Here is a 144,179-nt window from a genome sequence, read left to right as displayed (position 1 = left end):
GTCCTTGAAAAATGGTATCATAGTTTTCCATGAAAAAGAGGAAGAGCTTCTGATGTACCTACCCCTACAAGAAATCCTCATTTAGAAAAAGATGGCCTATTGTTAGACAACAGACGTACAATATTTTAACTTATCTTAAACGAATCTCCAATATATTATATTACGAACGTTACATCTTACGACTTGAAGTTAATTGAATGTCGATACGTATCAAATTTACAATAATTAAGAGTGTTACACAGTTTTCTTTCTTAACACAAATATATTTTAATAAAAAACAACAATTAATTTATAATAACGGTTATTACAGGTAAAAATTTATACACAAAAGTTTCACAAAGTTACAAACAATATTAAGTTTTCTAATCCTGTCTGGAACTGAATACTTTTTCAACGGTTTACGAGGATCAAATTAATTTTGTGTTGATAATTAACACAGATACACATCACTTGACGGGAATACTAACTAGCTATTTTCTTCACACGTGAGTTTTTCTTCCTAGAAGTACTAACATTTGAAGTTAATTCAGTGAAATCTGTTATGTTCGAAATCTGTAAATGTTTCAGATCAAATATTTGAAGTTTTCCTATTACTTCTTGATGAAGTAATAGGAATCAGCCGTTCGGAGGTACATCTTCCGATTACTAAGCATTTGTCACAATTGTAGCTTCCAAGGCTTGTAGCATATATACTAAGTGTAACCACCCAACAGTATTAAACTGTTTCTTGGCACATCAATTTATAATTTTCAAGCAAAATTATAGAAAGCTCAGTTTGCAGGAATTTAAAAATATATTGTTGATTCTTACACTCGAGAATTTTCTACAAATTCAGTTTTCGTTAAAATATACATTACACAATATTCATTTAACAATGTACGTTACATATATTCCTAAATATATATTAAACTGAAATAAATATAGATATTTTGTGTGAGTTTTCCTTTTAAAAAGCTACATCGGGCTATCTGCTGTGTCTACCGAGAGAAACCAATCCCTGATTTTAGCATTGAAAATCAGTAGACCTACCACTGTTCCAGCAGGGAATAACACATACAATAATATATTTGTATTAACGAATCCGTTACATAATGAAACTAAAACTAAAGCAACTTTTTTATTAATAAACGTACGTACACTAAAGTAAAAAAAAAATGCTTTTACCAACTCATCCCATAAATAATGTCTAAAAACTAATTACAGAAAGTGCATCATCATTTCTGTCTCTGTAGAAAGCTTTAATGACTAAAATATGTAGTAGGACGAGTATAAAAATGTTCAGATAAATAAAAGAAACTAACCCAATTTTACTTTTTAATATCATTAATCAAATAAATCCTTATTAAGATGGATGTGTCTGAGAAGCACATTAAGCGTACAATGCTTTACGAGTGTAAAAAAGGCAATAGTGCAGCAGAAACTACACAAAACATTCAACGTGTTTATGGTGCGGAGTCTCTCAATGAAAGAAAACGTCGGAGGTGGTTTCAGAAGTTTAGATCAGATGAATACGGCTGAAGTGATGCGCCACGTTCAGGTCGTCCTGTTGAGTGTAATGATGACTTGCTGTTGGCTGCATTTGATGAAGATTGTACTGTAACAGTTAAAGAACTAGCACAGGAGCTTAATTCAACCCATTCAACAGTTCACTGTCATCTGCAACAACTTGGAAAGGTGTCAAAACTTGGAAAATGGGTCCCCATGATTTGATAGAAGCCAACCTTAAAGCAAGAGTGGACATTTGCATTTCTCTTCACTCTCGTGAACTTAATTCACCTTTTTCAGGTTAGTAACTGGAGATGAAAAATGGATGTTCTATAAAAATTGTAAGCGCTGCAGACAATGGTTCAGTGCAGGTAAACCGGCTAATGCACAGCCCAAAATGGATTTCCACCCTAGAAAAGTCTTGTTAAGTGTTCAGTGGGATATTGTTAGTGAGATCCTCTTTGAATTGCTGCTACTTACTGTAACGATTACATCAGACTTCTTTTGTCAACAATTAAAGCACTTGAATGCTGTACTGAAAGAAAAGAAGCCTGCTTTGATCAATCATAAAGGTGTTGTATTACACCAGGATAATGCACGACCTCATACAGTAAGGATCACATCTGCAAAGATTGAAGAACTAGACTGGGAAAAACTTCCACATGGTCCTTATTCTCCAGATCTTGCTCCATCTGATTATCATCTATTCCGAAGCTGGCAGAACTATATTGATGGAAAGGAGCTAGGAACACACGAAGATGTTAACACTACTCTCTCTACGTTTTCTTCCTCCAAACTTCAAGAATTTTATAGAAGTGGCATTCAGAAGCTTGTGAATTGTTTGCAGGAAGTAATTAATAATAATAAGGCATAGATTAGTGATTAAATAACATTAAAAGTATTTGAAATCCTTTCTTTTTACTGAACTTAAAATCAGATATTACTTAAGGGATGATCTGCTGTAAACACGACAAGAAAGTCAAATATAAACATTATTGATTATAATATGAAGATAATACAAACTAAAAACTATTATGAAACACAAACAAGAAATCGATATAATTAATAGTTATAGTATAACAATATAAATTATAGAAATCATTATTTACAGACGAGAAAAGGAAACAGTAATTGCGACTACGGTACCAAACGAAAGAAACACTTTCTAATAGAGTGTTACATAGGCCAAAAATAAAAATAATAATAATACGTAGATTAGAAACACATGCATTTTAATTATGATTTGTAAAAAAGAGATATTTGTTTTCATTACGCGGTAAGTCAACTCATAAAAACCCATGTGCAATCAATTTAAATATAACAATTTAAGAAAGTTTAACACTAATTCCAAAACAAACGAATACTAGTTGTATTGTTTGTTTTCAATGGAACTGAGGCAGTTGGTCATCACCACCCACTGCCAACTCTTGGGTTACCCCTTTACTAACGAATAGTAGGATTAGTCGCGTATAATAACGCTCGCATAGCTGAAAGAGCAGCATTTTTAGTGTGACATGGATTCGAGCCTGTGACCCTCAGATTACAAGTCGAGCGACATATACACCTGGCCATGCCATGCCCACCAATTGTAAACATGGTAAGTAAATCAGGAAATAAATTGAACAATAATACGTATAAAAGCAAACAATACTTTTAGCTAAGTCAGGTGGCCTGGCATGGCCAAGGGTGTTAAGGCGTTTGACTCGTAATCTTAGGGTCGTGGATTCGCATCCCCGTCGCGCCAAACATGCTCGCCCTTTCAGCCTTTCGTTGATATAAGAGTAGCCCAAGAGTTGGCGGTGGGTGGTGATGACTAGCTGCCTTTCCTCTGGTCTTACACAAAACAAACAAACAAAACCTAAGTCAGAGAAAAAAACACTTTAAACAATGATATATAGTGACGAATACTTGTGATGTAATCATATAAAGTGCAGATGTTTTTCTCCTCCATTTCTCTTTGTTTGTCTGTTTTGGAATTTCGCGCAAAGCCACAAGAGGGCTATCTGCGATAGTCGTCCCTAATTTAGCAGGGCAAGACCAGAGGTAATGCAGCTAGTCATCACCACTCACCGTGAAATCTTGTAAATTTGGAATCTTGTAAAAAAAATGGCGGTAATATAAGAGCAAATTTTCACTTTTTACAAGGTTTGTCAAAAACAAACACTTTCATTATTTAAATTATTCAAACGTGTTTTACCACAGGGATATAAGTATTCGGTTTAGTTTGAAACTTGAATATTTTGTTAGAATAACAACATATAACAAAATTTTTACTTTTTCTTGTTCCTAGGCAGAAAGTGTTATTTCCCAATTGCTTATGCTTAAAGCAAATGAAAAAGACCTATTTTTCTCTTCAAACTTTGCTTTTGTGACCTGGGAGCATGTAATGAAAGCATGATGGGAGACTATTTTGGGGGCTGTTACGTGAAAGAGATTTATATTACAGTCGCAAATCTCGAAAAACTACTCACTTCTGAACATTTTTTATTCATTTTTGTATAACTTTAGTATAAATACATGTAAATCTTGATTCATATGATATTTTATTCAGTCATTATGTACATGAAAATGTGCAAATTTGGCTGTTTCTACATAGAAAATGGGTTACTTTCTAAATTTCATTATCTAGGTCACAAAAGCAAAGTTTGAAGGGAATAATGATCATTTTCTGTACTTTTACAATATAAGCAGTTAAGAAATAACATTCTATCCAGGAACAAAATTTGTGTTGCATAGTGTAATCATACCCATTCTGTTGAGTATTGACATAAGTTCGATTGAAATTATGTAGATTTATTACGTAGGACTGAAATAAAGAGGGAAAAGATATTTCAATAAAACAAACTATGTAAATATCGCTTTAGATCAGTTACTCTTTTCTTTTCTTTCTGGAATTAATTTATATTTCCGTTTGAAGAACTATCATACGTAATTTCCTGTTGGTACCTAAACTAGAGTCAAAGCTTGCTACAAAAATATTTTTGTAGTTGTCTTTGTATACTATTATTTATGATTATTTTTACTAATTTCGGTTTAATAACAAAATGATAAATGTATTTAGTGGTATTTGTAAACAAAATAAATAGGGAAACGGTTTAAATTACAGCTTTTTTGTGTAACTTGTAATGCAACTATATCTTAGGCCTAGGGCATGTAATGCTACATTGGGTTTAGTTGTAATTCAACTTAACTGGTATTGGTAAATCGTATAAGAAGGTTAAATACATTGCTTTATTTACCAGATAAAATATAAAGACTAGTTAACTCTTGTCGTGTTTTAAGGATTAACTTGTTTACTTGATTTTATATCCATTAGCTTAAATTCAGCTTACAAGTTATACGTAGGTTATAAATAAGTCTACATTATTAGTGAAACATATTGTGTTATTATTATTACTTTAATTGAAGAGACAAGTAATTTGTTCCCTCTATAACATTAAAGATAATTGTAATTATTTTACTGTGAATATAAAGCTGCCGAAAAGTAATTTATTATCAAATGTTAGGCTTAACAGTGTTAGCAGTAGGCTTCTGGTATTTAGTATTTATTTCTATGCTACAAATACAATGTTTGAGACTGGATTAGGATTTCTTGTTCACAATTTGTTAGATGTGATGAGTGCAATGAGTGGGTTTTATTTGGGAACTTGTAACTGCTGTTTACTTTTAACTAGTAGTGAAACGTGTAACTTGTATGTATAGTTTGCACAATGGAGGAGAAGTTGAAAGCTATCATAATTAAACAAGAGGCAATATATAAAGATGTCTAAACTGTAAGAAATGGCATTAGAATTTGAGAGGAACTTAAGCTTTCACATGCAAGGAATACATTAGTTAACAATGATTTTCAGGAAATTTGAAGTTAAAAATAGTAGATATAATTGTAATGAGCCTATTCTATTGAGTAACAGATTCCAGCTCTTGTCCTATGTGGATGAGTAACTATTTGATGGAAGGTTATAGTTATATGCAGTCCTCTGACAAGGCATGTGAATAGGATAGTCTGTAGGGTAATTAGAAAGAAAATAATTTGATTATGCAACCCAGGGGCATAAGTGGAGAATATAACTCTCAGAGCAAGATATATATCATGAAAGATGCTAGCAATTATGCAATTTTTGTTGCGCACATAGGATCTACTGGTGCAGGGAACGGTAGGTCAGACAAGCCAATTAATAATTATAATGAATTTATAAAAAAAAAAAAAACATTTGAAGAAAAAGGCCATAACTTAATAACTGATGTTACTGAGAATGAATTGTGGGAATTAAAATATGACTAGATCTCAAGGACTAAATGCTAGGTTTTAAGCTAATATTTAAGGACGGACGGACTGGCTGGTTGGACTTGTGGTATCAGTTCAATGGGAGAAGGGTTTTTTGGAATGAATGACTTACATTTAAATAGAGTAGGGTATGGCTTATTAGCAAGGGCTATTAACTTAGCTGAAAGATAATTTATAAACAAGGACTAGACAGTGTGAAAGTCAGGATAAGCTAAATGCAAAAATAAGATATAGAGAAGAGTCTAGTAAAGAAACTGAGAAAAATTGTTCTAATAATAGGCTTAATTGTTACAATTGTGATGCTAAAAGAAATAAAATATATGACTTTATGACACTGGTAGGAATGAAGAATTTTTATATAATAGGTATAACTGGATATTGTTAAATTTAGGTGTTTTGATGAGAGAAACGCCTTTGAAATATAGGTTGTTTAATAGGGATAGAGTACTTAAGAGGGTAATGAGGGATTTATATGTTACATCCTTTTGGAGTTGAGGATATGACAGACAATAGCAATGATATTGAATACATTTGCTTTTCTTTTAGTGCACATGAAGGGAAAAGGCTCTTAGTGGGAATTTGTTATAGATCTCTAATGACACTGATAAAATTAACGAGAAATTTTACAGTGAGATTAGTATTTCATCTGTCAATAGTTACTGGTGATCTTAATTTTATGCATATAAACTGGGAAGTGTTAGAGGCAAATAATGAAGAAAAAAGTTATTTGGAAACTGTTTATAATGGTTTTTCACCAGTTGGTCAAAGAAGCTACTACAAACAATGCTATATTAGATTTATTATTAACTTCTAATGTAGCAATTGTGGAGAGGGTGAAAACTCGGAAACATCTGGATGCAAGTGATCTTTGTTCTGTCAGGTTCGATGATTTGTTGCATTTAGAGATCAGAAATATTTAGGTTAGAAATTTCAAAATAATGTTTAAGGGATGCGATAAGAATTGCGGACACGGATCATATGTGGAAAGTTTTTAAAGATAAAAATTGTAAATATTCAAGATAAACATATTCCTTATAGAAACAAAAGTAGTAATAAATAAAAACTGGGTTGGCTCAAAAATGGTATAAAGATAAAATTAAGAGATGTATCATATATTTAAGAAATATAAATTCACTGGTATGACAGAGGATTTAGAAAGTTATAAAATATCAATAAAGTTGGTCAAAATAGATTAGAATATCCAAAAGACGAACAAAAAACGGTTAACTGAAGATATAAAACATTTATAGTCGGGATTTTTTAAAATACATTAAAGGTAAAACAACAATGTTAGGGTGAGGGTAGGATTCTTGAGGGATGATAAAAGAAGGCCTTTAGCTGATGATTATGAGATGGCTGGATTATTAAGTTCTGCATTTTCTGCAGTTTTTATTCATGAAGATTTAAGCAGTTTTCTTAATCTCAAACAGTTGCTAGGTAGAAACATGGAAGAACAAGATAACTGCATTAATTCTGAGCTTGTTAAGAAAAAATGGGAAGTGTAAAGAAAGATAAGGCTTCTGGGTCAAATAATACTTCTCAATGGTTTTGAAGAAGGTTAATGATTGAATGTGTGAACCTCTTATTACTACCTGTTGTGCAGTGGATTGACATTAAAGAAATTGAAGCTAGCTAATGTCACACCTCTTTTCAAAGGAGATGATCAAATGTTTCCCAATAATTATAGGTTTTATTAATCTTACATCAGTTGTTGGAAAATTTGGAAAGTCTTATAAAAATGCTTTGCAAAGTCATTTAACAAAGTTTAGAATTTTATTAGACAGTTAATAAGGTTTCATTGAAGGAAAGTCTTGCTTTATAAACCTTTTGACATTAGTTAAAGAGGTTATCGCTTATGTAGATTTGGAGTACTTAGATTTTCAGAAAGCTCTTGGCAATATGCTATATAAAAGACTTGTAAAAATATCTCTAAGTGTGAGGGATAAGTTAGCTAATTAGATGGAAGAATGCAGAATGGACTTCACTCAAACTGGATTAATGTCAAAAGTGGGTTACCTCAGCGATCAGTTTTAAGACCTGTGTTATATTTATTTACTTTAATGACATAGATGAAGAAATGATTAATAAATTATTTAAATTTGCTTATGATATTATGGTATTGAATGTTGATAGCTGTCAAAAGAATGCTACTGCTCTACAAAAGGATTTAGACCATTTATTGAGTTGGGCAAATAAGTAGCAGATGGATATTAATTATAATAAATGAATGATGATGAATTCAGGTTACGATAATTTGAATTATAAATATAATTTGGAGGAAAAGAGCTCATATAGTGCCATTAAAAGAAAGTATCTTGGTGTAATTGTTGACGTGTCTCTTAAGTCGTTCTAGCAGTGTGCTGTCTGTAGTAGTAAGGAAAATAGGATTTTAGGTTATAAATATTGAATAGAAGTCTAAAGTTGTTATAATTTCTTTGTATGGGTAACTAGTTAGGCCACATTCAGAGTATTGTATTCACCATTGGACTCTTTACCTTAAAAAGGACATTGAATTGTTGGAAAGGAATCAGAGGATGGTTACTAGAATTGTGCCTGAGATGGAATTGTTGTTATGTGAGGATAAATTAAGATATCTGAAATTTTTTTATTGAAAAAAGAAGAGTTAGATGGAATCGGTTGGTAGTGTTTAAGATTGTAAAAGGAATTTATAATGTTGATCATCAACATTTTTCATTCTTAACAGCAAGAACAGCAGGAGTAGTTGATACATACAAAAATTTTGGCTACGTAGGAGACAATTTCAGCTAAGAATGTTTTATTTTTCTAAGAGGGTGGTTGACCTTTGGAATGGGTAACTTTAGAATGTTGTGGAGGGAATAAGTGTAAGTGAGTTTAACAGAAAGCTTTATAACTATATGAATGATAAGGGCTGGCTTTAAGGATATTATTCATTTGCTTAATAGTTTTGGTTTAGTTTAGAGAATAGGACAGTGAGATGGAACAATAGGTCCATTGTTGTCCCTAATTATTATGCGATGTTATTGCATCTCCAAAATATTTCACAGCTTTCTATTGGAATTAAGTATTTATGTGAAAGTAATGTCTTTATTGCTTAGGAATATAATAGAAGCCAGTGTGCAAAGCAGTGAAAAAATAATGACTATCTGTGTTTTGTCCACTGTGGGTATCGAACGCTACGTTTTAACGTGGTAAGCCCCAAGTTTACCATTGAGCTATCGCAGGTAAAAAGGATTTATACAGCACTTACAGAGCCAGTTAGTTGCAACAACTGATGCATATATAAACCAGTTGTTTTCGTTAATGTTCCGTTTATCCGTGTCGTTTAGCAACAAACCTATAGATTTATTAGATTCGAACTTAAAAACGCAAAAACATTTTTAGCTGCATAGGTCATACCAATTATTCTAACTGTATATTCCGTATTAACGTATAGGAGTAAAAACTAACTCAACTACACAGGTAATATCCACTTTGTGGTATTGTGAAATCTTTCACTTATTAAAGAGCCACTAAATTAAGATAACTTCATCAAATTGATAAATCGAGTATATTTTAACAATTTATGTTGTACCATTATGCGACAAATTTAGGGTGATAAGATTGTGTTAGTGAGGGTTGGGTTCCTATTGCTTAGAGTTGCTTTCAACTACCTCGCATAATTGTTTTAGTATATATAAAAGCCGGTAATCATGCTGTGAATCAAATTTTAGTTAAAGTTGCACCGTCCGTATTGATTTATTTAGAGTACACTTAAAAGTTGTTTTCATTTTTCTCAATTTGTGATTATTTTTATATTATAATGGAAGAGAAATCTGGTAAACAAAACTCACTGAAGGAAGGGCGCGCCCAGTATGGAATCCATTTATATTTTTACGAAACTCCAACCCATAATTTTCTGACGGGTGGGTCAAAGCTAGCTCAAATATAAAAGTCTAAATGAAATTGTAAATCGCATGGTATTGATTTGTTATTTAAGAATACAACCTTTTATTAATACACATTTATTTTTTGTTTATTTGGCTATTCGTAAAATATTTCCGTAGACTCGGAGATTGGCAGACTATTTTGGGGTGACTCAGGGGTGTCCTTATATATATATATATATAATATCGCCACCTTACCAAGAATATACTAAGGGAGCTAATAGGCTTAGTAGACGCATAGGAAAAAAAATGGTATTGTTAACTCTAAATCTGTGAGAGGCGATTCAGGAATTCACAAGCACACAGTATGAATGAATGCAGCTATTGAGAATTTCAATAATATTTCTACACCTACAATCTTTTTTTATAAAGTCAGTCAGGAACTTTTTATGATTATTTAACACATGCAAATTTTAATCACCCAAAGATAGGATTTTAAATTTTGTATAAACCTCTGTGAAGCTATTGAGGTGTATGTTAGTACAGTTCTGGTACTGATTGAAATTATAGAAAATAATACATAGATTACATTGATAAAACATTAATATAAATTTACTATTTATCTTTCCAATCTGTAGTTTGTACTAGCTAATTATACATAGCCAGAATTATTCCAATATATAGAATTGGAGATAAAAAGTTATTTCAGAAACATGGCTGTTCTGTTTGTTTTGAATTTCGCGCAAAGCTACACGAGAGCAATTTGCGCTAGTCTTCTCTAATTTAGCAGTGTAAGACTAGAGGGAAGGCAGCTAGTCAGCACTACCCACCGCCAACTCTTGGGCTACTCTTTTACTAAAGAATAGTGGGATTAACCGTCACATTATAACGCTCTCACGACTAAGAGGGCGAGCCGAACATGTTTGGTGTGACGGGGATTCGAATCTGCAACTCTTCGATTACGAGTCGAGTGGCTTAACCACCTGGCCATGCCACTCCAAACATGTTTGTATAAGAAATTACTTGTATAATGCTAGTTTAGATTTTCAGGGTTTTTTTTTTTTTGTATTTCATGTTAACATTGTGTTTTCCTTTGAAGTATTTTTGACATTCCACATAAAATAAACTGGAAAAAATCTAAAACAGTTATATCAAGTATAATTATTCATTGATATTTTATGAACTTGTATTTATTTTGATTATAAAAAAGAAGGATATGGAATAATTATGAAGAAAAACATATTCTGTGTCAGAAATAGGGTATTGGCAGCTATGTTTTTAGCATTACTTGCAGATGATGTGTAAGAAGAAATAAACATTAAGCAGACGCAACAGACGCAGGATTGATTGTATTCTAAGTTAAACTTTTATAGTTTTTATGTTTGTAAGGTATATGCGTTTGAACTACAAACAGAAAAATCGGATTATTTTTTATCAACAAATTTTGTGAATGAAATATAGATTGCGTCTATTGTTTCATTATATGGTTAGGCTTACTAATGATAAAAATATTTTCCTCATATTTAGTGATATGGTTTATTCTGTATAAAAAAGTATTATATTTCAACATATTTAAACTATCTGCACTTGACTCGTAATCCGAGGGTCGCGTGTTCGAATCCCCGTCGCACCAAACATGCTCGCCCTTTCAGCCGTGTGGGCGTTATAATGTGACGATCAATCCCAATATTTGCTGGTAAAAGAGAAGCCCACGTTTTGGCGGTGGGTGGTGATGATTAGCTGGCTTCCCTCTTGTCTTACGCTGCTAAATTAGTGACAGCTAGCGCAGATAGACAAACAAAACCAGTCTTGATGAGAACATCAACTTTGTGCTGAACAACAACCAAATGTCTTCTATAATATGAATATTGGTGTAATCTGCGTTTACATGTCAAAAACAGAAAAATGAAGAACCTTTATGAATATCTAAGATCTTGGTGTGTTTTATGACAGTTGTTTCTTAAGGGGCAGAGAAGGCTTAGTGAAACAACTTCAAGATATTACAATAACCACATACTGGAATGCAGAGCTGCTATATTCATGCTATCTTCTATTATGAGACATTACACCCTCTTTGGGGTAGATACTGAAGTAATAAAAGAGGAACTTAATCAGTAAGTTGTGCTCTCTTTGAACAATGAGGGCGCTTTTGAACCCTGCAACATTTTATACTACTTAAGTTAAATTTGCTATTTATTTTCTCACTTACAAAAAGTATTTTGTAATATTGTTTATAGGTTAAAGTATCAAGTACTCGAGTTCCATAAAAACTTCTACAAATAACAGTTGTTTAAGTTACATGTTTTAGTTGTGTTTTAAAATGAATTTCAATAACTATACTCTCAAACTTTTCACGACTTAAGAAAAAAATCCTAAAACTTCACAAATACTTAAAAATTCATCACTGTATTTCAATATTTGTATAGAAAAGTAAAAAAAAGATATTTCTGATACTATGATTCAATATTACTTAGAAATTATTAATTTTGTCTCTCTCAAAATAAACATCTGTGATCTTACAACACTGAAAATCGAGTTTCGATACCTATGGTGTGTAGCTTTGTGCTTAACTTACAAATAAATAAAACAAGCCAAATTTTTAAGCCGAACTAGGATGTCGCCAGAATCCGATTTACAAAACACTAGTGACGTATCAAGCACTTCTTTCCCTATGTTAATTATTAAGACAATCTGATCAGAGATTTAATACATGGTGGAGGATATCTCTAAATCGTGTTTAATTTACTTTTGTATACTAAAGTAAATTAATCACAGTCTTGTTAATTGTATATAGAACCTTAGCTATATTTCACGAACACGCTTCATTAGATTACTTCTGATTCTTCTTGACTTCTGAACCGTAAATGAGAGATGCACGAAGCTTTGTACCGATCTGTACTCCTTTGAACTTTAACAGTCATTTTGATAAGAAGTACTATTCAAAGTAAATCAAGCACGAGACCTGTTTGAAAGTCGCTTCTCTATTCTACTTTAATCCATGGCGTTCTTAACGGATTATTGCATTTATTAAGTAGACAGAAATTCGTTCCTTCAAAGGTAACGGTGTTGTTTATAAATTTCTAAAGGTTATATTTGTTTAAGTGCAGTTCTTAAATATTGACTAGTTAATAAGTAGTTTTTATATATGATTATTTGTTTATAAAAGCAAGAAACGTAAAAACAAATTAGGATTCTTTGAGATATATACGTTGTAAACAAACAAGACGGAAGATATATAACCGTATCGTAAAAGAAGAGAGTTAATGTTTTATTATTTATTTCTTTAACAACGTTTCATCTCCATCTAAAAGAAGAGGATGTTTAAGTTACTTTGGTTTCTGGGCGGTCAATTCTACGCAAGTTATTTAATTTCTGTTACGGTTCGCCAGTCAGATAAAAAAAAATGAATAAGTTAAATTACTAATCATTATTCTGGTTTGGCCAAGCATACCAGTAACTCAAGATTTTCTATTTAAAATAGATACTGGTGATGAAACAGTCTATACATTACATCTCAAGGTAAATAATCATATAGGATTTGCAACTTCTAAGTCAATAGTGGACGGAAACATAAACGAATAATGTTAATATAGTTTTGAAAGAGTATATTTTTTATTTTTCCGTTTGAATCATTCTACAAAACTTTCGTCATAAATTAAATTAAACCATCAGATAATATTCGTCATCCAATTCGAACAGCGAATCTTATCAATTAGACATATTTTAAGTTTGTAATAACTCCTCTTTGTGTTTCCAAAGCTTACAATTTGTGAACTTATCTTGATTAGCTTTGGGTAGATTGCCTTCTAAAGTACAACTTGTGTACATAGAAGAGTGAATTTCATTAACAAAACATATCTTTAATTGGACAATACTAATTTACACAGCGCCCAACTTAATTAGCATTATTTCTAAGTTAAGACTAATGTACAAAGAATTAAGTTGGTTAATGATTATTCCTGTTTTTACGACAAGAATACAAATTACAAACTTTCTTTCATTAACGGAAGGTTAATCTAGGTGTAAGAAATAACTACGAGAACGTATTTGATTATCAGGGAACTATCTAATTAAACATATGATTTAGCTGGTTAATGTTTTGTACTTTATTTCACAGCTAGAATTACTAAGTAGAAACAGAGACTTATTTGTAACTTTCAATACTATAATTTGGTTAATAAGATGTTTCAGCACATGATAGTTAGAAAACAAGTAACATTCCAGTTTACACTTTCTTCAAGGAATGACTTTCAAACACTGCAAATTAATAATTCTAAACTTTCAACATTTAATTTTCACTAATAGCATAGAACAAATTATAGGTATGTTTTAAAGAAGAAATAATTCTTGACATATATATATATATATATATATATATATGTCTTTATTATTGCAAAATATTCCAGACTTTTCAGCCAGTTTAGTTTTGTTCAAAAACGTCATTCAAAGCTATCATCTAAAATGACATTTAGTCTTGTTATTTAACATAGTTATGTTGTGTGTTGCCACTTTAGTCTTCATTCAGTTCTCAACTAAAGCAAAGGTATTGTTACTAGTTTGTGAACTTGCTCGATTGTTTTAATCTATAAGCCTATTTTTATGCCTCTCTGTTCAGAAATTATCTCTCTCTTTTTTTTTTAAAGCTATAATGGTACTTGCAAAGCTTAATTCCTTATATACCAAAACAAAATATCGATTTTGTGAATTTACTTAAAAACAATGAGAAAGAATTAAACAGTTTTATTAAAAAGAATTAAACAATTTATAGCTGTTGTTTAGGGCCTAAGGTGACAATCACATCAGAAAAGAGTAACATAAAATGGAAATATAATTTCAATGGCTTTAGGTAATTTTGGGCATTGTAGCTACCAGAAACAACAGCACAAAGTCGTGTTGTATTAAAGTTACACATTAACATAATATGGGTTGGTCAAGTTTATGATTAAATTTAGCCATTTTAAGCTTAGAGCTCGAATACCATGATTAGTTTCTAAACCTTGATCAAAATAGATTTATTATAGTCAGTACTTTTCATACTATTTATGCACTGTAGTTTTTACAAGGCTGGTTTAAAAGACCAGGTAACGTGTACAAAAATTATACCTATTTATACTTTTATAATTTAAATTCAACACATAAATGTTTAGGCGAATTCTAATTTATCGACCTAAAGTGACAATTTTACATGGTTCATAATGGTGCTTTATCGAGTCTCCTTGGAGTGTGACACGTGCCAGTAACCGCCGAAGAACTTTATTTCGGTTTCTTTCTTCTCTGTTATATTCTCTGTCTTTTTAGTTAATTTGATACAGTTTAAGATGAATGTTTTTAAACTATAAACACCAGCCAGGAATATCAATTTCCATTCGACAAGAAAAAGCTTTTTTATTTATATAAAGCAACGTAGGTTTTCCCATGAGGGACATTCTGAATCGGAAGAAAGTTTTGTCTTCTAAAATAACAACTCTTTTCTTTTTAAGCAAAACTTGTTACAATACTAGCGATATTTTATTGTTTATTTACATTACCTTCAATCAAAAAGCTAACTTGTAGGTAACCTCCTCTTATAGCTTAAATTATGCTTAACTTTGTTTTTTTTAAGTTTTAAAAAACGAGGTAGTTTCTGAAACAAATACTTGGTACAAATATGAAACGTCGTCTCTTTCAAAATCCAAGATAGAATTCTGAACACAATGCTAACTCTGATGTTTCTTAACTTTGGCCTTAAGACATAAACTTAATGGCCCGGCATAGCCAAGCGTGCGACTCGTAATCTGAGGGTCGCGGGTTCGCATCCTGGTCGCGCCAAACATGTTCGCCCTTTTAGCCGTGGGGGCGTTATAATGTGACGGTCAATCCCACTATTCGTTGCTAAAAGAGTAGCCCACGAGTTGGCGGTGGGTGGTGATGACTAGCTGCCTTCCCTGTAGTCTTACACTGCTAAATGAGGGACGGCTAGCACAGATAGCCCTCGAGTAGCTTTGTGCGAAATTCTAAAAACAAACAAACAAAACAATAAACTTAATCTTATTTGATATGACGATTATAAATCTGGAAAACCGAAACATCTTTAAAGATGGCATCAAGAAGCTGCAAACCTTTTCCAAACGCATTCTGCTATGTATGTGGCCAATTTATCAAAACAAGAGCGAAAACGTACTCTGACTCTGTGACAGCATCTGCTAAAATGTGTGAAGCCTACAAGTCATATTCCAGCATGTCTGTCAGGGATCAAGACAAACCCTGGGCACCTCGTTTTACCTGCAAGCACTGCAAAAAGCTCTAGAAGGTAAGATGGATAATTTTTGTTTGCTTCAACAGTAAGATTTTATGTTATACAAATTTCATACCTTTTAAAATTTAAATATCTTTCAGTGCACCTAAAAGAGGAATACAACAACATCAAGACCTTGTCAGAAGCCTGAGAGGTTATCAGATACTTCAAAATGATGGCATTTCTGATGAGTCTCCAAGGAGGCTTTACCAAGTTTCCCTGTTATCTTTGCCTTTGGGACAGCAGGGACACTGCAACGCACTACAATAGGAAGTACTGGCCACAATGTATCGAGTTCTTTGTGGGGAGGCACAATGTTAAGTGTGAGCCACTAGTGGACCTCCAGAAGGTGTTGTTCCCACCATTGCACTTAAAATTGGGTCTTATGAAACAACTTGTTACAGCTCTTGATAAGGAGTCTGTGGTCTTCAAGTACCTTCGAGACTTTTTCCCTAAGCTGTCTGAGGCAAAGATTAAAGCTGGTGTCTTCATTTTAACACAAATAAATAAGATTCTGGAGTGCACAGAATTCCCAAGAAGCTCAGTAGGAAGGAAAAAAGCTTAGGGCAGCTTTGTCGCAGTGGTTTGGGGCTTCTTGGGCAATCACAAGGCCGAAAATTATGTGGAACTGGTTGAGGCTCTAGTAAAGAACTATGGCAAAATTCCATAGCCTTGACGCTCATGTTGATAGATTCAAGGAAATGATGGGACCATACTCAGTGGAGCAAGGCGAGCGCTTCCATCAAGATATACTGGACTTTGAACGCCGCTTCAAGGAGCGTTTAACAAAAACATGATGGGAAACTATATTTGGGGCTGATACATGAAAGTAATTTACATTAGAGTCACAAATCTCGAAAAACTACTCGCTTCTAAACATTTTTATTCATTTTTGTATAACTTTAGTATAAATACATGTAAATTCTGATTCATATGTTGTTTTATTCAGACCTTATGTAAATGAAAATGTGTAAATTTGTCCGTTTTTACATAGAGAATAAGTTAATTTCTAAATTTTATTATCCAGGTCAGAAAAGCAAAGTTTGAAGGGAATAATGGCTATTTTCTGTACTTTTACAACATAAGCAATTAAGAAATGACACATACTATCCAGGGAAAAAAATTGTGTTATATAGTGTAATCGATGCAAATAAAGACCTCGGGGTACTTTAAAATTGAACCTTAAAGTCATTAACAATATAGTGTATATATTAGAGACACATTTGTAACGTATATTATTTCATTTCAAGTAGTTATTGACAAAAGCGAGATTAGTTTGGGATATCTTAATTTACTGGTAATACGCTAAAGTAAATCACCAATCTTAAACAAAGAGACTTTTCATGGTTGTACCAATTACTGCATGACATTAATTCCATTTGAGCATCTTACGTATGTATTGTGCAGAAAATCGAAGAGTAATTACTAGAAAGGAAAGCTTATTTCTACAAATAACAAAGATATAGAAGTGAAAACCGATAATGAAAAACAACAAACATTGTCAAGAGTTCGGTTTTATAGCCAAGTAAATCTTCACCATTTATGCAGATTTTACCTCATTTCATAAGGTAAAACTCTATTAAAAATAGTGTTAAAGGCTTATTTTATATCAACTCCCCGCATAAGAAACTTCGGAAAAATAAGACCGAGTCAAAAATTGAAGTCAGTTTGATCACATTGTACAATAAGTTTAACTGAGAAATAAAAGAGCTAGAACAGATTGAACCTATAGTAAGTTGCAATCTCTTGCTTTTATTATGCCACATATATCTATGTTTGTGAAATGGATCAATTATATGTAAAATACAGACGAATTTAAGCTACTTTTTAAAGTGTAAATTGAACTTATAAACAGGAAAATATTACTTTGTCTTACCAATATGTGACCTAGTTTTTAGAATTACGACAAAGTATGTTAGGTATGTCAATGATGTTTTTGATTGCCCTATACTCATCACAGTGAAGCTATATTATTATAGGAATTGATATAGACAATAAACATGGTTTTTAATATTAAAAGACAATTTTAAACGCCTTACCTATAATATGTTCTCCATTCCTATATGAAGTTTAGTTCTGTTTTTTCGTTTTATTGAAAAAAAGGATGGATTTTAGTTTGGTATTTGTAAACTGTGTTAAAGATACAGGACAGTAGCGGAAATTTAATAATACAGTGACTTAATAACGAACAACTGATAAGTGATGTTAAACTTTCTTGATAAATGAAAACGTAGAAATAGCAATAAACAATGAACTTTGTAAATTTGTCTCTTAGTTTTTAAATAAAACTTACGTTTTTATGTAACAATAGTTGGTTTGCAAATCAATAATTTAAAATATTTTCGAACTTTACTCTTGGAAATTTTCCAGTAAATGCTTCTGTGCGAGTTAAACTTTCTCAGAACAAGATCTACTAGTTTGCTAGATATCGGTCTGTTTTAATCTCTTATAAGCATTGCTGAACATATTAAAAGGAAACACTTTGAAATTGAAGTGTAAATTTGAATGCTTGCAAACTATTTCGTAAAATAAACCGTTTATTAAGTGTAAATTTGAATGCTTGCCAACTATTTCGTTATATAAACCGTTTAAGAACTTAACCTGTTATCATTGTCTTCTCATACACTTCCTCATATTATTTCACCATAAAAATTAATTATATGTGAAACTCTCAACAGAATAATAATAATACATTACTCGCTTCCTAAAAAAAAGAGCTGTAACTTTCAATTTAGTTTTTTTGGTGAATATGAGAAACACTGAGTAAAATTATGATTCCCGAACAGATTTTCTCGAACTTGGACTGGTTTTAAAATAATTGTGATTGCCCTTTTCCTTTATATTAAAAGAACAGTTAAAATTGTAATGCCGATTTAACTTATCTCTTAAGAATATACAATTGATTAATATGAAGACTGTAGTATTATGACTTCTAAATATTTACGGAAACGTTTGAAACTTGTGTAAAGCATGCCTCTATATGTGCAGGGAAAGTGTCCACAGAACATAACATTTGTTTTAAAATGTAATAATGTTGTATTATTCATGATGTAAAAAAACAAAACAAAACATGTAGGTTTAAGAGAAGGTAATATATATGAATAAAGCTTTTCTGGATGCTCCTATTTGAGAATTTCAAGCATATGATGCTCGAACAACGTATGTACCAAAAGATATGGAAGATTTTCAGGCAACGTGTCTTCACGCACTATTTTAAAATATTCCAATAAGATTTCATACTCACACCGAACCCTGGAGGTTTTTTTTAAATTTTCACCGAGATATCAAGGGACTCATTGCCTACACATGAAGGTATGTTTTTCGTGTCCCTAACATTTCTGGAAGCAGCTTCAATAACCTCATTTTTATCATGTCTGTTCAATTTGTCTTTGTTCAGTCAGTGACCACAGGCGACTTGTTAAGAATTCAATAACACTTATCTACTGTATAAGGAGGCATTATATTACCAGTAGCTTCGCCCGTATAATATGAAGACGTGCTACAGCATTTTATTAAACGCAACACGTGTGCTTAGAAAATGCCCAAACGTAATGGGTGTTATGTATTTTAAGAAGTTGTCAAATCAAGGAAATAGCTGTTAGTCACTGGAAAATAAATTAATGTTAAAAGCATAAACAATATTTATTTATAGGATGAATTACGGGAAAAAGTTGAACATAAAGATTATTTGTTTATCATTTGGATTCTTGAAAATCTCAATCCAAATTAATTTGTCGAAATTATGTCTATTATTGAACTACTACTTATGAAAGTATGTCAATAACCTGTGTATCAAATTGTAGAATATAAATGAGCGTTTATTATTATTCATTAGTTAGTTTCTTAATTTAAAAATAAATATTGAAAAGAAATCCTAAATATCGATTTTTGTGTTTTACTTGGTGTGTTGAACGCAGCATTTGTTCAAATTAGATGTTTGTGATGTCCAAGTACAAGGTAAAAAGTTTGTTACGAATTAAAAACAAACTCCAATCACCGGTATTGATATGCTAAAATCTAAAATAAGAACCTTTCAACTCCTCTATGTGCTGAAAAAATACTAACTGTACTGAATGAAACATAATGACTGTGCCCAAGACTTTATATTATCAAAAACACTTGCTTACGTAGTCCGACTTCTATTTACGACGTGTGAATAAACAACCAAAAGTTCAGAATGTACCCCACGTGGTTTTCTGAGCCTTTGGAAAGTATTTACGCGACGAATCCATTTTTTTCATGATGAACTTCAAACGGTTAAGTTTGTCTTTAGGTAAGTCTTTAGTGAGCTCAAAATTTCATATTTTTAGACCTAAATACAGCATAATTACTAAGCCTGATAACTTGTAATATGATTCTATGATATTGGTATAGTAATTTATTATTTTTGTTATTGCTATAATTCTTTATTTATTGTTTTATGCTTTGATAAAAATAACTGAATTAGAAGAACTTGTTTTAAAAAAGTAACACTCTATGTATATATATACATATAGTGTTTTAAGACTGAATTGTGATTTTATTTTACAAAATACTAGTCCACTAAAACACAGGTAAGATAAGTCACTTTGTAAAGGTCATTTTTATGCTCTTGGATACGGTAACATGAGCACACAATTGCCAAGTCATCGCAACTTCTATAATGTTAATCAGGTTCTGCTGAAATTCTAATAAAATAAAAATAACAAATATATATATAAATGTATAATGTTATGAAAGTTAAACTATTTAGAGTAAACATTTATGCTTATTTGTTATAATTTATAGTCATTCTAGAACTAGTAGAACGAAAAATAATAATGTATGCATTTGTTTCCTAATTGTTTATGGCGGTTACGAGGTTGGTCAAATTGACGGATCCTGTATAATGTTAGGGTAGAGAAAATTACAGATAAAATATAAAGTCTTATTGAAAAGAAATAAGACTTAGGAGGTCTTAAAGATTACACAAATGATATTTGGGATTTTGAGAATGAAAAATAGTTTCTTGATCATAACTTGAAATTTACTTCATACTGAGAATAGTAACGAAACAGACTCGATAAATTCACAGACAAATCTTAAATAAAAGTTCTTCAACAAAAATATCTGCCGTTTTGTGTTCAAAAGACTTGTCATGTTTACCAAACGTCTATATGATGCTATGAAGATACACTTGCTACATTACGAATTATAGTATAAATATCTTAACGTATGCCAACGTGTATGTGAGCTCGTGTATTTTATGCCGAGTCTGTCGTAAAATGAATTGTGTAAAGTAAGCCTAAAAGTAAAGATTTCGTATATATGCGCATGTGTATATTATATAAATTATATTTCAAGAAGAATCATGTTGTCACAATTTATTATAAATCATGAGCATGCTAATTGGCGTACATATAAGCAGGAAAACATAGAGGTGGATATGTTAGGTTGCTAGGTGAAGATTTAAGCGAATGAGCTAATTTGATGATTTACTATTTTTGCACCTATTAAGTTTGGCTTTAGTATTAACTTGAATTTTCGTGACTTTTCAGTGTGATTGTTTTTATCCAGGTTCGATTTATTAGCAGTGTTGGATAACCTTAATATGCTTATGAAATTTATCTTATACAGAGAGCATCAAATTCATGTATTTTTAGAGTACTCTGAATTATTTTACATATAATTATATCTGAATGCATTATTTTTAAAAATGGTAAATAATCTTTTGTTGTATTTTTAAAATGTTATTAAGAATTTGGATCCTCAGATAATTCATTTTTGAAAGTGGAACATTGTTTTGGATCTCCTTTATTTTAACTCTGAAAACGACGAGATTAGTTTAATTAATTCAAGTTTCTTTTAAGTGTATTTATTGTTTTTCCAAAAGTTGTATAGTCTTATCAGTTTGCAACTGAACTTGTTGGATTTGTTGTATTTATTTATTTGTTTTTATTCATCCAGAAGTTTTAATCTTCATTTTACTGGTTATGGGATTTGATAGAATTATTGAGCTACGTCAATCTATATGTAAAACTCAATGAAAATGTATAATTTAAATATCTTAACTGTAAAAATGTTAACGTTGGCACACGGTCATAAGAATTTAGAATTTTTTGCAGCTTCCCTTTTCAAAAAATATTCTAATTTTATTTAAAATTACGTTTATCATAGTTTAATTTTATGAAAATCATTAAAGTTAGTAATTTCAGAATAATTGTTCAAGTGATAATACTGAAATGCTGATTCACACAGTCATGTGAGAATTTCATTCATCTATCTGTTGGGACATTTATTATATTAAGTAAGTTTACATATTAAAGGCGTAATAGATAAACTAGTGAGTACTTTTTTAATATAAACTTCTGATCTCTGAAAACTACCTACTTAGCTCGAACGTCTAATGCAACTCTATGTTGAACGTGAAGGTTAAGTTTTGTGGTTCGTGTCCGGCTATCGTAAGACAAAAAATATCGCTTCACAATTTCGGGCCATCGGCGACTGTGAAGTTTACTATTTGGCCTACAAGAGTAGCTCGTCTATCATTTTAAACTTAAGATAGTCTTTATGTATCATTATGCAAAATTCAACAAACAAACTTAGACAGGAATTAAATTGAGTAATAATTACAGCTAATTGAGTATGCTTATTTCGCATTGGTATAAGGATTATAGTGAATTGTTTAGTAAGAAGAATTATTTTATTGTTAAGTATATATTCGTTCGTGAAGCCATTAGCTTTCGAGGTTTAGTTTGTTTGTTTTTGAAATTAGGCACAAAGCTACAAAATGGGCTATCTGTGCTCTGCCCACCAGGGGAATCAAAAGTAGGTTTTTAGCTATGTGAGTCTGTAAACATGCCGCTGTGCCACTGGGAGGCTCGAGGATTGGCCATCTTTGCTGATAAAGGCTAAAATTAAATCTATATACCAAGTCAGCAATGCTAAACAATCTACATATCAGGTCATCCCTTAAGAAATATTCGATTTTAGGTTCAGAAAAAAGAGAAAGGATTTCAAATACTTTTAATGTTATTTAATCACTAATCTATGCCTTATTATTATTAATTACTTCCTGCAAACAATTCACAAGCTTCTGAATGTCACTTCTATAAAGTTTTTGGGGAGTTTGGAGGAAAATAATATTGAGAGGGTAGCGTTAACATCTTCGTGTGTTCCTAGCTCCTTTCCATCAATATAGTTCTGCCAGCTTCGGAATAGATGATAATCAGATGGAGCAAGATTTGGAGAATAAGGACGATGTGGAAGTTTTTCCCAGTCTAGTTCTTCAATCTTTGCAAATGTGATCCTTGCTGTATGAGGCCGTGCATTATCCTGGTGTAACACAACACCTTTACGATTGATCAAAGCAGGCCTCTTTATTTTCAGTGCAGCATTCAAGTGCTCTAACTGTTGACGATAGAACTCTGATGTAATAGTTACATTGAGTAGAAGCAACTCAAAGTGGATCTCACCAACAATATCCCACCAAACGCTTAACAAGACTTTCCTAGGGAGGAAGTTCATTTTAGGCTGTGCATTAGCCGGTTTACCTACACTGAGCCATGAGCCATTGTCTGCGGCACTTAAAATTTTTATAAAATATCCATTTTTTATCTCCATTCACTAACCTGTTCAAGAAGGTGAGTTACATTCACGACAGTGCAAAGAATTGCAAATGTCCATTCTTGCTTGAGGTTGGCTTCTGTCAAATTAAGGGGGACTCAATTTCGAAGTTTTGACACCTTTCGAAGATGTTGCAGATAATGGTGAACTGTTGAATGGTTTGAATTAAGCTTCTGTGCTATTTCTTTAACTGTTACAGCACAATCTTTATCAAGTGAAGCCAGAAGCAAGTCATTATTAAACTCATCACTTAAGTTGTAGTCACCTGATCTGAACTTCTGAAACTTCCTTCGACATTCTCTTTCATTGAGAGACTCCGCACCATAAACACCTTGAATATTTCATGTAGTTTCTGCTGCACTATTGCCTTTTTTACACTCGTAAAGCATTATACGCTTAATGTGCTTTTCAGACACATCCATCTTAATAAGGGTTTATTTGATTAATGATCTTAAAAAGTGAAGTTGAGTTAGTTTCTTTTATTTGTCTGAACATTTTTATACACGTCCAACTACATATTTTAGTCATTAAAGCCTCTTAGAAAGACAGAAATGATGATGCACTTTCTGTATTAAATTTTCGGACATTACTTACGGGATGACCTAGTAATAATAGTATCATAATAACAAAAAATTAAAACTAACAAAACTGGACAAATTAAACTTTCTAACCAATACTGTTAATGTTAGAATTATACCTCGTTTACGGAACAAACACTAGCTGTTAGCCCCAAAGACTATCGTACTTAACGTTTGTTGAATAACGTTTCATCAGTTTTCTGCGATTTGAGAACAACTTTCTTCATTTCTCCATTAAAGTGTTTTGTGGCTAGTAAAAACCCGTAAAATGGTTTTCTAAGTGTAACTTTAGAGGAACCTAACACCTGAGATAAGTTACTGCAACATATTTTAATATTTAGGTGTATTGTTAAGTAACAGGACAATGCCGATAGTACAGCCGAAACTGGTGTTTATGAAGACAAACCAACCCCCAGTAGCACAGCGGGTTTCGATAGCTGTGGTAGGTAGAGCAGAGATAGCTCATTGTTTAGCTTTGTGCTTAACTTCAAACGAACAAATCACAAAGACAAAGTAACAGATAAGAAATTAAATGAATGTCTTATTCGTAAAATAAATAGCTAAAATATTAGGACTATAATTAAAGTGTAACATGTCGAGCATAATAAAAAGGAAAATAACATACCAAACATACTCTGAAGTGTGTCGAATCAATTCGATATTTACTAACTTCTGCCTGTTTAGAAATTATGGACCTGACAACAGAAAAAATATATAAAGTTAAACCTTCTGCAACAAAATGCAATGAGATTGGGAAAATTTAATAATAATAATAACAACATTTAGAAACAGAAGTTTTCAGAATAATAAATATGACAATTAAAGTAATTAGAAAAGTTAATTCAACTTAACTAAAGATAGTATTTTCTCATATATATCTAACTGAAGGCGCTTTATAAGCAGATGATGTCATAACGGATGTAATAAATAAACCTGATATTTATTTTATATATATTTAAAAGTAATGGAACTAAAAGATGTGAACTTTCTTAGAAATAGCTTGGTAGTTTTTTATTTGTGTTTGTTTGTTTTTGAATTTCGCACAAAGTTACTCGAGGGCTATCTGTGCCAGCCGTCCCTAATTTAGCAGTGTAAGACTAGAGGGAAGGCAGCTAGTCATCACCACCCACCGTCAACTCTTGGGCTACTCTTTTACCAATGAATAGTGGGATTGACTGTCACATTATAACGTCCCCCACGGCTGAAAGGGTATGTTTAGCGCGACGGGGATGCGAACCCGCGACCCTCAGATTACAAGTCGCACGCCTTAACACGCTTGGCCATGCCGGACCTATTTTATTCGTGTATTTGGTGACTTAGCTAATCAGTAAAACTACTTTTTTATAGAAAAGACAGGATAATTTTTCTAAGAATGTTACAGATGTAGTTAATTTTTAGATGTAAGAATTTAGGTTTTTCTTTGCATGGAACTCCAAACCATCTTAGAAGCTTATCAATGATTCTATTGACTGAAATAGTCACGGATTTTACTTTTTCATAACCATTATAGGATATACGTTTAGTCAGGTACATTCACGTAACGTTCCTAAATTATCCTTCAGATGGTCTTTATATAGTAATGAAATGTTAGTTAATGAATTTTTTAAAAGTCGTAAACGTGTACTAATATTTTTGCTTAGATTGCACAATCCCATCTTTAGACACATTGGCCCCATGTTTGTAATCCATGGAAAAAAACGAGTTCTTGTCAAGTGCTAGTACTGATACTTGTACAAACTGGTGTGAGTTAGTTTTTTTCTTCTCTCCTAAGTAAGTACTATTTGTAATAGTTGGTGACGAATGCTGCGATTGATTCGGGTATACCCCATATTTACGGTTTTGTCTGAAATTAAGCAGAAAGTTAGAATTTTGTGTTCTTTTCTTGTGCGACATAGATTTAAATTGCTCTTGATTTGGCTGTTCATCTCAGTAGCCAGTTTGTGAATAAAATATTGTTTAGTGGTGTTTGTTTATTGTACTGTCTGAGTTCTAAATTATTCTGTGCATGAAGTTTCCAGAACATGCATTTCACTGATACTGTTAAACTTACTGGGTGACCCTAAATGCTATAATAGTAGTTAAATCAGTATTAGTCTGTTAAATAACATAAACAAAGGTTTTCTAACTTTTGTATAAATATATGAAATAATAAAAATCTTTAGTGACTTATGCTACTGTTTAATTTCCATTTTTCTTTCATCACGGTAAGTGCTACATTAATAAGTTTAATTCTAAACAACTGCAAAAAAAATTCTAAAACACGACTTGCAGCTAGTGCTGCTTTAGATGACTTGATGATGGGCATGTTAAAGTCCTTCTTGAAGTGATAGGAAAGGAGCTGGACTTTCAAATCAGTTCCATTTCTTTAACATTCATGTATTGTACGTTGAGCATTCTATGAAGTAAAATACACCATAAAGAGTATATTTTGTGATTGCCTATGGTTAGATATATTCAGCCATTCATTCGGATGGCGAATCCGCTAATCTAATACATTATTGTTTGAGCGCAAACTTAATTAAGTGTAATGTGTTTACTCATCTTGTATTATTTTCCGAATCTTAAATCTAATTTAGGAATTTAATTAAATAAGTTTCCTTGGCACTAAATACAGATAAAGTCTGTTTCTGCGTAAGTGGCTCCAGAGAACTTTCTTTCAGGCGTTTATATGACATTGTAAAATGATCTGTTAGGCTACGACTTCGTTTCCTTGCAATACCTTATGTTGATCAGCACTGATTAAGAAAGCTCACAAGTTACAGTAAATTTAATATACAAGAGTTTGAATTTGCTTTAGAGAAAAGTAATAGGCAGCGCTTACTAGAGACTTGGCTTTAATTTTATGCATGAACATCACACTTTGCAAACATGGGCTAAATGGATAGACCAGACATCACATCATAGTTCATGTAAACCCATCCTTGATTTTAAATTCTGAGCAGAATAAAGGCAACCCCTCAGTAGATTTTTTTCGGCTTTGAACCAAATAACGTGGTTGACTGTCACTCTTATGGTGAACTCGAAGCTGAAGAGCAAAGCATTCAGGAGATTCGCTGCTATAACTTAACATGTTAATCACGAGGCCATGCCCAGTCGCATCTGATTTTATACATTTTATAAATAAAGAGCACTTTCATACATGAAAAAAAATGCTCTTTTGTCATTAAATATATGATACAGCAGACGTGCAGCGAAAGCCATTTATAGAGGACAAAGTAAAATTTATGCGAAAACAAAATTCTACGACTTAAACTTTTTCATTTTTTAAAACCAGTTCTGGTAATACAGAGGCTCGGCATGACCAAGTGGTTAGGGTGCTCGAATCGTAGTCTGTGAGCTACTGGTTCGAATCCCTGTCACACCAAACACACTCGCTCTTTCAGCTGTAGGGTCGTTATAATGTTACAGTCAATCCCCTATTCGCTGGTGAAAGAGTAGCCCAAGAGTTGGCGGTGGGTGGTGATGACTAGATGCCTTCCCTCTAGTCTTACACAGCTAAACAAGGGACAGCTATCGCAGATAACGCTCGTGTAGCTGGTAGTACAGACTATTGATGTTAAACGAGAATAATGTTATGTTTTTATTTTGTAACGAAATAGGTTCCAACACATATAAGTTGTTTGTTCATTAAATACATTTTTTATATCAACCGACCAAGCACATTGTAAGTCTTTTTAATTTATACTCGACATCCGCGTTAGCTCTTCAGGGGAGCGATAACACTGAAAAATTTATATTATATAATACATTGATAGCATATCTATTATATAAGTATATATGTTTGTTTGTTATGAATTTCGCTCAAAGCAACTCGAGGACATCTGCGCTAGCCGTCCCTAATTTAGCAGTGTAAGACTATCACCACCCACTGCCAACTCTTGCGCTACTCTTTTGCCAACGAATAGTGGAATTGACCGTCACATTATAACGCCCCCATGGCTGAAAAGGCGAGCATGCTTGGAGCGACGGGGATGCGAACGCGCGACCCTGAGATTACGAGTCGCACGCCTTAACCCACCTGGCCATGCCCGGCCAAGTATATATGATAATATTTAACTGAAAATTGATATCATAAAATTTTAAGGGTTAATTACACTTTATTTCTACCCTCCAGGTGTTAGTGGTATTTTTCTGATCTTATAATGGTAAAATACAGGCTTTGATTAATCGTGGTAACAGATCGCACATTAGCCCATTGTATAGTATTGAGATAGAATATTAACAACATTGCTTTTTATAAAAATCGAACTCCGTATACCAATGTACACACGAAATTAGTTGCTCCGTAGTTTGTGCTGTTCATTGTGATGGTATTGTTATCACTATTACTCAACAGTGGGAAGTTCCGTTGTAACAAAGATATTACAAAAGACAGAAAAATTAATCTTCTTAGATCACACATTTTGTCAAGTTTTCTCCAGATTATAAATGTAGGTTGGTTTTCAAGGGTATGTTTAACTAGACTAAAGAAACAAAATACATTGATAGGTATGAACTATTGGATTCCAGTTTTTCGCACATCTTCCTCATGTAAGCAGGTGTTGATTTCGAAATGTTGCAGGAGACTTGTAAACGTCTTACTTGTCAATTTCCAATTCTTTTTTTATTATGTTGTTAACAATAACAAGAGACAAAACTTCATTTCAGTGTTTTATTTGGGTCGAGGGGTTCTCTTTCGTAACTATAGCCTTCACTTAGCAGATGAAGGCGTTGCTCCGGGCTGGTTTGAGGTGTAGATTAAAAAAACAACAGCTCTTGTTTTAAATACTCTATTTTGCAAATTTATCCACTGCTATGTAAACAAAAAAGAGAGCTTACTTTTTCGTAACGTATTATCTTCTGGTTCGACATAGCTTAACAGTTTATCCATGCGAATACTTTTCATCCAGAACAACAAGTTTAACCTGACAGCATCGACTATCAAATGACTGAGACTCAGTCTTTATCCAAACAAAAAAGATGTTATTCTGGCATCATGCAATTCATTAGAATATACAAAGCGTTTTAATGAAGTACGATTAATCCCAACATGTGTTCACAAGTAAACTTAATGTTGGGGTGTTTGGAATAAACGTGTTTGAAAAAACTGTGTGTTTTGTAGATGTGAATCTAGCAATTGTATCGTCAAGATATCGGAACCAGTATAGTAGTGAGTATAAGACTGAATTGATCGCTTGAGATTTAATCTGTGTCATAAAAATGTTGGCTAGAAGTGGTGACACGGGATTGCTTATACTTAAGCCATTTATTTGTAGGTAGTTTGGGTCACTGAACATGAAGTTAGTTTTTGTGATAGTAAATTCTACAAGGGTTGCTAATTGGTTGCTGGGGATGTGTGTCAATGGGTTGGGGTCTTGGATATAAAGTTCTAAAGCTATCTTGCAGGCTTTGGTAGTTGGAACTTCTGTGAAGAGGGACATTACATCAAAACTGGCCATTAAGGATTTATGGTTTAGTTGGTCAAGAACTGGTTTAAAGTTAAAAGATTCTTTGAATAAAGAGCCGGCTGATGTTATACATTTAGAAAATGCCCACGCGTTGTATTTACCGAGGTTGTAGTCGAATGATTCATAGATCGATATTATGGAATGTAGTGGACAATCGGGTTTGTGAGGTTTGGGTTTGACGTATAGTTGTGCATAAGGTCTTGCGTAGGTAAGAATAAAGATTTTCCGGGACTGTGCTGTTTTTTCATTTGTAGTAGTGTTTCGTTTAGTTGGTTTTCGTAATGGTTTGGTTTGTTTTGAATTTCGCGCAAAGCTACTCGATGGCTATCTGCGCCTGCCGTCTGTAAGTTAGCAGTGTAAGATTAGAGGAAAACCAGCTAGTCATCACCACCTACCGCCAACTCTTGGGATACTATGTTACCAACGAAGAGTGAGATTGACCGTCACATTATCACGCCCCCATATCTGAAAGGGTGAACATGTATGGTGTGACGGGAATTCGAACCCGTAAACCTCGGATTACGAGTTGAGTGCCTTAATCACCTGGCCATGCCGGACCTTTGTGTGTATTGATTTGTAGTACAAATAATGATAAGAAATATCACTCTACCTTCCTTAAACTTTTATTAATACTATATCTTATAAAGAAACAACAACAACAATTACGATTTACGATTATAAAGGTTTTTAGTATAAACAGCACCAGAAACACTTTAAATGGGAGCATAAATAAACAAGGTATTAAACTAACAGTTTCCAAAATAAACTTACCGAATGCAACAGCATACATCTGAAGCTGTTTATCGCTGGAAGAAGCCCCACTATCTTTTAATACCACCATGAGCAACTTACATGTTTAATGTTTGCTTAAATCGTAAACAAAATAATCCAGATAAAAAATCACACAAGCAAGACATATGTATACGGTTCGAGGCCACGTGCTATTTTTAAAGCTGTATATATTGATAAGTTACTCTGCGGCCTATCCACGTTTTGCTTTATTAGTTTTTAGTGGCTAATAAAAACACTTGATATAAAGCTAAATTATGCCATTCTTTTTATTCGTGGGCTAGCTATCGTATTTATACGGATATTGAGCATTAAATCAACGGTACATCCAGGGGTTTTTTAATACCTGTCTAATAGTTCAATCATATTATTTAAATCAGATTCAAGCTTTACCGATGATCAATATGCGACATTTTGTTGCAGGTAAGAATCCGGGAACACAAGATTCATCCACTTGCTCGAGGTAATAGTACGTAATATAATGGATAAGGATTACGTCTAGAAAAGCAACGGAAATCACACGTACTTAAGCAGCTTCTTTAGCAGCACTGCAAACCAGAAGAAGCTACAGAAGAAACATATGTTGTCTAATTGAATTTTATTACTAGAATAAGGCCTCTTGGTTTCATTATGTTTTGCTTTTTTTCTTTTAGTTATTTAGTTTATCCAGTGACTGTTATTACGAAGACAGAATGCACATACACATTGTTAAAGTGTTAAAGTGAAAAATGCATGTCTTGTTAAACATCTGTATGTCTAATTTGCATAATAACTTCTATGCACATCATGAACGATTTATTAGGACAGCAAACAAGTTTATCAGAACCTATAGAAAGATATGCAACTCTGCATTTCAATTGTCACAACAAAACCTTACCAAAGCATATATAATTACAAATTATAACATCAAATTATTACAAAGAGTATGTGTAATCTTATACCAATTCATACTAAACATTTAGTACTTGGTTGGTCTTCCTCCTTCACCGATAACTGATGGGATTATTGTCGTGATCTACCGTGATTTCATCCCAATCTGTCACTATGAGTTGCTGCAACTGTGCTACGGTAGATAGTGAAAGGTCGTGGTTAGCAATTTTCTATTTCAGTTTTGCCCAACAATTTTCAGTTGTATTACAATCTGGAGACTTTACTAGTCATGGTAATCTTGTAACGTTCTTATGTTAGAGATAATCCTGGGCAGTGACATTGTCAACCTGGAACATAAAGCTATTGCCAAACTTTACCCTAACATGAGCTAGAAATATCGTCTCAGTGTGATGCATGTGAGAGGAGCTATTGAAGTTTTCATGGAGGGTACGAAAAGCATTTTTTTCACCTGCGATGAATAGCTGCTCAAGCATTTACAGCACCATCACCTATGTGTTGTCTGTGGGAAAGACAGTCATCCTTCATCAGTTCTCCAGGCAAATTACAAGTATGAATTCTACCATCAGCTTCAACAAATCGAAAACAAAACTCACGTGAAAAGAGGAATGTCACTAGTGTACTGAGTGTAAACTGGCATGCTGTCTTGCCCAAGTAACATCGTCACACTATGGCGAGTACCTTACTCTTCTGGCAATGTCCATTTGCTTCATAGCGTTTCTGGACGGTTGTACGGTTTGATGCCCTATAGCTTCTGCCATGTGATGAGGCATGATTTTACACCAAGAACACAGAAATTGCCTGAAAAAAAGCATTGATCTGTTTCGAAAAAACATTATACTAAAAGCACACTTTTATACAAAACGTGTGTTTGTGTATTTTAACAAACAAATGTTCAAAACAGCTTATACAGACAAACCAGAATAATAATTCGTATATTTTTGTCCAATCATACGCTACCTTCTCTGTTACCACTTGGTATTTACTCAGAAACTTCTCCATAAATATTAACAATAATACCAGTATAAAACAATATACGAATCTGTAGTTCTTTATATGATCTGTTTAGTTTATTTTTCATTGATACTAAGGGTGTTTGTATCATACAGTTTTATTTGATGCAAATAAGAATATATCCTCATTAAAGCTTCATGTATTTTAACTAATGTAAAATTTTGAAGGGGGTAATATATATAAATATTATGTGTGTCTTTTATATGATATTGAGTGTCATAAACATGGTTTTCTAAGTATCAGATATTAAATTTATTTGACAGTTGTTACCTAATATGTAATTTTTATCTATTTTGCATCAAAATTAGAAAAAGACTTTGAGAAACAGCAGAAGAATGCATAACATTTAACCCAGTACCCAGGAAGATCCAGGACACTAAAGGGAACCCTCAACCCTGGTCGTAATGAGTGTGTCTGTCTAGCTTTGATTGGTCAGACAAACCTTGAAAACCCCCACTCTTAATCTGATTCCTACACCTCTGCACTCTAATTACCACCAGTCCATTCAAATGTATATAAAAAGACGTACATTACCTACTTTTATTTACAGGTTTATGAGTAATAAATATTACTCGTGTGATAATGGTGCTGGATTTTTTAGGTGTGGCCATTCAATAATGGATAACACTTTTAAGTATTTAAGTATTTTAGAGAACTTTATCCAAACCACACTGCGATATCTTGCTTTATTTTGTATTTGATCACTGTTACTGGCAAAAGTAGTGATGAAAAAGTTACTTGTAAATAGTAATAACAAGATTAAACATACCATCCAATTGTTATCACAAATTAAAAAATATTGATTATATAAAAATTATAAAATAATTGTATAATACTATGCCCATTAACATAATATCCGCCCTCTAATACAGCGGTAAGTCTAAGGATTTGCAACGCTAAAATCAGAAGCTCGATTCCCCTCGGTGGGCTCAGCAGATAGCCCGATGTGGCTTTGCTATAAGAAAACACACACACACATTAACATAATAAGTAATTTCTATCGCATTAGAGAAAACTTTGGTCTGCAAATGATTCAGAAGTTTGTGAATAAATCTTTAATAATGGTTCTAATTGTCACAACTTTGTTTGTTGTTAATTACAAATACACTCAACTGGTTATATGTGATATTCCAACTGCGGAGTAACAGAGCTTAGTTTTTAGTGTTATTAGCCCTCAGACTTACCGTGTGGCATAGCTTGTATTGAATAGCTTGAAATATTCCTTATTTCGAATTAATTCGAGTTATTTGTATTCTCATAAATAATAATTATTATGGGCTACAAAAGTTGATTGATTTTAACGCTTTCGTGGCATTAAGCCAAAATAAATAAATAAAAATATACCATAAATTAGTTTTTATAAAAGACTTTTCTAATCACCGCCTGCAAGTGATGTATATAAAATACCATAGAAATAATATCGATTTTTCATGCTTGTGACACTGTAGAAATAGAAAACAATGAGCTTGTACATGCAATATCACATTAACTCTCTCAATAGGAGCAGATAAAGGTTATCAAGACAATATACTCTAAAGTGGGAAGCACATGTGTGCTTTCATTACACTTTATGGGTATTGTGGAAAATTATAAAGGTCGACTCATAGAAATACTAGAAGCTCATGTTTGTCACAGTAAATATGTAAAAACGGCTGGTATGGATTGAGAAAATTCTAGGTAGAGGAGCGAACAACGTTTGTCACAGTGGTTGTGAAGAACGATAAGAATCTTTGTCAAAATTATTTCTTGTTTTACGTAACGCGTTAAAAAAATAAAGCCTTTAACAAAAAATCACTAATAATTCATGTAGATATTTTTATAAATAAAAACTGGAAGATAATGTTTAAGAAGCGTACTATAAACCTGTTATATCGCACGTAATACTTGATTCTAGAAGAATGGATCACTGTCAGCTGGTAACATCATTACTGTTTGGTGGAGTATATTTACTGTGACCATAGCAGGATCAAATCCCGATCTTTAAAGTTATACGTTTTAAAACTTACCGCTGAACCACCAGGAGCACAGAAATTAACAAAATGACGTTTCCTTTACAGTTTTGTTATTGAAAATAGACACACGAACAAATAAACTTACATCATGTTTTCTATTTCAATTTTATTATAAAATAATTATAATCCATTAACAATACTTTTATTAGATAGGCCCAATATCTGTCAAGAGAGGTAGTTTTTAGTTTATTTTCTCACACCACAGAACAATTTCCTGAAACTTATAGATATTAAACATATTCATAGGATTTCATTGAGTTTTACAGAAAACACGAATTAGAGAAAAATATCATTTTATGTAGGGAAAATGTTAGTTTATAGAAGATGAGTATTCCTTCCTTAGGAATAATTTGTCATCTTGCTATACAATATCTTGGCGTTAAAGAGTAAATACTCCAAGAAATAAGGAAAACTTTTTAGAATATTTCAAGTCATTCTTTCCACTAATTCGTAGAATATATTCTATGTAGATTCTTATTATTACGTTTTCTCTCGTTAATAAGGAAGTACAGAATTATAACAAACAGTACAAAATTAGCATGATTAAAATTACTGGTGCGTTATTAACCTTTCTCAATAGATTTATTTATGTGGACATGTTACATGAAAAATTGTTTAATACTGGGTTAAGAGAATATGTAAACTAGATACTTAATGAATATGTTATGATCATTCTCACTCTTCGTTGGTAAAAGAGTAGTCCAAGAATTGGCAGTGTGTAGTGATAATTAGCTACCTTCCATCTAGTCTTGCACTGCTAAATTAGGGACAGCTAGCGCAGATAGCCCGCGTGTAGTTTTTCGCGGAATTAAAAACAAACAATTATTAGCTTAAATAAATAGTGAACCGTGCCATGACATACATATTTGACTGTTTACTATTGCATTATAAGCATAAGTAATAATATCACTTAGTAAACGAATATAAGGCAATATCGTGATTAAGGTCAATGGATCTGAGCTATTTTATTTGACTTCAGAGGTTGATGTTATTTCATTTTATTTGCTACATAATGACACCAATTATTAGTACTCCTATATGAAGCTTGAGAGCCCAAAACCCATTTGGTATTATAGAAACAGTTTGTTGTGATTACGTACTTAGCAGAATTAAACATTTTCATCTTTGCACCATGTAAAACTTCCTGATATAAGTTAAAAAATAAATATTTTTCGAGATGTTTAGACTGTTTATTAAGTAACTGGCTGAGGTACTCATAACTTGGACAGAAGTTTTGCAAATTCATGATTAATGAAAGGTTATCTTAGAACATGAGAAATTGTTTCCTTTATATATAATTTAAAAAACAACAACAAAAAAAGCCCATTAAAATAACAAAACACAAAATGTGAAACTGTAAATTTACATGTATCTCCTTACGGACCCAACAAACCTTCATGACAAATTCTCTGTAACGGGAAACGCTGATGAAAAGGGAAAATCGTGACTCCTGTCGCAAGTCTACTTGCACACAAGATAAAAATTTAGCGAAGTTGGGGTTTGCACATCGCGTAATAAAACGCTTTTCTAATATCATATAAGTAAAACTACTATTATAGTGTGATATAGATTGTTGAATGAAGTGTTGTTCTGATAATAATACAATAAATATGAGAATATAGCGTCTAATTCTTCTGATATTATAATTTTTATATTATTTGATAGCTATTTCGATATAACATCCTCATTAAATTCAATATACAAAAGTGTCTAGTTGCTCTTATTAAGTTTGAGATTTCAGATAACATAAGATATTACTGCAAGAACAACTTACACGCTTTACATATGTAAGTATTTACGACGCTAATATAATAGTTAATTAGAAAATATGAAAATAATTTAACTAAAAATATTTCAAGGAGCAATTCACATATTAAAGTATAAAAATATAGATAATAAGATATATTTAGTAAGGACTCAGGGTAAATTAAGGCTATCAATATTTATATTTCATACGATTTTGGAGAATTTGATTCTAAAAGCTGGTTATTACTATTCATTAAAATATTGTCAGAATAACTTACTTAAGAAAAATTGTATAAATAGCTTTATTAAAATTCGGAAATATTTATGCGTTAAAAATGATACGGCTGCTTAATGTTCTTGCTTGTTTAAAAGCAAAGCCACACGGGGCTATTTGCTTTGTATATCACGAGAGTCAAATCCCGGACATTAGCGTTCGAAATCCGTAAACTTTACAGCTGTTCCACCATTCCAGAGTTTGCTCAATGTTTTATATTTCCTTGTTAGTGATAAAATGTTTATGTAAAGCTGTTTATCTTGCAGCTTAATAAAATATAAAACCTTTTTTCTTTTTTTATTCAATTTTTTGATATTTTTGTTTTGATATACATTTTATTTATCCATATCTTGCATTTGGATGACAGAAGACATAATATTGTATAATGCTGTATGATTATTCACCTAATAACTTCGAATTAGCCCGGCATGGCCAAGCGTGTTAAGGCGTGCGACTCGTAATCTGAGGGTCGCGGGTTCGCATCCCCGTCGCGCCAAACATGCTTGCTCTTTCAGCCGTGGGGGCGTTATAATGTGACGGTCAATCCCACTATTTGTTGGTAAAAGAGTAGTCCAAGAGTTGGCGGTGGGTGGTGATGACTAGCTGCCTTCCCTCTAGTCTTACACTGCTAAATTAGGAACGGCTAGCACAGATAGCCCTCGCGTAGCTTTGTGCGAAATTAAAAACAAACAAACATTAAACTTGAGAATGTGTACAAGGTACTAATTTCAAACATAATGTATTATAGTAATAAAGTGAGTATATTCTGAATCATAATATACTAAATTTGTGTAGTTTAAAACGTCCATACAGAAGTCTTAAATGTTGCCCGTTGGTGTGTAAAGATTAATCTTTAAAATTTAGAACGCTAAAACATTTGGCACACAACAGAACAGCTATATGCTTAACGAAAAACAAACAGACCAAAATGTTTATGGGATATTGTAATTATAACTCGTCTACATATTAATGGTCTGGCATGGCCAAGCGCGTAAGGCGTGCGACTCGTAGTAATCCGCGGGTTCGCGCCCGCGTCTCGTCAAACATGCTCGCCCTCCCAGCCGTGGGGGGCGTTATAATGTGACGGTCAATCCCACTATTCGTTGGTAAAAGAGTAGCCCAAGAGTTGGCGGTGGGTGGTGATGACTAGCTGCTTTCCCTCTAGTCTTACACTGCTAAATTAGGGACGGCTCGGTGCAGTGGGCTAACAACCTACTCACTTAAATACTTGTTGAAGAATCCGCAAGCGATTACAGCCCTATGTTCCTAAATGGAATCTAATGGGGATAACTAACTAACTAACTACATATTAATACTTAAGAAAATTAAAAAACAAATGGGTGTAATAACACACCTTAGAAAAGACAAATCCTGATGTTTCTAAGAATGTTGAAAACATAAAATTTTAATTTTTTTTTTGGCAGAGTAGATACTTAATCATATTTAAGCCATTTCATTAAAATATAGTCCCCTCGGTAAATCTACGAAATTTTCAACACTAAAATCAGAGGCTCGATTCACCTCGGTGGACACAGCAGATAGACCAATGTGGTTTTGCTATAAGAAAAAAACACACATTAAATAGAAGATATTATGATGTTCTGTTGTACCGAATACTAAGATTGCAGTCGATTTACCACAATAAATTGTTCTACTAGTTTTGAAAACTTTGATAAAAATAAGAAAATAACTTTGAAAGGTGTAATTATTATAAACTTACATTTTCTGAATTATATTTGAACTACATATTAGGTGTTTACATGGAAATTTAGAAAAAAGCCCTGTGAAAATATTGGTTTATTGGGCTTATTAAGAAAAATTTCGTGGCGGTTAAGAAGGGATTTTTCAGTAACACTTCCCCCCTCAGTGGCTCAATGGTAAATCTGAAGGATTTTGAAATCCTGATGGGTACAGCACAGATAGCCCATAGTGTAACTTTGTGTGCTTAATAATAAATAAACACATTCTCAATAATAATTAAAAACCTGAGCTGAAAGAACTAGCTACCTTGTTACTGGAAGTATAAAATATTCAACTTTGGCATCTTTTATTTATTTCTTTACGTAAGAGCGCTTTTTTACGCTCAAAACTTTGAGGCACAAAATAGAGACAGTCGGATTTGATCGAGAGTCTTAAGCGCACCCACGGCTACATAGTTCGGAGCGTGTTTTAGCTGTAATAGGCCGTGTACCATGAATCATCGGATTTACAACTTGAGTAGTAATTTTACAAAGCCATGCCTGAAATTTGATAAGTAAAATAAATGGTATTTTGTTGCGAAAGTAGTGTTTCAGCTCATCATTTCAACTGGCAGCCGACATAATAAAAAATGAAGAATTTGCTGTGACATATTTGTCTCTTGAGGAATCGTAAAACAAGCTAATGTACTTATATATAAGCTGTGGATGTGAATTTGACACTATGTATGTGGATCATATTATATTACCTAACCTAACTAAAGTAAATCAACATCTAACAAGTGATTGAGTGACAAGGTTATCTTTCGTATAAAAAATGATTCAATGAATGTCAGGCGTACGTATTAAACTATTAAATGTCATATATTTATTGCTGTTTGATCTTTTTTATCACTAAAGTACGCGAAGGTTTTCATTTTAAAAAATAAGCAGCAGTATAATATCGTTGTTTTTTGTTTTTATTTATAGTATATCCTGTTGATGAGGTAGCTACTATGAACACTCGATATAAAGAGTAAAAACTGTTTGTTTCGAATTTTGCGCAAAGCTATTCAAGGGCTATCTGCACTAGCCGTCCCTAATTTAGCAGTGTAAGACTTAAGGGAAGGCAACTAGCCATCACCACCCTCCGCCAACTCGTGGGCTACTCTTTTACCAACGAATAGTGGGATTGACCGTCACATTATAACACCCTCACGTCTAAAATAACGAGCATGTTTGGTGCGAGGGGGATTCGAAACCGCGACCCTCAGATTACGAGCCGAACACCTTAACCCACCTGGCCATGCCGGACCGGAGGAGGAAATATAGATATTATACTGTTTTGGTAGAATACGTGGAAATCTTCATATAAACCAGTATTCTCCCTTCAAAACATATAGTTGCAAAGTTACAGTATATGTGTATATGTAATTACAAATATTGTACAGCAATATCTAAAAGTATTAAAGCGCAAGAACAGTATTTCTTTGCATTGGCAAAGTACTAGAATTCTGAAACTGACGAGTTTGATTCGAATTCTTGCGATATATTACAAATTAGCCTCTACCCTTACGCTGTGGCCCAGTATGGCTAGGTGATTAGGACGTTCGACTCGTAATTTTAGGGCCGCTGGTTCGAATCCCCGTCACACCAAACATGATCGCCGTGGAGGCATTGTAATATGACGGCCCATCCTATTATTTGGTGGTAATTGAATAGTACAAGAGTTGGCAATGAATGGTGATGACTAGCTGTCTTCCCTCTAGTCTTACACAACTAACTGAGGAACGTCTAGCGCAGATAGCCCTTGTGTATCTTTTCGTGAAATTCGTAAAACAAACAAACAAACTTTATTTACGCTGTAGGTGCGTTATAAGACTGTCAGTCAATTCAGTGATGTGAAAGGTGAGTAGCAGGGCGCTGCTGACTGGTTTGCCTTATTCTGATCAATAGTTGAAAATTAGGTACGGCGGCAGATCTGCTTGATAACTGTACTAAAAATAGAAATACTTTACTTTGAATGATATTTTATAACAATGTTTCAGACAAATAGTCCCAAAACAAAAAGTATTACAATTAAAATAATGGTAATAAACTCCACTGTAAAAGTGGTAAAATGTATACTCTTCAAAACAAGAAACGCAAAAGGGATATTTTTTTATTTTAAAGAGAAATATATGTAATAACGTTACAAGCTCAGAGTATGTGATGCTACACGTGTTAAGGCACTGATTGTCAGACCAAAATGCCAATAAAAGTTGTGCACTTTGAAAACGGAGGAAAACATCGGATTTTTCGCCAAAACGCATGCGTGTCCAATAAATTTGTTTGAGAGATCTGCATGTTTTGCAAGTGCAACATGTGCCAAATCCCTATAAAAGTGACGGGTTCTCGGTTTCCATAGCTCAGTGTTAAGCCACCGACACGCAATACAGTTACGCCAAGACTGACTGAAGCACAACGCAACAACGCCATTGGTCGCTTGGAAGCAGGCGAATCTCGATCAGATGTTGCCAGAGCTGTGAATGCCCACCCAAGCACCATCACAAAACTATGGAATCGTCACCAACAACATGGATCAACTCGTAACCGTCCACGATCTGGCAGACCTCGTGTGACCACGCCTGCACAAGATCGCTACATCCGGTTACGTCACCTTCGGGATAGGACCACCACTGCAACGTCTACTGCCTCAACCATATCAGGGCTGCGTAGGATTTCCGATCAGACCGTACGCAACCGTCTACGAGATGCAGGAATCCGACCTCGACATCCAGTCAGAGGCGTCATCCTCACCCAGCAACATCGTCAAGCATGGCTGCAGTGGACTCGGGTACATCGGGTATGGCCTCATCGACGATGGAGGCATGTTTGGTTCAGCGATGAATCACGTTTTATGCTTCGTAGGCAGGATGGAGGGACCCGTGTTTACCGTCGCCGAGGTGAACGTTTTGCAGCAAACTGTGTGCAAGATGTTGACAGATATGGTGGTGGCAGCGTCATGATGTGGACTGCCATCGCCTACAATGCCAGAACAGACCTTTTGCACATTCGAGGGAATCTTACGGCTCAACGATACGTCGACGAGATTCTTAGGTCCCATGTGCAACCCATCATGGTGAACGTCAACGACGTTTTTCAACATGACAACGCCCGTCCTCACGCAGCCCGACTCACCACTGTCTTCTTGAGACACCACAACATCAACGTTCTTCCCTGGCCCTCCAGATCACCAGATTTAAACCCCATCGAACATCTTTGGGACGAGTTGGACCGACGTCTGCGACGGCGACAACCTCAACCGTAGACTCTACCTCAGCTTGCAGCAGCTTTGCAGGCTCAGTGGACAGCCATTCCACAGGATGTGATTCGTCATCTCATCGCTTCCATGGGCAGAAGATGCCAAGCAGTTATTGATGCTCACGGGGGGCATACTCTTTATTGACGTTGAGTGACGTTAAACATTACCTAGTGAGCGTGGACTTCGCCTTTGCAAACATTGGATGTTCAGCAGTGAATGTGCAAAGTTTCACACATGTCATACAGAACTACCCGGAATAAACTTGTTAACAATTTGTCTCATATTTTGTCTTTTGCGTTTTTTTTTTTTGAAGAGTATATATTAGTAAGACGAGAGGGCTACACGGTTTAAACCGTGTTAAACTATTGTATTCTAAAAACGGCTGATATGGGTATTAAAACTTTAATTAAAATAAAGTACAGAACTACGTCTCAATCTTCAGGTTATACTAGCCGTCTTTATAATAAATGTTTATTCCAAGTAGGTCTTTCGTCATCACGTATTGAACTATTATTCTTAAGGCTAACATAGTTGTAAATATTGTCCTTTAGTTATAACCTGCTGCTATCATCGAAAATGATTTGATAAACTGTTATGTTTCTGTTCTTAAAAATAACGAATTTTTAAGTTCATGTAGCTTAACGTCTTTATTGTTTTTGTAGGAAGTCTAACCCACTCTCGTAATTAATAATAAAATACCTAATGTCATTTTTTTGTGAAATATTGGTTAGTGAAATATATCAACTCACTAAGGAACAAGTTGGAATAGAGCAATAACTGCTCTATAATTCTTTCATATCATATAACTTGGATAGGCCTATCGTTAATGAGCACTCACGAAGCGTAAGTGATAAAAACAACAACAATGTATGACTCACATCTTTCAATAAATTTGATACAATAAGATTTCATATAAATTTGAAGCAAAAATTGTTTGTTCAAGCACAATCTCCCTGTACTCTATTGTCATGATAAGTATTTAAAAAAATGCTATCAAAATCAACTTTTATCTTTCTGTATCTGTTGTAGTTTTAGTACGAGGAATCCAACCTCAGATTTTTAGTATTGTTTGTCTGTAAGCCTAATAATGACCCACTGGGAGAGAGAAAACTGTAAGATAAATAATGTAGTAATTACAGCACACTTTAAGATAATAATGAAACTTAAACAAAGAAGTGGTTATTCTTTTCAAGTGTTTGTGTTTTAACCATCATAAGCGCTCTTCACATTTGCGATAACATTCTGAGGTTGTTTGCGAGATTTCATTTATAATTGACTTTTATTGTTACAATCAATTTAGGAGAGAGTTATGATCGTGTAATTGCACAAATACACCATTCTTTCAGCAATGAAAAGTTGTACATCTAACATTTAAAATTGCTAGCATAACTTATGACAGCAGAGAAATATTGCACCACAAGACATATCTTAGCGATGAGTTTATTACCACAGAATTCTTTCACTTCAGAATAAACACAAAGGAAAAATTCCCACTTGCCATATATTTAACTTTATGGCACTTTCGGCTTGTGTACATGAAGAACAGTGGAACTCTGGTGGTAAATAATGTCTTCTAATAACGCTTATATAGCTTAAAGTCGCTCTCATAAATCACAGACTTTCTGGACCGCTCCTGTTGAATTAGATTCATCTTAAATGTTTTATTTAATAAATATTTTATGCGAATGCTTCTTTTTAATTCTTACATGATTTTTGTAATTTTTACTGCTGCTTTTTACTGTCGGTAATATTTTGTGCACATTTTTCGCAAAATTCTAGCACTGTAAAGGTTTTAGCAGAAAGATTATATTGATACATTGAATTGTATAAATATACAAATGTCTGTAAGAAGACACTGGAATATCAGACTATTCTATTTTGATGAATATACAAGACTGTACGCTCTACGTTTAATACGCAGGTATTATTTAGTTTATATTGTTATATGAAGGTTAAAATAAGTTATTGTTTCAGGCGATAGTTACGACAAGTTTCCTTATGTAACTGTCTAGGAGTCATTTGTTGTTTAGTTCAGTTGTTATGAACTGATGACAAGTTATTCGAACCTTTTGAATTTTTCTCATTGATTTAAGTGAATATTGTTACATTATGATGTCTCGTAGTTTGTAAAAAAAAATTATCTCAGTCGTGCAATATATATATAAGCGATCAAATTAGTGCAAGTATGTTATTAAAAGTAAAAGTATCATAAAATTAATAAGAAATATATTCAAGTAGATCTAGAATGTTTGTAAGTTTAGCCATAAATAATGTATTGTGGCGACTTTTAAAGGGTAGTAATCACATATTATATTGTAATAGCAGATTATAGAAGACTAATTCGTGTTTTCAATTGTATTCTAAACTAACTGAACCAGACCGTGACGAAAAAGAGAATTATTTAAAGCTGTAGATACAACTCTGGTAATTAACTGTGTTATGAAGATTTATTTATACGTTTATCTTGCTTTTAATATATTCTTTAAAAACAAATGGATTGTGCACTGACCTTTTATTGTTGAAATTTATCACTAACAATTCACAGTCACCTACTGTAAAGAATCGAGGCCTCATAAAAATTTGACATATTTTTAATCTTCCTCATTGATTTCTTAAGCTGTTTTCATAACTTTCAAGAAAATGCAATAACATTATTAGCAAAATGATTAACATTTACTCCAACAAATAAATATAGTACAATATAATTTGAAGAAGATATGTATATTAAGTGGCTACTTTATTAGGTATACCTGCTCTTAACGCAAATAGCCAAGCAGCAAATCATGTGATTGCAACTCAATATATAAAGCATGCAGACATGGTCAAAAAATTCAGTTGTTTTTCGATCAAAAATATCAAAATATTAGACGTTTCTTTAGATGTAGTAGTTCTATATACACGTATTGAACATGACCATGGAGTTAAAGCCGTGGAAAGATTCCTAGATAAGTACAGGGAATTAATTTAAGCCAAGTTTAATGAAAATTTTTATCTTAAAAGGATTGAATATGGTCTAAACAATTTTTTTCTTTTATAAGAATTAAATCTTTCATTAAATTTCTAATACAGCAGTAGGTACAAAAGTTGCTTCAGCTAATGCTAATTACGTTGAAGAGAATTTTTAGTTTTTGAAAAACGGCTTTTGTAGTATGAAAAAATACTCGAGATAGCTATAAGTTTGTTGGAAATTTAGATTCAAGAAATAAATAATTTATGTTTGCCTTTGAAAGGAATAATTAAACCTTATCTTCTTAAAATGTCTTGGTACCTTTTTCACAATAAAATGAAATTATAACTGACATTTTATAATAATCCACAAACTCACATCAGTTTGTAGACATTTCTAGTAAGCATATAAAATTAAATGTTTCTATATATTATACAGTTTGAAAAAGTAGAGTTAATACATTATTAGAAATAAAATGAATTATTAATTCAGTGTCGCTATCCGGAAAGGTTATATGAAGAAGTTTCAAAATAGATAAGAATAAAATTTTTTTGACAAAAAAATTTAGAAAGTAAGATTGGTGAATCTAAGAGAATATTTTACCTTTTATTGTGTCTCATTACCCAAATGGACATATTAATATTTCATTTGTTAATACACAAGTAAAACAAACGGTAGATATAAAACTGAAAGCTCTATTTAAAAATAATAAAATTATTTTATCAAAAGGCAACTAAAATAATTCTTAAAATAGAGATTTTTCTAAAGAAGGTATCTTTAATTGTGACAGAAAGAAATATGTTTTATATTATTTATGATATATGAAAACTACCAAGACAATAAAGAACAGTAATAGAGAAATGTAATTGTTCATTAATATCAGGTCATCCCTTAAGTAATGTCCTATTTTAGGTTCAGAAAAAGAGAAAGGATTTCAAATACTTTTAATGTTATTTAATCACTAATCTATGCCTTATTATTATTAATTACTTCCTGCAAACAATTCACAAGCTTCTGAATGCCACTTCTATAAAATTCTTGAAGTTTGGAGGAAGAGAACGTAGAGAGAGTAGTGTTAACATCTTCGTGTGTTCCTAGCTCCTTTCCATCAATATAGTTCTGCCAGCTTCGGAATAGATGATAATCAGATGGATCAAGATCTGGAGAATAAGGACCATATGGAAGTTTTTCCCAGTCTAGTTCTTCAATCTTTACAGATGTGATCCTTACTGTATGAGGTCGTGCATTATCCTGGTGTAATACAACACCTTTATGATTGATCAAAGCAGGCTTCTTTTCTTTTCAGTACAGCATTCAAGTGCTTTAATTGTTGACAATAGAAGTCTGATGTAATCGTTACAGTAAGTAGCAGCAATTCAAAGAGGATCTCACTAACAATATCCCACTGAACACTTAACAAGACTTTTCTAGGGTGGAAATCCATTTTGGGCTGTGCATTAGCCGGTTTACCTGCACTGAGCCATTGTCTGCAGCGCTTACAATTTTTATAGAACATCCATTTTTCATCTCCAGTCACTAACCTGAAAAAGGTGAATTAAGTTCACGAGAGTGAAGAGAAATGCAAATGTCCACTCTTGCTTTAAGATTGGCTTCTATCAAATCATGGGGGACCCATTTTCCAAGTTTTGACACCTTTCCAAGCTGTTACAGATGACGGTGAACTGTTGAATGGGTTGAATTAAGCTCCTGTGCTAGTTCTTCAACTGTTACAGCAAAAATATTCATCAAATGCAGCCAACAGCAAGTCATCATTAAACTTAACAGGATGACCTGAACGTGGCGCATCACTTCAGCCGTATTCATCTGATCTAAACTTCTGAATCCACCTCCGACGTTTTCTTTCATTGAGAGACTTCGCACCATAAACACGTTGAATGTTTTGTGTAGTTTCTGCTACACTATTGCCTTTTTTAAACTCATAAAGCATTATATGCCTAATGTGCTCCTCAGAGACATCCATCTTAATAAGGGTTTATTTGATTAATGATCTGAAAAAGTGAAGTTGGGTTAGTTTCTCTTATTTGTCTGAACATTTTTATACACGTCCAACTACATATTTTAGTCACTAAAGCCTTCTAGAAAGACAGAAATAATGATAAACTTTCTATATTAAATTTTCGGACATTATTTATGGGATGACCTGATAGCTTGTTTAACTGCAATTATAAGAAAGTAATATAAATTTTATAACTTGTAGATTATGTTAATTTCTGCATTGCTAAAACAGATAATGTAAGATCAAGGATAAATATATATAAATTCCATATTAGATGTCCTGAAAAAGTCCACTATGTGCCAGCAAACATTTTAATTAATGTCATTTACAAAACTTTAAAATCGCAAAAGAATCATGTTTTACTGTTTTCCCTTTTTTGGGCATGTAGTGTAAAGCATTAATGATTATTTTTCGAAAAATATTTTATATGTTTGCACTTTGAATAGAGGGCAGAAATATCTGTTTGTGTTAAATCAACAGAAAGTGTGAAACCTTGTAAATTATTATCCAGACTTGAAGATAAGACAGACAATAAGTAGGCAGTATTAATTTATGGAATAATTAAACTGAATTTAGATAATTAAAGAGATTATATCACTACTTATTACTCATAAGAAAATGTACTTGTACCAAATTCCATGTAAGTTGTATAACGCACACATAAGTAGTCAAATTGTACTTTTCTTATTGACAAATTGATCAAAAACGAAAAATTCCAAAATTCTCTACATCTCTGTTTGGGATCTGCAAAGAATATCTGCCAAATTCCACATAAATTGGTGAAAACAAGGCTAAATAATTGATCAAAACTACTAAAATTATGCATTTTTGTGAGTTTTGACTCTCCCTAGAAATACATAAAATAGGCAAATCTGATTTTTGTTTGTCAGTATGTTGAGCGCATGAAAATTTACATTTGTACCAATTTTCATCTTGATCACTGTAAGTGTGATTACATAGGAGCCCAAAATTTAAATATTTGTTTTTAAACCCATATAATCCCTAAGCGAGATTGAATCAAAAGAGATTTCTGGGTGTTTTATACCAATATATAACCTTACCCAGTTTCTAATCAATCTGCTGAGAAATGCTGACGTTTTTGTATTAAACACAAAGGTTTATATGCGCTCTGCTCATCAAAGGTATAGAAATTCAATTTATAACGGTAAAAGTCCACACACGTAACATTGTACCGCTAGAGGGCGCCGATCAATTAAGGGATAGCTTGTTTTTTTTTTTAAATTAAGGTGCATAATGGGTTATCGGTGCTCTGCCCACCACGGGTACCGAAACCCGGTTTGTAGTGATACTAGATCGTAGACATACCGGTGTGCTACTGGAGGGCTAAAGTCTGAAAAGTATTTAGATGAAGAATAAGGAACAATAGAAAACAGTATGCTTCTCTGCGAATACAAAATAACAAGAGAACGTGTAATTAAAATAATTTGTTTAACTGTATAGTGTATACTTTAACTGATCTTATTATGTTATTATGTATTTGGAAGAAATAGGTATTTGATTTATGTTACTTATGTTTAATTGAAAAACATATTTAAATGTTTTTGTTATAAATTCTCGGTAAAAATTATAGCCATAAGAATGAAATTTGAAATCACAAAACCGATTAAAGAAATTAATAAAGGAGACAAAAAATAGAATAGTTTGATGTTCCTGTGTTTTATCATTCATATCCACAGGTGAATTTTATTGGCGTTTTGTTTATGTGTGTATATTACAATGAATACAAATACATTAATCTATGTATATATATATGCATACATTAAAACGATTCAATCATTACAGAAATGCCAACGATGTTCGATAACACTAAATAGTGGCTACTACGTATAAATTTATATATATGTATTAATTAATATAACTGATTAAGCGTTGATGTTTGAAGTAAGTTGTATCGCACTGAAACATTGAAAACTGAAAGAAACAATATAATTTCGTATGCAATCTTTATTTCATGAATCTCTGTTGTCATTGAGCAGAAACACAGTGGATATGATACTAGACTTCACAGTTATGTTTTGTACCAGCTTTCTTTTGAAATCTATGAATTCAATTTTAAAAAATGTTGTATTCTTTTTCATCTAGAGCCTAGCTGGATTTTTTTTGTTTAGTCTAGCTGCATTTCTTCTCGTCTCGAGTCTATCTGCGTTCTTTTTTTTTGTCTGGTCTACCTGTATTATTTTTTCGTTTAAAGTCTACCTGTATTATTTTTTCGTCTAGAGCCCAACTGCTTGAGAATAGCAATCAATAGCAGAATAAAAGAGTAATAAAAAATTTTATTTTCTTATTCTTTAAGCCTCTTGAATAGTTTAACCAAGCCAGCAAAAAAATGTTTAATATAGTTAAAGACGGGCAATACAGTAATATACCAGAACTATTGGGGCAACACTCCCAAACTAGAAAACGGGGCTTCTAACCTGCCACTTAGCCATTGGGAAGCTTAAACCAAGTTTCGATACTCACGGTGGACACAGCACAGATAACCATTGTGAGATTTGTACTTAACTACAAACAAACAAGTCACGTTGCATTTGAATTTTTTCCCACATTTTAAAGTACCGTTTACTCCATATAGGTGTGTAACAGGCATAGACTCCCAATTCTTATCAAGTTGTTACCAGCTAAAGAGTCAACGGACTCTTAACAATGATTGGTTACTGGATATGCGTGTTGAGCCATTCCTGCCACTGTGGACTTTTTCAAGCCAACTTTTAGTAACGCCTATAATAACGTAGGCAAACGATCATGCTAATGTTAATCTTGGGACAACCAAACCAAAATTATTAACAGATCAAACCCAAAGAACCTCAAAACTTGTTGTAATGATTAATCACAACCGTAATACCAGATAAACAATCTGAGGGAAACTACACAATTAAAGTTTCCATGGAAGAGCTGCTGCTCACAAGTCATGGTTTGCAAACCTGACTGCAAGGCGTCGAACAAAAGGGAGCCTGAAACATCGAGATTAATGTATCGAACAACAGACCTTAGTAGTTCACTTGTTCTAACTGTCTACAAGGTTATAGCGGCTCTAGAAAAATGAGATTAATAACATATATAAAACACCAATCGAATTTCAGATCACCCATCAAATCCAGTATAACTGAACATGTCCTAGGAGACTGTTATTTAGTTGTCACATCCAATTTTTTTTAGAGATTAGTTAAGACCAATGATGTATGAAAGAGAGTCTTTTCACAAAATGAGGCTTAAGATGAACACCAGTTACTTTTAAGAATATAAAAATGTAAAGTTTGTAATAGTATAGTATGATAAAAAAGCAACGATTGTGACGAAGGCGATTTCAGAAAGTACACTTTTTAATACTTAATTTGCTCATTTGAATTGGTCAGAAATGAAGACGTAGGTTGATTGGAGCTCTTGAACCAACGTCATTTTTCGTTACCACACGCTAATTAATGATTATTATGTATAACTGAATAGCTTTTGAAAATAAAAAATAAACTGTAGAACGAATAATATTTTGTTCCGTTTTTTCTAAAGTGTTAAAAGCAACAAGCAAGTATTACTTTTTTGAATACATATTGATGAAAGAATAGTTTCATGTAGATTACAACTTATTCCTAAAACACTGCAAAACTTTTTTTGTTAAAATGTTCTTCCTTGGGCTAAAGAAATCTGATATGACTCAATTCTTCAATCCCGAAATAAAGAGAGAAGATTTATCCCTAATGAACTAATAAATCTCATATTATAATCCCAGCACTATGTAACAACATTTTTACTACTATTTGTTCGTAGGCAGAAAGTGTTATTTCCCAGTTGATTATGCTTAAAGTAAATAGAAAAGACCAATTTTTCTCTTAAACTTTGCTTTTGTGACCTGGGAGCGTATAACGAAAACATGATGGGAGACCATATTTAGGGGCTGTTACGTGAATGTGATTTACATTACAGTCGCAAATCTCGAAAAACCACTCACTTCTAAACATATTTGTTCATTTTTGTATAACTTTAGTGTAAATGCGGGTAAATCTTGATTCATATGCTGTTTTATTCAGACCTTATATAAATGAAAATGTGCAAAATTGCCCGTTTTTACATAGAAAATAGGTTAATTTCTAAATTTCATTATCCAGGTCACAAAAGCAAAGTTTGAAGGAAATAATGGCCATTTTCTGCACTTTTAAAATATAAGCAATTAAGAAATAACACATACTATACAGGAACAAAATTTGTGTTACGTAGTGTAATTAGTAATTACTATCACACACCACAGAGTATTTCTAAGATTTTTTTCATCCGTTTCATTTTGTGAGAATCAAGCACCTTGAAGTTGAAAAAAATTACGTAAACTTTTACTTTATTTTGAAGGAAAATTTAAGTGTTATGGAGTTGACTAGCATATTAGAAAAGTGAGACCAAAGACATGTTGTAAGAAAGCAAGGTTTACTGGCAAGTTGAGAAGAAGACAGCTGAGTATTAATATACAACAATGATAATCTACATGACGCAAATAAAGAGCGATGATTAATTTTTTAAACGAAATCTTAAATGCCAATAATTAACATTTTGGCCACGTAGGATGTGGTAGTTGACATTCGGATCTTTATTAAAATGGTGTTTACTTTCAACAATCATATATACATTTTGGCTTAAAATATTATTTTACCATTAAAACGAAATACGAACAATGCTCATCTATAAAGCAAGTAGCAGACTTTGGTGAACGGATTGACTAGATATACATATCTTAAGTAACATCATTCAACAGTTTCACATACCATCTTTGTACGGCTATATACATATAATCCTTATTATGTATATGCATATAATTGGATCTTCACCAAAGTCTAAGTGATACTGTACATTATCTTGTACTCAATATCGCTAAAAGTTAACATTAAAACTGATAGGCCTACCTCCTATTGCTTATTATTGACTTAAATATAACCCTGTTCAAGCACAAAGTTGTTGGTCCCGTTAAAATGTAAACCAAGTGTAGGTCTTTTTATTTTTTTTACATTAAAGTCTCACCGTAAAATGAAAACCAGTTTTATGATATAACCAAATTTCTCAAACAATGTGATTATTTGACATTACATCCTTTAAAGTATATATGGAAAAAAGAGCATTAGATATTACATAACAAGAGGCAATAAAATTTGGTGCTTTGATAAAACTGGAGCTTCTTCATGTCTTTGAATCTAATTCTGTGGCTATATTATCTTCGCGTTCCTGAATAAGGCACATTCATCACACCAATAGCACACTTGTCCGAGGGATGATTTCTTTTTGTCGTTTCAGTTACAGTTTACTACACACATCACATTATATTACAGGCTATACGATTCAACACACATACACACAGACCAAGTTGAACAGCACCACTACACATGTTATCAGGCCCAAATTAACTGAGAACGAGATTTTCGTTACGGTAAAATTCAAACCTTGCACTATTCACAAATGATGACAGCTATACGATCTTTGTATATATGTTTTTATAATTTAATTCAATGCGAACATTTATTTTCAGAAAGAGTATCAAAGATCGTGAATATTTGGGTTCATGTCTTGAACGCTGAGCTTTGAAAGTTACGAAACCACTTGACTTGAAACATGGCGGCTGGCCATTTCAACATCTCATATTTTGCTAATGTTTTAAATTAGATTAGCCAAATATTACAAACTAAACATCAAGTTGTTGCCATTTCATTTTCCACGTTGAATAACATCACACTAAGTGTCCTGGCATCTCTTCTTCAACTACTATTCCATCAGGAATCTGGTTTAGGTAACTGTTGGAGTTAGGTTCTAAAACGTTCGGATTGAAGGTACTCAGATTTGTCGTGTTATTGCCTGTTCTGGAAACAGGGAAAGAAACATAGCGAACACCAGGAGTAGTGTCTCCGTTACTAGCTGCTGTTCTACTGGGAGGTGGTGGAGGTGTATTGTAGCCGATCTTCCCGTAATTAATCTGGAAAGAATGTAATTAGAAGTTAGAAAGCTCTACTGGACCACAATAACTTATAACTTAAAAACAATATAACATGACTTTACCGTTTCTGATAAGTATGCTGGTTTAGAAGTATATCATATTAATATTATCGTCTGATTGATTTGCAATCCTACAACCAAATAAAACATTTAAAACTAGTGGAACGGATCAGATACACAAATTACAGTTTTTTACTTTTCGTTGGTTACTATATTCTTGAAATATTGTAGAAAAAGAACACTATCAACAGTACCTTTTCACCTAGAGTTTGGTTATAGGCATTTCTTCTCAACGCATCGACATAAAACTCCTCCTCAGATTCATATGGAGGTCTGTGAGACAATTCTGGCTGTATGTCTAAAGTAGTTTGTCCTGCATTTATAATATAAATACATATACAAACACAAAATATCAATAAAAAGCCTACTGAAGAACGGTTTATCTGTTTCAGCTACACCTAATAATTAGTACAATATTTATAAATATATAAGGCGTAACGTTATCATGTTTTTGTGTATAAGGAAATTCTAGTTATTATCTCTTTAAAGTAAGGATATTATATTATATTCCTGAGTAAATAAATGACGCTTATATAATGTAGTATGAAATTCCCATTAATATACGTCTACTATAATAAAATAATAATTCTGTATCACTTTTGAATAAGATAATGACGATAACAACTAATCATAATAAGATTATAATGTTGTGAAACTGGACGCAATAACTGTCTATACGCTTAAAGTGCCCATATCGTTTGTGTATAGGGAAGTTATATTAATATGTATTTGTGAATACTTTATTTATTAAAAACAAAACCAGCTTTCGTAAACATGATTAATTTGATATCCAACAAGATATATGAACAACTAAGTCAAAATTTTCGAGTTAATTTTGAACGCTGATTTCCGTTTTTTTGTCTGTTTTTCCTTTTCGATATAAAATGTTAACCATCATTTTATCCAAGTAAGACGTATTTTAATCTTAGACTGATTTTACATTAAAGGTGTTTACATATACGCCTGTACTTGTCAGTAAGACGTGCAAAATACCAAATTCCTAAAAAGTTACACAGAGTTATTACCTTCAAGATGGTATCTGTTGTATGGAGAATAGTGGGGGCTTGTTCCGTCAGGAATGTAGAAATCTCTGTCTTGGTCAATTAGATAAGTGGCAAGCACTGGCTTAGCAGGTTCTTCCTGACAAGCAAAAAAAAAAAAAAGTACATACAGTAGTCATTCCGAGTTCCGAAGTAAATCTAATAGCGAATGTTGTGTTTAAACATTGTTGTCTACATAGCAAACCTAATTGATCAAGGTGAAGATTTCTCACATTATTTCGCAGTTACCAGTTTTTATGTCTTTTTAGAACCTTAGTTTCTTAGTGCGCTCGAACTTCACAAAAATGAATACTGTCCGTCATAGAACAATAATTCTCGGTAGGCCATAGGGAACATGAATTTTTGGTCACAGGAAATGGTCACCACAGGACGATACACTTCCTCATTGCAGCCACCATTTATGCCATCGATGGTCTACATCCTTGTTACGACTATCCACATAGTGTGGAATGACCCACTTGAATTTTTGCTGACAAGCATAACCAAAGTAAAATTTGCATCATGATCGCTTGCTACATTTTCGATTTCAAGGATGGTATTGTTTGTGATGGGTTTGAAAACAAGTCGAGGGTTAAAGGGTTAGCATTGAATTATAATGTTTATGTGGACAGACTTAGGTGAATTATAACAAGCTTTGACTGTGTTGAGAAATCACCTTACGTTGTACCTAAACTTGTCCAGTAAGCGTAAGGTTTCATTGAAAGAAAGTTTGTTTTTTGTAGTCGTTTAAACGTTTATCTTGTCAGCACTATCATAAGATATAACTTACTGAATATTCCCCGGTGCTAGGTCCGTCAGAGTAGGCTTCACTTTTGTCAGACGTAAAACTCGCAGTTTCTCCGTTCACAGTATCATTGTAGCTGCTAGGAGCGTACATCTCAATAGTCGCTTCCTTGCTGCTGGTCTGGTCGCTTTCTTTTGGAGCAAAAACATTCGTTGGTAACTATTATTGTTACTTAGGGATAGCCAAACCAAATACTTGAAACAGCTTTTATTTTTTTCGTATTGTTTAGTACTAATAACTTGATATTTGTTTGAATTGTACTAACGCTAGTTTTAAATTTAACTTCATACTTCAAAAATACATAAAACACGTAAACAAAGAAACTTTATTACTTTTACCTTATAGAAACATAATTTTGTAGAAATGAAACCGTAATTTGCTTTTTCAAATTTTCTGTTTCTACAACTACAAAGGGAGTTAGTTACTTACGCCAAGAAATATCATATATTACTAGCTTATTAAAGACATATAGAATGAAAACGAACATTTTATTTCTTTGATGTACTTACTGTGACAGAATGTCGACAGCCTCCGCAATACTTACACGAGCAGCATACACAAAAAGAAATAAGCAATAAGCTGGAAATTCTATAGCATTTTCTCGCTACAACAATACAAATATATCACAATAACACGCATGTTTCAGCATCATTGATCTTTATCTTGTATATTTTCTATACCATGCGATAATGTACATTTAATTTATGACCACCAGTCCTCGCTGTCCCACTTTTCTCAGGTCTCGCATCTGGGACATGCACAAGAAACTACACATTGTCTTTTACAAATTACTTTACATTTTACAACATTCTTCCGAAGAATTGGAAATCGATCGCGAGAGGCAAGGTCTTGCAATATCCCAAACTGTGATAAATTGCTACCATCATGCATGTTGAAGACAACACAGAACAAACAATGTGTGACTCCAGAGAATAAAGTCGTTGGAGCGAAGACTAAAGAACGTCAGAAAAGCTTAAAACTGAATCAAAAAGAGAAACATGAAGTTGACGGATTCTCAAGAGTTTTCCACCTTGTTATTACTAAAGCCAACCATCGATTGTCGTACGTAGTTCGACACGACGAGTTTTGAGTGTGGATGCAAACAATTAAAACTAACATAAGCTCTAAATACTGTGAATGCCTTATGAGAAACCAGTCTACTGTAGAAATAGTGTTTAAAGAATGATAAATAGTTTAATGTGAAATGGAAATGATTAAAACATTAATTTTATTTATAAGATGAATTTAACTTTATACGTATATTCACTTATATGATATTGCACCAAAAATGAGCAACTTTCTTACATTTTTCAAACGCAACAGATGATGTGATTTAATTTTTATTGTCTTATCAAATGTTACCTACACTTTTAACACTCGACAGAATATGTGATTTTATTTTTCTATTACCTTTTCAAATGTTACCTACACTTTTAACACGTAACGAATTATATGATTTGATTTTTCTATTACCTTCTCAAATGTTTTACCTACACTTTTAACACGCAACGGATTATATGATTTGATTTTTCTATTACCTTCTCAAATGTTTTACCTACACTTTTAACACGCAACGGATCATGTGTTTTGATTTTTTATTATCTTTGCAAATGTTTCCTACAGTTTTAGCACAAAACAACAAGCATTTACGGAATAATATTCACATGAGAGCATTTAACTCTAATTTCATGAGAATGAGATTCAGAAGTGTATAAAAACTAGTATTATATCAATTAAATTATTCTGGTTAATTCCTTGGGGCACTAAACTAACCGCTCTTACCTTCTTCTAGTCTTTTTTTTCTTCTTCGTCGAACAAAGCATATAACAAGAATGATATTAAGTACGAGCAAAAAGGTTCCTACGACAGACACAGAAATGATAATTATCCGAGGAAGTTCACCTTTCTCTGATAACACTTCAGTCATTACTTGCTCTGTTTCCGTGTCAGGAGCTTCACCTTTGCAATACAAAAAATCAAAACTAAACAATGAAAAATAATTAACATCATTATGTTTTTGCCAAAACAAAGATAATCTGTTTCTGAAAAGGAACTGTGAGGTTTAATAAGGTTATATTCTTCAGAACCGTATAAGTGTTTTCACTGGTGCTATTAAAATTCAAATTATAATAATACTAATAAGTTTTTTGCGTTAATATAAATTTGCATATTATATTTAACCGTAAGCAAAATTCGCTCAACAAATCTGATTTGAAGTGTCAATCAAAACGTCAGATTCAATAAAACATAAAGCTAAATTGCTGGTAAGAAGACAAAAAATAACATTGTGTTTTCAATCTATTCTAAGATTATGGTAATTTTTTTTTACTCAATGCACAATATTGTAATGACATTGGAGCGTAAACTACAAACCGATTCAATAAAACATAAAGCTAAATTACTCGTAAGAAGACAAAGAATGACGTTGTGTTTTAAATCTATTGTAAGACTATGATAGTTTTTTGTTTTACTCGATGCACAATATTATAATGATATAGACGTGTAAACCGCAAACTGTTTTAATCCTTGCACAAGTATAACTAAAGAAGTGGAAAGTCACCACGAGAATTAACTTGACAACAGCTTGATTTTTACCATTCTTACAATAAGTTTTGATTAAACAATTATTCATAGCTTACTTGAGGTTCTAACTTTCAATATTTCAGTTGTATACTCGCTGAAACCAAGATCATTGTACGCTTGTAAGCTAAAGATATACTCTATACCTCTAGCTAACCCTGTTACAGTGAACACCGTAGCATTACGTGGATACACATCTGCGTATTGGTACTCCGGATAATCAGTTTCTTTGTACCGAATTCTATAAGTTTGGGAACGCCCTCCATCAAAACCAGGAATCCAACTCAGCGTTACTGAGTTATGGGTAACGTTCAACATTTTAACAGCAGCAGGCGGATCTGGGTGACCTGAAAAATGAAAAGCAACAACAAATAAATCTATAATCGATATACAAGTTCCACAGCTATATTCAAATATTAAATGATACTGTATGCCAGAAATGCTTCTAAACTCTGGGTATTTGAAAAAAACATATGTATATCCAGCTGTTCTATAACATCACAGATGTGACTACTTACATACCAAGTAGACTTCAAAATACCCTTTTTTACTCCTGAAGATATACAGTCAACTATTCGAAAGACTCGAGTTTATGGGTTTTTGAAATCTATTTGATTTATTTTTTGGGTAAATATTTGTGTTCATTTCTTCATAAGATTTGATACTTTAATATCCAAAATATCTTCCAGGATAATTGTAAAAATAGTCAGAAATAATTATTGTATTGTTTTTGATAATTTTAATATAAAGTGCATTCAACAATTTCAATGACGGCAAAATATAAACATTTATAACAATAGTTAAGAACCGACCTTACCTGTTGTATCCAGTATAACTTTTACGCTATCAAACCCTAGTTCGTTTTTAGCAATACACTCATATAATCCATAGTCAAGACTTGTCACATCTTTAACATAAAGAACACCTTCCCACGTAGTTAAGCCAAGCATTGATGTTTCTGTATCGTATTTTTCTGGCTTCGCATCACTACTAACAGTAGCGCCCTCATGTGACCAAGTAAAAGTGATATTTGGCACTCCTTCGGCTTGGCATATAATTTTAGCTGTTTCACCATTTTCGCTGGCTGATTTCAGTAGTGGTGGCGATCGGGCAACAGTAGGTTTTTCTACAATGCACGGAAGAAAACAATATTACATATAATATGTAATAAACTGGTATTTAGTAAACATTGACGATGTCACTAGACATTGCGATTTTTGAAGACGGAGTTAACACTTCATTACTGACGTCAGCGACGTACAGCATAAAGTGTTATTTCTCTATAATAACATTATCATGATCACCAAATGAAATATACTTACTGTACTTTTATTTTAAATGCTTGTTATAAACTGAACTTATCGGTTATGAATGACTTTTGCTAATTTTTAACTACTTTATGTTTTTTGCTTATAACGTTATTTGTGTGTTCATTTGAGAAAAAAAATTCTATCGTAGAATTTCAAAAAGAAAATATAAATTGGTATGATGTTACAGTAATAAAATTGCTATCAATGATATTTGTCACTTATCAAATATAGATTTCTAAGCTTGTAAGTTTGTGGAATAAATAGGTTGAAAACATTTTAATGTCCCTATGTTGCCTGTTTTCTCAAGTACTTTGCTCTTCTAAAACTTATTCATGTCAGTTGAGAATAACGGTGGTAGTAGACGACTGGAAAATAAATATGACGATTGAATCTGAGCTTTGAGAACAACTAGAATGACCACAATAAATTATTGTCAAGTTAAATTATCTTTAAAACATTCATCTCAACGTCTTCGTTTGGTGTCAACATTTCCAACAAAATACATTTAACTAAATGTATTGGAAGTAGCTGATTTTTGAAGTGTAAGTTATCGAATGTTCAATACGTACGTTTAACAACCAAGATGGATGTTTTTATGTCTTCCTCTCCAATGTTATTATAAGCCAAACATTCAAACACACCCACGTCCTCTGGAGACACGTTGTAGATCGTTAAGAACGACCGGCCACCTTCTAGAGATTGCTTAGTGCGGCTCATGTTAAAATCATCTCTTCGCCAGGTGATGATATTGTCTGTTAAGGGGTTGGCATCAGCTACACATTCCAGATAAGCATTTGCATTTTGATCGACTACAGTGACCTCAGTGACCTTGGTTATGGACGCTGGGTCTGAAACAAAAGAAAAGAAAAAGGCAACATTAGCAAACTTATAACAGTGAAAAATTAGCTTAGTACGTTTATTAACTGTTAATGAACATATTTATATCCCTGTACCTGTCTATAGCTATATCGATATTGACATTGATTACGACCCGGCATAATCTGAGGGTCGTGGGTTCGAATCTCTATCACACCAAACATGCTCGCCTTTTAACCCGTGGGAGCATTACAATGTGACGGTCAATCCCACCATTTGTTGGTAGAAGAGTAGCCCAAGAGTTGACGGTGGGTGGTTATGACTAGCTGCCTTCCCTCTAGTCTTACACTGCTAAATTAGGGACGACTAGCTCAAATAGCCCTCGTGTAGCTTTGCGTGAAAATTTAAAAAACAAACAAACAAACAAACGGACTACGCCAATCCCAATTGGCTTATATAGTTCTAGTCAAAATTCAAAGTGAAAGAAATTATATTATTGTGTAGACGCACATTATAGCACAAATGCAGAGTAAAAGGTATATCTGTACTTCACCAAGATATTTCATTGCACCACCGTCTTCAAGTGGATCTAAGAACTACTAAAAGTTGTCTCGTGAACGTATTTATTGTTACTGTTATTTATCATCTCAAGTCGATCGCAACTTTCAGTCTCCTCATAAAGGAGACAACGCTTCTAAAGATGACTATACAGTGACTGACTACGAAACTGAACTATAACTTGAAGTGAAACGATACGACACAAACACTCACATTGTACATTTAAGACGATAGTGATCTCCGAGGTTCCTTCTTCATTGGCAGCTTCACACTTGAAGCGTCCAGCGTCAGATCTTCTTACGTTGGTTATGTTTAGGATTGGACCGTTCGAAATAATCCTGGTCTTATTGACGTTGCTTGTTTTTTCTTTTTCTTGAATATCAACTACGGTATTTCCATCTCTGGTCCATGTGTATGTAATAACGTTAGGATTTCCTCTGGCTGTCAGGTTGATGAAAGTCGTTTCTCCTTCGACAATATCAAATGTTTCAGTTTGGGTCGAATAAAACTCTGGCTTGTCTGCAAATACACATTATAAAATGCAGTAGAAGGAAAACAGAAGCTAAGTTATTAAATTTGTTTATTAAGAATGCGCTTGTGCAATCTATTAAAATCTAGTCATTTAGAAATAAATACTTTTTTTATAAGATATGAATACTTAACTGCCTCATCAGCAATTTATACTTTCTGAGCTTTTTTCGATGATTAACTTGTCAATTGAAATGTTAATTTTAGTCAATTTTAAATATAATTTAATTCCGTGTCTTATCTAATACAGTCGTGCCTTAAACATTTATCAAATGGCTTAATACTTCTAAAAACGTAAACCTCTTATAAACTAAGTGTATATACTTGATGTAGACATATAAATTTCCAAGAGTTTGGATCAAAGAAAGATTTCTTCGATAAATGAACTAAAAGCAAAGCTAACTGTACGTATTAAGAAAAGCTCATTCAGTGCTATTGATCGCAAAAAAGTCACTAACAGTTTGTTTCATTGAGTTCCAGATTCCTGCTTGATGGTAACCATAGTGTGATGGTAAATACAATAGAAAGAATCGATGCTCAAGTCTCACTAAAGACGTGAGTTCTCCACATGAAAGGAACTCGAGCTATCAAAGCGTTATGGTTGGTCAAGATATATTTCTTTGTTGTTACGTTGTGGAACTCTTATCAGTAAGCAGACAGCAATCAATATGTGATCGGAAATTTACTACTTACATATTACGTTTAGTGTAATGACGTTATGCACGCTTTTTTGCAATACTTCATTCGTAGCTTGACAGGTGTACCGATCTCCATTATTTTCAGATGTTACGTTTAGTTGTAACTGGTTTCTCGTCGACTGGCCACCATTAGCAGTGTCCAGAACGCCATCTGGTGTTCCTTGAATGAGAAATCCATCACGCCACCAAGTGATGGTGGAAGCTGGATTGCTAGAATCCGATTCACAAATGAGCTTCACCTGCAAATTTAAAGGATGCTTGTTTGAAGGTTTCAAATACAAATTAAATGTAGCCGCAAATAAAACTGAAAATGTGAAGTGGAATGTTGAACATTCAGCATTACATTTACATTTTTTGTTAGCAATGTGTAACCAGTTTATTTTTTTTTCAAATTATTTTAATAGGATTTTATTTTTATACTGAACACTTTTCGACTACAAGTAAGCAGACGGAGTTCATAATACACAACTTAATGAAAAACACGTTACCTTTTGTCCAGCCTTTGATTTCGGAGGTATCGCTTTTATGGTTACCACAGAAGGTGGAACTGAAAAGAAGTATGATTAATTGAATATTAACTTTAGATATATTATTCGTTCCCCCCCTAATATTTGGCTATTTTGCAATTTGTGGGTTATATTTGATGTTGAGAAGTATTTTAATAGTTCAACTGAATAGTTAAGTGCCATAAATCATCTAAAGTTATACTTATTGTCATGATTTTATTCCTCAATAATAACTATCATCTAACTTCTTATCTTATCAATACCCCAAAATATTCCTCTTTGTGTTTTTGGAATCACAACTCTTCAAAAATACAATATCAGTATTGATATAAAACATTTTTATTTCTACACTGTTAAACGCATCAATTACTCAAAGTGAATACTGATATAACAGTAATTCTCTAATTAAATAAAATGACTGTTAACAGTTGTTTATAAGCCTTACAATGAAATAGTCTTCTTAAAGAAAGAACATTTTGCTACAATCTCTGGGAGTGTGATATGTAGTTAGATTTTATTAACTCTAGAAGATTGTATGTTGTGTATTTCATGGATGCAAGATCACGAAATCAAAACTTACAGTGAACAGTGAATTGAATTTTGGCTACAAGAGGTTGATATGTAGCCGAGTTACTGGCTTCACAGCGGTATTCCACACCGTTGTCTCTTGCTTCGGTTTCTACGAGAACTTCACTACTTACGACATTACCGTTCGACGTGATGACTGATTTTATCTATTTAAAACAGAAAAATATAGCTACTCAGAACACTTCTCAACTAAACCAAATAACTGGAAAACTCTTATGACTGTTTTATTTTTCTTATTTGGCTATTATTAATAGAATTAAAATGTATTATAAAATAAGTAACAGATCTCCATTCAAAATCAACAGAGTAAACATATCATGACAATAATGTAAGTTAATAATACTTCAGGTTAAAAGTCAATTAAGTGTATTAATGATAAAACAGTTTATCTTTGAAGGGCGAGTCTTTACGTCATAACTTGAATTTCACGACTAAAAGGAAAAAGTAATTATCTTTTAAACGTTGTCCCTCAATTACTACATATTTTATCATGTCTTACATTCGACGACACTCTATTTGAATGAGCTTTTTTCAATAAATCAACATGATTTCTTCTAGATCTCGGAACAAGCGAACAAGACCAACATTACTACCTCGGTATTTTGTTTAAACCACTTCAAAGTAGGAAGCGGGTTCCCGCCGTTCGAAATACACGTTAACCGCTGAAGTTCACCAGCTCGAATCGATTTATCTCTGATGTAGCCAAGGATTTTCGGAGGAGCAGGGGGATCTGTTGGGGGTTGAAAATAGAATCAACTGAAATTGTCTCTTTCTTTTGCTTACTTAGCACTAGAAACGAATAACTCAATAGCGTAATAAAAAATCGAATATCGGATAAAAGTATGAGTCACTTCGGACCAGATAATAAAACAGTTCAAAATCAACTGTATAATTTTAGATTATGTACACTCTCAAGTAAAATTTTAATTAGTTCGGTTATTTGTCACAAATATCAGTAAACAAAACTGCGTCAGTTAAGCTGAAATAACCTAAGTACACTTTGGTATAACTTAGTTCTAGAAAGTAGAGAAAAAATTGTAGCATTAATGCATGCTAATTAGCTGCAGTTTGCAACTCACACAAAATAGTCAAAACATGAGATTCCACCATGGTCTCTCCTAGGTCTTTGTTTACAGTAAAGCATTGGAAAATCTTTGATCTCTGGTCCTAAAAACATAAAACATTATAATTTATCATTGTTTGTGCGTTGTTTTATAACATAAATATGTATAAAACATAGAATTCCTTGATAAAGGTTTATAATATTAATAAAATGGTAATGTAAAGTTGCCTCCATCTTAGCAGTTTTGTCTTATTGTGGGGTTGGAGTGAAAGTGCGCATGTCACGATCTCTTACAGAATGTCATTCAAAACGGTATTATGTAGATTACGTCAGGATTTTGAATTATTCATTTTACTCTACATTGATGATTTATCGACAGTTCATGGTGGATGAAAGTAGATACCAGGTACAATATTCAGGGATACTGAAGTAAAATCTGCAGATATGCATTATGGAGGATCTAGAAATTATTTGAATGGAATATACAAACTGGACGATGGACAAAAGTCTTTTTATTCTTCACATGAACATTATCTTGTCAGAGTCTTAATCAGACTGATTTCACCAGTTCTCAGACATATTTTGAGTCTAAGTACTTTTGTAAGATACCTGAATTTTGTGTACAACACACTTATACATATTAGTAAAACTTTGTCATTTTTCATCTATTAAATTCAGAATTATTATCAACATTACTTGTCTAATACAAGGTCGGTCAAATAGACAGATACACTGTCCATTTGGATAATCTGTGATATAAATACTTCATTTTTAAAATAGTTTCCTAGAATAGTTAGTGCCTATTATTGTTATCAAGATGACACCCATTGCTGATGGAAAAAGAAATTATAATTAAACAGTTAAAGTATTATAAATAATTCATGTAAATCACTAGACAAAAAAATCTAATATGTATTTCTAAAATATCATGCCATATATACCTGTGATCTTATGATGGCGCTGATATTAGACATCGTTGTCCACCCACCGTCAGGGTCAGCTGTGATTGTATTTGCTCCTTGCACACGCTGTCCATCCACTAGCCAGTTGATTTCAGCAGCTGGGTTACTACGTTTTGCTCTGCACGTCATAGTGACAGTATCTCCTGGTTTAGCTTCTTTCGGTCCCGTTATTTTAACCTCGGCAGGGGCAACTGAAACATCATATCATTCTAATGTCATGACTCCGTTTAATTTACAACGCTAAAATCAGGGGTTCGATTCCCCTCGATGGGCTGAGCAGATAGCCCTTTGTGGCTTTGCTATACAAAAAACACAAACACAAACACAGACTCCGTTTAACATGATGAAAACTCACAATAGTTGTACTCGTCACTAAAATGACGAAACATTCAATACCTAATATTCTCAATTTTAGCTAAATTGAAGAAATGTACGGTGTACTGAGATTCCAAAGATAAGGAAAAAGATAAAGAATACGTAATAAGCATCAGCTAATGGTTCAATATTACTTCAGTAATAATCAGACTATTAAAAACTGATTAATGTGATTACAAACAACTTTATCTTCAGTTTATTGTACATTATAATATTTCACAAATACATCCTCTCTATAACTATTACGTTTAAAGGCAACAGTAGCGCAACCGATACGTAGAATAATTAAATAATTATCATGATAATAAAGTATCAAAAGCTCAGATTTAAAATATATTGTGAATGTTAATCTCACTATATATAAACGATGCTCCGGGCCCTGTACTGCTTTTAAAACTACTTCCTTTGTTTTCATCGTTGATCGTGCTTAACCTGATGATTACATGATATTGTCCGTCCCTGTAATTTCAGTTGAAACAGTTTTGCTGACTTAGTCTTAAGTCTTAGAACACACTTTTTCACAAAATTTCCACAGTCCTTTTGTTGTAAGTAGATGTCGTTTTTCAACAAGGGCACAAATGGCTGTTGGAGCTGAATCAGGAACTTGAGAAGTATTTGGTGAATTGGATTACTGTAATTCCAGTTTCTTCGACTGTATTTCTCATGAAGACAGCAGTTGGTTTCGAAGTGTTACTTCAATGCTATGAGCTTTTGACTTATAAATTTTTCAGCTGCAAATCAATATTAACGATACCTTGAGATATATCGAGTTTCATCATTACACATTTTTTTGGGTGAAATAGTCCTCTTTCGTAACAGTATCTTTCGTTTCGCGGATGGCAGTATTTCTCCTAATTGGCCTGTATTGTAGTTTCAGAATCTGTTGTTCTCTTAATCAATTGACTTTAGAAATTTTAGAAATTTTGCAATAGTATGTCCTCATTTCAAAAAGGCCATAATAAATTTCCCCATACTTGAGTCTATCTATGACAGCGTTACACTATTGAATAGTCGGAAATTTGGCGTACATGACATATGTATATGTATGTATATACTAAACATGACGCCATGTCTTTTAAAATGGCATCAACCCTCTGTAAAAAAATTAACGTAGTACTCCCGATAATAGAAACATGTACACAGAGATTAGAACGATTCCCAAAACGTTGTTAGGTACCTAAGCAAATAGATTGAGTCAAATGTATAAAAATAAAAGTAAGATCTACGAACGAACTTTGACTTAATTATGCAAACAAATAATAATGCATTATCATTATCTTCTTTCGATTACGTTTTCTTCTAAGCAGTTCTCTAACATTATTATTTTGCTTTATTCTATTGAATACAAATCATAATTAATTTTATTTTTTATACCTTATGTATTTCAACGTATTAAAATAGATGAAGCGCTTATGGCTCACGATTTCTGGCATAAAGCAAGAGTTCGGGCGTGACGTTCTAAGTTATTGTCTTTGTAACAGTTTGCTATTACAATTAACAAAACATGAAAATTCAGATAATGAGAGAATAAATTCTAAAAACATACGATAAAGAGAAAATAAGTAACACCTATGAAAGAAGTTTTACAGAATAGTATTATTAGTTTAATTAATGAGTTTTATTTTACCCTAACTGAGACTGAAACACAAACCTTTTAATTGCTCAGAATATATTAAAACTTTATAAGATCTAACTTCAGAATTATATAACTTGATTTTTATTATACCTTACGGAGCTATGGGTAACTAAATAACGTTAATGTTATATATTTTTTTATATTTTTATTTCAAGTTAAAAATATTCTGTGCGAATAACATTGAATAATGTTTTAAGTACCGATATGAAACTAATAGCTTCTTTATTATTTCACTACAAATATAAATGACTGAAACTACTAAAATCTGAAGATTAGATTTACACATAAGCAATGCATTTGACACTTACACAGAACTGTCAGTTTTACTAAAGCATTCATAGGTTGTGGGCTCATTATATTTGAAGCCTCACACCGATAGATGGCATTGTTGTCAGAATTGTCTACGACAAACGTATGTTTGTTTGTTGATTTTTGGCCCCTTGTAGTGTACGAAAAATCAATCTGTTGGTTGTTCTTAAACCAAACAAGTTGGGCTAAAGGGTTGCCTCCTTGGGAGATGCATGACAATGTTATGGTATCACCTGAACGAACGGTTTCATTTTCCTGATACCCCACAATGGCTGGTGGCCCCGGAGGATCTGTAAGAATTATTGATTCTCAGAGTTAGCGTTAATATAACTTTCATTTGCGTAAAATCGACCTGCGTACACCTTAAACCTCACGTCAGTAATTGTTCATATATGTCTTAAAATATAATTTTTTTTGAAATTCTGCTAGTGTAGAAAAGTTTCAAACAACGATGAAGAAAAACATGAAATCTAATTATAATGGGAAAGACAGCATCAATTAATTATTTAAACGTAAACTTAAAAGAAACGAAACAATGTTGAATTTCTCAGTTTGCGCTTTAGAGTTAAACACGCAATCTGTGACATGGTGATCAATAAATTGATATTTAGTTATTGAATATTGATAGATTTCTGAAAATGTCAAAATCGATCCCGAGATATTATGAACGGGATTGGTCACGTCAGAAGCCACTATGATTTTTCAATATTTATTTCACATGTTTAAAGAAAACCAGTAAAAATATACAGAAATCCACTGCAAGTAACTACCGTACCTCTTATAAAATAAAATGTATATGCAATATTTTAAAAATATTACATATTTTCTGAAAATATTGTAATAAATCATAATCATACTGCAAATAACTTGGCAGGATTTATAAAACGATATGTAAAGTGTTATAATATATTACCAATTTTCTTGTGGTATAGTAACAAATAATAATTATTATGAAGTGATTAAGATATTATTTCAATAAGTAATATGTGATAAAAGATGACCTGTTTTCTTATAATAATTATACTGCACAAAGTGATCAGTATATTTATTAAGATAAAACTAGTATGAATGGTTAAGTCATTATTTATTTACTTTTTAGCCTATTAAGATGGGGTTATTAATATTTTTATGTTCCTACATAAGCACCTTAGATAAAAACAGAATGGTTTACTTTACGTACATAGGACACTCAATACCACTGAGCTTCTCAGCGGTCGGACCAGTGCAGGGTGAATAGTTTCACACGTGTAGATGACGTCGTTGTCGTGTGCACTGGGAGTGAGGGTGATTGTACTGATGGTTTTGAACCTATGGTCTTCACCTTGTTCCGTGTTTGTCTGAACATTATCTGGAAAAAGGGTGATTAAAAGTATTACTGTTCTATGCATAAAACTACAGAGTGTCAAAAATAACATAAATAATAGCGTGAGATTTTCTAATAATATCAAAATTTTCTTAGCAAATAAGAAAGGTTGGAATCAGTTATCATTGCATAATTCTATATGTTCATGACACAAATAAATCACGCATGATCACCAGTTAGATAAATCATAAAACAAGCAACTCGTGCGCTTTAAGAAAGTAGTCATTGCTTCTTCACGGATAAATAGGAATCAGTGTTGCGTAAAATAGATAAGTTTCTTCTATAATTTTTAACCTTTAAGTGGTATATATCAACAATATTGCAATACCAAACTGTTTAACGTCTCGATGACAGTACGTACGCTCTTATAATAGATATTTATATAAACTACTCACCCCGCTTCAATTACGTACATAAGCGAACAAAAGACCATGAAACCCAGTGCTTTCAATAGAAAAAGACAGAACCATCTGTCAAACTCGCTAGTGTTTCGTCGGGTTTTTAAATATGATTTTTAACACTTTCTCGATTCTCTGTGTTCTATAATGCCATCACAACATTGTCGTATTGTCATTTTCTTTGATATGAACCAACGAGAATTGATACAGAAATTTGAATCTTCGTAAAACATTAAATAAGCACATCTCCCAAAATGCGGTACGATTAACGTGTAAATACAGAACTGCTTGAACTACAAGTTAACTCAGTTTATAGCTAATAAATGCTCAATTTAAAGCACCAATCTCTATATGTTGAATGTATCACTCACCTGGCCGGAGTTCCACGTTTTTGCGGAACCATTTGATCCCAGCTGCCGGCTTGCCGCCGATCACTGTGCAGGTAAGACTAAGAAACTCCTTTTCATGAATCTCGATCGTGCTGCCGTTATCGTGATTACTAATTACCATGGAAGAGGGTGGCACTAAAACAAAAGCAGTTACATTCATAATCCTTCAATCACAAAATCTACTTTCGATATTGGTTAAATGGCGAACAGTTAAACAATGATTCGAGCTGGTATGACTTAAGACAGTACGTTTTGATTTGTAATCTGGGAAAGGATGAACTAATGGCTGGCTATTTCAACCGACTGAATTAATTTTAGGGAATATATTAGTTATTGATGAAACGACTTTCTTCTCTGAAAAAAAGAAAACAATTGGCAAAACACGTCACAAAGACCATTTTATAAACGTCTGTAATAAAGCAATAAATCCAACTAACTGGATTAAACCTGGATATAAACCAGCTAAACATGTTGTTATACGTACAGCACAAGACTGTATATTTTAAAGTAGAAAGCAAACCGATTTGAGAAAAACCTTCCAGTGTTGGAACACCGAACAGATTTTCAGACATCTCTCAAAAATGGGGACTTTGAGTTTCTGAGATCAATAGAATCTATTCAGTTTGTACCTTTTTACTCTATTAGCAAAGTTAACTAAACTGTGTGTGGGAACACGTCATTGATGATGTAATATATAACCAATGAAAACTTAGAGCCATGCATTGATAAAAAAAAAAGTTTTATAGCACATAATGTTTACGTAATGTGAGAATTGAAAAAACACGTATTTCAAAGTTTGGTTTGAATTTCGCGCAAAGCTACACGAGGGCTATCTGCGCTGGCCGTCCCTAATTTAGCAGTGTAAGACTAAAGGGAAGGCAACTAGTCATCACCACCCACCGCCAACTCTTGGGCTACTCTTGTGCCAACGAATAGTGGGATTGACCGTCAAATTATAACGCCCCACGGCTGAAAGGGCGAGTATATTTGGTGTGACGGGGATTCAAGCCTGCGCCCCTCAGATTACGAGTCAAGTGCCTTAACCGCCTGGCCTGTACTTAAATGACTAACTACAAAAGCTGGCTTTATGGTAACATTTTCAGGTGTGCTTTAAGTAACTGACAGTTTAAAAACGTGCGATTGTTCTTCTGTTGAAGGTAACTCTTAGTATTGTATAAAGGACTCGTGTCTTAAGATCGAGGTTTTATTCAGCAGAAAAAACTGTCAAAACCTTTTACTGTTGTTGCCTAATCCCACATCTAGTAATAAAAGACAAAATCTGAATATTATCCTAAATGATGTTACAGGATGGGATTAAACATTTTAGGAAATTATATAAATAAATCTTCTCCCGAATTGTATTTGTATTAAGGGCAGTAGAGTTATAGTGTATGCGACCATTTGTATGTTTCATATTTCCTATAGAAACTATAAGCATATGAATTAAAATTAAATGACCTAAGATGCCTAATAAGGTAGTTATAAAGCTTGAATATATCACAGTTGTTTTTACATTACTACTCAAAAGAAACTGGCAATAAATTGAACGATAAACAGTTTTGTTTTAAGATAAGCTAACTTTTCTATTTAATACTGATATTTTTATTCAAGAATACAAGTAGCGGTGGTCACACGAATTTGACCCGTTCGTGAATGTAGTTAGGATAACCTATAAACCTGTGACCTGCGACATAAATCATTCCCTGATACGATATTTGCAAGTGGGTAAAGTTATGTACTTACCTAACACTCTCAGTCGAGCGTTTGCACGGATGGCTTTATTATCCGAGGTTGGCCCAACCTGCAGAAATGACATAATATATAACAAGTGTTTTATACTTCTATAATTGTTTTATTCATACAAGAAACAAGAAAGAAAGTCGCAAACTTAGAAAGCTTTGCGTAAATTATAAAATACCTAGGTGCATCTTATAACAATCTACAAAGGTTTAGTTTAAACAGTTCATAAGATATATTAAAACTTACTTGACACTGGTACTCTCCATCATCTTCTATCTGAGCATTTTCAATTAGCAGGTTATGAACTGCCTGGTTTGGATCACCAATCATACTGTAGCGAGCGTAACCAGGAATAGCCCTATCGAACCCTATAAATCCAGTTTAAAAGTGAAATTTTGATAAATTACCTTATTTAAAATCAAAAGATGTGACGATATTTGGAAGTGTAAATGGAAAAGGAGACTATTAACACCGTAACGTATATATACCAAAAAAATACTGGTATTTTTAACATTGAATTTGATTACGAAAAGGTGCTGCTAAATTAACGAAATATTGGCATTCTGTATTATATATCCAACTAACCGGACAAGTTCTCATAACTTCAAAATTACATCTCGATGAAATTACTTTTTGTTTATAAAAATAACATAAATCAGGAATTTATGTTAAAATAATTAAGAAAAATTAGCTACAACCCTTTTAACTTAAGAATATTTTAATACTGAAAGTATTATTCAAGGTAGAACACTTTGTGAACCTGCCCACAATCAAGAGACACTTTATAGTTCACTAGACATTTATATTTTATTTTCAAATACCAACGTTTTAAATAGTATTAACAAAGAGAAATATAACCTTCTTAACATTCAGAGATACATTTGCATAGCTTGAACACTGGGAAATAGTGTGTCCGTACCATTTATTGTTTGTTTGTTTGTTTTTGAATTTCGCACAAAGCTACTCGAAGGCTATCTGTGCCCATTTATTGTTACTCAGAACATTGAAACAAATATAATTCTAACACACTCTTTGGGTAGGTTGGTATGCTTTTGTATAATCGAGCAAAAGTCCTTGTCAGCAGCGACTGAATACGGTATAGTTGAAGAGTGTGTCATATTGTAAGGAGTTCGTACAAAATTGAACTTTCTTCACTTCAAGTTAAAATTAAAACTGTGTTTTTGGTGATTATTATGGTATGAATCACAGATTAAACGTTTATATTTACAACTTATAAAACTAATAAGTAACCCGAGGTCAAAATTTCAAAACGCTTTATTCATTTTGTTTGCTGTGGACAAGCGTAGCTGTCATATGGTTAAACTAATCACGAGCATATTTTTCTCGAATGTCACCTTGAATACCTGTAGCTGTAGTTACTTTTTTCGAAAACTTCTATTGGTGTTTATAAGTGAAAAAAATTTTTAAATCATTTTAAGCGAGAGACAAAAATTCAGGATGGTATAGCCTAATGGTTTGCGTGAATGGACTGTGAATCTAAGAATTCATGGTTCACAAACCGTTTCCGCAACTTCTGGCGAGTACGCTCTATAAAAGTGACGGTAAAGTCCAGGTTAGTAAGAAGTCAAGAGTAGCTCCAAAAACCGGCTGTTCATTGCTACCTTTATTCTACTCTATCATTTCAATGTTGTGTGGAAATAGCAATTTATTTAAATTTGCGTAAACAAAGAAAACCGAAACGTATATGTTATACTAAATTGTTGTATTATCTAATACGCTATAAGTTCTTATTCAGTAAGAATATGGAAATGTTCGTGATTTAGAGATATTTTTTACGGCTGAAAAAGTTACACGCGTGACTGATGTAAATACGATATATATGTATAATGTAAAATTTAATTATTTAATGTTTTAAACTAAAAAAATAATTTGTGCCCAAACGTATTGATGAGAAAGTACGACAACAAAAGCACATAGATTTTGATCACAAAAGGTTTTCATCACGAGTTTTTCTTGTTGTTGTTTCTTTTTACTGGTATCTTTTTAATTGTTCAAAAGAAAGACTTTATATCTGATCCTGTTTTTTCTTTTCTTTCTCATATTCAGAAAAAGTGGGCGGTGTCCAGGCTCTGTACCTGCTTGAAATAAATGTCTGGCGACGTTTTGGAAACTCGTTCGACGACTCATTTCCGTTTTTTTATTCAATATTTTCACAGTTGACGGGGCAGAAGAAAGTGTCGAACTCAACCCAAGTTGCTGTTCAGAACTGTGGCGAAGGTCAGGTTTGCGTGGTGCACGCTTGCTTGAACATACTGTGCTTGGGTGACCTATTCGGGCTGTCGTGAAAAATGGCGTTCACTTAATAAACCATTTAGGTAGGTGTTTTTCTCCACCATGGCGCCAGCCTTCGCTGTCCAACCCTTCGAAATTCATGTTTGGTGTAGGCAAGTGCTACTTTTAAGAAAGGAAGTAAACGACAGCTTTACGTGGTATCAGAGAACAAAACGACGACATTAATGTTGTAGTAGATCAACCACAGAGTTGGCTTAGGACTTATGCATTCTAGTCCATATTGGTATAAGTAAGAGAAAGAACAAAGAAAGTTTAGCTCTGTTTAAAAACGTCGGATTGATTCATATCGAAATGTTTTAATTATTTTCAACGAAATTAATTATACAATTTTAAAAATAGCTTTTTTATTTTAGTTTTGTCTGTAAATATTCAGCGTAGTTTTGGTTAATATTTAAAATAATATATAATAGAACTTATTCTGAAACCCTTTTCTCACATATGCATCTCTGTTTGTGACGTAGATAAGGGTTTGATGGTTTGTTTGTTTTTGAATTTCGCTCAAAGGTACAAGGGCTATCTGCGCTAGCCGTCCCTAATTTAACAGTGTAAGACAAGAGGGAAGGAAGCTAGTCATCACCACCAACCGTCAACTCTTGGACTTTTTACCAATGAATAGTGGGATTGACCGTACCATTATAACGCCCCACGACTAAAAGGACGAGCATGTTTTGTGCGACGGTGATTCGAATCCGCGACCCTTAGACTACGAGTTGAACGTCTTAACCCACCAGGTCATGCCGAGCCAAGGTTTCATGGACAGATGTTTATTTAAAGTTTCTCTATATATGAAGAAAATTAATTCATGGTTAAACAACTCGTTATCGCATTGCTGAAAAGAAATATTAGATAACGGTTTATAACCATGTAATACAGCCTTATTGAATAATGAATTCTAATCTTTTTAATTAGGAAAGTTAGAAAATCATATTTGTTTGGCTGTACTTATTGACGGATTGATTTTGTAGTGCATAGCTTTCTTTGATTGGAAGTTAATATTAGATATTAACGTTAGAACTAAAAATAATATTAAAAATTAAAATATTTTTAGACAACTATTATCGACAAATTTCAAAATGACTCATTTTATTACTGAAACATTACGGATAAGATCATATGATAAGAAAAAGCACAAAATAACTGGTTACATATACGATGAAGACCACAGAACAAACTGTAATCTGTAACTTCAGGGTTTGAACTTCTTTTGTTGTCTTTTTATATTACTGTACTACCTAACTTGTATACTAACCGTTTGTAATTACTGCAAAAAATAAAGTTTAACGTCAAGTGTAAACACTTGACGCACTTTTCTTACATGTTAACGTGCTTGAAATAATCACGTGGCGCCATCTATTAAATCTAATAAGTAGACGTTGTGATATTTGGTAAATGAGTGATTAAAAGAAATGGTTAATGTTACATAAATTATATATCTTATACCAAATTAACACTTTTTTATACTAAAAGTGTCTCTAAGTGTGTCTTCCATAGCGTTACCTTTGTCTAAAGGTTTCTGACATTATATATATATTCTAGTCTAATCTTTAACAATATTGTCAAGCACAAAGGAAGTAGAAACGGGTTCAGCTAATTCTTTGAGATCAATTGCCTAACTTGTTTAGTGTGTAATCTTTTGTGCTGGAAATAGTTTTTTTCTCAATAAGAAAAAAAAGAAGTTAAGTATTTTAAAATCCTATAAATTCTCTACTTAGTATATATTAGGAACTTAACAAAATAAGATATATGTTGAAGTTCACACGTTTTACGCGAGTCGTCATTTGCTTAATAAATCTTTAAAAAAATGATATATCTCTAAAAGAATGTTTCTACGTCCTTGGGATATGTTAACATAGTTTTATTGACCAAGTGTGACATATTTGCAGGAAGTGAATAATAGCATGTGCAAATGCAAGAAGGAGATTTTGCTTTTTCTTTTCTGTTATAAGGGAAAAAACAGTCACTAGACGTGAAGAGAACGCATTCCCAGATGTTGGCCATATGGCAATTTCATGTTAAATCTTGCCATGTTCATTTTCGTAGGTTGAAAGTTATTACATAAAGCAATAGCAGCACCCAAAAACAAAGCATGAAGTAAAGGGCGCCTAAATAACAGAGCTAAATTTGACGTAAACTATTTACTTATACCCTACTTGCTTTATTTCATATTTTTCTCGGTGACATGAACCAGGACTCTAGGCTGAGTGAAAAATGTGAGGCCTTTCAAATAATAGAAACAAAAACTCTAAGAATTTTTAGTTATATGATATTAAGATAAAATGAAAAAAATTATGGAATTAAATAGCCATCGTACACGCCCACAAACATTAAGGTGAACCACGTTTTGGGTCACATGTGTTAAAACACAACACATAAAATGTATTTTCAAATACTGTATTCTTCTGTTAGGAAACCGCGTAAATTCAAGAAAAAATTAAACACAATAATGGGATACCTATAATTCGAAACTTTTGAAAGTTGGACCTCTCTTTCCGAAAGGTTTCACTTGAAGAAAAAAGCTCACTCCCTCGGAAGGTTATAGGGTATGGTATCACTGTCTTCTTTTATTATACCACTCTATGGACTTCATATATTTTTTATGAAAATAGTTTTTGTGAATAAATCTATGTTACACAGTAATATCTAATAAGTTATATTATTGACAGTACAACTCTAAAATCAGGGGTTCGATTCTCCTCGGTGGACTCAGCAAATAGCCCGATGTGGCTTTGCTACAAGAAAACACACACATTACTAACATTTTTTTCATTCTTCTTGGATTTATGGAGCCGACAATGTTTTTCTACAGTGTTTTACTCTGTAGTGTTTTACTTTTTCATCTATTCAGTGCTAGTTTTCAACATTGCCTATTACTTTATACTTATGTATTAATTGTGTTATTTGCTGATTTTTTTTTCGAATAATCAACTATCAAAGTAAATACGATATTGTTTAATTTCAGTCTATAATCCCAAACATTAAACCTTGTACTTAAACTTCTGTATACTTGAGTAAGTGTTCAAGGTCACAGTATTTCCGTTTTTATCTTCAGTTTTGTGTCCCTAAAACCATACACAGAGGCAACAAGGAAAATAATAATTTAACTCATAAACCCGTTTTTACTATTGTTAATGTATTCAGCTTTCAGCGTTTAATGTTGAAATTCTGTCTTGTGTGCGTGAAGTTTGCTTAACGTTTACAAGAAGTTGGTATGGGTTTAAAAACATTTTGCTTTATTATTCATCACCTATATACAGAGGTTAGGTACGTTATATTAAAATGATTTTGGTTTTCACCACGTCGTTCCAATTCAAGCTGTTATGTCTAGTCATGTACTATCTGACGAATTTCACTGTTGTCAATAGCCCTGAAGCATAATTTCCATTGCAAAATGCTCGATTGTAAGGTTATAATGTTAAAAACACACATTTTCCTCCTTGCAGCATTCCATAATCCATCTATTATGCGAGAACGACAATTGCTCACTCTTAATTTCGACTGAAATTGCATTTAAATCTATAGGCATTGTACTTTATGGAGTAGCGTGAATAGTCGTTTTATTCTCCAGTTGCTTAATATATGCGACAGATGAACTGACATTTCACAGAAGCATTATGTTTATATGAAACTTTTGTCTCTTTTCCAAACAGAGATCCTTATTTATTAGAGTATCTAGTGTTACCAGAGACATGTGGGTGACTCTTGCAAGTGTTTCTTTTATTGATGAGTTCTCACTGCATCTTGCTCACCACGATTAGAGTATTTCTTGATATAGGTCCATTTTTTGATAGTTCTGGTTGATCCATCTTTCTTTCTTTTCAAATGCTATTGAGCACAAGATATATCTCTATCTTTGATATTTTAAATTCTCAGTGTGAACACATCTTTATGATATGAATTTATGAACATTTTGCATTGGAAAGGGTTACTGTATACCCTTCCTGAAAACGATCAACTCCAAGTGGTATCAGGTCAGCGTAAAAGGGGTGCAAAATGTGAATTTACACAGGATGGTAAAATACATTGTGCCGGCTCTAGAGCCTCCACGTTAGCTACGTCTCATCACACAATACTAGAACCTAGGTATGATATAGGTCGAAACAATGTGAATTTACATCGACTGTAGTATCTTGTGCTTTAGTGATTTCCTTATTAAAAATCATTTAAATATAACGCACTAATCTCTTTGTACATATTGTATGCGAGTCAGGAAAGTTTTCCTGCACATACTATGTCTATTATGAAGTAAATCAATATTTAGAAAACGTAAGCTCGTAGATGTAACGTCAGTTTAATTTATATGGCCAAAACCACACATTTGTAATATTAGGAGTCAGTAAAATTGGTTCCAGAAATATCATAAGTTTTTGGATTTCCTATATGTTTATATATTTATATTAAATTGTAACGTAAGTGTGATATGTCGTATCAAGTAAACTAATTTTTTCTAAACCAAGTACATTTGATATATCATAATGTATTCTTATTTCCGCATAATATCGTATTTCTATGCCCTATCTACTCGATAGCCAAAATAGATTTCTCATATATTAATCGATTTCAGTTAAAACAGAGGCTTTAACTAATAATGTAAGTGAATGTAGAATAAGTAATTTTTATTATAGAGTTATAGTCTACGAAAAAATGTATAGCCTCACACTTGTTCTCCTTACAGAAACTTGCAAAATATTTGCGATCAAATTAGTAGCATTACTACAACAGTACTTCTTTAAATGGCTCGGCATGGCCAGGTGGGTTAAGGCGTTCGATTCGTAATCCGATGGTCACGGGTTCGAATCACCGTCGTACCAAACATATTCGCCTTTCAGCCGTGAGGGGTTATAAAGTGACGGTCAATCCCACTATTCATTGGTAAAAGAGTAGCCCAAGAGTTGGCGATGGGTGGTGATGACTAGTTGCCTTCCCTCTTGTCTTACACTAAAAAATTAGGGACGGCTAGCGCAGATAGCCCTCGTGTAGCTTTGCGCGAAATTAAAAAAAAAACTTTTTTGCATACAGAAATTCAAGAATAATGTAAATGAATTCTAATTGCACACACCAAAATCTGCTAAGCCCATTTGCCTTAGGCCTAACATTAGTTTGGGATGAATGTTATATTCAATACTATTAATAAACAAACTGATAATGTTATACTTGACCATAAAAAAATCCTTTAATTATTTTATTGTAAAACATCTACTAAAGTATATTTATATCAGCCTTTAGTTTATTTTCGTTTACATACACATTTGAATAGTAAGTCGCGCGCGCATTATCAGAAGAGCCAAAACTGATTAGTATTATATTAGATTGGTTAAGGAATCATAACGTACTGAAGATGCGATGTTTGAACGTTTACGTACAAACGAACAGAGAATGTATATCAAACAAATAGGATTCAGACTTTTCGACTCTTTGGAATGTTTTTAATTATAATTACTACCATGTTCTAGGTCTATATAGACATGACATGTTATGTGAATTTGGTAGCGGTAAGGTCTTTATATCAGTTTGTCATTTTACTAAGTTGAAAATATACTGCAGTATATAGCCTACTCAATAAATACAGGGAAATAATCAGAGAAACGACTCTTAACCATGATAAAAAGTGTTGAGAAACAATACCACTACAGCTTTCTATTATAAAGTAAAATATGGAGCTAAATATACAACGACAACTAAGACCTCATTTTATGGTGCATTAAAGTTTCAGGAAATATTTTTGGTGAGGAGTTTACAAAGGAATAGGCTAAAAGAGAAATACGGTATTCAGTTGGTGTTCTGGTTAATATATGTTTTATATCTGTTCGTAAAAAACACGTTATTTTTTAGAATTCTAGTTGTGCTCTTATTTTAATAACGTTTTTAGATATCGTAATAAAAGCCTTTTTTTTTACCAGCGCTAAAAACATATTCGTAGAAACATGTTAACAAAGCAACACTTAGTGGGAATTCGAAATATTTTTCTAAAAATTGTAAATAATATCCTTTGCACTATTTACGTTACGTATTAAATTTTCATAGATATTTTGATAATAAGTCATAAACAATAGTCCCGAAGTCACATTTAAAATTGTGTTGAAAGAACTTCACGTCTGAAAATACTTATATTTCTATATAATATAAAAAACATTAAAATTTTCAGAATTTCTAACAGACTCAAAGGCAATATTTTCAGCATAACAGTAGACATACTGTGTTTTGTTACATACAACAATGTACAGAATTTGTTCACTAATGTGAAGTTTGGCGGAACATTTAATCTGAAACGTGATGAGTTGTTGTTTTAGGTGTTAATTGTCTTACCAATAAGAAAGAAAGCTGTAGACCCAGTTCCTAGGAAAGTACAAAACTAGAAGCATCGTAAAAACACTCATTTAGAAATCTCTAACACATTCCAAGACTTTAATTTTTAAACTCTTACTCTTCGGTCTCATCTGTTTTATTTTTACATTTGTAATTAGATATTCTTTAAATGAAAATTTCGTTTGGATTGTACCTATCTCAACAAACTTAAGTTTCACATTATCACAACGCAAACGGAAAGTGTATTTACATATACATGTTTGTATTTAATACTTGTTAGGAAAGCAAGCGAACTTCAAATGTTTACTGAAAGTATGATACTACAATAAAAGTTGTTGATGTGTTAATTTAAGTTATTCTTACCCAATACGAAGCCATCTTTACTCCACTGCACAGCGCCAGCTTGCTTCTCTACTTCGCACCGAAGTACAGTTTCCTGCCCTTCAATCACCTCTGTTTTCTGGGGTTTCACGCGGAAATACTGCTGCTGTCCTTTGCCTGTTATGAAACGCCAGACGTGTTTAAGAGAGATGAAAAACACCTCAAGCAAATGCTTTACAAACACACACAGATTTATGTTTAACAAAGAAATGACGAAATTCTATAGTATGAGCTATCTTATTTAAAAACTACAAAAAATATTTCAGGGAAAAAAATTCATACACTGAAATATATCATATTTTTAAAGATTTAATCAATACTTTTGCCAAGTAAAATTTCTTTGCAGTATTTATTATGTTTGCACTTACCTAACTAAACAAATTAAGATAATTTAAGTATCAAATAAAGAGTAAATTTGTAACAAGTGCTTACAAACATATTGCAACTATCGGCGAAAGTCTAGATTCCAAACACATTACAGTTTTATTCATTTAATGTCATTTCTGTGAGACGTTAGCTACATTTTGTCAGTATCTCTGTGTAACTTGTGTTTTCTTATAGCAAAGTCACATCGAGCTATCTGTTGAGTCCAACGAGGAGAATCAAAACGTTGATTATAAATCAGTATACTTACCGATGTACCAGTGGGAGACATATTTCTGTGAAGCCTACTTTTGAAGTAAGCTTATTTTGTGAGTCTTATCATTTGTATCTTGGTAGACGTTAGTTTTGGAGTTCAGATATATTTATATTTAGTCGTATTTGTATGAAACTTATTAGTTTGGGATTATTTTGTTATTTGTCTCTCTGTGGGGATCAGCGCATATCGATCTCTGTGCGATCGAATGTCGAAACGGATGCTGAGAAACTGCTGTCCTCGTACACTGGATGAATTATGGAAAGATGATCTGAGGAATTGGTGTACTTTGGACATGTCAGCCTTACGACGGACATTTTGTATCGGAAAATATGCCGCAGATCTATTGTAAAGATGCATGGTTTCAGTTATAATTTGACTTGATGCGGCTATAACAAATGTGAGACTCCAAAATTATTTTAATATAAAGTTCTCAATTCTTGGACAATGCTGGCGAGCATGCAGCCTAGGACAAAGATGGGGTAAAAGTGTTTACAAAGCGTATTTTGTTCTGAAATTGCACTTGTTACTATGAGGTATTCGAGCATCCTAGTTGGTAGCAATGTGTTGCAAAACATATAAATATACACGGATAATAGTGCTGGTACTTACATATTCAATATTTTTTCTCAAAATGGTTTTTATTGCCACATATTTCTAACAAATGCATATTCTATAGTTTTAAATGCCATACTGTGATAAGCACGCACATATTTACGCAAGAACTGTAATTGAAGACTTTTTTTAAAGGCTAGACACGTTTTCTTACGTTTGCTTTCTAAACGTGGATATCTGCGAAATTTTGTGGAACTCCAAGTTTATGATTTAAATTTTCATTTACATGATGCAGTTAGCAATTTAATTTAAATACAGGTAACATAATATTATATGCAAATGTCTTTCTTTTGCCCCGTTTTTATAAGCCACTTTTAAACAGTTTGAAACTTTACTTCTGATAAATTTTCATTGACTTCCACGCAGTCTCAAAACTCGTAACACTTAGAGTTATAAGTAGATAATCGTATTCAGTGCACCATATACACGCAGATTACAATCTTTTCGTAAAGTTTGCCAGTTAAGTAAAGTTAATTGTAAAGTAAAGTTAACACAATAATATGTAAGAATATAAAGTTTATGAAGGCTCATAAGAGAAACGTTCACAAGCATCTAGCCACATCTTGAAATCATGGTTGTTTTCACGAGAAAAATGATCACATGAACTTAAGTTACAGCAATTTCATTTGACCACTGAAAGTTAATGCAGGTCTAATTAATCTCCATGTCTTTGGTCTGCTTAAAGGTTTTCTCTATCGCTCCTTCTACATAGATAAAAAAGTTTTTGTTGAGCATTGTTACGATGGAAATTGCAATGTTAAGAATAATGCTTATTCTTTACCATCGGACTGTAAGCAGTAGGCGATAAAGAAATTAGTCCTAAGAACAGGAAAATGCTTGGGAAACTCTGTTTTTATTAAGTGTAGTTAACCTCACTATCTCTGTGGAAACCTAGGTTGGTCCTTCATGGTGATTCAGTTGGTGATGTGTATCACGAAAGCTTATCTAAACATCTAATTATAACTTAGTTGGTCATGTATTTTGATATCTAATTTATTATTTCATGAAACGATTTTCTATTGCTTTGCATTTATATAGCTTGTAGACGTGCTTCTCTAAGTACAGAGGATGTTCACAATTACCTGAGGAAACGATGCAATGATGAATGGCTAGGTTTCACAGTCCCCCTTTCCACTACCAGTGGTATTCTATAAGGTAGTATTCAGAGGTCACCTTGATATTTTTATCTTATGATTACGTTAGTACCAAAGCAAACTAAAGCTATATCTTTTTTTTTTAGTTATGAAAAGAATATTTACATTTATGTCGTACAGGATTTCAAAATGTTATCGTTAGTATTAACATAAAAGCATCCAGCATGTTTGATTTCTTACAATGACTGAAGCTATTAAAAATGTGAAAGAAAACCAATACTGTTTAAAATTGGAGTATGAAAATGTTTATATCATATCATAATGGGATAGGCGTGGTGTAGTTTTAGCATGCTGGGATGCTGGTAAGAATACTTGATACTAACGATACTCTACTGAGTATGCTCAGTATTTTCAGCTGTAGGTACGGTGTAAAAGTGACAGTCAGTCCCGTGATTCTCTTAACAGTAGCGTTTAGGCCGTCTTGTATTCAAACATCTAACACCGCCCTCTACGTTCCGACACTCAGTTACACAACCCCTTTCAAACATGTGGTCAGCTTCCGGTCAGTTACCTCTTTCTTTGTGAACCTGACGATGACCAAAGAAGGTCGAAACGTTGTTTGCTCTTCTATGTAAAATATTTTCTCAACCCAAACGAGCCGTTTTTGCATATATATGAATGTCTTCCTACTGCTATGCTTAATACTTGAATGTCTTATCTGGCTCATGTGTCACTTAAAAGGTTGTTCAGCACTTTCTTGATTATTCCATGTGGACGATCTATTTAAGTGTCACTAATGATGTATTTTAATCTTTCTTGAATATACTCAGCTCCAGCTACTATTTAAATGTTCCGATACATATTTGTCATACTTCACTTATTCTTAATAATCAATTCAAGGGTACAGGTATTTACGTTTCTATATAAAACGTTTTGCTGATAACTGTAAAGTAGGAGTGATGTGGAAATAACCTTAGAAATAAGAAGAAGACTGATACGGTTACTGGTGCAGCGATTGGTCGCAGACCCACGGATATCGGATTCATTCGCTAACAGCCCTCGGGAAACGGTACGTCATACGGCTATCATTATACTTTCCTAAAGGAAGACATATGAGAGTCAAGTGGGAATTCAAACTTCAACTTGCAGAAGGCTAAATCATTTCCCACGACCGTACTTTCTGACCTTGGATATTTTAGGATTGTGAAGATTATGCATTGATGGGAGATGGCTGGCTATAACCTAGTTCATTTTGTGTAGTTTTCTACACGAACTTTAACTTTCATTCTCTGCCTTACTTCCTTTCAAAGTACAAATGATTTATTACTGGAATTATAATGTGCTGAAAATTGGCATTTATCTAAGCCATCACATTGGCGAGATTTAGTCACAGTCATTTAGGGAGACCAATATTTTGAAATTTTTATCTGGTATTTTCTCAAAGTCTCTCTCAAACGACTGAGACGTCAAAGCTACATTCCTCAAATCTGATCTCGCAACATGCAGAACTTTGGAGTATCTAAATAATCCACGAAGTATGTTGAATTACCATCTGTCAAACAGTCTTTGCAGCAAAAATAGAAAGAAGACTGTGATAACACTGGGATTTTTATTATATATACAGATTTGGTGTATTCATTAATTACTTTTTATAGCCACTTATCGATTTTGGTAACGTTCAGAGTAGATAAAAAGAGTAAACAGAATGACACTTTAAAGCAGTAAATGTAAAAGTTGGGGTGAAAGGGAGTCTGACAAAAACTGTCAAAATTAGTTTTTATTGGGTATGTCAAGATATTAGCAAAAGAAAACTAACTACATTTAGCCGTAAGGACAATTTTGGCAGAGGAAGTAGCAATAGCATTGAATCTTCAATAAACTGCATTTGCCTGGAGCTTATTGAGAACGATGTTTTGGTATCCGTAGTTCCGGCCATTAAGACCGAAACGTTGGTCACCAAAATAATAGAAACTACAAAAAAACCAACAAAAACAGCCCTGGCCATTAAAAATTCAACACTAGTACGTGCACTTGGTCTCAATTTTCAGTTTCAGTGCTTAGTAAAAACTATTTTTAATTTAACAAGTTTGACTTTTAAAAAAAACGACATATAGACAGAAATCTGTAAACATATAGAAGCACGCTAACCGGAAGTTCCTTACTGGAGATGTGTTTAATGTTCTAACTAAGATAACGTTAGGTAACATGAAGAAAAATTCAATTGAACCCCTTCTCTATAAAATAATCTAAGATTTAACTTTTCTAAGATATCCGGCAAAACTACATGGAATAAGATTATCTCGTTAGAAATATAACTTTTATCCTCCAAGGGTTTAGTCATAAAGCAACAGTTTGAGTAAACAGCTTAAACTTATCTAAATAAGCCTTAAAGAAACAATAACACAGATTTTTATTATAAGAAAATTTTATACAGAATTTCGGTTACATTTACACCAGAAAAGAAAGTTTAAGTAAATAGTCTTAATTATCGTTGACATCTAATTCATAGATCAAAATTAAAATTTAACTTAATAAAGATCATAACTAATTTAACATACAATTTTTTGCACCATTTCTTCAGTGATTATTAAATAAAAAATAATCTAACATATGGGCTGACCCCTAATGACTTTCTTTGAGTTCTATTGAAAAGCAGATTTACGTAACTTTCAGTTTATAAAAATTCAGTCTTATATAAATTATGTTTTACATAAAGTATGTGGGAGTACACAAGTGCAAGATATGTTTTAGCAGCACAAAGCTACACATTAAGCTATTTGTTTTCTATCAGCGAGGGCAATCGAGCCTTGGATTTTGGTGTTTTAAGATCGAGAGGACTGGGTGGAGGTGTGTCGACAAATAAGGTCTTTTATCAGGTTTGGTCTATATCTATGTTACCTTTAAACATTTATTTCACACTTTCTCATTTGTGCTATATTAAAGTTGCTTTAGAAGTTAGATTCAGATGCGTTATTCTGTTTTTTGTGGAATTTTGAACTGAAAGTTTCGGATCTGACGTGTAGTACTGTGTAATACGCTTTGCAGTTTAAACTGTGGGTGCATTATTGGTATAACAGTCATGTTCATTTTTTGCTGTGGACTGCTACTGATTGGTTGCCATCATCCTGATCAGCAGTTCAAATTAGAATCGGCTGTTCCTGTATCAAAGTGGTCTCTGACATGGCGGTTTGACCTATGATGTGAGTAAAATATTCAAGTAAATTAGCCATTCGTTTAGTATTTTCAAAAGTTTCAGGGCTCAAAGTAAAATTATTTAAAAACTTTAGTTTTAGCGTTTTCAATACGGCTAGGCTTGGCATGGCCATGTGATTAGGGCGCTTAATTAGTAATCTGATGATTGCAGGTCTGAATTCCCGTCGCTCCAAACATGCTCGCTGTTTCAGCCGTAAGGACGTTATAATGTGACGATCAATGCCAATATTCGTTGGTAAAAGAGTAGCCCAAGAGTTGGCGGCGAATGGTGATGACTAGTTGCCTTTCCTCTAATTTTACACTGATAAATTAGGGACAGCTAGCGAAGATAACCTTTGTTGTAGTTTTTCACCAATTAAAAAAAAACCGTCTAGTTTTGCATGAAATTCGTTATTGTTATTGTTTTCAATTAAGCAATATGCTACTGAATGGACTATCTGTGCTCTGCCCACCACGGCTATCGAAACCTGGTTTTTAGCGTTGTACGTCCGCAGACATACCGTTGAGCCACTGGGGGCGTACGAAATTCGAAACAAATATAAATATTGGTGTTTAAATTTTATAATACCTTTGTACGTGCCATTGTTTGTAGAAAAAACTGCATTACTTGGTTAAATAATTGCGATATTACACTACAATAGTGATTTTTTTCATTCACTTATAAATTGAGATGTAATTACACACGTATTGTGCTTTGTTTATAATATAGGCAATTTGTTTGTATATAAAACTTCATTTTGTTCACATAAACATTCCAGTTTTGTACATATTTACATTTAAGTAACCACGAGAAATTTCAGACATAGCTGTGTAGTGAACTTTCCAACGAAGCAACTAATTAAAACATTTTTTTTTTTTTTTCATTCAGTTGATCACAACATTTATCCTCCAATATGAGCAAACGTGCACTACATGCTTCGGTATGACGACCGCTTAGTATGATAATTAGCGACATTTTCTAAGGGACCGGCATGGCCAAGCGTGTTAAGGCGTGCGACTCGTAATCTGAGGGTCGCGGGTTTGCATCCCAGTCGCGCCAAACATTCTCGCCCTTTCAGCCGTGGGAGCGTTATAATGTGACGGTCAATCCCACTATTCGTTGGTAAAAGAGTAGCCCAAGAGTTGGCGGTGGGTGGTTATGACGAGCTGTCTTCCCTCTAGTCTTACACTGCTAAATTAGGGACGGCTAGCACAGATAGCCCTCGAGTAGCTTTGTGCGAAATTCAAAAACAAACAAACAAACATTTTCTAAGATATTGTAAGTTGTTGAATAAGGATTTGTATTGGAGCTATTAAAGTGGTTTGTAGTCGACTTCACATTGTAATAGTTATGAATAAGAATATTCCACGTGATCATAAAAATACGTACTTGTTAATCTAAATTTTTATTTGTGGAATATCTTTTTTTACTGCTACTCTTTGAACGTTTCTGCATGTTTAACACATGAAGTGTGAACAACATTATCAGCTTTCTCTGAACAACCAATAAGAATCTTACTTAACATGCGAAGTAAGCCTTTACACAGGCTTTTCTGTCATGTAAATTGAAGAGATGGGTTAACTTTTTGGGTTAATCATGATGAGTTAATCATGGTGGTTGAATGCAAAATAATTGTTATATTTATCCGCACATTATATGAAGTTGATTTCATTTTACAGAGTGCGACGAACTTTTTCATAAATATTGCGGAAGTTTAACATCAGTTCTGAAATAGTTCATGCGATAACTGTTAAGTTGGATGACAATGATTTATCACCAAGACAACTAATCCCTATCAGACAATACACAGTTTTATGTCACGTGACCTCAAGAGAGTACATCTGATTGATAATTACACTTACCTAACTTAAATCGCGTCATTATAAATGGATTGTTGTCATGTTGATACGACTAAAAGCTTCCAACATGAAATTCTACTTAAACTGACACTCACTTCGACTGCATTGTCCAGAACAATGATTGACACTTCTGTGCAGATATTTTATGCATTGGAGAATCAGTTGAGTTGTTCCACTAATGTATTAAAATCGATTATGTAAGTGATAGCTTATCTGTGTGGGATTTGGTTTACAAAAGCAATAATAAAAGCCAAGCAAAAACATGAAAGGAAAGGTTTCATTTAGTCTCAGTGGGTCAATGTAATTTTCTGTCGTTGAATAACACGTGTAATTTGTACGCACGGCTGTAAGTTTCTGCATGTCCAACAGCATTGGATTTTACCATTGTATAAGAGCGTTTAACACTTGTTTGTTTTTGAATTTCGCTCGAAGCTACACGAGGGCCATCTGCGCTAGCCGTCCCTAATTTAACAGTGTAAGACTAGAGGGAAGGCAGCTAGTCATTACCACCCACCGCCAATTCTTAGGCTACTCTATACTCTATTTGCCAAAGAATAGTGGGATTGACCGTCACATTATAACGGCCCCACAGCTGAAAGGGCGAGCATGTTTGGTGTGAGGTAGATTCGAACCCACGACCCTCAGACTACGAATCGAACGACTTAACCCACCTGGCCAGTTTAACAGTAACCAAAGATAATATTTAATAGTATAGCTACATTTATCCCTTATATACTCAATGTATCATTATTTTATTAGGACGTTTTAACTGGTCAGACGCGTTATTTTATGATGTTTAAGTGCATGTGCATTACATAAATATCGAAATACATACTTCTTTTTATCGTTTGCAATCAGTAAGGCTGTATGTAAATCACTTAACATACTTTAAAACAAGCAGTAACTCTCTGAACATAAAAATAGTCAATACGCTTTCCACAGAGCATTAATTAATGTAAGCAGTGCGATAAACATCAGTGGGAACATTGTTTTGTTATTTCGTAAGCATATATTATTTTATATTCTATTGACTCTTATAGTGTTAAAATATAGCTAAATTACTTGTCCTCCAATGCAATCACTATCAGCTGTCCTTTGATCATTAACGACCTAATGCATTTTACCCCAGTTTGTTATTAACGTGCATCTAAGTATTAGGCCAACTGTTTTGTTTAATGTTGTTATTTCATACCATTAAGAAGAGTTAGTCTAGTGCAAAGTTTACCCTACAATGCACCATGCACTTCAGATTGGAGCGTATATGATATGTGATTAGTGTAATGTTTGTATATATATACATTCAAATATGTTCGGGTTGTCATGGCCTAGTGATTAAGTATTCGACTCTTAGCCTGCGATCGCGGGTTCGAATTCCGCCACCGAATATGCTTGCCCTTTCAGGCGTTGGGAGAGTTATAAAATAAGGATAAAGTACATTATTCATCTGTAAAGAGTGGCTCAAGAGTTGTTGAAGAGCGGTGTTGACTAGCTGCTTTCCATCTTCAATATTTAGGGATGGAAATGTAATAGCTTTGTACTAAATTAGACAACTATATTAGCATTTGCTGTGATCACATTGATAATATTATAAAACAATCTTATGACGTTCCTACACTGATTTCAATAAACTAGAAAAGAAGCAGTTCCTATGTAGCCCGAAAGTAACTGAAAATTGTCATTAAATTATTATACGTTTACGCATTCTTAATACGTACGTGACTGAATAAAATCTGTATCTCTATAAACGTTCACCGTATGTTGATATATATTTATGATTTCGGAATGTTGTCTCACGAAATTGCTTACTGTTCAATGGAAATATAGCTTGTCAGCTTACCGCAGACCATTTGATAAAAGTTATTCGCCAGTTGTTCGTTTATATATAAACCGCAAATACGAACATGATTTAAACAGCTTACGTGATGATTCTAATCATATTAACTAAATACACGATTACAGGATATTGATGGCAAATGAGGAAGTTAATAATAGAAATGTATGAAAATGTAAATAATTAGAGTAAGCTAGTACGAAATATTATTGGTCACTGGTTTTCTTAATAAGAACAACACGATAATCAAGCATAGTTTTATAATTGGTTGAAAGAAACTGTTCAATGTTAATTAATTTTTCTTTACGAATATTCTGTTTTAATTAGAAAAACCGCATGTCATAAGCAAACATTCTGAGTAGCTTTCTCAAAGTCATGCACTCAATAACTGTTGATTATTAAATGAATTAAATATTTAACTACAGTGATTTCTCATTGAGATCAAAGAGTAGGAGATTCTCTTTATTGGAGAGTCATTGAACATTTGGAATAAAAAGTACCATATGTGGGTTGTTTTGTGTGAATGCAAACAGCTCTTTATCGAAATAAGTTATAATCGTACGAAAATAAAAACTGTATTAGGTCAAATAAATTATTAATATGTTTTATTTGTTTTCAAACGTTTTTTTTTTTTTTGAACAAGCAGAAAAATTCAGGAGGAAACAAAAACGGTTTAAATAAAATGGTGGCGTATTAATAAAATGGTGGCGTATTTGTCATTTCTGTTTTAGTAGAATATACACTTTTCTTACAAGATTAATGTTTCATTTTCTATCTTGAAATTTGAATCCATAAGCGCAGGTGACACTCATTTAGCTTGTAGCGGTTGATCATAATGATACTGTTATAAACAAGCAATTCATCTTGTGTTGTGCACTTGATTGCTTTATTTATACATACAACACACAATACTGGATGTTCAAAGAGTATTAAGAGCGTAAACATTGTTGCTTAACATATCAGTGTTAACGTACGCTTGCACGTTTAACGGATCTTCTCATATTCTCCTAAATATTTTATTTTTAACTACGTTTTCTTAGTTAGTAATATATTAGTGTTAGTAATTAAGAAAACGTAGTTAAAAATGAAATTCGAAACAAATCATTTTATAACACTAAGAATAAAACGTGGAATGATGTACACACCCTCATCTGAACCATTATTACAAAGAAAATTTTGTTATTGTGTGTTGATGTTACTTCGACTTCTTCGATAATAAATGTGGTAGCCAAAATGATTTCTTACGCAAAACTTTAATTCAAAGAATCACCAAACATAGCAACTAGAAAGCTATATTAAGATAAGTATCTGAAAGTATACAATAATTCTTAGAGTTATTAGGCAAGCCTTAGTTTCTATATTTATTTAACAAAAATGTACAGTGCACGCATATAAATAAAAAGATATACAATTGTTTCAGTGACCAGCAATCAGTAATCAAAGCTTATAAACGTTTGTAAAAAAAATAATAAAAACTATAGAAGCTTTGTTGAACAACACAATGTTTATTAGAGTTGCGCTCACCACGGGTATCGAAATCCGATTTTAAGCGTTATAAGTCTTTAAACTTATCGTTGAGCTAGTGGGAGGTATTAAAGAAGAACCAGAATATTTCAAAATAACTTGGTTAGAACACTGAATGCTGCGACAAGCTGTGACACTTACACGAACGTGTAATTTCTGTCTAGAAAGTTACTGAATGTGTACGTTTTACGAGATATTTTGGAGCTGTACTAAACTAGTGGAAGAACACGGTATTATTGCTTATTATTCAGCTATAACCCTTAAATGATTTGATCCCAAGTCCTTGAAATAAAATAAATTACTTTCGAAAAATAATTAAGTGAAACGTAAAACGCTGAGTAGAGCCAGATGGGAAATACGCATGCTACGCATCTATGTTGGCAAATACCACTTTTGAAACATCTTATGTAACATGCACCTTTACCTTATGAAAGTCTGAACATTAAAGCGATGGTCCAGCATGTCAACAGCTTGGCCAGACAATCTAGCTCAGCGAACAATAGACTGGTCTTCGATATTTGGCTAAGAGAAGTTAGAAGGAAAAAAACATCTTTGGAAGTTTTTTAAATAAAATTCAAACTACACTTAACACCACCTGTTCTTCTATGATGAGAAATGACGATCTACCAAGGCACGAAAACTGATGACTTTTATCTTTATTTATCTTGTTACGAATCCTTAAGAAAACGCTGTAATAATTATCTTGAAGATCAAACACGTGCAAAATACTATTCCACCAATAATTGGATTAGCAATACAACTGTGATTTTCTGTTCTGTAGAAAAATAGTGATAGTAAAACAATACTTAAAAAACAAGATTTTACCACTGTATTTCATATCAGGCTATAAGACGAGAATACAACATTGATTATATGGTTATCATTTTGTTTCAAAGTATTTTAAGAATGTATAGATAGAACTGATAGTCTATGGTGGATGATTCTTACCCTTCAACTAAGTCATCAGTTAAGTTCGACGACAAAATGATAACACAGTGAGGTTGTATTAAATCTGACTGAAGCATCTATAAAAAAATACACAAAGTCATCCAAAGGCCACAAACGATTGTCTTTTTTTCTTAGAACTAAATTATCAATAATGACGCCGTTTCTGTTTCCTAAAGCAAATTTTTCTATCGATTCAACATGTACGTGAAATGTATTTGCTTTCTTTGTTAGTTTGCTTTAGAGTTGCTGTTAAGACTGTCTTAATTTGTTTGCTACGTTCATCCTATTCAATGTAATTCTTATCTTTGCTAAACATAAACAAGTTTTATATTTTGTAATTGCATCCCCACCCCCACACCATCGGCAGCTTATTTGTAAGCTTGGAGACTTGAAACATAAAATTTCATGGTTCGGAATTCTATCCTTGCTGTAGGGACATTCTGCAGGTTTACGTCTTAAATCTTACATGAAGGCCGTAATAAAATTCAAGAAAATTCATTTAGATATGTCAGCCAAAACTATTCCTTCTCTTCACAAAACCAAAATGAAACAGGTATTGTAAACCATGTCACTTTGTCAATATCAGGTTTGTTTCAATTTTCGCTTGTATATATCTTAAAAAAAAAACGATATGTCGACTGTTGTGGCTTCATTGAGTTTTAACCAATTGGGAGAATCACACGATAGTAGGCGTTGTTACACCTCCTTGTACCTGTAGAAAACAGGATTCATGTATACAGGTCAACAGGTAAGTGGTTTCTATAACTTTGTCACGCAGTCTTTTGTTACAGTTTTTGATGAAATCCCGTTCTCGAATATGCCTAATGATAGAAGTGACTTGTTTCCGTGTGAAAACTTCGCTCAAGTATCACATATGAAATTATAAATAAACCTCTTTAAGATATAACTACATTCCAAAACACAGTAAGAAAGCGAACTAAAGGTGATTATTTTCTTTCTTTCTCATTTATAAGAATATGAAATTAAAATTATATTTCAGAAGCCGAGCTGAATCAGTCATAGAAAAGGTAGAAACAAAATTTCTATCCAACATTCGAAAATATCTTTCATTGTTTTCGTTAAAGAAATAGTTGTCATTACTTTCAAACCGCTTTTATATTATATATTTAACAAATCAGATTGGTATTTTAAAACATTTAAGGTTTTTTATTACGAGTGTATGCGTGAGCACTTGTTTGCTGAGATTTACATACACACTATGATAAATATTTAAGAAATCTAACACAACTACTATGATTATCGTATCATAACTTTGTTTTCATTAAATAGATAACTCAAAATTTATGTAAAAAAAAAAACTACACTAATTATTTCTCAGGCACAATTTAAAATGCAGGGATCAGCTTGTGCCCATAAGCGTTTATCCTAAGCTTAATGAGGTTACATCTCATTAACGATATGACTGAATTTGCCACGTGCGCTACAACCCTTGACATTTTATGTTATCGCGGTTAAAGGAGTTCTTATATTGCTGCTTTAAATCATCTAATGCACAGCTTTACTTCCATACTCGAGAATGTAACTCCATTAAAAAAGCTGATAGGTTTTGTATGGTAGGGTTAAGTAGTGTGATTATCTATCACTTTCACACACCATGAGTAGTATTTTATTAATTTTAATTCTCCACTGTGATTATTTGATGAGGATGTTATAAAATAGTATTGAAAGGTTATATATACAGGAACAGGGCAGGTTATTCACATATCTTTTAATACGTATCGCACGTCACCATCTGAAATCGTGCTCGTGATGGAAGTTTTTCAGAACTGTAGCCATTTTGTTTATTTACACCAGCATCGCCGCTTGCGGTGTGGTACCTTATAAAGCATTCGAATTCCTAGTAAATATAGAATGATCGAACGACAACACTTGATTATAAAGTATTTTCAAAGCAGTCGAACTTAGCAATTATTTGTATTTATTGAGGTATTCTACACCTGACTACCACATAATATTTGCGGCCGACTCACAGGCAGCACTGCATAAAATTCAGAGTTGTTGATCCCAAGAATGGTGGCAGGGAGTGAAACAACTATATGGTAAGGCCATTACCTGGTTGTATGTGCCAAGTCATGCAAAGTTAAAGCTAAACGATGAAGCTGATAGGCTAGCAAAAAGAGCCTCAATATCAAATCCAACAAAACTTTATTGGCAAGATATCGATCTCCTCTGCACTAGTAAGGTTAAAGCGATGGAAGGTCTTCGTTGACATTCAAGGGGAATAACAAAGTCTCGTATGGTGTAGTCAGAGATGACAAAAGATGGGAAATCAATAGGACAATATACAGCCAGAAAGTTGCTGGAAACAAGAGTAACAGAACTCTCTTCTACCTCCTGTGACGTAACCGGTCTCCAAATGTGAATGCAACTTCATTTTGTCACCTATTTCTTAACTTTCTTTATGGAATCAATCAGATACATATTGATTTACCACACTGATTACCCGTCTTTACCCAAAGTGAAAGTTTAACTCTCCCATCCAACTAACTACCTGCTCACCATGTTCCAAATTCTAATATACCCATTTAGCTGTTCATTGATGATATATTTTCCATTTTATTGTGACACTTACATGCCCTTTTAGCTTTTTATTGGTAATCTATTTCAAACTTATTGAGACGTTGAGGTATTCATTTAACTGTTTATTGGTGCACCATATACTGTTTCATTTTGATACTGACATGCCCATTTAGATGTTTATTGTTGTACTATGTTCCATCTTATTGAGACACTGACATGCCCATTTAGTTGTTTATTAGTGCACTATGTCTCATCTTATAGAAACGCTGACGCACGCATTTAGCTGCTTATTGATGATCTATGTCCCAATGGCATACCAATTTAGGGGTTTATTGGTAATCTATTTTCCATCTTATTGACACACGTATTCATTTATCTACTAATTAGCTTAACTGTCTTCTACCTTAATGGCACATTAAGACATACGTTCATTTGTCACACATAAAATAGTATTTTCTATCGTAATATACATTCTAATGGAAAAAATTAGCTAAGAATAATTTAAAATAATATTAGTAAGGGAACGGTCGCTTCTTGCTATTTTCTACCTTTCACATCTTTGTGACTTTTTGGCGCTTGATTCCATATCTTTTCGTTCGTTTCTATATTGAAACAAGTTTTCTAAGAAAATATTTACCAATATACTCTCAGGAACGTGTGTAAGATAAGTGCTAAGTAAATATCTCAGCTTATCGCTTGAAAAGAAAATATCCAACTTTGGATAGACACATTGCTTACAAGTAGCCGTTTTTTTTTTTTTTTTAAGTATAATTTGCCTATGTGCATAACAGATAGATAAGAAAATACAGAATACGGGAGGAAACAGATATAGATAACGAATCAAAGAAATTGAAGACTCTATATATGGCAATAGCAATTTTTGATGCAATATAACAGAGTATACTTGAAAAACAAAAAATAGAATAATCATTTTTTACATACACTTCTGCTTGCTAATAAAAGGGCCAATTCTAAACACTTTTTTCAAAACTGTTAATGTGAAAATTCATAAACTGCTGACCTTTTTAGTGGTTAGGATTCCTATTATATGTGCGTGTTCTTATAGCAAAGCCACATCGGGCTATCTGCTGAGCCCACCGAGGGGAATCGAGTTCCTGATTTTAGCGTTGTAAGAATTTCGACTTAACGCTTTACTAGCAGGGGGCTTCCTATTATGAATATGTAATATTGCTTAGATATCAAATCTGCAGTGGTGTTAATCTTCATAACGACAACAATACTGTTCAGTTGTTAAAATAAAACGTTTCAATAGAAACTAAGAACCTTACTGAGTAGCTTAGTAGGAAAAATTCATTATTATTCAGTATTCGTTCACTCTAGTTTTGCCTTTAGAGCTATAGCATATCTAACCCGATCTTCTCTTGTTATCGTTTTAACTGGTTTCTCTGTTAAAATTCTAATTGCAATAAACTACTATTTCATTTTAAATTGGGCTGAATTTCATCCCGTTCTGTTTGTTTTTTGTTTGTTTTTTAAATTTCGCACAGAGTTACTCGAGGGCTATCTGTGCTAGCCGTCCCTAATTTAGCAGTGTAAGACTAGAGGGAAGGCAGCTAGTCATCACCACCCACCGTCAACTCTTGGGCTACTCTTTTACCAACGAATAGTGGGATTGACCGTCACATTATAACGACCCCACGGCTGAAAGGGCGAGCATGTTTGGCGCGACGGGGATGCGATCACCCAGTTCTTTCTTAAGGTATCCGTTGTTTAATACAAGAAAATAAGAGACTTAGCCAATCATAGAAAACATCTTTTCTCATATAGAGATTCGATTTTATATATATATATACATTTATTTTTTAAACTGAATCTGCCTTTCACTGAGTATTATCGCAATTTTTTCCCAAACCTGTTAAAATTTTGTGTATTCAGAAATCAGTTGTACTTTATACTCATATAAGTACAAAATTGTTTCTGAAAGAAAGTAATAATAATAAAGATAAAAAATTAACGCAAAACCTGCCTTATTAACATAAGCCTATAAAAGTTGCTTTGTGTTTAATATAACAGTTAGCACAGAAATTGGAAATAAGTGAGCTGGAACCAATTCTAAGAGTTAATCTCCCTTTCAAATATCATTTTGTTATTTTATAATGGGTACTTATAAAAACAGTGAAACAAGGACTTTCTGTATGGGTCGCCCTTAGGCAAGGCATAGTACTTACTAGTTTCCTTTACCAGGAATACAGTCGAAACCGTTGAGGACACAAGACGATTGATCGTCTGGTGGATACGTGGTGCAACTGAGACACGACAAGAGAAACCTGCTCAAATTAGTTGAATAGTACAACTTACAGCAAGAAATGACAACGTGCTGCAGAATGTTGGTAAGCATATGCTACAGTCATTCACGAATAAAGGAAAAACTACAACTGCGCAAAAGGGGTCCGTGATAGAAATGGGGAAAACGCCTCGACCAATGAGGATAGACATGTGCGACAGGTGTAGGTGACACTTAATTATCAGTGCCCGGCATGGCCAGGCTGTTATTGCGCTCGACTTGTAGTTTGAGGGTCGCGGGTTTGAATCCCCGTCACACAAAACATGCTTGCCCTTTCAACCATGGGGGAATTATAAAGTTACAGGTCAAACCCATTATTGCATTGGGGGCGTTATAATGAGGCTAAGAGTTGGCGGGTTGGTGGTGATGACTACCCTCATTCACTCTATTCTTGTATTGATAAAGTAGATATGGCTAGAACAAACAGCTCTTCTGTAGCATTGCATGCAATTCAAACCAAACAGAACTAAATCTAATTTTCAGCATGTTACTGTCTGCATTCAGAAGTGAACAATCAAAATTGCAGCACGGAATGTGAGGACTCTAAGCCTAATTGGAAAATTGTTTAACGTCAAGCATGAGGTGAAGAGATCAATATTTTAGGTTTGTGTAAAACACATAGGAAAAATTCTGGAGTTATTGATATGAAGATCATTTGTTTAGGAGGTCAGATGTACAAAAGAGGAGTTGGGTTCATCTTGGATCAAAAATCTCAAAATATTTACATGGATTTTGAGTATACTCCATAGATTAATGCTTGTAAAAATAATGGTTATACCTTTCAACGTCGTAATAATACAAACCTATGCACTGACCATTGAAAATTAGAAGTAGGGCATTGATCATTTCTATAAAGAACTTGAATAAATGAAAAAATCAGTGTGAACCTCAAGAAATAGTCATAGTGATGGGCGATCCAAATGTGAAAGTTGGTTGTGAGCAAGTAAATGGTATTTTTTGAATGCATTGACTTGGAGATAAAAATGATTTGGTTTGTTTGTCTTGTTTGAATTTCACGCAAAGCTACACGAGGGCTATCTGCGTTAGCCGTCCCTAATATAGCAGTATAAGACTAGAATGAAAGAAGCTAGTCATCACCGCCCACAGCCAACTCTTGAGCTATTCTTTTACCAACAAATGTTGGGATCGATCGTCACATTATAACGTCCCGACGGCTGAAAATTCAGGAATGCAGTACAACAATTGAAACCTTATCCAGGCGCTGATTACAAGAAGGACCACTTCCCTTCAGTGTGCACCATCGAGATAAGATTGAGGAAACGTAAGAAGTAAAAAGTGGCAAAGAAACTCGACTGTACAATTCTATTGGAAAAAGTCTGATTAAAGAAAGTTGAATTTAAAAACGATTTTCAAGAACTTGAAGGTTAAGGAAATATGTCGAAATGAGAAACTGTTAAAAAAGCACTTGTTGAGACAGCCAAGAAAGCTGTTATCTTGAAAGTCGGCAAGAAAAGCTGGATAACATCATACGGTAAATGTAATGACGAAGTAAAACGGTGAATAGGAATGGTGAAAGACGCATTTTTGAAAAGGAAACATTTCTAAAATTTTAATAGGGACGAAGTTAAGAGTCTTGTATTGCTATGTTATACCAACTGCATTGAAGGAATTGAGTTGTAGTTCTTAAGGTGTATCTTGAAGGTGTGTTTTGTGAAACACATGCTGCAGGAGGAAGCTGTTGGCCAACGTAATAAAAAGACAGTTGTAGTTTCTCAAAAGTTTTGTGAGGAAAGAATAAATTTAAAGTCTGGTTATAACTGTAAAGAATGAAGAAAGGGGAGCCCGAAGATGACAGAGGCTGACTTATGTCAAACATCTGCACTAACAGAGGCTGACTAACATCTGCACTAACAGAGACTGACTTATGTCAAACATCTGCACTAAATGGGTGAATGTGTGGACGCTGGAAATTCTTTGTGCCTCAAGAAGAAGAGATCTGTGGAAGACTGTGGCCACCAGTTTAATATGACACACACAAAAAGATAGGTGACATCATATTCTAATTTACTGTCATATACAACATTGCAGAAACATGTTCTCTTATACATGTTATCTATTATTCGAATGAATGAGATCCCAGCTTATATTTTTTCTTTTATATTATATGTATTTATCTGTATTACATGTATTTTACAAAGGTGGACAATGTTACTAGGGGTTGTATACAGATTTCAATATACATTTATTTCAATACGTTTGATAGAAATGTTTCTATACTTCAGTAGTACAGCATATAGACGTTCTTTTCATTTCCATTTGTGAGTCTTTAACACCATGGAAACATTTCACTCTGACTACAAAACACTCGAGTGAGCTATAAATTTCCTATACACATATAGCAAATGTTTCGCTAATTTTAATTTTAACGTCTAATTAATAAACTCTGTAGTAAATCATTTTGCTACATAACCGTAATTAATCACTCTAATTGAATAACAATATCGCTTTTTGTAAATCTTTGAGGACCGAACTTTTTTGGGCGTTTGTCTAAAATGATAATAAGTATAATTGACTACACACACACACAAACCAGTACGGTCCTTAAAGTATTACTGTTGTAGTGAGTTCATGTTCGACAGTTCTTCTTGATGAGTTTGTTATGTTGAGATTATGTGGAGATTGTTCTAATGGATCATGTTATCCTTCTTTCTCATCTTGACAGTATACTTAATATTGAATATAAATGGTTCAAAATGCACATGATCATGCAGACAAACAATTGAACATCATCAGTCTAGATCCGAGTCATAAATCTGATAGTCACTGGGTATGTGTTTACATTGATCATGATGAGAAAGGAAAATATTTTAATTCATTAAGACTCCTTTCACATAATCTCAACATAAGAAAATCGTCAAGAAGAACTGTCGAATATGAACTTATAATAACAGATTAAGTACAATGTAATAACTCATCTAATACAGTATAACTGATTAAATAGAATATAACAACTGAATAAGTACAATATAATTACAGATTAAATACATTATAATAACATTAAATACAATATAATAACAGATTAAGTACAATATAATAACATATTAAATACAATACAATACAATAACAGATTAAGTAATTTAAAGACCGTATTGGTCTGTATGTATGTAAACAATATTGTATACATTATACTTATTATTGTTTTCGACAAACGCCGGAAAAAGTTCAGTCCTCTAAGATTTATAAAAAAAAAAGTTAAGTATTGTTATTCAATAAGAGTGATTAATCACATTTATTATATAACAAAATAATTTATTATAACATTTATTAATTAGATGTTAAAATTAAAATTAATGAAACATTTGCTATATCTCTAAACGAAGTTTGCAGCTCATATGATTTAGAATGAGATAGACCAAACATGCCACAAGGAGTCATAATGAGATGTTTTCATGGTGCGAATCAACCACAGATGGCAATGAAAAAAACGTCTATATGCTGTATGCTGTACTACTGAAGTACAGAAACATCTTTGTCAAACGTATGGAATTAAATGTACATTGAAATCTTATAAACCCCTAGTAACATTGTCCACCTTTGTAAAATACATGTAATATAGAAAAATAAACATAATTGGAAACAAAAGTTATGATCTTGTTTAAATAATAAATAACAGCTGATTTGTTAAATTCTACAGCAGTGAGATTGTCATTTATTAAAATAATAGTTTTAACATAATTAAATCTGGACATTGATGACATACCTGGAATTATAGCGCTCACCTTAGTAAAACACATGTGAGCTAAAACTATAAAGAAACATGCGTAAATGCGTTAATTGGCCAAGTTTTACGAATATCATAAAGTCGAAATAATCGAAACAGTATATTTTATATTATTACAGAATATTTCTCTTTGCATCTTTTCTTATTACAATTTACATGTAAATGGTTAGGAAATGTCAATAAATATAGTACTAATGAATTAATGTTTCACACATAGCCATGTTGAGACACGTTGATACATGCCACGTGTCATTGTCTCTAACGGCCTGGCAAAGTACTCTCTCCGATAACATTAATGCATGGTACCAGTGTCACCTGGTCCCACAAAGTGGATCGTGGAACTATTACATAGTCACCTCTGACGTCTATTGCCATTTCCGCTTGTCATGGCGATTAGCATTGCACCCACTCTGGTGACATCATTGTTTCTCCCCATTTCTTCCCTCTTCCAACGTCGACACGTGTAGAGCCCTCTGGCGAGAGACAACTTCTTCCTCTGAAGTGGGAACATAATTACTAACAAAGGCATATTGATCCATGAATAATGTATAATGCGTGTTCTATGGATATTTTGTCTAATAAAACACGGTTCTTTAGCATAACTGTTAGAAATACACAACTATAGTTTTACATTTTGTGATTTTTCATTGAATGAAATAAAACGCAATGAACAATTTTCCTTTTTCGTTTATTGTGGTAATGGGAGGAAAATGATAAAAATCACCAATCACTTTATGGTAAATAATTTAGAATAATGACAGATATAGTCACACTAGAATATGTTGTCATGAATAATTTAATTATGTCTACCTTTCAAAAGCACATGCACTTAGAATGCGTTGACGTTGAAAAGAACAATATATACACGTGATGAGAGTGAGGCAATGAAACATCTCTTGGATGATGAAATACAAAAACGAGGGTTGAAATATCTACGGCAAGTGTAAAATATATACATATTGTACTAATGTAAAGTGGAACAGATGAGTGAGGATCTAAGTTATACAATAAGACTAATGTATGGGCGACAGAATGAAGTAATTAATTTAGATTAGTCATAAAAAAGGGATAATGTACTAGAATGACCTGCGATAACTTGTTAAAAATCATGTGCGAGCTAAAAAATAATGCTTACTTTTATCTATCAATATAAAATTATTTAGAGAACATCTTGCAATATTTTCTAGATGCAGATAGGGAATTATAATAAACTTTGTTTTTTGTATTACTAACCTGAATTTATAATATTCATTAAGTTTTGAATTAAAAATTACAAGGTTTGTTTTCACTGATTACATGGATATATCATGAAACATCAAATACAGATGTAGAAATAAGCGTGTTTAATATTATCACAGAAAGCATCAAAACACATTAATTAGTCGGACTATGATGAACAACCAAATGCGCAATGGTTTTTGATAACTTATAGCATTAGAGTTAGATAAAGTGGTATTTATTCACTTTTCGACTTGTTCATTGCACTTTAACTACTTGTTTGTTTGAAGTTAAGCAGAAAGCTAAACAATTTTGTGCTCTGCCTACCACAGGTATCGAAATCCGGATTCTAGCGTGAAAGTTTGCTGACTTGCCTCTGTACCAATGGAGGATATTTTTCGTGGCAGAACAGCGGCTCATAGTGTGGGTCTGAGTTTTTCAAGTGGAAACGTTTAACTCATAGCTCTGTGATCTTTAAACTGATTTGGGCACTAATTATAGTTTTTTTTTTCTCGGGAGGTCAAACCTTTTCGCTTGATGTGTTTGAACACGTCCAAGGTCTCATAGTTTAATTTATTCTAACTTTGCCTTAAAATTTTTCAGTTTGAGGGTAGGCTGGTAGAGATTCTAATGAGTAATAAATTAAAATGGGATATACCCACGTCTCACGCTTGGCATTTTTGGCGTACACAGTTGTAACTAATATAAAAGGTAAAAACAAAACAAAGAAGCAAAAAAAAGTATTACAGACTAATTTACTTTAATTCCTGATGACGAGAAACCCATTTGAAGTAAAAACGTATTCTCAACGTATGGGTATTAAAACTATAATTAAAATAGAATAGAGAACAACGTTTCGACCTTTCTTAGGTCATCTTCAGGTTAACAAAGAGAGTTTCAATACTCATACCAGCCGTCTTGAGAATATGTTTTTCTCTAATTCTGCCTAATAGAATTCCAAGTGTCGCGTAATAATAATAATAATAAGCTGTCTTTGTTAAGGAACCTTCTTAATAAAGAGTACTGAATCTCGCTATAAAATCCTAAGTCTCATTGTCTTCCTATCGCTTTGTATGTTTGATTGTAGTTAAGCACAAAGCTACATGAAGGGCTATCTGTGCTCTGCCTACCACGTGTATCGAAACTCGGTTTTTAGCATTTCTTTTATCAGAAAGCAGTAACAATTTTTTTTACCCAGTATATAAGTATAGGATGTGAAAACATTATGGATCCATTTCATTCATAAATAATCAATGAAACTTTCCTTCCTTTTTTTTTTATCAGGGCAAAACTTTACGATGGGCTATATTAATTTTATTCACCGGATTTTAAGGATGTCACTCCACAAATTTATCGCTGCCCCACCTGGGGACCATTTTTTTAGATTTTCTATAATAAAATTAAACAGTTAGAAATAATTTAATAATTCATTTAAACAAATTCTTGGTAGTTCGTAATATCAAACTCTTAATCAGAAACACCTATTTTAACATTGCTACTGTGATCATGTTTATAAGTTTCTGTTTATATATTTAAAAACGGCTAGTATGGATAGAGAAAGCACTAATAGAGGAGCGAACAACGTTTCGACCTTCTTCGATCATCGTCAGGTTCACCTTGTGACAATGATCGAAGAAGGTCGAAACGTTGTTCGCTATTCTATTAGTGCTTTCTCTATCCATACCAGCCGTTTTTAAATATATAATGCATTAAAATATATCATAAAATAGTTATATATCTTAAGATCGTGATACTGAAACGTGCAATGGTGTGATATCTTCATTATTACACGAAAATATTTTCACATATAATTAGCAACCATCAGTTCTTCATATTTATTGTCATTACGATAAGCAGACTGGACGGACTGTATAGCACGTTCTCACAAATAATATGTTTGATAATTTTCGGTATGATATAAGTTCAGTTTATCTCTCATTGGTTAACTTGTGATCATGGTTAACTGACGAGGAGCGGAATTATTGGAAACTTATATAATCCAATAACACACGTTGATCAAAGTGTAGTGTATTTAAGTTCAGACTTCAAGATTAAAGAATATTCGTAATACTAAATTTACTTATTGTATGAATAATGTGAAAAACCGAACAGTGTCCGATGACACTTTTTCTTTACTTTATCTGTGTATAGGCAGTATAGTATATTTCAAACATTTATCAGCAAGAATATGCAAGATGTTTGTTCTCTAATAACTTATACACAACTGAAAGTTACTAAGCAAAATACTTCACAATAAAGGTCTACACTGTAAATAACTTGGAGTTATCATACTAAAACCAGTTGGTTTTTGACAGAAAACATGATGGTTGAAAAATACACGTATTAACTTTCCACGGAGTACACAAGTCTATGAAACTAGTTCTTGACAAGAAAACACTATTATTTATAAGCACAAGTAATACATTTATATATTTAACCAAATCATCAGTAAGATTCACCAGTAAATACGAGGAAAAAACAATGAAATATCAGACTATTATATATATATATATTTTTTTGCCTTTCTTCTTTTCATTACTTCTTTTTTTATCTTCCATTCCATATAAACCATTTCACTTGATGTTCTGATTGTATCTGCAATAGCTGTTGGTTTATTTTTAATAACATTTCAAAGCTAGATCAGACTCAAAACAGTTTACTTGAAAGAACTCTTCCAAAAGGCAAAGAAGAAACTAACTTTAAGGTTTAAATTACAAAAGTCGAAAAAAAAGTTTGAGGATTTCACAGAGATATTATAATGTTACGGTCAATCCCACTATTCGTTGGTAAAAGAGTAGCCCAAGAGTTGGCGGTGGGTGGTGATGACTAGCTGCCTTCCCTCTAGTCTTACACTACTAAATTAGTGACGACTAGTACAGATAACCCTCGAGTAGCTTTGCGCGAAATTCAAACAAACAAACTTTTGATAAATGGATGCAAAGAGAAGATGAATTAATTGAATACATAGCAATAAGTTATGATCAACAGAAGAAAATATTAAATGTTATAATGGAAGTTACAATAAGTTATGATCAACAGAAAGAACTATTAAACATTGTAATGGAAGTTACAATAAGTTATGATTAACAGAAAGAAATATTAAACATTGTAATGGAAGTTACAATAAGTTATGATTACCAGAAAGAAATATTAAACGTTTTAATAGAAGGGACTGAAAAGAGATGATATAAAACAAATTATAATCTGCAAGAAACATTAGATGAAAAAAAAAAAACATTGTGGAGATACTTTATGTGATTTAAACAACACTATAAAGATAAAGAAAATTTACATTTTCGAAAACATTTGAAAGCTGGAAAGTTGAGTAACTTATGGAAATATGCAATTCAAGAGGTTCCTGACTAACTCCTTTCAAATTACACGAAAAAATAATGAAGCTATCTGTAAACAAAAACAAGTGAGTACAAGATTAGAAATGGAAAAGTTGAAAATCAAAATTGAAGCTTTTGAAGTTAGAACGAAAAATCTAAAGATGAAATTCCCAGAAATTGATTCGAAAATTTGGAATTTATTCAATGAAAGAATAGAGAATAAAAAAAGATCTGTGAAGCACTGATAGAATATTGGAATGATTTATGTAGAATAAAAAAGAGAAGCAGTGGAAAGAAGAAAGTAATAAAGAAGTTTGTTTGTTTGTTTTTGAATTTCGAGCAAAGCTACACGAGGGTTATCTGCGCTAGTCGTCCTTAATTTAGCAGTGTAAGACAAGAGGGAAGGCAGCTAGTCATCACCATCCACCGCCAACTCTTGGGCTACTGTTTTATCAACGAATAGTGGGATTGACCGTCACATTATAACGCTCCCACGACTGAAAGGGAGAGCATGTTTGGTACGAGGGGGATTCGTACCCGCGACCCTCAGATTACGAGTCGAACGCCTTTACCCACCTGGCTATACCGTGCCCTAATAAAGAAAACAAAGAAATAGAACAATCTGATATGCCAGAGTCTTGTTATATGTATGTATATATATAAGTATATACATATATGTAGTTGAAACATCAACCGGAACTAATCACCTTCAGATTATAAATTTAGATCTGGCTAAACCAAACATCAGATGAACATAACGATACAATCAATGTCAAGGTTGACTATGTTGCAGAAGACGTCTACTTCGTTTTGGTGGGACAAAACATTAAAATAACTAACAGAATAGGACTTGAATGATAATGAAATAATTTTATAACAGCTGTACTATTAGATTGTAAAACCTCAAACTTATCTCTACGTAACCATGCCGACAGTGTTTCATACGCTATTGACTACCTGCCAAATGAAGGTCAACGAAAGCTACAGACTTCAACGGACCATTAGACACGGGTCAAAGCAGGCTTGTCTACTTTATCAAAATTACTTTGGGAAAAAAAAAAAGAAAAACACTTTCTGACACGGTCGTCTAAGAATACAAGCTGTGTAAAAGATCTCACAGGGCGTGTGTCTCTTTTTTTTTTTTCTTTCTTTAAAGAAATTCCGCCAACAATCAGAGTAATGGACGTAATGTACACATTCCGGACGTAATGTCAAATTGTACACATTCCGAAGTGTCAAAAATAGGAAACTTATTTTATGTTCCACTTTGTTGCTACTGGAGTAGATACTTTCAGTGAAAAGATTTTCACCTGCAGAACATCAAAACTTAAAAGCTTACTGGCAGTCTTTCACGCTATCTGTGCTACAAAATAAATTTCTATTTACCAGTAAAAGCCCTGAGATTATCAAGTTTGCTACTGAGTTGAATAGTGCCTGTTTAAATCTTAGCATTAAACCATTTGGATAACGCACATATGTAAGATTTTAAGACATGCCATTTTTATTTAATAAAAGTTCAAAAACCAAAAAGAGTAGTTGAAAAGATAACACATAAAAAACTTTAGCTATGCGTTTGGGAGAAAGTAGGCCTGGTATATAAAGGTGAAGTCTATAGAGAAATTTATCTTTTAGATAATTAACTTGCACGTTAACTTTAAAATATTAAAAATAAGGGAATCCATTAATATTTTAAGTTACTATTGTTGTGCTTGACCTAATAGTTAGCATATTAACCTTTAACCTTAGCATCTGTGGTTCCATAATTCGTATTCTATTACCATAACGAAATCGAGCTCTGCACTTTGGGGCTACGAGTACGTTATAAGAGCGAGTATCAATTTCTACTGTTTGATTATAGTAGTCTGAAGACTTTAGAGTGAGTATTGTTGACTAGCGAGCGCTCTTCCCTTTAATCTATTTGTTCAAAGGTAGGGACGACTGTCGTAAACGATTCTTGTGTACATTTACGCGAATATCTTAAAACAACCAAGTCCTTTCTATCGGTTAGTTAGGAAACTCAAGGCTAAAATAGTTTCAGGTACATATCACTATTTTTCGACCATACGTTTATGCCCACAGTTCTTAATAACATAGAGTGTTTAAAGAGATCTTATCATAATGTTGTTTTTTTTCCCAGATGAATAATCAGATATAATATAAACAATGCTGCGGTTGTGCTCAAAAGAAAACGTACAAGAAGATTCTTTTTCTTATGTATTTCTTTCGTTTGCATATTGAATTTAGCGCAAAGTTACTCGACAGCTTTCTGTTATAGAATAAAGGAAAAACAACTAGTCGACACCTGCCGACTCTTGTGTTACTCTAAACGAACAGTGGAACTGATTATAACGTTATAACGCCTCCACATGTGTATGGGTCGGGCAGTTTAACCACCACGCCATGCCAGGCCTTTTGATATGTTTCGTAATGGTAAATAAAATATAGTTGATTGATTAGACGGTGAAATTAGACTAAAACGTCTAACCCATACTTTATAAGTCTGCAATATATGTACATTCTAGTGAAACAAATCATTTCCTGAAATAAATAGTTGATTCATTTCCTCTTGTACTATCTTCATCATTATCAATAACAACTGGGCTCAAAATTAACCCAATCTGAGGATTTAGGAAGTACAAAAGCTAATCCATTTTAATTACCCAAGAAATACATGTTTTAAATTTGAACTTGGAAGAAGTAAGAAAGTCAATTCATTCAAACAACTGGGATATACATGGCTCTAATCAGGAAGTGAAGGAAGGATACAGTTATTCATTTCCTGTATCGGAAACCTCAATTTGACCTCGTAGTAAGTTTTCTTTTGAGGATATTTGTGGAAGCTTGGTAATCCTAGACGGTACCAGATATGACATTTTTTTCTGTAAATAATAAATATAATTATATATTTTAAGGTGAATTTGTTATTCAGTATGAAATGCTTGGAGAATTATGTTCCAATCTATGTGCATCGTGTCCTCTGCATGAGTCAGGTCAACGACTTACGAAGACGATTAATTTTAGTTTGGTTCGTGAGAGGTCACTAGCGTTTCTATCAAACACCCTTGTATTTATTGTCGAGATGAGCTAGCGTGCAAATCACGAAATAAGAGCCTACGTCTTAGGGTTAAACAAAACAGGTACAGCATAAGAAGCCCCATTAGCCCGAAGGTACTCTAGCAGCACGATGTCGTTTACTCAAGAACCAGGCCTTCCCTGATCGTACAGCTTGTCGGGCTTACTCAAGAACCGGGCCTTCCCTGATCGTACAGCTTGTTTGTTAAATGTATTTAGATGTGTTGCTGTTACTACAATAATTTGCCTGGTAATCTTACCATATTTTAATAGAATACAGTCAAGCACTTAGATCATGACTTCATTAATAATTGTGGTTTAAGTTTTTCTGTATAATATTGTTGAGTTATAGAATCTGGAAAACTGGTTTCTGTTAATCTCATGCAAAAAAATAAACAGCTACTATGTCACATATATTATGCAAATAAAGAAAATTGTATAACACATTCATCACACCTAAGTGCTATCTGGGACTTAATAAAATATACTAGCATAAGTGGCGATGTGAAGAGACGGTGTTATCGGAGGTACTTTTAAAAACAGGTTTCTCACATTATTTCACATGTTTTGTAACTATAAGGATATTTTCTCAAAAAGTAACAACACTATTTTTCATATAGTGTTGTTTATTGAGTATTGACTATTTATACTCGTATAGGTAATGGCATATTTTTTGATTTTATACAGTGAGCCTTCAGATCAAAATCAGTTTTTTTTTTTAACCTAGCAATTAAAATCCTGTGTTTTACTGGAAACGTCGTATTCTCAAGGGATATGCCATATTCTAAGAAATAATTTAATTATTTCAACGATGCGAATCAATCGTTGAACGCCTATTACAGTGCAATAGATAAACTAATTTTTTTTTTTTTTAATGTGAAAGCTATTGAACCATGTTTACCACCTTACCTTATGAAGAGTGAGTTAGAGCACGGCGAAAATATGTATAAAAACCACTTTAATGGCAAAATATCCACTTAATTTCATATTGTCGTTGATTTTCGTACGACAGAAATCACGTTAGAAAACGTCCACCATTATAAAAAATCACAGTAAAAAACAAAACACAAAGTATTTGGTGTTAATCGACTTAAATATTCAAATGTTGTTTATCCATAATTTTCAAAGAGTAAAAGTAACAAAATGTTCTGACGATAGGTTTATAACTGTTTAAGCATCAACTGGGCATTTGGGAAATTAATATAATTTCAAACTTTAAAAAAATAATCTAGTTTTGTAACCATCGTGACTAAATAAATCTGAAAGATAACGTAATATTATTTGTATGTATATTTTAGAGTTTTCCTACAAAGTTTTACGAAAAAAAACTACCTTTAATTTTGAACTGATAGTCTACAGGGAATGTAGATAGTTAGTAGTACCCACAGTCAACTTTTGGGCTACTCTTATTTGATTGAATAGTGGGATTAGACTATCACTTTTATATCGCATCCAGAGCCTCAAAGTGCCGAGCAAGATGAATAATTTGGAAGTAAACAATGCCAAAGCCAGTAATATTGTACCATCCAATATAGTTGAAAACCAACTTAACAGTGCACCGAAATCATAGACTGAATACTTGTTTACTAATCCAACTTAGCAGTAATGTCTAAGGACCCACGAGTTCTAGGCTTCTAGAGTAAATAAAACACTTCAGTTCTGCTATTTGATACCCAAAAATATTTGATTTTTATTATAAAATAATATAAAGACGATAACGTTTCAGTAAAATTAGAACACCGACATTAACATCAGATAATACATTTTTACCATTGTAAATTGAAAATCTACATAGTCTAAAGGATGTTAGGAAATTATATTAGCGAACAGGCTTGTTCGTAAAAGAAACTAAAAAGTGTGGAGGTAGTTTATATGCATTCGCCTCAGCGTGCAAAGACCCGACTGGGAAAGGTGTGTGGGCAAGGGCAGCCATTAACCCACGAGACGTTAACTAGCAGGTGCACCGTGTTCTGTTGAAACAAATAATTGGAACTATATCACAACCATTTCTGGTAAATCGATTATGAAGAAAGTACAAAGAATCGAACAGCTTAAGAAACAAGAAAACCTACAGACGTTTTGTCATAGTTGCTCTTTAAATACTCGTTATAGGTGTAGAATATCCCTGTACAAGATATATGACTATATAAGACGGATATATGACTACATTTAAAGGCGGTGGGGGAAAGAGAGGACTTTGTTTTTAAATATATGTTGAACTAAATACATTAGTTAAAGGTGTTTAATAAATATTTCTCTCTTATCAAATAACAACTAGTATTTGGTTGCGATATCCAAGCTACATAATTATGAAACTCAGAAAATTTTAATAAACCTTTACTAGCTACCAGCAAATTTCAGGCAAACTTCTCTTTAAGAAAGGGATATTTTCTTTCTGAAATCTGCTTCGCAAACCTTATCAATAAGACTCTGCTAAATTACTTCATGATTTTAATGAATATACATAAACGGTTAACCTACACAGTTGGAAATGGAGATGGAAACGATGCATTTCTTTTAGTCAAAATAACGTTATTTTCAGGTTATTAGTTGATAATCTTGTTTCATTTATGGATTGTTCTCGACAATATGCGTTTCACCGAGGTAAGAAGAGATGTCGTGAATTACATTCTATATTAAAAGGGCACAAAAAAATCTTAAATCATATACGATTATAAACAGAGTTTAATATCATAACAAATCTATTTTTATTACATCTACTTAGGAACTTTGTGAAGATTCGTGTACATGAAATAACATTTAAAATTGTATTTCGTATTTAGAAAAGGAGTTTCATAAATAGCAGAATATTTGAGTTTTATGTATGAAGTCAATGCATGCGGTACATACGTATAACATGTAGGTCATAATTATGAGATTAGGCTGGATCGTTACAATGAGAACTGTACCAGGATTGACAGTTTAATTAGTTCGTCGAAAGATCTTACGAAAGCCGTGAGATGGATCATTGTTTCTAGAGAGATTACGCTAGGTGTTTTGTGTCATCTTTAGACAGTTTCTCGCAACTGCAGGAAGAGGGGAGTGTTCATACTTGAGAGTTTGTGCTTCAAAACACACACTGTTTCTGGCAGGTTCTGCTCTTTAAATTCATGTAATGTCGAAAGTTTAAATATTGTAAAATAAAGACGAAACATATGTCTGGAAAACCGATGCCTTATGTCCTTTTTAGATTGTAAAATTACTGACAGAACAAGCGAAGAGTTTACATAAATTCCTAATTATCAGACCGTCATGAAAGCAAGGCTGTATTTTAACAGCCGTTTCTCGAGGATACTTCAACGAAGCGCTAAACATAACAGTAAATAACACAGTTTTTTGAAATTCCTTTCTGATCAAATACGTGGGGCACAATAAACACAGCAGACCAACAATGTTTAACTCATTTTATGACTGACACTATTTTGAAAGAATAACGTACAAGACTTACACGGGAATGAAGAGAATGAATACCAGGGGTTAAGGGAATGTGGGATCTATTTCAATACTATGTAGTTTCCCACATGGTGACACTTCTCTTTTGGACTGAAATATTCAATAAAAAAGTTAGACAGACTAAAAGATGTTTTAATGAAATTACTAATTGAGAGTAGCCGTTAGTAAAATCATTTAAAACACATGCTTGTGTATACATCTCAGAGTTTTATTTCTGTGTGGAAGGAAATCAGAATATAATAGAGATTTTCGGTGTTTTATACAAACTCGATTTGTGTCTTGTGAGAAAAAATAAGAGTCGACAACGAAACGCAGACGTGGATTACATTTGACCTGTTCCGAGTTAAAACGTTTCTTAATGAGCTGTGAATGTTCCGAAGCAGTTTCTATAGGAATGTACCAGCCGAGTAGTAAAGTAATGTTGCACTAGCATATAAACCTGTCTCATGGTGAAAGATTTTCCTCGATATGCTGCAGTCAGTCAAGCGTAAATAATTATTTTAATCTTAATATATTAGGTAATTAGAGTTATTCTTGACTGACGTAAGAGAAATAAGCAGACGAAACCAGCTTATTGCTTAATGAAGAATTTTTAAAACTGATGTCAACAAGTTTAGTTAGGTTCCATCGTTCATGAAGAAATCGTAGAATGGGAAATTATTTTTGAGTTAGTTATTTATGTAACGCATTTTCCGATTTTGTCGTTTATAATAAAGCTTGTCAGTGAAATTCAACTAAGGTGTATAAGTTATCTAATTATAACGACTTCGGAATTACAAAATTAAAGAAAAATTATTAGATATTCGTATTTGCTATAAAACACAAGTTTAACGTAGGCGACTAGTTATGAATGTTTATCAAGCAGTCAGTGGAGATAATTATTGTAATTAATCTCAGAAAGATCTTAGTTACGCCGTGCGCATCAGCATGAGCAATTCAATATAAAGATTGGATCCAGTTATATTTTATTCGTTAGTTTACACACTTTAAAGATAGCAAAAACACATTTTAACTGTTGTACTTGATATATATATTATCAAACTTTGATGACAGTTATGAATTATAACAACTTAATTCTTCAAAAAAAAAAAATTTAGACAGAGTAAATAAACCAGTCGGTTCTCTAACAAGCCGGTTTTAGGTAAACGTTATATTCAACGTGATTATTTCACGTGCAAATGTTACAGAAACAGGTATTTGTATTTGTGGTCAAGATGGATACTAAAGATAGATCGATAATTGTTTTTTGTTGTGGTATAAATAGGAATGTACTAACTTACAGGAAGGCACAATAGAAGTAAATTGTGTTTTGCGAAAAAATAAACTTTGATTATTGCCATATCTTTCCAATCATTTGGCACATTGAGACCAAAAACGGAAGGACAAGAGAAAGAGATTCTTTGTAGTTGAATTCCAGAATAATATTAAGGATATCCAGTCCAACTTATGTTGAACGTATAGTGATGATAATAATAACGGGAATTGCAATTTTAAATAATACTGCTGAGACAAACGAAAGATTCCAGAGGTTCTTCTGGTTGTATTTCAGCAAAAGAAGCCGACGCTGATTTGTGATCTCTCAATTGTTGGTTTTATTTGATTCGATACATCTTCCAAACTACAGCAAGAAGCAAGCAAACTAAGCTAAGCTGCAGCCAATGGACAAGTTGCTCCTTTCTTGATTGAATTATGTTGTTATTTAAGTTAAGTATTGTGACAAGCTTTCAGTCAGAGACGGTCTGATTACTAAATAATAAAATAAGAACAATTGATGAGAACGAAAAAGGAACACGTAAAGTCTTATTTTGATATATGACATTATTCAACTCTTCCCGAAAAACAAGATGTCAAGGACTTAAATGAAGTTTCTGTCTAGTAACAGTATAATGAAACTGAAATGCATTTACAAGCGCTTTTAATGTATTTTCAAAATAAAGCGTTTTATTGAAATTCCAGGAAATGACAAGAATGCATGATACTTGGTCTTTTATTGTCTGGGTTAAAATCAAATATTTATTCCATACATGCGCGCGCGCGCGTGCCTTCAACCCTAGATTAAAATGAAATGATATGTTTATACTCTCAGCTATTTTGTAAATCATGACCAAAGTGATTTTACACTTATTCGTACTTTAAAAAACCAGCAGTTTAACACTTGAAACCACGTGATTTTAATTATTATCTCTGATCTGAAAGTATTTTTATCAGATTTTTTTTTACTATCTTGTAATTAATTATTCATATATTGATACTTAATGGTTCTTTATGATTTCCTTTCAGAATAAAATATTTAATTAAAATAAACATATGTCATTCATTAGATTCCAAACAAAAAATTTAATCAATTGTAATTTTCCTGTTAAATAAAAACATTTATGCCAATTTTGCATAAAATATGCTACGCAAATATTTCAGTTAAATTTCTTGAAAATAATATTTGTTTTTCGCTTTGTTGTAGTATAAGTTATTACACTTATCTGTAAAAATGTGATAGAAAAATTAACTGAGCAGGTTTATCAGCTTAGCGACTCCACTATAATTTTATATGGCACTGCCGAGTAACACACGTGTGCTGGATCTTTCAATATGAGATTAAGTCTATATTGTGCAGTCAATGTTTAAAGCTGTAGGCCACAGATGCACAATATGAGACATTTATTACTAGCACAGTTGTGTCCAGAAATATATTCGATAAAGATGACCCTTAAAAAATCAGGTCGCCCCTATATAGTAGTTAAATTCCCCTGCAACTGTAGTGAACGCTGTATAGCAGAAATATTTATAGTGAAGTACGGTAGCTTATGTGTAGTTGTTTTCTAGATGGAGATACTTTTTGAAGTTTTATTTGGACTTGTTGTTTTATTGTTTGTTAATAGTTTGGTTCCTTCACAAGCGTTGAATTAAACCTTATTTTCAGCAAATCCCATAATCAGAGACAAGGTACATTTTACTTATTTATTTCGTATTAGAAGAATTACGAAATAGGAGAATGGAAAAAAATCTTTATCTCAGAAACCAAATATTTAAGATTATTCCTATTTAGAATCGAAACTTTCAAAGCAGAAAACAAAAGATCAAACATTTCTCTAATTTACTGTACACCAATTTTCAAAAAATAGGAGTTGCATATATTTTCGGTTGAAATTGTATTTAAAATATATATATAGCAATACTTAAATGTATTGATACTCTAATGTATGTTTTCTCTCCTTCTATAGCAAAGGGATTGAAATTTAACATGCACCCTAAATCTTTGTAATCTGATGCAATTACTAAATAACAAATCTGTCTTATTTAGGGACTGGTCGCAGAGATTTGTTATTTAGTAATTGCATCAGATTACAAGGATTAAGGGTACATGTTACGTTTCAATCCCTTTGCTATATAAGAAGAGAAAACATGCTGTGGAGTTTTCTTTACCTATACTTATATCTGTTTTGCAATAAGACATTACATTGCTTTCACTTTATATATTGCAAAACACACACACAAAACTTCTACGTGTCTCCGTATTTCTCAAAGATAAAGGTTGAATATGTTTTCGCTGGATGAACTAAAAATTTACTATTTGAGTTAGAAGATTGGAAATGTTTTATATACGTTAGAAAATATCACGAGTTTTCTCGTAGGCCAAGCTTTCATTATGTTGTTAAACATATCTACTTTATATTGATAACACACAAACTAGAAGGCCAAGATAAAATGTTATATTATAATAGTAAAGTAGATAGTTCAACCTACATATTTTATATCCATATGTCTATACAGATAAAACGTTTTATATTGGTAACACTAGTATTATTGCAGATGTATCGTCTAGGAAAAATTAAAATGGACGTAAGTTCAAATGAGAAGTCTTATAACATTTGTATGAGAGTTCAACAAGTTTTATAACATTTGTATGAGAGTTTAACAAGTATTATAACATTTGTATGAGAGTTCAACAAGTCTTATAACATTTGTATGAGAGTTTAACAAGTATTATAACATTTGTATGAGAGTTCAACAAGTCTTATAACATTTGTATGAGAGTTTAACAAGTCTTAAAACAGCTGTATTTTTAAAGCACTTATGATTGCTGCACGTGAAGCGTGCAAGTCAGATTAAAATTTATGTAATAGAGGTTAAGTAGTTACGTATACACGCTGAAATGAGTCATTCTTTTTTATGAAATGCTTTGTATAAACACCGATGATATCAGTCTCGGTACTAAGTTTAAGACTCCTACTATCTTTGTTGCTCATTTTACTAAATGCGTTCTTATAAGATTATCAAGAGTATTGAGCGAATAGGTACGAATTAGATAAAATGCTGTAATGATTACTTACTTTAAATTTTACAGGTTAGAAGAAACACTCAGTACGCACACCAGGTACATGATTGTCATCTCATGAAGATAAGTTTTTAATGATCAAACTGTACGTTGAATATATTTGTAATTCAGAAGATGTGACCCATGAAACACATTTAATTCTTTAAGTAGATTTCGGAGCAACATCACAAGGAGCAAATGATTTGTATCATTCAAGACTAAAATTTCAGGTCAGTTTTGTGGTAAAATAGCCAATAAAGGAAACTGACTACTGACCCGAAAATCAACCCAATATGATAACGATTTCACAAAGGTTCAATTATGTCCGAGTTAAGATAGTATTTATCTTATTTTTCATACCATGAATATTTATATTAGACTGAAAACAGATGCATAGGAATTTATTGTTTTATAATGCTACTTACTGAGAAATTTTTCTGTGGCTGAAGCACAAGAACGTTCTGAAGACACACCGAACGTGATTACAACCACAAAGTTTAGAGTTAGTGAATTATACAGACATGTTTTCCTGCGACAAGCATAAGACGCTTAAGACCGGTTGTATAGCAGTGTCGTGTGAAAGTAAAGAATGAGGGTTTAAAACTTAGTCACGTGTTCTGAATCAAGTTATATTTAGTACCTACTTGTAAGTAGCTAAAACCAGTGAATAGCTTGTTTGCTAACTGTTGATGTGACAAGAAAATATTTTAGTCCCTTATTTGCTGAATCTTAGACATCATTAGTTAAGAAGTACCAATTTTACAGAGTCTCTCAGTATCAGCACATCAGTACAAACTAGAAGGCTAACACAACAAAGTGCTGTATAGTAATAATATAAATAGATCAGGCTACTTATTTTATAATATCCATAAGTCTACACAGGTAAAAGGTCTTACAATATATATGCTGTAATCAAGTGTTATAATGTTGTTCTATCTGATTTCCTTACCTTTTACTGCTCCCATTCCTACTTCCTAATATTTTTACTTTAAAATGTTTTACACTTGTCTCATAGTTTTCTTTTGTATAAGTCGTGTGTGTGACTGAGTTATAACCTTATCCTCTTGTAGTAGCTTTTCTTAAAACTATCTCTCGACATTTCTTACCTTTCTCTGATATCTTTGCTCTAGTTTTTCTTCCATCTAGCCAGGGCAGCAATCTTCTCTTTGGCTGTATAAAGGCTTGTTTCGCGTATTCACCATTACTGTTTCTAACCTTATCTCTACTCCTTTAGTTATGTTCTTTTTGCTGAGAGGTTGTCAATACAAGATTTTATCTTTTTTTCTCTCATTTTGTTTCCTTGAAAGGCATATTTTAAAAATCGCACTGTTTCAGGTACAACCTTAGATTTTGATAGATTACACTTAGTTTGAAATTTACAACTTAGCATTCTTATGTTTATTCTAGAATGCTTGAGCAAAACTGTGTCAAAAATTGGCAACTGGCATGATGGTATTGCTCTTTTGAATACAGAACCCTTGAGACAGATGTATAGAACTGAAAACTTCGTTTTGAAAAGTTTGATCATTGTTAGAACCTAGATTTGGAGAATCTATTTAGTTCACTTTTTTTATCCAGCTAATACAACTGCAAGCTGATTATGTAGTGCGTACACTTAAGCAACAATACACCTGCACGTGATATAAGAGCGAGTTCTTACTTAAAAACTCACAGAGCATGCTTGTAATCATAGAATATGGCTACTAGTGTACTGTTAGCTTGTAAGTAGTGTTGCAAAATGGTCATCATTTTTATCTAGATTATAAGTAAAACTAAGAAAAACGCTTTTAGCCAAGGTAGCGTAATTCAATCATGTGCATTTAAATATGTGTAAGATGAAGGCAGGAAAGAGCTATGCCTTTCCAACAATGTAAGTCAGTCTGTTTGTCAGATTGATAAACTTGTGGTTTTGTAATTTTTTGTCTTTACTGTAGCGATTTTCTCAAGTGATTTGATAACTTTTTACTTGGTTGGTCTGTTCACTATTCAACAGTGTGCATAAAGAGTTTATAATTTTTTGTTTACATGCTCGTTGCAATGTGTTTGAAATTTTGATTTATATTGCACAACTGGCCTCTTCCTACTCTAAGTATTATCGTACTTATGATAGGGGTGTTTACTGTGGTAGTGATTATATTATGTGAGAATTCATTGGTTTAAATTAGTTTATATTATTGCTAGGATGCTTTCTCTGTAAAATCGCTCTTTTGTAATATGTGTTCACTTATCAACTGTAATGTGTTACTACACAGATACACACACATGTATATATGTAACCACTATAAGATTACTCTTTTGTTACTTAGCTATTGTTATGCTGTCATTTACTTGCTATGATAAGCGAACATGCTTATCTAGTATTAGATAGCTCAGGAGAATGAAATATCTATGCTGTTATTTTATTCTCGACATTATATTTAATAAGATCACGCATACACTTTTAACTTTCTTATATATGTAAGTTTAGCTTTCTCAACAGGATTATATTATCTATGTATAACATGAATCACGTCTTAACAAGTCATATGTGAATATAATGTAATATTAAATCAGTTACATAATAAACATATATTTATAAATATAAAGACAATATTTTCTCCAAAGTATCAATTATACTTAAGTTTGTGACACCATGTGAATATTTCATGAATTGGAAATGTTCTAATTTTATAAACAACACTTTCAAAGAAGTGATGAACGTATAGGATAACAAAGTTTGGTAGTCACATTTATGAACACTTAGAAAACTTAGGGACGTTCATATTCTTAAAAAATTAGGATGGTGTAATTGCGTCTGGCATTCTGATCATGATCCAAAACATTAAATAAAAACCTAGTCCTTGAATATTCAGATCACCCTGCTCTGAGTGTGCTTCTATGTATAGTAATCAGACCAAAGTCCTTAGGAAACTTTTGTTTATAGCGAAGACTCCTGAAGCCTAGAATTTAAATATATAGATCATTAAATTTTAATATGCATAAACGTCGAATAAACGGACCACTACTGTTATAAAAAAAATAAACTTGGGCTTATATTTTGATTCAGAACAACTGAATAACACATGGATTTTATATATTTCAAAAATGGGAAAAAAGGCTCTCTATCACGTCCAAACGATCAACTACTAACAAAAATACGAACATACCCTGTTCTCATAACAAACTACCAAATTTGAGGTTGTCTAATATTTTGATTATGATAAAAGGCAAAGAAGTTTCTGGTATCTTTGATCAGGAATATTTTAGTTTACTCCAAAAAAATATATTTGAGACATTTGTCACTAAAAGTTTTAAATAACTTGTTATATTGTACCTGGTATTATCGTTTCTTAATAAAAGATACTGAAAGAACGCACAGTTGAGTAATTACAGTCAAATACGCAAAAAAGGTAAGACGGTTAAAGTGAAGCTCAAGCTCAAATTTTAGTTTTGGAACAAACATGTTATCCACGTTTATTTTTGTTAATGAAAACAGAATGGGTAATTATTTTGAAATAATATTTCCTAGGGTAACTCTTCCCCCGAAAAATAAATGCAATGATAAGTCGTTAACTCTCCTATTTATTATTAAGTGAACAATACGGATAAGTTTTATTTTAATTTTACTAACATCTCATTTGATCCAATGGAAGTAATTTTCCTAAAACGTTTGACAGTTTAAAATGGTGCTTTATACGGAAGTTTTAACTTTTCGATTTAACAATTTATTCTTTGTAGCCAAAAACTTTCTCTAGTTGTCTAAACAATGCTTATAACATTTTGTTTGTTTCTTTCATTATAAATGTTACTCTAAACAATAAATACAATGTACCATGGGTTTTATATCTTAATATGCCAGGGTATGAAACAATTTGTCCTGTAGGTTTGGTAAATAAGTTTAACATAAGTATTTCAGAAAACTGACTTATTCAGTTACTGTGAAATTTCATCATTTGATCAAGCTAAACAAGTAGTAACAAACCAGCTTAAGTCTCTTGTTCTAAAGGGAGAAAAGGAACTATGAAATATAGAGAGAAATAATGTACCTAAATCATCTTACCAGAGCTAATTGTGAAAAACAATAGGCTTAACATCAGCCGCGAATGACTTCCTGATAACATACTGAAATTTCGAAGTTTCTCATCCAGGATCTTGGTCAATTTCTTCAAACTCTCCTTTTCCAATGTCGCTTAGGCCTGGATTCACTTAATACTGACCTCAAAGTGCACGTGCGCACGACTCCGCGGGTTTGAGTCTACACTGTACAATCTGTCTCGCCACTGGTGCTAGAGGCTATCAGTACTGCTTTACACTAACCATTCAAACACTGCTGGCTGACTGGTGTTGGTGTGCCCTATACAAAATCAGTCTGCGCGGAGTCAGTTACAACTACTTCAGTAAACAGTCCCGCGTGCTTCAAAACTCACCGCTAAGCCAACCATATAACGTGAACATACTGGAGGACAAAGGCTCACAGTGGAAATCGTGGGATAGTTTGTGCAGCACTGCCCTCTCGTAGCAACTAGAATAACTTGAATCCTATAGTTTACAAAATCAAACCAGGCCCATGATGTTATCTAAAAGAAATGAAGTAATTCAGTCTTTTTCTCATCACAAACTTTGATGCTATTTAGATTTTCAACACTTATCAAAAACGTGGAGGAAGGAAGAGTGGAAAGAAATAATGTTTAGGAATGTTTGAATTACCTGATGCTGAGAGTTGGTGGACTGTAGAACAGCGCCCTCGGGTGGGAGAAATAAACAAATGAAAATCAATTCTGATATGAAAGCAAAATAATGTAATATTAGTCAGAAATAAGTTTTTATTGCTAAAATGCTTCTAGATAGGACTCATTTGTTTGGGATAATTTTGTAATCAACAAAAAATAAGAGACCTTAAATTATGACGCCATATAGCGATCCAGCAGAATATAAACATTAATTTACATTGTTAACTGTATATACATATTCGCAAATATCCAAGAAATTAAGCATTTTAAATTTTCAAGAAGTCCAATAACATATTATTATATAATTTTATATAGTTCTGTAAAAGGGGATGTAAAGTTATAAAAAAATCAGAATATTTGGTCATTTAAAGATGATTTTGACAACAATGTTGTATTGAGTATATGTATTTTTTTCAAAACTAACAAGCTTTTGTATTCAGGCTATAACAGCCTATACTCGTAGCTAAAATGATCGTTAGAAGAGATAAAAGTACTCATGCAGGTAGAAAAAGAAATGGGACATTAAAATTAATTGATATGTATGTATGTATGTCTTCACACACAGAGATAAACATGTTTTTCTGTCTTAATAAGCTTTGTGTTTGTATTTACATGGTTGCTTTCAGAATAGTGTTATCAAATCTAACATATATATATACATGTGACGTGGTTTTTAAACAAGTCTTTGGTTCCTCAAAATCACAGAAAATAATTTAGAAACAGTGGACTTTTTCTAACATAGAAAGCGGAAGAAAGACAGCTGGTTTGTGAAAAAATATTATTATTTCAGTAACTTCAGCATCTTAAACTAAACCAGTAACTCGTTACATTATCATGACCTAGTTGACTTTACTTTGTTTTTACGAAAGAATTGTAGGTCTAAAGAATGAGACAGTGATGTTCCACCTGGAACTTCCACTTTAAATGTTCTTTTGGCTGCCACCTGCCTCATAGTTATAGTCAGAGATCTGCAGCTGTAGTGTAGCTTTCTAGCATAAAATGTGGCTTGAGGGACGGGCAGGTGCACTAAGGTTTCAGATGTTTCCATTTCCTCTTCTTAGCCATACTATCGCTAAGATATTAAGATCACGGTTATATTACCTCCTATTGTCGTTTTCATCTCACCTTTAAGTTACCTTTTACCTTATGATAATGCTCTAGTGAATTCTAGTGGTTCTCAATGAACAATTGAGAAAATAGTTCTATGTATTTCGAACAGCTCATGACAATAATAAAAGTCAATTTGAACTTTTATTAGTTTTTGGTACAGCTTGAATTTCTTATCTTGATTTCACGAATTGTTTGTAGAGTATTTTTTATTACCTCACGTTTTCCTCTATTAAATATATATATGCCACAACATGTGTTTTAATATCATTTCATTGTTGCATGTCCTAGATCTTGTTTCAAAGGGCAACTTTCAGCCAAGTAAAATGACAATACTCTGGAATTTAAAGACATTTTAGACCTAAATTTATTTTGTGACTTTCAAGTTCTTATAACAAGTTTTCTTCTTTTTCATACGCCACCCGCTAGTACAGTGGTATGTCTCCGGATTTACAACGCTAAAATTAGGGGTTCGATTCTCCTCGGTGGGCTGAGCAGTATAGCCCGATGTGGCTTTGCTATAAATAAAAACACAATATTTTTTATACCAAAATTTATTTCTTAATTGTCAAGTTCTTATAATAACAGTTTTAATCTTTTTGTACCTAAGTTTATTTTGTGATTGTCAAGTTCTTATAACAAGAGTTTTCTTCTTTTTTCAGACCTAAATTTATTTTGTGATTGACAAGTTCTTATAACAAGAGTTTTCCTCCTTTTTTTAGACCTAAATTTTTTTTGACTGTCAAGTTTTTATAACAACAGTTTTCTTCTCTTTTTAGACGTAAATTTATTTTGTGACTGTCAAGTTCTTATTACAAGAGTTTTCTTCTTTTTTAGACCTAAATTTATTTTGTGATTGACAAGTTCTTATAACAAGAGTTTTCCTCTCTTTTTTTCTTGTTATTGATACCCTACACCTAGTTAACACTATATGACCATCTTGTAATAAGGATCAACAACATTCATATATTAACTTAATCTTATGTTTTGCTTCATAAACAAGTTTAAATGTCAATTACAGTTTCTGTCTTAAATAAATGATTTTGAATACTAACAGTAATTTAAATTAACATTGTTATGTTGTAAATATAATAATCACTTTTTTTCTAGGAATGTTTTCCAATTAACTTGTATAAATTTTTTGATGATGCAATGTGTAAAGCTACACTGTACAACAATTTTTTTGAAAAGTTTTTGCTGATTGTGACAGGTATCTGGTGGGTATGCACAAATATAGTTTTGGTTTTGCTTCATGACATAGGAACTCTGAGAAATAAACAGTTAACTGTTTACCAGCAATAACGTATTTAATTGCATTTATGTTTCTAATACGCTGTTAAGCTCAACATAATAAAAAGCGTTTTGCTCCTGATTTTCGTTTGTATTCAATGTCCGGTGCATCACGTTGCAGTGTCCAACAGTAGTCAGCAAGCATTGACGGATTCCAGTTGCCCTGATATCGTTTCTCCATTGTGGCAATGTCCTGGTGAAACTGAAGATTTCGATGAAACGGTATGTGATGGGCAAATTTGGATGTGATTTTCGTGATCAGCAGCCAAAAATCTATAAGGAAAACACAACAGTGTTCACGAAGCAAAAACTTTATTGTGCAGTGAGCTATTATTATGTTTCACATTTTACTGAATTCTAAATTAATTTGGATGTATAATGTATTTTCTGTCACCTAGAATGTTTTTATATGTTATCAAAACCTTGAACTTTAGCTAGATTATATTCCACCAAACTATGATATATGAAAGATTCATGAATAAGAATACACCTAAGTTTATGTGTAATCCACGTGACTATTATTTTTCTGTTTAGTTTATAAATGTCAAAGCCTACCAGTTAAATGTTAAGAAATACAAACTGCAGCAGGTGGTGATTTTCTAAACATTTATATTCGACAGTTCCTGGTCAACTTATTGTTAGAGAGCTGCTTAAATCATAAAGAATCATAATAAAGTAATGTCGCAGTTAAGGAGAAGGACATTTTAAATATTTAAAGTAGTATGATAAGGTATATTGCTCCAGCACAATTGTTGTTATTAGAAATAGTAAAAATAATAGTTAAATAGGAATTGCTGTCGTTTGAAAGCAAAGTTTTATGGTGGTTCTTTTGAGTACTCTTAGATTAATATTTCGTTATTCACCAGAAGACCTAAACAATTATATATACTTTACTTAACGATTGGGTCTTGGTTCGATTTGTGAGCCAAGAAACACAATCCTAAACACAATCATGGATGTCACCACAGACATACATCTCCCTAGTTGCTTTATGCACCAACTGAATAGTCTTCTGAACCAGCTGATTGAAGAGAGCCAATCATGACAAATCTCTTGCAGGAGGGTTGATATTATAGGTAGAGCTTTTTCCCGCAGATGTCTACAATATCAAAGACCGCATAACCGATGGTGTTGTCTTGTACTAGATAGAGTAGCTCTGCCCTTCTTCATTCCTTCCTAATTCTGTAGGTATAACAGTGACATTGGTTAACATTCTCTTAATCCTCATAAGAATGGTGCAAGCAATATCTCTATTAAAAACTTACAAAGATCACACGGATATATGTATTATGTATTAACATTAATTAAAATATGATTACAGGCATCCTTAACCCACTATTTACTGATCATAACCATGTTGACTCATGATAAGATACTATACTGAGAAAACAGCTGTATGAAAATGGTAGTTGCACCCCTGTTCAGTTGTACGGGCTTTAGTCAGTGCGTTGTAAAGTCAAAACAATGGTACAGCATAACATTAACTGAACATTTTTAGACAACAAATAACATAAATGTAAAACAGCATTTTAGAATATTAGTTTTGTTACAACGCTTCTATTACAGACGATTTGCAACACAATTCTTACTTCAAACATTTTAAACCCAGTAGATTTAAACTTTGAATATTGAATGCATTTAATTTAAACTTTAAATCATTTATATAATGACAATAAATAACTTTCATATTAATTACATCAATATAAACTTAAGCAACACCAGTCACTACTAATACCCTTAAGCTTTGAACAAAGACACTCATAGTTGCTCATTAAATATCAACTTAAAATTCAGTATGAGGAGCTAAGTTGCACCAGTTAAAACTCGATGTTTCAGACAGATATTTATATATATGTAATAATTTATACAGATACGTTTGCTATCTAGAAAGATATAACTTTCATGTAGAACAGTTTAAAGTAATAATTTCTTACTGTACTCTGGATACATAAGAGAAATGTAAAGATAACATTTAGTGGCAATCTGTTAAACATCATAATGTGGCGTAAAACTAAACTCGTTTACACAAAACCCGTTGAGTTTCAAGTTATGTACACATGAAAAAAAGTTGTGATTATTAGTTAAGTTTTGTTTGCAGTTAAGTGTGGTGTCATACAATGGGTTTTGTTTGTTTTTGAATTTCGCACAAAGCTACTCGAGGGATATCTGTGCTAGCCGTCCCTAATTTTGTAGTGTAAGACTAGAGGGAAGGCAGCTAGTCATCACCACCCACCGCCAACTCTTGGGCTACTCTTTTAGCAACGAATAGTGGGATTGACCGTAACATTATAACGCCCCCACGGTTGGGAGGGTGAGCATGTTTGGCGCAACGCGGGCGCGAATCCGCGACCCTCGGATTACGAGTCGCACGCTATGCCGGGCCGTTATACAATGGGTTCAATTTTGTGCGTTATAGGTTCGAATACCTGCCGCTGAGCCTCTGGAGCCCTCCTCGAGAATATAATGAACCAGACATCAAATCAAAATTGGATAAATCGTAATACACGATTTTTTTTATCATAAATCTTCAGTAATTACAGGTCTTGAGGTGGTGAGATGAAGCTCCCTTTCGAATATTTCGAATAATTTCCTAAAAATAAAACTGGAAATAAAAAGTAAATTAAAAACTATTTCTTGTTACACATTTTGAATTCATATAATAATTTGTTTTTTTTTTTAGGAATTGCGGGTTTATCCGAGTTAATAGTTGTCTAACGTAGGCATGATATTAATTACATGTATTTAAAGTGTTTAGAATTTAGTTCCACACTATAATTATGTAGTCACACTAAAGGTTACAATATATATATAATACACATCACTGAAGAAAACCTTTGTGTCAACTTTACACGGATAACAAATATAATTTGTAACCCACCTAAAACAACGTTTATTTATAAAATTCAATACAAATTTAAATATTCAAAATACTTGTTGTCAAATAAACGTTTTAAGTTCAGATTAGGGTTCGCACACACACATTATAAAATTTATTAAAATAAGAAAGTGACTTAAAACTAAGACTACAGTTACGTTACAAGTTGAGCTCACAAACTTGAATAATTTTTCTAGTCTATAGTAGAAAGATACATTAAAACTCTGAGCTTTATCTTACTAGCAAGGAAAATATCATAATGGAAATTATATTCCATGCATAATAAACGGGCGGTCATCTATTATATTTTATGTTGTTGTTTTTTTTAACCAAGCGCAGCAGATGATGTGATACCAGGCTGTGTTGAAATGACGCCTGACATATTTGGTATAGCAGAGGCATTCTCAAAATGGTTGTATGCAAAGCTAGACGTCTTTATGTCACAGTTGATGGGCTTTTGTAGAACAAACACATTGCCTGGCATAGATCTTGATTCTTACTAGTTCATCTTTTCCAGCAGATCCAATGTACTTTGTTTCTCCTAACTAGGCTTACATGTACGGAAAATGGAATGTTGTGGTGGTAGTACTATCGATGCTATTATTGGTCTGTAAGCGGATACTATATTTCTCACAGATTTTAGAAATACACTCTGTTTATAGTTGAACATTTCTCTTTAATTACTTGGGGTTCTTAATTTATGATCTGTCTGGCCTCCTTTCTTCCATAAGATCAAATGCCAATTTACAAAGTAAGTGACAAATATTTCTCACCTGACATAATTAACTCATGGTTATAAGTTCAAAACATGTTAATAAATTACCTTGTGGTAATACGTTAATAAATTATCTCGTGGCGCTTCTAAATGGGGGTTACAAACAGACAAACTACAGGGTAAAAATAAAAAATGTACAGGACTTAGCTGGTATGTGAGCTACTAAAGTTTGAAGAAAGTTCAACTGTCCTTTTTGTAGGACTAATATTGCGTTTGTAATGAAATTTAAGAAGAAGTATCAAAATAACTGTATATTTTACAGGTAACCTAAACTAGGAAAACGAGGTTGATAAATGTTTTCATTGAATCCTCTCAAAGATCACAAACTACTTGTGGCACAGTTTCCAAAATTCTTAATGTAATCGTGATCTGTACCAGAAAATGGCTAAACCAGAAACTCTTAAATTATTGTAGATTTTACTCATTGACTAATCTACTATATAGACTAATATTTTGAATTCAAGTGATGCGTGTATTTTTACTTGATTTTAAATAAATTCCAGATATCTTAAATTTGAATATTGCGCAAGTACGCGCATGCTTTAACAAATGCATTTTCCACATAAATATTAAAAGAAGATAGAAAGTAGGCTAAACAATGCATTTCTGTGTAACTTTATCGATAGTAATGTTCAATACGTCTTACGCCAAATTCTTCGGTTTCATGCAGGCATACTTACATTATTCATATTTTTATGGCTATAGGAAACACTCGAATTTATGAATGCATAAATCGCAGGTATTTCTGCATCTAGTTCATAAAACATTTCAAACCACCACATACATTTACAACTCATAACGGGTGAAAGTGACTTTCAGTCACTCGACACATCCCTATGGGCCATCGAACGAACGAGTTTGCTATGTTGAAACATCAGAAACCTTTTGCTTTCTAACAGATATTTTGGTTTATGTTTTCAAATATATATGCCAGATATACTGCGTGATGTTTATAAAATATGTAGCGATGCGCGGACAGACTTGTTATATTTTTGTTTCTGTTTTAGGCCCGGCATGGCCAAGTTTGTTAAGGCATTCGCCTCGTAATCCGAGGGTCGCAGGTTCGAATCCCCGTCGCACCAAGCATGCACCCCTTTCAGCCGTGGGGGCGTTATAATGTGACAGTCAATCCCACTATTCGTTAATAAAATAGTAGCCCAAGAATTGGCGGTGGGTGGTGATGACTACCTGCCTTCCCTCTAGTCTTACACTGCTAAATTAGGGACGGCTAGCACAGATAGCCCTCGTGTAGCTTTGCGCGAAATTCAAACGAAAACAAACTTATTGTTTCTGTTTTCCACCGAAATTTTTATAAATTACGAGTATAAAGAATCATTTTAGGTTAGAAATATAAGTCCTGAATTAGACGTGACAGATATCATGGTTACAAGTGAACGCGGGTGAGATAAATAATTCCAAATAGTTTTGTAACAAAGACGTGTAATAAATACGTTGTTTCATTGGTGCCTTTCCTTGACTCTGGTGTCACCTTCTCTCGCTCTCAACTAGCGCCACCTCGTAATTTCTATGAAAGAACTACAGTATAGTGTTTATATGTATTTCTATCAAACATTTATTTCTCTCTTCTAACTATATTGTTGTTTCACCGAATGAGATTGTTACCCCTAGTGATAATCAATTATTTGACTGAATGTGAAAGGAAGAACACATTTACATTTTGTGAACCAGTCTAACTAGAAGACTACAACTGGTTTGACTCAGTATAATATAGTTATTTATTAAGTAAATATTTCAAGTGCTGTTTCAGTAACAACATTACTTTACAACTTATTAAATATTTCTGTTTATAGTAATGGCAAGGCGATCAGGTGTCCACATTTAACTTACTGTATTCAACCTGCGAAGTAGAAAGTACAACGGCCCGGTATGGCCAGGTGGGTTAAGGCGTGCGACTTGAAATGTGATGGTCGGGGGATTCGAATCCCAGTCGCTCCACACATGCTCGCTTTTTCAGCTGTGATGGCGTTATAATGTGACGGTCAATCTCCCTATTCGTTGGTAAAAGAGGAGCCCAAGAGTTGGCGGTGAGTGGTGATGACTAGTTGCCTTCTCTCTAGTCTTACACTGCTAAATAAGGGACGGCTAGCGCAGATAGCCATCGAGTAGCTTTGTGCTAAATTAAAAAACAAACGAAATACAAATAATAAAAACAACAAACCATTTACTTTTACGTTCTTCTTGATAAAATGTTCGTGATTTTGCAATAAAAGATTACAGATTAAGTAGATGTTTAAATATTTATGGAACAAAATACTGTAAAGCAATTTTGTTACTCTATGCACTAGAGATATATGACTTTCTACTGTGATAAATTCACTTTCTTAGCTACTGCCTTTATTATTTTACTAACGGCAAAAATAGAATAATGACAACTGAGAAAGCAGGAAAACAGGTATAGCCAATATAACACGAGTCTGTATCAGAAACAAACATAACAAATTCAGTATTCCATTACCGAGTTAATGGATAAAAATTTTAATAGAATATATCCAGCTTAGTGGTTAATGTATGTAAAGATGGCAAAAATAAAACAGATAGTTATATAGCTACAACGTAATTTTTCATCATTTATTTGTTGTGGATTTATTATTATTACCTTTGGTAATAACACTTTAACGGAAGACGTGTATTATTCTGAAAGATTTATCATTATGAATACAGTTTGGGTATAAAGTTCTCAAAGCATTTGTTTTACTAAACTGCTGTAATACCAGTAAGTAGTGATATGTCACACTTGTATAACAGTGGTAGTTCCACAAACTAAAGTTGTTAAACCATTCTCATAATATTTCAATTTAAGGTTTCTGCAGATCTTAGTGTATCGTCATTATAAGAACAAATTACAATGATAAATTATCTCATAATATCGGTTTCCCCCTTGAGTACGTTGTAGGCACAGAAACTCTACCACATTCAAAATAGACCTGGCTCAGCACGCCATCCCTGGGTCAGACTTGTTATTAATCTTTAGGGATGAGGCTGTCTTGTTGGTGATGAACTATTGATCTGAATATTGTTAAAGGAAATGACTCTATTTGGTGGAGAAATAGTCATGCTTTTTCTGCTGTTTCACAGAAGGAGGGGTTTGCTTGTCTGCGTGTGGAAATCAATGAAGATGGTGAAGATGTAATTGTTGAGACCTAAACTAAGACTTGTAAAGATGATTACGTTATGTGGTTGTTGCTGATTATAGAGAATGGAGAGATATACAAATATATTAGCATGAAAGTTTATAATTTTGGGAACGTTGACAGCTGCACAATAATTCGCCATTTTTCTCACGCGTGTTGTTATGAAACTTTCGGAAGTTGAAACAAGTTAATATAGAATAACCGTCTACGGCATCATTAATAATTCAAACGAACCTACAGTTATTTTTATCCATTATTTAGCTCCGTTAATTTACTGGAAAAAAAAAGAAATGATGAATTCATTTAAAATCTTCAACTATGTCATATGCGTTGCAACTGTTAATGAAATAGTGGGTTATATAAGCTATCAATGGAATTATTGATATTTTGTTTATAGATTTTCTTGTATAACCGAAACGAACAAATAAAAAGATTAAACAAAGTAAATAAAACGATTTTTAATACAAAAAGTATTGAAAAATTCGAAGACGTGTAATAAGATAAAATACATTTCATGCACATGCTTGCATTTTTATTAAAGCAGATTAAGTGGAAGCCTAGCAATGATCACTCGAATCGTATTCTGCAGTTAGAGTGTTTGTAATCTATCACAAAATATACTCGTTCTTTCAGTCATGGGAGAGTTATAATGTGAAGGTCAACCACACCATATGATGAGAGTTACGCAAGACTTGACGGTGGCTGGTGTTAACCAGCTAACTCCTCTGTAGTGTATCACTTCTAAATTAGGGTCAAGTAGTACGGATAGTTTTTGAATAGCTTTGAGCAAAAACAGACAAATGATAATTAACCATTTAAGCCACTTTTATGAAGGAAATCGGCTAAATTTGCCATAACAATTAGTTTAAACAATGATTTTACAAGTGTAAGTTCTGGATTACAAGCTATACTGTAAAATATTTGTAAATATTTTCTTAAGTTCTGAGAACATTGTTTATGGCATAAAAAAAAGCCAAACCGTATATACAAATTTGATAAATGAAAATACATATTAACTTAAATGAAAAAAGAAAAAAAGATAAACTTTTTCAACTACATTTAGTGAGCAGCTTTCGTTAAAAATATCCTCTATAATTACGTGATATATTTTCCTAACTAAATATTTTGATTAAAATAAAATAAAAATCAATGTAAAAAAAACAATAAAAATCTGCCAAAGCTACATTGCATGAGATTTCAAGTTTCCTATAGAAAATTCCTTAACATTTAGTGTCTTGAATTCTTCTGTGTGGTCGGTCAAAAATAGTTTGTATTATATTTTTACTTTATTGTCGTTCCATTTAATGAAGAACTGATTTATTCTCTTCTCGTTACTAATAAATATTTGATGATATCGAACGTTTTTGTAAAGTCATCGTATAACTGATTCTTGCGAGTACACGTAGGCAAAGAAAAAGATATGGCTGAAGCAAACCTATTTATTTGATGGAGTGTGCGCGTATTTACGAGAGAAGCACCAACCTTTTTCAGTTAAGGGGAGTAAAAGAGCATGTATGAATGCTCTACGATTAAAAGAATTACTCACTCAAAGAAGAAATGAAAATAATAATCCTAATGATCAAACATTACCAAAAAATCCCGGCATTTTTAATTTGAGATTAAATAAACCCTCTGTTTTCCAAAAATTGCTGTATTGGTCACTTTGGCCTTAGTTTGCAACTTCTGAAGTCGCGGACACGTAGCCTATTTTACTTACCGCAAAAACGTTGTACCTGTATTCCGAGTAGTTTGTAGCTTGTAGGTTTAAAGATATAGCCGCACATAAAGAACACACCCTATAAAGAAAGAGAGACTATCGGACTTATTAATTAATATATACGTTTTGCGAAAGTGGTCGCAGCGTGTATATCAATATCTATGTATATAATTAAAACTTTTTCGGCATCTACTGAATGGCATTCGACCGGCATGGCCAAGTATGTTAAGGCATTCGACTCGTAATCCGAGATCGTGGGTTCGAATCTCGGTCGCACCAAACATGCTCGCCCTTTCAGCCGTGAGGACGTTATAATGTGACGGTCAATCCCACTATTCGTTGGCAAAGGGAGAGCTCAAGACTTGGCGGTGGGTTGGGATTACTAGCTGCCTTCCTTTTAGTCTTACCCTACTAAATTAGGGACGGCTAGCGCAGATAGACCTCGAGTAACTTTGCGCGAAATTCAAAAAACAAGTAAACAAACTATGAGCATTCAAGATCCAAAAAATTAGAAAAATAACTGTGTTATGTGTAACAATAATTTATTTATAACAAGAGCACAATTTTTAATAAAAGTACTCTCCTCACAACAAGAACATGAATTCCTTTAGAAGTGTACATGTAGTGTAATTTTTTAAATGTAGTACCGAAAATAGATACAAATATTACAGTTTATATTAGTACATTTTACGAAAATGTTAAGCTCTGTACGTTGAATAATTTTGATGCAATAAGTTTCATATGACTAAATAGAACAACCTGAGCACACGGGCCAGATCAGGTGGTTAGGGCGTTTAACTCGTAATCTGAGGGTCGCGGGTTCAAATTTCAGTTACACCAAACACGCTCGATCTTTCAGCTGTGAGAGCGTTATAAATTGCGGTCAATCCCAATACTTGTTGGTAAAGACTAACCCAAGAGTTGGCGGTGGGTGGTTATGACTAGCTGCCTTCCCTCTAGTCTTACACTGCTAAATTAGGGACAGCTAGCACAGATAGCCCTCGTGTAGTTTTGCACAAAATTAAAAAAAAACACGATTCGAATACAATTCCTGGGCAGTACACCGAAGAAAAAAATTCGTTTTTTGCAAATGTTTATTGTTTTAAAAAATCAGAAAAACAACCACTCATAAGACGGCGTTTCTGCTTGCTTATGTAATTAATGAACTAATAAAACGGAACCCTGAAAAGTAATGAGAATGCTTAAATACTAATTGTGAAAGAACGATAAAAAATCGTTTCATCTAATTTATTTAAAACTGTATCCACATTTTATATTTTTATTGTGAGTTATTTTGGACAGGGTGTTTTGCTGTGGATTGTTTGTTTTTTCTTTTTGAATTTAGCACAAAGCTACTGGAGGGTTATCTGTGCTAGCCTCCCCTAATTTTGTTGTGTAAGACTAGAGGGAAGGCAGCTAGTTATTACCACCCACTGCCATCCCTTGGGCTACTCTTTTACCAACGAATAGTGGGATTGACCGTAACATTATAACGCCCACACGGCTGAAAAGGCGAGCATGTTTGGTGCGACGGGAATTCGAACCTGCGCACCCTCGGATTACGAGTCGAACGCCTTAACAAACCTGGCCATGCAGAGCGTAAAACAGAAACAAAATGTAGTTAGTCTGTCCGCGCATCGCTATATATTTTATAAATATCACACAGTATATCTAGCATATATATTTGAAAACATAAACCAAAATATCTATTAAAAATCATGCAGTTTATTTGAAAACAGAAATTATAAAAGTAACATTATCTAAGTAACACAGCTCGTTCAAAACATGCAAAAAACAATGTGATATATATATATATATCCATTCCTATGATTTAAACTCACGTGCAAAATCAGATACAAATCAAATTAATTTTTATATTACATTTCCACTATGCTATATATCAATTTTATGTCATAAAGAAATCACTTGGTTGAGCTTTAAGCTTTACTGACACATATTCAACAATCGCAAGTAGGAATACTTTAAAATAATTCATTCATGTTTTAAATCCTCTTATCTTGGAGTACGGTTTAAACAGGTGACCTTTCTTCCCGACTTCCTTCTCAATTTCTATAGAATTTATATTAGGCTTTTGTGGATGGAAATACTACTTTCACTGGTCATTGTTATATACTTATTCAATCCTCTACATTCAGTCTCTTCGGAAAGTGTGTTCGAGAAAACATGACTTCTGCGCTTGATAGAAAAACAAATCAAAATATTTTTAACACCATTTCACTGTGTAGATGGAAATAAGGATAGAGAACTGTGAAAAGGACATCACTGCTGATGTTGTTTTTAGGTATAGGTGTGAAAGACAGAACTACTGTTTAACTCTTACCTGAACAGATTTTCTCAGTATATGAAACCAATTCTACGGTGTCAAACAATGGTTAAAATACAAAAACATATTTAAAAGTCATTCTGCGTTTTATTGTACTTTCCACACGGGGCCTTTAGCGAATAAAGATCAAAACAGAGAAGACTAAACAATACATTTACATTACATTCAAAAGGGAAGAGCGTATAAGAGCGTTATTTTAGGTTTTTTTTACAGTTGGCACTGGGTTATTTCAGTTATGATTTCAAAAAAATCCCGTAGGAAAAAATTAAGAGTTTTATTGATCATGCTCAATTTGTAATGTTAATCTGTAAAAATGTGTTATATATATATATATATATATATATACATATATTTTCCAATAAATAAAAACAAGCTTATTGTGCTACTATTTAGAATCTTTTCACCGTAATGGGGGGCTGAAATGCCGACTTCAAGAGGTAAGTTTATGTTATTTTCCCCCCAAGCGACAGCACCTTATTATTATTTTTTTCGTTTTCTTTACTTTGGAGAGCAGTCACCTTCCTACAACTGCCTACAGGAAGGAAAGATCTATATAGATGTTGGACGCTGTGGGCTTGAGTATCCAAATCTCACTCTCCTAGTCTATTTATTAATTATTTTATAATGACGAATTTCTTTATGTGAGAATGGCGAAGGAAGTTTAAGACTGATAGACGGTGTATCCCCACCTCAATGTGGGCCCTACTTCCTTAGTCAACTCCTAAACCTGGGGTACATTTTATATCCTACATTATACCCTGGGGATCCTTTTAATTTGTGCAGCGTTTTCAATATTTGTTTTGGCTTGTTTTTGTTTATTAGAAAATATCAAGTCAGAGGTTTAGATTTGCTGTTTCTAACACAGTTCTTCTTTTTGTTTTTTTTCTTCTTTTACTTGATTGATCAATATATATACATACAAATTTTACTCTTTGTAGCTCTTTTATAGGATATACATGTATTCGTATATTTCATGATTTACATTAATAAATTTGATGCAGGAAAAAAAATTAGTTAAATTGCAGTGATATATACAGTTGCACAAACACGATTTTAAAAGTATGGCCAAAAATTCATTAAAATGCCCATTGGATCGTTCAGAATATTAATTAATTAATTTCTACCCTTAAACACATCACCGTTGCAGCGAATATGGAACAAAAAGTGTCTTGATGCCAATGTATTAGAATTTTACAAAGTAATAAAATCTTAAACAATATTCTATTTCTTAACCCCTAATTAAACTTTACGTTTATACCAAGTTAACCCTTGTGTTTTTCTACGGTTCAAACTTATATAAGTGATGTTGTTTCATAAAAGGTAATTTTTGTGATATAGAAACGTGATCTGTTGCGATTCAACAAGACATATAAATTAGATGTGATATAGTACTGTAGGAAACACATTTAAAAGCGATTAATATCCTTTAACGTTCTTTAATAGCTACCACATCTTTTCATTTATTTATATTTTTTATTAGGACGAAAAATAGTAAGCTAAGCTAAATGCAATTGCTCTTAGTTGCCATGTTATTTCACCTGATACAATTTGGAGCGTAAAGACTCTACATTAAATACTATAACACCCTGGACTTTAGTTTTTTCAGTTTGTTGATAGTGTTTGTTTAGTCTTATTTCTGTTCATTTGATGCACTTCCGACAAGAAGTTTTATTCAATGCAATTTACAGAAATTAAGCATTAACTGTACTTTACAAACTTTTCTCAGAAAACCTTTTACTTCTCATTTTCGTTTCATCGCACAAACTTGAACTATCACAAATGAAACACGGCTCTAAAGAATGTATAAAGACAATAAAATCGCCAAATTTAGGTTTTCTATTAAGAAAGAAGGCGCTTTTACTGAGCAGCTAGTTCTCCGAGGAGATTTTATTACCAAGTTGATTATAGATCTATTACAATGTTTAGATAAGGAAGCAAGTTTATGATGATGCTCTAAAAAAAGGTATTCCCATCTATTACAATTTGTTATTAGTTAGGGCTATGATGATCAATTCTTACAGTTAAAGTCTTGATAAAAATGTAGAAAAATGCTACAAAATTAATTGTTATGGGTGCATACAAAGTTTTTTATTTGTAAAATATATAAAAGGATACCATACGAGTGAAAGGTAGAATTTACTATATGAAAGTTGATTAAATGTATTTGTAAAATTACATTAAAAATCAAGGGATCAATTACTGTTCCTCTCTTCCGTTCAAACAACAAGAAAGAAACAGCAAAACGCGTGAAATACTGTGCGCTTTAATAACATTTGCATTAACTAGAGATTTTAAAACTATTGTATCTAGATAGTTCAAACAAATAAAACGTGACACGTTAGGTATAACTTGACGAGTAGGAGATATCGGACCCATACCGTCTGCATGCACACTTTCATTTATCATATATTAGTAATAAAAATGTAAATATGTTATAGTAGCGTGTGTTTAATCATGGACAGAGACAGATTTTTACATTAAATTTCGGGGCCTGGCATGGCCAGGTGGCTAAGGTACACGACTCATAATCTGAGGTTTGTGGGTTGCTTGGAATCCCCGTCGCACCAAAGATGCTCGCTTTTTCATACGTAGGGACGTTATAAAGTTACGGCCAATTCCACTATTCGTTAGTAAAAGCGTAGCCCCAGAGTTGGCTATAGGTGGTGATGACTAGCTGCCTTCCCTCTAGTCTTACACTGCTAAATTAGGGGCGGTAAGTACAGATAGCCTTCGTGTACCTTTGTGCCAAATTCAAACCACACAAACATAATTTAAATCAACAATTTACGTTGATTATGAACATGTTTTTTAAAAAATATCTTCAAATGTAATTCAATGACATTAAATAACAGATACAGTGCCTCTGCTTGCTAGTTTTTAGACTTGTAAAGTTAATATTATTTACTATAAATTAATTCAGTGAAAGCTTTACGAAATATTGAAACTAATGAATATTCCAATCTTAAGTAATTAAATGTTATTACTTCGCATTTCGATTGATTTATCCGTTCAGGCTTAAAATCAAACGTGTGTAAAATAGCAGTTTAGATCTATCTTTTGTTTCCCAATAGTTCACCGGCTTTTGGCGTTTAAACCATAACTTTTAAAGTATTATACTGCATATATAACTAACCTAACGCTTCATAAAGTTTTTGTTTCACTTCGTCCAGCCTAACTCATGGGTTCTGGTAAGAGGGAAGGGTTCTTGGGAAGCTTCTTGTAGGATGCAAAAAAATAAATCGGAAATGCTATTTTTACAAATATCTGATTTTAAGCCGCAACGGTCAAAGTAAGAGGAACATACAGAAAAAAAAAACATTTGCAATATCCTAATTTTTATAATCATTTTTAGACCCATTGATTTTCATTTCGTTGGCTTACAGCATTTAAAGTGTAAGTTTCAAAATATTTACCTTCTAAGCAAAAATTTAAAGTGTCTTCTTTGATCTCTTCGTAATTTTCAAGTACATCAAAATATCTGTCAAAAAGAAACCGTGAGTTAGATAACTGAAAATCTAAAAGTTTTATATAACTGAATAACATAGTAAACTAAAAAACAAAATAAGTGATTAAAAATAAATAAAGATTTAAAAGTTTTTGTGAGATGATTTTTTTGTGTTACATGATTAATTTCTGAAAGGTACTGCTTATAAAAAATAATGAACTATGTCAAAACTTTTGATTATTTGTTAGTTTAATATATCCATAAATGTATTTTGCCTTCTCGAATATCTGATGATTAACAAATATTATCAGATATTTTATTATATAAAGATACAGACAGTATGTGCATTTCCAGTATAAATATATGTGTGTGTGTGTGTGTATACATATAAGCCGTTTGAAGTTAAAACACAATAAAAATATTCTGTTTGCTCCGTTTGAATATAAGTTTAAAGATACTTTAAATAATTTTTGGCTAAGTATAAAAAGATAACCTTAAAGCCAGATATAAGTGAAATATTGTTCACCTTTGCCTGTTGATTGACAGCCCTTCTAATAAAAAACTCACATGTCATGACCTATGCAGAAATCCTTAATCCATCATAGCTAATAGCGTATTCAATTGACTGAAGAAAAATGACAAATATAATTGGATTTGCAATAATGGTAATAGAATTTTCTCATCCTATGCTTTCTCGTAGTCTAAGTGAAAACACAGTTTCAAAGGTTGCTTTAAAAAGATTACTCATTTGATACAAAATACAGATATTAAATCAACACGTTTGGTATACTAATTTGTATATACGTCATATAATTTTTGTTGGCATGATATAATTAAAAACCTTTCGCCTTGCCTCTGTTTGGTTAATTTAATAAAACAATATATGAAAAATATCATATCAACTCATAAAACTACACAGTCAGTAAGAATCACATTACATATTATTGTTGGAAGAAAGAATACGTTAGAAGTAAGAATCACATTACACATTATTGTTGGAAGAAAGAATACGTTAGAAGTAAGAATCACATTACACATTATTGTTGGAAGAAAGAATACGTTAGAAGTAAGAATCACATACACATTATTGTTGGAAGAAAGAATACGTTTCTGTTTATTTTGGTTTCGTTAAGCAAACATTTACTGTAAATGCTTTAATCATGTTTTTTTCAATTATGCCTATTTACTTGTAAATATGATAACTTAAAAAAGTATTTTATTTTTCAAACAGTAGCTGATGTTAGTAACAACTTTCATCGTATTTGAAACTTAAAATGATATATTGTTATTCTTTGGATATCTGGTTATTTTTCAAAAAAAAAGAATAATTGAGAATTTATGTTATTTTTAAGGTTAAATGCTATGGCAAATACTTTTAAGCGCAAATATGGAGATCATGTAGTTTATTTTCATGGTTTATATATTATACTCAACGTGAAAACTCTTTCTATTAAGCCTGAGTCTGAACCAGGTTGGAAACTAGAAGAAATATCAGAATTTACAATGCATATATGAATGTGGTGGAAACACCTTTTTAAAGAACCTTTTTTTTTCTGGTTGGAAGCTTTGTATTTGAGAATGTAAGTGTAGCATTATGAAATATAAAATATCTTGCAGAAAGTTTATCACTAGAGCATCGCTGAAGGATAAATTAAAATTAAAACATAACTAATAACAAGTTGTTAATTGTTATTGTCTAGTGTGGGCTGAAGTAAAGACAGAATTTAAATTCAGAAGACGCAGATCTATGTACCTGTATTCACGAAAACACATATCAAATAAATACCTCTATTCATAAAAAATACAAAATAATAGTGTATTTAAATAGTTGAGTAGAGCTATAAGAAACATAAACGATGATGAAAATGCACTAGACCGTGTTTTTACTAGTCTACATAACTGCTTCTAAACTAGATTACTTTAAAAACTCAAATGACTGAAGAATAGCATAATGCCTTGATTGAACTATACAGTAACTAGAAACATACTGAATATAAAACAACAATAAGGTCCGGCACGACCAGGAGGTTAAGGTACTCGACTCATAATCTGAGGGCCGTGGGTAGAATCCCCGTCGCACCAAACATACTCGCTCTTTTAGTCGTGGGTGCGTTATGATGTGAATTTCAATCCCACTGTTCGTTGGTAAAAGAGTAGCCCAAGTGTTGATGGTGGGTGGTGATGACTAGCTGCCGTCTCTCTAGTCTTACACTGCTCTATTAGGGACGGCTAGCGCAGATAGCTCTCGTGTAGCTTTGCGCGAAATTCAAACTAAGCTCCTCGGTGGACTCAACAGATAGCCCATGGTGGCTTTGCTATAAGAAAAAAAAATCACACATTAAACCAAAACAACAATAAATAAATAAAACAGAAATAAAAAAAAGAAAGATGCTTTTCTAGTTTTCACTCACGATATAAAATGTAATAAAATGAGAACTGTGTATTCCTATAAGGTAAACAAGCCGTAAACTCTAAGAAGATAAACTTTTAACTTGGTGTAGTGAAAGAACATCATAAGAACACATCGCTTTTACTTTGTTTTTTTCATTTTTTACTTTGCTCATGAAGAATTCTTCCTGTCGAAATCATTAGGGATTTATCATTTTTTAACTTTAATGAGAACACACAAATATTCTATAATTGGGGATTACGAGAAAAAGAAAACAATTCTGCTTTAAATACAGTGTTTCTTAGAAAGAAATGATAAGACACAAATATTACTTTTTCATTTTCCTTTCCTTGTCTTGAATGACTTTAAAGTTAGTCCTCCACTGGTACAGCCGTAACTCTATGGATTTACAACGTTAAAATCAGCGGTTCGATTCCCTTTGATGGACTCAGCACATAGCCCAATATGGTTTTTCCTAAAAGAAAAACACAAACCTTGAAGTTAAAATTAATGATTAGTTAACTTTTGGGTGCATTCATGATGATTAACTGAACATGAACCTTAAGCTAAAGAACCAAATATATTTGAAACGTCTATGCAATAAGCAGGGTCATCTATGTAATTCTATGAACATTTATATTCATATTTAATCCACAACATTATAAAAAAAGGTAACAAAAATAACAGACCAAATAAAATTCCAAAATCATGTACTTACGTGTATAAAAAAATTACCAATCTATAATAATATTAGTATGTACCTAATAAAATATGAAAAAAAACACTTTAACCAACTATTAGTGAGATTAAGCGTCATGTATAACGTCCTCAAGGTTCAGAGATGTTGTTGAAGTACTTAAGCGCTAATGGAAACATATAGAAGATTAATTTTACATTATATGATCAGCCTGCAGTGGTGTGTTAATACAGCTGTGAATCATGTTGCTTTGGGTGAAACATTTAACTCATGTTTGATATATGTTACAATGTCAGGTAGGTTGGTCGTGTACCTATAAACAGGGAAAATCGGAATACCTATATGAGGATATAAAACTGCTTAATTACTATCCTACTGCATGAACAGCTGTTGCTAATAATGCCAAAGTTTCCAAACTAATTCTACAGAAAGAATCCACTAAGAAAGTGATGAGTGACTCATCAGTGATTTCAGTAAAAAGTAAACAAAATACGTCACAAATATGTTACCATCATAAAAAAATAATAAAACATAGTATATAAACTCTTCCACAGATACTCTGATAAGGGAAAGACAGTTACAGAAAACAATGCGTGTAAAATACTGTGTATATGTTACAATACTGAATAAGGCCTAAATACGCTTGAATGAATACAACAAGAAACAGATAGTTTGTTACTGATCATAAAGTGACACACCAGCGTGATCTATCGAACAACAAAGATTGTTTGACTTTAATGTATAAATATAATGTATTTATACCAATAAACGATATGGAATTCCAGCACCGTCTGGCCAGAATACCAATGAATTGTTGGGGGCTGCATTAGCGTAAAGTAACAAATCACATATTTACTTCTCAAAGCAGTATTTTAATGAACAATAGTTTTGTTTGTTTGTTTTGGAATTTTGCACAAAGCTACTCGAGAGCTATCTGTGCTAGCCACCCTAATTTAGCAGTGTAAGACTAGAGGGAAGGCAGCTAGTCATCACCACCCACCGCCAACTCTTAGGCTACTCTTTTACCAACGAATAATGAGATTGACAGTCACATTATAACGCCTTCACGGCTGAAAGGGCGAGCATGTTTGGCGCGACGGGGATGGGAACCTGCGACCCTCAGATTACGAGGCGCACGCCTTAACACGCTTGGCCATACCGGGCCCATGAAAAATGAGAATGAGACCGAAATTCATACTATCCTTTTAGTAACATACTTTTCAAGACACTTAAATGAGCACTTTTGTGAATTCATTCAGTTAAACGTTGTCATGTAAACCAACGTCCACGTACAATTGAAGATCTGTGGAAAGCATTTCAAAACATGAGGTGTAAGATTAGCTTATCTATTTTTTGTAAACGTTTGTTAGAATGAAAAATGCGGTACCAGTTTGTAGAGCATAACCACGCCCATCATATCAGATATTATAGAAAGTGGATAAGTGGTACCAAGGATAAACTCAGGCACAATACTTGCCAAAAATAAAACTGGTGAAAAATTACACTTCGTCAACCTAATGTAGTTTACAACGTAACAGTTGTTGTCAAGCAAGCTGCTAATAACAATAGCATGTCACCAACAGCTAACATTGTTTCATACCAGCTGCTATGAAGAGCCTTGATATTTACCGAGAAGCATCTTTAGATGTGACAGATGTTGTGTGGTTGGTATGTTATTATACACTTTTCTTTATTTTCACGCAGAAGTTTTGATTATTAATTGTTCATATAAAGTAGAATCAAACATCCATAATACAGAAATGTAGAAAGCTACAGGAAAGACAAACAACACATTAATACTTCAATAGCTATAAACCAAATCAGTATGCAGTATATTCGTAAAATAGAGTTACAATTATATATTATCTTAACACAATTAATTATAAGTTAATGTTAATCTAAAATAATACATTTCTTGCACAATACTGCATTGTGATCAAAATACAATAAGCTGTAAACGTATAATACATAAAAGATCGACTGAAAAGAACCTCAACAGACAATAAAATAAGACATGATCACGTTACAATACACACTAAAGCAGACATTCGTCAGATGGGCTGGAAGTTTACAAGGAGGTCTTCTTAAATCTTGGCCAGTCTCTGATCATAATAGAGCCCTGTTCAAAAGCTTTCTGAGATTTTTATATCCTGATTTCCCTGATCATCTCAAACATCATTCTCAAGAGCTTTGTTCTAAATTCTTTCTGGTGTCATTAGGATTATAGCATAAGCCTTTGTCTAGCTTATTTTGTTGGTCTGCCATCAATGACTCTCTGTGTTTTTTGTTACATCGATATTTTGGGGGGGATGACTTTTACTGTTTAGCAACCATAGATATGCTATAAAAAGTTATAGCTAATGCTACAGTGACTTTTGGCCTGATGCACTATGTTTGGCGTTACTACAGATATACAGCAAAACTAGGGCCATTCGTTGGTGCAGCCAGTCGATCACAGAGTGCTCCACTTTTTAGGATTCTTATAATCTTGTGATCCAGATGGAGACATTCCTATATATATCATTATCGCCAGCACCATACTATAGATTCTTCCATATGACAGCCAATGATTCTTCAATAGAAATATTAAACGGTGTTTGCTGTTGTCGTGTAAAATATAGAACTTGATGATGTTGTGGATAGGCTTAGTTCTTCAGTAACTACTGCTGTTGTTTGTAGTTGTGTATCTAAACCAGATGGCTTGGCAACATGCAAAGGCCTTGGAGCTAATACATTAACTGGATGCGATGCTGTCTCAGATTGTTATGTTAGAACATCATCCACAATGGGAAAAAAGATCAGAGTTTTTAAAGCATTTTCAAGTTTCATATGAGAGGCTCAAGTCAAAGATTTATTCTAAAGAGACTGCTAATGCTAATATGTCGGCTGCTTTCTAGAACTCGGTGACAAGATTAATAATGGTTAAAAGAGAGCGACGTTTATACAACGTATCTAATTACCTGTTATCGTCAGGAAAATAGATTGTATCATTAGATTACATTTGAATAAAAGCTGACATTTACCCCAATCATTCTGTTAGTGGCAAGTGGTTCTATATCGTATGCAGCCCATCTGTGATAGAGTTAATTAGGCTAGGCTTCTAGAAGTAGAGAATTCTGTGATTAAAACTACAGTCTATCAGACGCTCGGCCACATTGTGTTCACAGGCATATGCAAATATTTCACTTGCGAGAATGCATGTATAAAAGCCCTATCTTGCGAGTTCTAAATAAGTGAAAACTCCGATACTACAGTTCCAGTAACTGTCATCAAACCTGACATTAATCCAAAATGTTAAAGCATAACAGTAACCTGTATTCATAGGACACGCACCAGTATTTTTAGTAAAAAGAAAACAAAGTCAAACACAAACACAAAACACAGAAATAGAATTACAACAGAAAGACAAGTGACACAACTTGAACATAAATTGGACTTTATCTTCTCCACTCTCTCTCTGCTGCTGAACTGGATAATAACCGGAAATTGACTGGAATCCAGCATAAATACGATTGATTTAAGCCAGAGCTGGAACCAAACTTACTGCAAAATAGTGGTAAATACATGTAAGTAACAAAGAAAAGAGGAGTGTTTTCTTATCTTTCACCAAAAGCAGCGCTGTAAATTCCTGTAGAAAATTCAGATCAAATATTTCATGCAGGTTAAGTTCTGTATTGTCATGGTCAAACAATGGTATGAAAGTATACAGTTAATGTACAATAATTGAATAAAGGGAAAGCGTCACATCTTCAGATGCAGGATTATATCAGTTAATAATGGTTTTATTAGACAAACATTATATCGCAAAAGAAAATTTACCTGAATTGTGAATGTAATAAATTAACGTTACGAAAAGGTAGAACTTACTCAATAAAGATCTTATACCAAGCTTAAGAACAATAATAAAATTTAAAACCAAACTTCTGTTGTAAAGTCAGTTATCGTTATATATTTTTTATGTTAAAATATTATGATTAGTTCCATATCGATTGGAATATACTGTTACAATATAGTATAGATCACTAATGCCAGAATATTGTACAGTTTTAAACATAAAAATGGGTGGCTTTGAAATGAGATACATTCCAAGAACACCTACTTGTATAACACCAAAAAAAATGTTTTTCTTACATAAAAACAAGAACAGGATGAAAACAATACATGGTTGCAAAAGTGAAAATTAAGTTGTTGTTTCTTTTTATTTTACGGCATATCTATACCTCACTGGCACAGCGGCAGGTCTACGTATTTACAACGTTAAAATCAGGGGTTCGATTCCCCTCGGTGGACTCAGCATATAGCCTGATGTGGTTTTGTTATAAAACACACACACATAACATGTCTGAATGGATTCTTGATGTTCATTTATTACTATTATATGAAGTCTTTATTGTCCATTTTTTGCATTATTTAAATTTTTGTGCTGTCTTGAAAATCATTTCAAACTATATGATCCTATTTATTTCAGTCTAAGACCCAATAAAATAGACGGATGAGAAATGTAACTGGAAATTGAAAAACTGTAGACTAAAAGCACCGTGTTCTAATGGCCACTTAGTAAATTTTGTAAGGAAGGGGGTTAGTTAACGATATCCGCTTTATCGGAGCAAGTAGCTTCCAACCTCATTTGTTCAAGTCGAATGAAGAATCAGAGGGTTGTTAAGAATAACTAATAACGGTATTTAAAATTCAAGTGTTTCATTTCTACATTGTTAAGTACTACTTATAATCAGAAATATCATTTGAATACTTTCAAATAGTAAAGTAAAGATATTTTTTTGAAATTTCATGGAAAACAATTATTCGCTATCATTTCCACCGTAAATACGCAAAACATATATCATAGCAAAATATACCAATATATGTAATAGTACATATTTATTTATAAAAATACCCAATTAATACAGCTGATTTTTGTAAAAGAGTATAAGTACATATAAGTACGTCTCACAATGTTTGTAGAAATTTTTTTTTTCCTTTTCTTTATTCAATGTAACTTTAAGTGTTCACAAAATAGGGTATTTTGTGACCACCTTATGAAGTTATTTAGATGAACATAAAGGGCAGGCCACTGTTTGAACTCTTAAAGTTAACTGCTCTGTTTCTTATAATAAAACAAATCAAAAACGTTCTAT

The 144,179-nt window shown here is 32.9% G+C and overlaps 1 protein-coding gene and 1 long non-coding RNA gene across 4 annotated transcripts; both read right to left on the bottom strand.

Annotated features, from left to right (window-relative positions):
* Positions 1 to 50,579: 50,579 nt before the first annotated feature.
* LOC143230878 (nephrin-like) lies at positions 50,580 to 119,174 on the bottom strand. 2 transcript variants are annotated; one of them, XM_076465168.1, is made up of 23 exons: positions 118,584 to 119,174; positions 78,851 to 78,985; positions 70,118 to 70,239; positions 69,875 to 69,932; positions 68,114 to 68,266; positions 67,162 to 67,329; positions 65,981 to 66,271; positions 63,641 to 63,852; positions 62,716 to 62,803; positions 62,230 to 62,366; positions 61,629 to 61,782; positions 61,031 to 61,089; positions 60,538 to 60,781; positions 59,530 to 59,835; positions 58,512 to 58,790; positions 57,450 to 57,758; positions 56,692 to 56,979; positions 55,835 to 56,011; positions 54,562 to 54,591; positions 54,038 to 54,183; positions 53,233 to 53,347; positions 52,402 to 52,520; positions 50,580 to 52,127 (listed from the first exon to the last, which is right to left on the bottom strand). In XM_076465168.1, the coding sequence occupies exons 1-23, from the start codon at positions 118,642 to 118,644 to the stop codon at positions 51,885 to 51,887; spliced, it is 3,894 nt and encodes a 1,297-aa protein (XP_076321283.1). In that variant the 5' UTR covers positions 118,645 to 119,174; the 3' UTR covers positions 50,580 to 51,884. The 2 variants fall into 2 exon arrangements, with proteins under 2 accessions (XP_076321283.1, XP_076321284.1); XM_076465169.1 differs by lacking the exon at positions 54,562 to 54,591 and having other exon boundaries at positions 118,584 to 119,173.
* On the bottom strand, positions 99,144 to 115,089 carry LOC143230879 (uncharacterized). 2 transcript variants are annotated; one of them, XR_013016659.1, is made up of 2 exons: positions 114,970 to 115,089; positions 99,144 to 99,653 (listed from the first exon to the last, which is right to left on the bottom strand). It is a non-coding gene; the product is annotated as an uncharacterized LOC143230879 (long non-coding RNA). The 2 variants fall into 2 exon arrangements; XR_013016658.1 differs by lacking the exon at positions 114,970 to 115,089 and adding an exon at positions 100,703 to 100,826.
* Positions 119,175 to 144,179: the final 25,005 nt, after the last annotated feature.

The sequence above is a fragment of the Tachypleus tridentatus genome, chromosome 10 (assembly GCF_004210375.1).
Source record: "Tachypleus tridentatus isolate NWPU-2018 chromosome 10, ASM421037v1, whole genome shotgun sequence".
NCBI classification, from domain to species: domain Eukaryota; kingdom Metazoa; phylum Arthropoda; class Merostomata; order Xiphosura; family Limulidae; genus Tachypleus; species Tachypleus tridentatus.
This window is presented reverse-complemented; position numbering and strand designations above follow the sequence as displayed.

Bases quoted from the DNA above. Each gene is read 5' to 3' on its own strand.
- LOC143230878 (XM_076465168.1), bottom strand. From the start codon at position 118,644: ATGTTATCAGGAAGTCATTCGCGGCTGATGTTAAGCCTATTGTTTTTC. The intron at 66,272-67,161 runs GTACGTAAAGTA...TAATTCTTACAG, and splicing joins AGTGGTATTGAGTGTCCTAT to ATCCTCCGGGGCCACCAGCC. The intron at 59,836-60,537 runs GTAAGTAGTAAA...GTGTATTTGCAG, and splicing joins CATTACACTAAACGTAATAT to ACAAGCCAGAGTTTTATTCG.